Here is a 144179-nt window from a genome sequence, read left to right as displayed (position 1 = left end):
AAAAAAAAGACAGATGGATATTTTTCAATAATTTTTTGTTATTTGAAAGCCTCAACATTCTGGTTAATAATATAACACCACTTTATTCATATGATCGCCGTCGCTGGCCTTACAGTAGCCCATTCTGTCGACCCAATTTTTCAATACATTTTCGATTGTGTGAGCTTCAATAGCTGCAATGGCGACTCCAATTTCGTGTTTCAAATCGTCAATCGTCTCTGGATGGTTGGCATAACATTTATGCTTGACGGTTCCCAACAAAAAATAGTCCAACGGAGTCAAATCGCAGCTACGAGGTGGCCAGTTGACGTTGCTGTTTCGGCTTATGATGCAATTTTCGAAGACAGTGCTCAAAAGTTCCACTGTAACTTGGATGTGTGGCACGTAGCACCATCCTGTTGGAACCAAATGTCGTCGATGTCTTCCTTTTCCATTTGGGGAAACAAAAAATCTTCCAACATGGCCCAATAGCACTCACCATTTACCGTAACGGCAGCTCCTTGCTCGTTTTTTCGCTTTCAGCAACAGCAGTAATGTTTTCGATTGAGCCCACTGGACGAACACGGGAACGCGTTTTTTTATCCATTAACGAACCAGTTTCGCGCACACGCTTCACAAGTTTATCCACAAACTGCCTGGAAGGGGCTTTATTTCGACCGACATAATCTTCTTGCAGTTTCGTTTGAAGACCCTCCATTTTGGAAGTAAGTCTTCAGTATTTCCCAATTTTCTTCTAGCGTAAACTTTACTATTTCGTAAACCGGAGCCCTTTTACAAAATATTACACACAATGAGAATGTTACTAAAGATGTTAAACGTCAAAAAGTTGTAGTTTAAAATGCAACCGTTAGATGGGCCACCCGTTACTAGTGTTGTTTGGTAAACTGTAATTTTATGTTTTTTAAAACTAAAGTTACCCTATAAAGTTTAGTCCTTGTTGGAGTAGAATTAAGAAATGAAAACAGAGTGATTCCTTTCCACATTATAGTATATTTCGTTCTCCCAACAAAAAGTTTGAAAAGTTTTGAACACGGTTCGGTTCTAAGATACGGATTGATCCGCCCGGCAAATTACATACAATTGCTCTATCAAATCCATTACCGTCGATAATAGGAATCCTGATGATAAATACGACATGTTACAGAGCTGCGGTATTAACTATCAATCTTAGGTTTTCAGGTGAATACTTGTTCCTTATCTGTAAGTCTCTTTGTGATATAAGCCTTTGCATGAAATACATCAAAATTTAATGTTCTTACATTGGCAGGCGTATTTCAATTGCAATCTCCTCATACAAATATAATTCGTACTTAAAAAATGTGGAGTTTTGCAGAGGTAGCCGGAAAAGAAATACGGGTTGGACTATAAAAAAACTAAATAAAACATTTATATTCAACCAATATTAACAGCTCTAAGAGGAAAATATCCAATAAATATGTCCAGTATATTTACATGTTATATTCCACATACAAGAAAAAAGTTGTTCTGGTAAGATATGTACACATCTAACTTGAATGATTTAATTGATAATAATGAAGAAACAAATAGAAATACAAATTTTGTTAGAACATTAATCCAATTTGGTATAATTTTGTATAAGAATATTTCGAAAAGCATGTTAAAATTTGGAAATGAAAACATTGAATTAACAATTGTACAACTGTAAAATTATTTCAATAAAGTAGTTTAGTTGTCAAAATGTGTACATATTTTTATTTAGAAAATATAATTATAGCACTGTGGTAGGAATCTATCTAGTTAAGATGATGTAATTATTGCTTAAATATACTCAGTCTTGCACTTGAATACGTTTTTGTAAAAAATTAGAAATTAGATTTGAGTTTAAAATATTCTTCTTAAACCAATCAATTTTAAAAAATAAGAAAAAAAAATTGAACCTCTATTTGTTATAAAAGCACAAGTAACTAAAGAACATCCCCTTGTTTAATCATTTATTGGAGGTGGTAACCAGTATGTTTCAATAAAGCTCGGACACTTTTTGAACTAACAGTAACTTCCGTATTCTTTCATTTATTTATATCTAGCGGTAGTACCCAAAAAGGAACATGGTGGTCCTGACAATTTCAAAAGTGTGTTGGTTGAAAGCAGCTTAGCTGTCATGATATTTTATTAAATCTACTAGAATAAGCTGTGATAATAGAGGAGACAGAAAAGGAAATAATCAAGTTTATGTACTAGAACTACTCCAATGTCTATCCCCAATTTTACTCCGAGTCCAACAAATCCTCAAGGTTCCTTGTGGTCTTTTATGAGTACACTCGAATGTTTAATCAGGTATTGAATATATAATTGAATGTAGTAGGCAAGGAAGTTCCCTATTCAGGAATTTAATAAAAATGACAACAGCCCACGAATGGAAATTTCATTCTTAAGATTAACAATTCGAAAAAAAGACCATCTAAGAAATACAATCGAATTATTTGACTAAAGATAATTACCCAACACATCCAAAAATCGTTTGTTATGAGCACACTCACTCGTAGTTACTCAAAACATAGATATTACCTCTTTAAGAATAATAATAAAAGCTTGAGAAGAAAAAGTTAATAGTACGAAATGAGCACAAAAGTAATTTTCTCTCTAGAGCGCTACCTGTTTCAGCTAAAGCTGCATTTGCTTGTTGTTAAAAATGAATTTGTAACTCATATTTTATAGTTAACCTAAAAGTTTCCAAGATTTTATTCATTTTCCAATGTGTTTCTGATACAAATCTCTACATATATACTAAATTTGTCTTTCTTAATTTGATGTGTTCCAAAGTTTCATTCTTGATCATACAAGGCGTTAAGATCAAATCGGCATTTGTATTTTTTTTATGATGTCTCATGGCGTCTCTTTTTGTCAGCTGCAAAATTGTTATATAATCAAACTTAAGTGAATTTTTGGCTGTCATGGTAACAGCTTCTCCAGATATAAGGAAGATTTACTTTTGTCCATAACAAAGCGGATATTTCAAATTGGGGGTCTTAAATGTAACTGCGTCCCAACCCGGACCGTGAAAAATAATTTTAAGACTGTTCTACAGACTGATTATCCCAGGTCTGTCATTTGCTGCAAAAAAAGTCGACAAGGGTATTCATCCAAAAAGTAAAAACAATTATCGATGATGACCCATTCAGAAGCTTGAGCTCCATTGTAGGGGAGTTGTTTAGAAGAAAAGTGACTCTGAGAGCCTACACGTTGGAGGACCTGAGATGCAAGAGCTAGAAGATGCAAACTTCTCAGTTTCTCAGTGATACAGTCACACATCCGAGACCGATGAAGGCTACTAATTTTATGAAATCTAAACTCGAGTGATTATTTTGTCTTGAGCTACGTTGAATAAAAAACAAATTGAACATGAAGGACTCTCTGATTACCTCCATCTTTAGAAAATGGCCAACATTCTAAGGACCTACCTAGTCAGCGCCTGCTTCTCCTTCGTAGCCGGGATCTAGACCGTGATTGATGATGGAGGGAGATACATAAAATGAGCTCTTTTAATATTAATATGTACAATTCAAGCTTTTTTTCAAGTAAATCGGCGGAAAAATGTGGCCCTTGTGACAATTTAAAGATTTTTGAAAAATGTTCTGATTTGATTTTAACACCCTGTATATTTTTAAATAATTATTTGCTTTACATTAAGCTATATGATTTTTATTATTTTCTTGCAACTTTATTTCACATTTGAGATCATTCTAATAAAGTTACTTTTATAGACAGTCTTGTACCTATTTTAAAGATTATTTTTTACTTCACAATTATTTTATTTTTCCTCCCAATTATATCTAAGATATGAAATTATCCAGAACATTCATTTATATGATCAAAAATAAATATAGACTAAAAGAGAAAATATATTTTTTATATTAAATATCATAACCTAATTTCACCGTCCCCTACAAAAATACCATATCAAAGTGTCATCAGATAAGACCTTGCTTAAAAGATTGGCCTCCTCAAAATAGATTTAAACATATGGAATGTGGTGCTTTTATCTGTCATTTTAGGATTGTTAACATCATAGACATTTTTATTCTAAATATAAAGACTATCTGTCTTCTTAATGAGGTGGCCACACGGATTTGTTTTTTCTTCTAGTTTTTTCAAAAAAAATTATGGTAACACAAGTGCGAAAAAATACTCGCGCTTAAAAAAGAAAACCTATTTTTTTGTTCAAAATTAGCTTAATTAAAGTTTTTATTTTTTCCACCTTTCGTATAGCGAAGATAATGTTGTATCAGTCCTGATTTATTCACCCCAGTCCAGTTTTAGGAATTTCGGTTCCTGGGGTTGGTCCTTGTAATTTTTCATAAAAATTACAATGGTATATAAAGTAAAATAAGATCTATGAGATATGTACTGGGAGATCCATTGAAATCTGATTACTTAATAGTTCAATAATTAATGCAGGTTAAGTAATAGGAATACACTCAGGATATACCTATTAAAGGATAAACAATTACTTTCAAAATAAAACAAAGTAGAGCTCATTAGCTTACGTACATGTCGAGAAAATGACACTTGAACTTGATCGACACATCTTCACTCACGAGCTCAAAGCAGTTGGGCATCCCCAGGACCCCCGTCTACACCGTCACCAAGTCCAAAACGTTGGAAAGGAAGAAGGTCAATGTCAAAAGGCCTAACTGGACCTGGAGAATTAAAAGAAAACAGCCAAGACAGAAAGATATCTCAGGGTTTTAAACCAGACTACTGAGAGAGCTATCAAAAAAGTATCTTTTGAGATTAGAGAAACCACTTTTGATACCAGCAATGAAAGAACCCCATCTCATTGCTTACAAGAATCTTTTGAACTCTTTCCAACCCTTTTTTTAACAATGCTGTCCCCCTACAGCTCTGATGCCTAACCCCTAAACTACACCTTTGAAGCGTATGTCGAAGGTGGAGGCCTCCAGTGTTCTTCATCCAAACACTGGAGCCTTCAAAATACTGTCATCCAGCACTGGAACGCCATGACAGAGGACTATATCCGCAGCGGGTACCAGGTCTTCTGCCGCCTGGAAGCCATCATTGACACTAACGGCGTCTACATTAATGATTAATGGGCTAAGACTCATAACAGTATATATTTTGTTGAAATTATTTTATTAAATAATAAATGGTACCTTGTTGAGTTTTAAAATTCATAGTTTTCAGATTTATTTGGACTACTCGATGTTATGGTCATTGCACATATCTTGCAAAAATATTCCTTTTCCATTATAATTCAGTACCTATAATATGATTTATTATATTTCGTTAAATGATTTATTATATTATATAACAGAATAATTAAAAAAGGAAAAACACCTTCCTCAATGACGTCACATGGATCGATTTTACCTTTTTCAAGTACCAACAAGTGAGACTATACTAAACTGCGGTCTTCATTCCTAATTAAGGACCGACACAAGCTAAGCCATTGCTTACCATTAACATTATTTTTCCTATCAAGAAGCAATGTACAATTTAAACAAGAAATGTTTTTGTCCATTGTTCCGGCAATTACAAAAGTAGCGTCATATTTAGTCCCATAATTCGTAAGCTAGGGAAGAGATTTGCCTGAAATTTTGACAGCTGTATTTTGATGGTTGTTCCACAAATAAAAAAATGAATTAAAATTTTAAAAAATAGCACCATTTTTGTGGAAAAGTCGGGACTTTTCAGGCCATTTGTTGCCTTTAATTTATATCGGTGTCATTCCATTTGTTTAGCTCCAAGTATTTATTTAAAAGCTTAGCAATTTTTTTTTTACTTATAAAAATCCCGAAAAATAATTGTATTTAAAATAATAACGATTAATTGCTGTTGAAGGAAATGTTGCAAAGTGTTTTCTTTTTTTTTTTACTTCAAGCCCTAATAATTTATTTTAACGGGTAATTGTTTCAAAAATCAATGGAATAATAGACATTGGAATATATCAATAATTCAATTAAACGAAATTTAGATCTTGGAACGCCCACCGGCTTATCCCTACGTGAATTATTCTTATTTCAGCCACAAAACACGAAAATGACCATTAAATTCTTGAACCACATTAGGCCTATAATGTCTTATTTTTCAAATTATGATTTTAATTTTAATTAAATCAATACTTAAAATGAAATAACAATTTAGATAGAATAGCTACAATTTGTAACTTGATGTATTGTACATACTGCTAGGCAAGGCAGACCGATTTTGACGTCATAGAGAATAACTTGCCTTACTCTAAAAGGCACAGTCTATAAGGGTATTATATGGGTACTCTTAGTAACAGTTATTATCAATAGCGTCACTTTTAAAATGCGTAGTGGAAGTTAAACATCAGTTGGAAAAGCGCTATAGTCTTTTATTTTTCTATTAATCTTGGTTATTTCAAGTAAAACTCCTGTACAAACTTACAAGTTTGTATAATCTTTCTAGGTAATTTCTCCACTCCCCCTTCTTTTCCTTTTTTGAATTTGTACGAACGACGTTGTCTTATCTAGCTATTTCATTGCTATGTAATCGTTATTTGGTTTCCAAAAAGGAGCTCAAATAAGCCATATTATCTATAATTATGCAAAGATATCGGTGGAATAGGCATTATTGATTTCAGATATCAAGATATTTCAAAAAAGACTGACTCTTTCCATTTCAGATGCATCAGTACACCCCCAGAATATATGTCTTCCCACAGGCAACATGTTTTTTTGTGCACTGTGTTCACACACAACCATTTCAAAATTATGCATATTTTTTTAATTCAGATTCAAAATGTTTCGCGTCCTATAGAATTAATAATAGTAATGCAAAGTGATGGTTCCAAGGATTCCGTTCTGGTAATATAAACGTCAAAGATGTGATAAAATAATGGAATTAGTCGAGTTGGACAGGCATGCGAGTACTTGCCCTTTTCATTAATGAACATTTTTAGGAAGCAAACTTAATTGTAAACAATATCAATACAGTCATAGACGTACCAGAGCTCTAACATTAGGGATGTGACAGCTTATTTTAAGGCCAACGTTTAGGCCCTATCATATATATACCGTGTGATTAAAAACACATGTTTACATATTTTTGTCCAAGTTGAAAAAAAAAGCCAATTTTTTTATTTGAAATGTAATTTTTGAAATTTTTCTCCGAAAAATTTATTTTTTGATGAATAGTTGTGGAATTTTAAAAATTTAGTACTTGCCTTTATTCCCCCAAAAAAAAATTTTTTTTTGGGAACAACTTTATATTTTTTTGAAAATGGCTGTGGATTTTTGTAATATGTTTCCTAAAATGTTATTTTTTCAAATTATTTTTCAGCAAAATTCCAAATACCAAGTCCCCCACTTGTATTTGTGTTTATTTTCTTTGTCCCACGGTTGTTTGCAGCTGATCTTATATAAACGTCTTGACAGCTAATCTGCTTTTCTCTTAAAAGCTCTTTAATTGTCAAGCTTACAAAGTACATTTTTTGGTTTCTTTTATTTTCATTTCCGGACTATTCATATTTTTTACCAACATTACTTATAACTCCCAAACAAAAATAAAGCCTTATTTTTCCTCATTCATGAGACCGTACACATGCACCTGATTAAACATGAAAAGAAGCCCAATCCCTACTCCATATAAAACAAGGATAACGGCAATAATTACTATTATGTCCATTTTCAATTCTAGTTCTAGTCCAAAAAAGATTACCAGATGCTACTCTTTTTTTTGTTCATGAGCACAACCACTACTGATTACTGTATATTTTAACGTTTTCTCTTCCAGAATGAAGTAATTATATAAGAACTTTAAAAAGTTGAAGAGAAGTTGTAAGAGAGGTACACCACCATTGTCACAGCAGATTGTTGCTAATATAATTAAACGTCAGGATGGCTGAGCTGCTGTACTCCCAAACATTCAACGTTACCATGTCGATTTGACCAAAGACATACACGATTTTTATCACTAAGTATACAATATATACCGGGTGTATGTAAAAATAAAAGAAACCAAAAATGAACTTGTTAATTTTGATATTTTAAAGAGTGTTTTGAAGGGGATCAGCCTAGCTGTCATGAAGTTTATATTAGATCCGATTCAAGGAGCTATGATGAGGCTGGAAGGGAAGCAGGAAATAAGCAAGGACAAAGGGATCTACAACAAATAGTAGTCTTGTTCTTTTGGAAACGAAGTATAAGTATAATATAACTTATTACTTCATTTACTTACCAAAAATAATAATTATGAAATAGTGAGATGAGGGAATCGACCGCTCACAACAAAATTGCACTGGATATTTTTTGTGTTAGCGAGGCAACAATGTAATAATATTTATTCCTAGAAAATTTGTGTACGTATTTTCTTTTTATGGACTAAAGTGGGGTACTCTTGGTAAATTTGGTTACAATTTGAAGAATGTTATGTAAGAGAGGTACTAAGCTGTCATGGTGCTTTATTAGAGCAGCTACAAACCGCTGCAAGAGGAAGGCTAAAGTTACTCCGATATTAATACTAAATACTACTCCAAGTCCAACAAAGACTTTCTCATTTAAATCCCGATCAAACCCTTATAGATACTCTCAATCTTTCATTATCCCAACCACTAATTATGAGAGGGTGTTATGGTTAAATCAGCTCATCAAGGCACATTTTATGGCGGATTTACTTGAAAATTGGCTTGAATTATGCGTATGATTGTTGAAAGAGAGTTTATTTTAATTATCTGTCTCCAGTATTAATCACAGTGGGCATAAGGGCCCACAAGAAGGAGCTAGCGTAGACGAAGTAGTTCCTTAGCATGTTCGTCATTGTCTCCTTGATCAAGGCAATCAGAGTGTAATTGGTGGCATCAGATGTTCGATGTTTATGTAGATTTAACGTAGCCGAGACAAATAATCTATCAGATTAATATCCAAACTACTGTTGACTGTTTTGGATCCCATGACGGATCTGAATCATCTTGCAAGGTCTGGCTCGGGATACCAGTTACATTTGAGACCTTCTGATTCGAAATTTCTAGAATGTTGTGGACAAAAAGCATCACCATGATGAACAAAATGTTACAACAGCACAACTGACGGCAAGACGATATCAGACAACCGCATAATAGGGAAATTGTTTGTTCACGAAAGCACCGATTTGATCTTATGCCCTGTACTCCACAAAGGATGTCCATTCTCAATAATTAAATAATAATGACCACATAGATAGGTAATAAAAACCCTGTACAGATTCCCTACTATAAAAAAAACACTCTCCCCATTCTATTGGGCATATTTTATACATCTTTGACTATAAATATACCTACAAAACAAATGTATAAATATTAAACAATAATTCCAAAAGCTTTTCGTCAATGAATTGTCAATATTGTTTATTTTTCCAATATTAAAAAAATCAAATTAAATGACATTTGACTCATGTTGAGAGTTATATGTATGTAGTACAACTTGTACAAACAATTAGAGGGGAAGCACGTGACAAAACGTGTAAATTGTTATGTCGTATGTTTTAACAATCAATTTATGTATTTTTATTATTATTTTAAAAGATAGTAACCGACAATGAGAAACCGCACATTAATTTTAATAAATCAATGATCTAATTAGTATAATTGATGTTGTGGTCACTATTTATGTACATGTGTGTATTTATTATATACCTAGTAGAGCATATGAACCTCTAATTGTCATTTTGAATAGAAGTCATTATCATTCAGCTCATGGCCAAGAGTTTGATCAATTATACTTATGGTACATAGATTAGTGAGGGCTAATTAGTACATAGGTACCTTATGGATGTTCATGAACTCGGTAACAATGGGGTTGATTACTTACAAAATATCAATTATTTAATCATAAATCATACGCACATCACAACTGTTTCCTTGTCATATTTCCTGGGGAAAAATAAATATTTTTTTAAGTCACACAAAAGAAACGTATCAGTAGATTTGTTTAAAAATTGTCAGAAACGCCTGAGTTGTTGTTGCAACTTAAACATTATTATACTTTTTTTTTTTTTTTCAAAAGCTGTATTCAGACCAAAAATACTAATCACCTTTTCAGCCACCTAAACCAGGTAAGATATACTTTTTTTTTTTGCTGATGTCCATATTTCACGACCGCACAGCCAATACCAAGTCAAATAATCAGAAAACTGTCACCATTTTTTTTTAAGCAAGAAATCTGATCTTTCCAACACACTCCAGCTTAAATAGATCGCATGTACACAACACCAGATACAGATTAATAAGGCTATCCATTTTCAGAATTATGAATACATTTTTACTACTCTTACTAAATAGAGGCGTTAATATAAACTGCATCCATTTGCATATAAATGAATAATAATAATATCAGTCAACTTATTCTGGATAAATGTGGTTATTAGTCAATGTTAGACGATCATTTAATGTGCCTTCCCAGATTTTTGAATTTGAGTTATCGGACCGACTCCTGGGTAAATCAGACAAATTTTGACAAAACATGCAACAAATCATACTCTATGACGTCACTATTAAATGGCATGGTGGAATTCAAACATCTGTCGGACACGTTTTATGGTATAAACATGTATTTTTATTAACCTTGGTGCATAGGGATTTAAAGCTCCTCAACTTTAGTCACAATCATTTTAAAATTCAATATGAAAGATCTACCCACTTTTTTTTTCTTCTATAATATCAGTTGAACTAAACGTCTGCAAAAATATATTTATTTCATAATGTGCTCCCTTCCTGTATGTAATATTCCATTTTTTTTAAAGTCATGTATTGGTATATGAATCAAGGAGTACATTATAAAGTGTAACCGGTGACGTATTTTCAAAAAATCCACTCGCTGGATGGCTATAAAGTTGAACCAATGTTACTTTTTCAATATATTTTCAACTAACTGACTCACAAATTGTAGCAAATAGTCACATAATGAAATACCTTTAATTTCCTTCATGAAACGTCTTATTATTTTGCAGGAATTAAGAGCTGATGTTATTATAAATAGCCAGGTCTGAAGGATTGAAGAAGTTGTTATCTGTGATATTTCAAATGTCTATTTTTACTCGAACCAATAAAATAGTAAAACATTTTACAAACATTTATCTTACTTTCTGAATATTTTCAATTATTAAGAATAAAGTGTATACACGAGTATGGACTCTCGTGAATGACCGATAGTAACACTGATAACTATTTAAGTAGCAATACATGTAAGTTTATTCATGACCCGGAGTAGAATGGAGGATCGACAAAAAGATTAATTCCTGCCCATATCTTTTTCTCATGCGTCCTTGTTTGATGAAGTTTTCAACTTTAGAAAATAAAGACTGATGTTCCGGTTGAACCTACAAAAATTATTGCACTCGTTCAAAGTCATATATTACACAACTCCAGTTATAAATGTAAGTCAATTTCTCTATAGAGCAGAATTGAGGATCAACAACGGAGTATAATATCCTACCTATCGCTTTGCCTAATGCGCCCATTCTTGAGGTGGTATGGGGCTTCTGTTTCTTTCCTTTCTCTAACAGATGGAAGGTGTTAATTTGATGAAGCATCTTCACAGCTAAGCTGCTCTCCACTCAAAACATTTTTTTACATGCTGGTAGGTCATATTTTATGCACATCTACTTAAATGTTACGCGTGCAGTCTTTTGTAAAAAAAAAAATTGAGGTCTTGTATTTGTTCCATAAAAACAAAGGGGAAAAGTCCTATTAATGTATTTATGCTTATCCCTTGGTATTCATTCAAAGATTTTGCATGTAGCCAATCTATATGCATCTGTTATCTGAGCTTTACCCTCTTAAAAAGAGAAAAATATACGGTTAAATTTGGATGAAATCTAATCCATTTCGTTATTCATAGAAAATTGTGACCTACTTTTTATTAATTAACAGTTAGGATATTCACAATTTAGTGGGGGTTAATTTGAGCTTCGTAAATAAGTGTACGGAAAGTAATAAATATAAGTTTTATTAAACCTCCGAATCTTTCTGTCAAAGAGAAATAATCCAAAATACTTAGGAGGTACATCAAAACCTTCCACCTGGTTGAAGTAGTTCAAGGCGTGATTGAAGGTAGGAAAGACAAGGGTCCACGACTTGAACCTTAATGCCTACAAGAGAACTTTTAATCTGGGGTTGAAGCCTTTGTATTGAGTAAAGGGTGAGACCCGGTGCAAAATGGAAGCTTGAAAAACTACCTACAGTCCCATCTGTCCCTCCCTGGCCTTTGGTATTTTTGTGCACCTCAAGAGGGAGCAGCTTTCATGAGTATCATACACAAAGGTGGATATTTTTCGAAATACATTTTTTTTGTTTTGTAATTTTCAAAAAGTGTTACATTTTAGAAGGATGGGCCTGTATAAACGTCATGACACAGTTTCGTAATTACGCTATCAAAACATCACATAGTCACGGTCTGGTTAAAGGGAATATAGATGACACAGCATTAATAGTCTGAAAATTATTTGGGATAGCCCTCAATACCCCACACCCCCACATCTCTCAACTGCAGTTCATTAAAGTGAAAATATAATACTCAAAATTACGTCATTACCTATAACTGAACAACTATACTTTATTTCATGGACGTATACATATTAGCAAAATATGTATCCCAACTTCAAATTAATTTCTAACACTAATATGTAATTTTAAGTAGAAAATAAATTTGATAAAATTGGGATTTTGATTATTTTATATTTATAAAATATCTATAACTTTATTTTCCACAAAATATTTATATGTATTTATAAAAATATGAAAGATTTTATGTCCTTTAGAACTTGGAACCAGAGGGATAAAGAATCATTACGACAATGGAAGGTCATTAAGGGGTTGTAAAAATCTTAATGAGCCAAAATCAGAAACATTGAGGGATGATATGTCTCATGAGATAGTATCATCAAGATGGTAAAAGAAGGGGTCATTATTGTACCCTCTTACTTATGTGACAACTAAAATCAATTAAAAAAAACATACGGTTTACAATCCCAAAAAATAGTCGTGATTCATGCTGTTTTATAATTCTGGGTTCATTCATTTTTAGTTTGGAAAATTGGTCATTTGAAGATTTTTTTTTCTTATTCAGTTATGATTATTAAAATGAATTCTGAAGTAGTTAACTTACTTTTCTTAAATAGATTCACTTATATTCAAGACCTAATTGAACATTCGCGTGTACTCATAAAAGACAGAAAGAACCTTTTAAGGTTTGCTGCGGAGTTATATTTTTTTAGTGTTCCTTGAATTGGTCAGTTCGAGTTGCACTGATTTAGTATAAGTACAAATTATTGTATTACAATTACTCAATTTGACCTAGGAACTGGTTTACAGTCCATAAACAGTATACAATTCTAAATATGTTTTGCCACTTTGGTGCACTCTCTTCAACAAACACTGGATCTTAGGTAGCTGTTTTTTGATGTTGTTAGATAGCCTGTTCAATAGTACATTAGTAGGATAAAAATAACATCATGACAAATTAGTTGTCCCAAATATTTGGAAAAGCCACAGAGCCCGTGCCGGGAGAGACAACATCACAATTGCTAGAACTCTGGGACTCCGTGAGACGTTTGCTTGGCAAGGTTAGGGGGAATTGGAGGCTTCTCCAGCTGTTTCTCATCCCACGTCATAGTATATGGGATGGTTATCTCCAAAGGCCAAGTCATGCTTCCTTATGTGTTCCTGTAAGACCTCAAGGTCAACTCTGATGCCTCTGATGCTAGGTCCCTAGTGAAGCCATGGATTGACATGGTTGCCAATGCCACGCTTTATTTGTGGCAGGAGGACTCAGCTCCTGGCTACACTTAAAAAATATAGTCTCAAATGGCTCCGAGATAATTTGGACTACTTCATTTTTCCGGACTTCTAGTCTCCCAACACACCAAATTTGAATCTGATATATTTTTTGTTGTGTGGGTGCGATCAAATAGAAAACTGAGCAATCCAAAGATGAAATTATCAGTCAGATCAAGAAGGAATACCTGGATTAGGCAAGGGTCTTATTGGCGTAGGTATACTTGCACTTTCGGCCTCGTATAGAGACTGTAATTCAGGATGAATTACACTTATTAGTAGATTTCCCTCTCTGGAAACGAATGAGATGCGAACCTACGCAGCTGAGGGTAAGAGCATCATCGTGAGTAGTGAGTGGACGATCCTAAAAATATACAGATGCTTATTCCGATGTGGCTCTAGAAAAAATAATCCAAACCGATTCTTTAATATTATAAATATCATTAAGAAAATACTTGATTTTTGGGATTTTTTTTTGAAAAATCCCAAAATTAAATTTGAAAACTTCCATTATTTGAATAAAAATTTCAAATATAATATGTGTTATTTAAAATATTTGCAAAAATCCATAATTATTCACAAAAATAAAATACTTTGAAAAAAAAAAATTGAAAAATCCCCAAAATGTTCTCAAAAAAATAAAAATAAAATATTTAGAGCTGAATTACAAAAATATTTAGTTATACACAGAAAATTAAACTTTTGTGGAAATGTTTTGAAAAAATAAATTTTCAAGTCAAAAGCAATAAATAAATTTTCGTATAAAAAGCAAAAATTTCTTAGAAAAGTAATAAATACTATTAAGAAATAAGAATTGCAATTACAAATTAATGTATATTTTCTCGATGATGTTGTTCACCTTGTTCTCCGATTCTGATTAATCGTCCCATCACTAATTGTGAGTAGAGTAGATTTGAGGAATAGACATGAGAGTAATTCCTGGCTATATCTAGTTTACTTTCTTCTGCTTCTAGTCACAGTTGCTTGTAGATGATGTAATGAAATGTCATGAAGGCTAAGAGTCTTGCTCTGCTACAAAAGATTATTCAAACTGTCAGGGTTACCAAATTGATTATCCTTTTCTTTTATGAATATTCCTAAAATACACGGAATTGATACACTAGTAATTCAATAATAAAGAATAACTTGATGGAAAAAAGAGCTCACTCAGAAGAAGCCATGTTTATCCCCCCCTGCTTATTTTTTCAATTCACAAGATGTTGAAAGAATTTACATAGAATATGCTCTTTTGTATTTCTTTTGTACAAATTCTTCGTTGAATTATTATGACACAACTTTTGTTCAAATTAACGTTATTCTAAAATGTTTTTATTTATTTATGTATCATGATTTTGTTTCTTCCTTCCTGAACTCTTTTTTTTTTTCTAAAGAAATCATCGTCGTAATAAAAATAATAATAACAAAAAAATATGATGATTTAGACTTTTTTTTCAAAGAAGTTTTAAGTTTCATATAAGTTGTTTTTCTTGAGTTTTATTTACACAAAAGTTGATTTATGAATAAGAAATTTTTTTAATACAAATAGAAAAAAACTTTTTTTGTTTCATTTTTGTAATAAATTTATGAATTAATGAAGTATTCAGAAAATAAATAAATAATAAAGTCTCAATAAAGACAAAAACAATCTTTATTTATTTTCAAAGAGTTGCAATTATTTCAATAAATAAAAATGTTATTAATTCATTAACGAATATTCAATTATTTGACTTATTTGTTAATTGTTCGTTATTGAAACATACGCCCAAAACTTGGAATAACATTAAATTACAAATTTATCCGCCTTATTTGAAATTCAGAGGTCTCATTATGCTACCAAACGTCATCTGAAGCAAAAATAGTCTATTATTGCTGTTATCCCATGTCTCTAAGTGTACAATTTTGGAGTTAAAACAAAAAGGCAACGCGTGTTATATATCTTCCACCCCAGTGTCAGTCAGGCTGCATAGGCCGTTGCATTGGCCACCAATATACAACATCAATAAGTCCATCAGATGGTCCATACAACCATTAAAAACAAAACTAATGCAGCGTCAATATGTCTGACATTTGACCTGTCTTCATTTGGCCCTCCTCTAGCATTGACCTGAGTCCCTGGAGTTTTTTATTTTCAGGCATCTTGAAGAATAAAATCTGCCACACTTCTCATACAAATGCAATTGATTTCATTTTAAATTGTAAAAAATACAAAAAAATATACAGCCTGTACTTCCTGTGTATCAATCTGAACACTTACTAATTTAATAATAAATGTGATTGAAATGAGTTCATTTTTCGATCTAGTAAAACATAAACAACTAGTAAAAAAAACTAAACAAACCTCAGCTCTGTAGCTTACGTATAAGTTGAGGAAATGACACATGGAAGTGATCAACGAATTTCCTTTCGTGCACTCCGAGCAGTTGGGCGTCGCCGGGACCACCCTTTACGCCATCAGCAAGTCTGATATGTCGGAGAGAAGAAGGGATTTGTCAAAAAGGCCAAACTGGTCCCGGAGAAGTTACAGAAAACAGTCTATCCAATCGCATCAAGTCCATGTGAGACCATGCGAGAGATCTTGGTGTTTCACACAAGACTATCCAGAAAGGTATAAAAGTGGGTGGAAGAACCTTGTGAGGGTGGAGAGACCACTTTTCACACCAGCAATGAAAGACTCTTTTGGCCCTCTACTGCCCTGATGCCAACTCCTCAACTAGACCTTTAGAATGCTTGTTGAGGGGAAGGCCTGAAGTATCTGTTATCTAAACACCAAGGCCCTCAATGCCACAGTCAGGCAGTACTACGAAGCCATGAAAGAGGACTACATCTGCAGCAGGTGCCAGACCTTCTGCCACCGCCTGGAAACCATCATTGCCGCTAGGGGCGGTTACATTAATGATTAAGAGAGCTCAAACACACTTCTATCTGTAGTATTCATTTTGTTGAAATTCTATTGTTAATCAATAAATTATACCTTGTTAAATTTTAAAATTCAAAGTGGTCAGATTTTAATTGACCACTTTGTGCAGTTTATTAGGGGTGATACGTTAGTAGTTTGGGAGTTATTAATAAATTTCAATTAGTGAGGTTTCAAAATTGTTTTTTTAAATGTTCTTATTATTTCGATTCTATGGTGATTAATATACAAAAGGAAGATGAAAAGGGAGTGAAACATGTCTTACTCTGTAGTGAATATGTCTCTTTTGATAATAATTTATTAATTAAAAAAAAATTCGTTATGTACAGTTGACAAAATATAATATTATTTTTCCAACTACTATTTAAAATATGAATTCATAAGTATCAAAAGAGAGATAAAAAGTTTTTTATTAGTTCACTGATGCTTAAAGTAGTATATTTAACAACTATTGAAGGAAAATATAATCAAATGTGAAGTTGCTCTCTCTCTCCAAACGACACTGAGGACAATAATGGAGGTGTTGTAATTACTCTTCTGGTTCAGGACGACCTCGACCTTACTCTCAGAGATCTACCCATCGTTATTTCTGTTGTGGTGGGTGTTGAAGCTGAAAACAGTACAAATACCATGGTAGGAATTTGACCATTTGTTGACTGCCTAAATATCTTAGTGCAGCGCTCCAAACGCTTGGCTTTGGTGGTGCCTGAAAGGAAATGAGTTTGCCCTGGACATATGAGATTAGGCATAAGTCTGTGTAGATGGAATTCACCGTTATCAAGCGGTCCTAGGCTAGCATTGATATGGGTTAAGTTGAAGTCGCCTCAATTTATTTCTTTAGGCCGACCAAAAATGTCTCTTCTTGTTGCTTTGGTTTTTTTTTTTTGGCATACAAGTGACGTCGCCCAAATCGTTCAGTTTCTTAAGAACATCAAACATGGTATTCCTTGGGTACCTGGGGTGTCGATGATAGCTAGAGTTTTTGGAATCGTTGAAGAAGAACGAATTGGATTGGTTGAATGAGATTATATAAAAAAAGGAAAAAACACGTTAAGTACCCTTGCATCTTCTAAACAACTTTCCCTAATTATTGTACTAATCATCAGCAATGCAACTTCCCCTTACTGCTCTCTCACGTGTATCATCATCATGCCGAAGTAAACGTGCCTGTTTTTATGGGTTTCTAACAAGGGAGGTACTGATGTGTGGAATAATGATTTTGAAAATATAAGTATATCTTGCCGTTTTTGCAGTTTCTTGTGCCCATTTCGTTCTTTAGTGCAAAAAACCCACCACTCCAAAACCTCCAATCACATCAACAACTTAAAAGTCTTCAAGAAACACAAGAATCAAGGAGACGAAGGAGAATTAAACGGTTCATCATTCAATTTGGACGTAGCAAAGTTATTTGTGTCGTATAACATCCCTTTAAATGTTCTGGATCATCCCAATTTCTCCAAGTTTATTGAAAAATATACTGGAAAAACTTCTCCAGGTTGATGGGTCGTTAATAACTTTGTTGAAGAATTATGTCAAGAAGTTTTGAATAGAATAAAAGAAGAAGTGGAAGGAAACGATATTTTCGTTGCACTAGATGAGACAAGAGATTATTAAGGGAGGTCAATGACGGCCATTTTTATTGGCCCTTTGGACGGGCATTTCTGTTGGAGACCTTACCTTATTGATTTGACTGATATTGAGATTACAAACGCAAACAATGTAAAGAACATCGTCATAAGTTCAGTTTATAAGTTATTGGGACAACTGATGCCGCCTCGTATTGTCTCAAAGCAGGAGAAGATCTTGGAAAAAAAAATCTAGGAATTGATTCACATTACGTGTATTGCTCATAGATACATAGAGTTGCAGATATGGTTCAACAAAAGTTTCTTCTAACGAACAAAATTATTTCACATGTGAAAAACATGTTTTTGAATTCTGGAAGAAGAAAGAGAATATGAACTGCTGTGTACAAAATTCCCCTCCCTCCATCAACAATTATAACAAGGTAGAGAACTTGACTAAAAGCAGTGGAGTACTACTACCATCACTTTGACGTCTTCAGATAATATTTAAACAGCCTTGATGAAGATTTGGGAGCAACCAGAAGAGCACAAGAAGTAATTAATAATGATTCCTTAAGAGAAGAAGTCGTATTTATGCAGGAAACTTTTCGTCAAATACCTTTGCCAATAACTGCGCTTAAGGAAAGATTACATCTACTTACCAACCTAAACATAGTAAAAAATCTGACTGAAGATTTGAAGGAAGAGCTATTCAAGATAAAGTTAAAAGAAGTGCTTCAAAAGAATCATGGCAAGACAAAACTAAAGTGTGGAATTATGATTTTGAAAATAAAAGTATATCTTGCCGCTTTTGCGGTTTCTCGTGCAAATTTCGTTCATCTAAATTTGGATTTGCTCCAAGCAGCATTCCTCTCAGCCTAATAGGTGATGGATACTCCCTTCATCGTGAAAAGATGCCCATCTATCATCAGCGAATCGAGGGTGTCTATGAAAGAAGACATATTGAATTAAAAACATAGCTAATTATAGTATTTAAACATTTCTCAAATTGGTTTTAAGTTGCTGTTCTTAATTCTATTAAGAATCACGTTGTTTTTTTTTTGGTAATTTAATCAAGGATCTGCAAGTTTTGGGTTGCCACTCTGTAGACAAGTATATTAATTTCATTATGCTTTTTTTTTAAATACACCAAAAGTAAGCAGAGACTATAAAAGACTATTACTTAAAAATAGATGATATCATCAGACAATCTTTTGAATAATGAACAAAAAAAGAGGACATGCAGTAAACGGTGTTTTGCTTTTTTTAAATTCTAAACTATGTTTTTAAATACAAAAATCCCATCCAATGCATATATAGTATGAGCTTTTCATATATTTTTTTTAGTTATACTTCAAATTAAGGTGCAACAAATGTTGTCAAAATATGGTAATTCATTTAAAAAAATGGTTTTTTTATTAGTTATAAGGGTAATACAAAAAAAGGATATATATGTAGGTTTTTGATGATTTCAATCAACTCAGTAAGATACAGACATTACATTGAAGGATTAAATCTCCCTCCGCTTCTATTTGTCTCCCTTTAATTATTTATAATTAATTACGACATGTTTCTTCTTTCTTGACTTTTATTTTGTTTGTTTGTAAGACAAGAAAAGATAGAGCCAGCCATAAAATAAATTGTCATCTCTGTCAGATTCTAATGATTTTCTAATTCTTTTATATGTGGATACACAAACATATTACATATTAAAAGCAAACGAAAATTAAATCCTAAAGATTAATTACCACATAAATTAACAAAGAAGTAAAATGACGTTAAGAGTTTTTTCTTCATAGGGTTTCTTGACTCCCTCAAATATATGTATACAGGGTGTGGATATTAAATCCGGAACAAATTATGTGCTCATCATCTTGGCAACCCTGAGGTCTATGTTGATGCAGGTGTGCTCATCAGATTTTGTTAAGAAAACTGTACAAGAAAAATACAAAATCTTGATGATGCCCTGAGAATACGAACACCGTCAGGCCATTACTGTATCCCTCTGTACTGGGCGTCAGCATTTAGTTCCATAGATAATGATGCTAGACAGCTTTAATTGATGTTTACTGATTCAGTGTCGTGCTAGAATTTTAAATTATTTCACTTTGTCAAAAGTAAGTATATGGGACATGATTTATTCCGGAGAAATCATCATTTTTAAAGCCTTTATATTTTGTACAAAGGAAATGTATCCTCAAAACTACCCGGATCTGAAGCCCGTGGACAACTAAGTGTGGTGCGTCTGGGACAAAGAGCTCAATAAACGTGCACACAATACCTTTGACTCCTTGCAGCCTTCTATTCTCAAGAGAATGGCCTACATGGACAAAGAGCTCTAGATCAAGGCTAGTTTTAAGTTGAGAGTCAGGTTAGAGACTCTGATTGAAGCTGGAAGTTACTGATTTGACTTCCCAAAAGACCCCTATCTGTAGAAAAAAAGATTTGTGAATTACTGAATTAATTTTCGGAATATATTTGTACTATATATATTACTTTAATTTTCTGGATTTAATATTCCCACACTGTACACATAATGATAATAATATTTACATTACAAAGAGTAAAATGACTGTATAAAATGAGACTGCATTTCTAATCTTAAAAAATAAATAAATCTCTTTTTGTTAAATTATAATTTGTTCTTACAATAGTTTTTTTTTTTTACTAGTAAATGTATAGAAAGTTTTACTGTGATGTCAGCATGGTTGATGTCGCCATTTTGTGGCTTAAACAAGCACTACAAATATACATAATTACTTCCAATAAGTTGAAAGAAACTTGCCTAAGTTGATCAGCACTATAAAAGTCTAATCAAAAGTTAACATATATTCTGGTTGAAAGGGGTCATATTGGTGTAAATCTTTAATCAAATAAAAATTCCATACTATAACTTAACTTATTGGGTATATCTAGACATTCCAACAATTTGAATAATAAATATATTAGGTATGTGACAAAATGCCGATGTAGGGTGAGAAAAAAAAATGTTGTAGTCTTGCGCGAAACATGAGAAGTGTTTGGGGGATCCCATTAGAAATGCTGGGTTTTCATTTTTAAAATGCAGAGGAGAGTCAATTTGACGTCAGAAATTATGATTTAGATAATCTCTTCATCTTTCATCCAGTTTAAAAAAATATCAATAGTACCGTTTGCTGGAAAATAAGTTACCTCAAAATAGTCATAAGAATCACTGATAAAGTCTTATGAATCAAGTAAAAGGTTTAATGGACGTATATCAAGTTATAAATTTAGTATTTTGTAAAGTTTTTTGACCAATTTGTTTATGCGAAGCACATACTTTTTGTTCCGATATGAGAACCTTCAATCTTTATTACTGCGCCATATGAAAGTACTTTGTCTTATTTTTCAACCCTTCTTTTTTTTCTCCCAATAATTATCATTTATTAGCTGTAGCTAATTAACTAATTATACAATTAAATTGCAGGTATACAAAGGTAACATTTTTTGTACAATTTGTATTCTGTATACACTGAAAATTCCATTCAATTCTCTTGATATTTAAGAAAGTTGTGTTGTTTTATTGAAATATTATATTAGGTGGAATAATGATAAATTGAGGGATAATATTTGAAAGGCCTAATATAAGTCTCTTAAATCGAATAAAAATTCTAAGGTATATCTGAACTGCATGGGTATTTTATCTTGTCTTAGAAATTTGAATAATAAATCTATTATGGATTAAAATAATCTATGAAAGTTATTGATTTAAAAAAAAAGGGATCTATGCTTTTTGTTAAAAAAATTGTTTTTATGTTGTCAAATTAAATGTTAGACTCTGATAACAGTTTAAAATATGTTATTACATCATTATAAAATCTTATTATATGCTCCAGACAACAAATTAACTATAACATAGCTATCTATCTAACTATAACTGATGCATACTGATCTTCCTAAATTATGAAATGGCATGCATAGTATTGAACGACTATTTTTTACTAATCTTATACTATTCAAACATGAGATAAAATAAACTTAAGTCACCTAATTTTACCCATAACAATTGGGTTCTAAAATAAATAATTGCATTTGTACTCCTAACTAAATAAATACAATTATAGGTAAATACTAAATAAATAAAACAGAGATCATAGGGCTCCGATAAACAAAGTATTTAAATTTCTATAAACTATATGAAGATATAGGTTTTGACTGCTGTCGTTATCTTTATTTAGTAGCAATAAAGTAATCATTCCTCAATAAAATTTATATTGACTTTTGTGAGAAAAATGTTGGTCACTATCCTCCCCTATGTACGAATTAATAGTTCATGAATAGACTATATTCGTAGTATCTTGATCCAAAAGGATGTTAGCTCTTTGTCATCTTTGTGAGCCACTCCTTGGTTACCAAATAAACAGATTTTGAGGATTGAACTTCTTTGATATTATCATCTAAATGAGGATGAGGTGAGCCAGTCTATAGTCATCTAGAAACTCTTTCCGAAGAAACTTGGAAAACGGAGGCAAAGAGACAAATAGATGAATTCGTTTTAACGGATTCAAATCCAAATCCGAAATCGTAATTCAACGACTACGAGTGAAAAGGAATTGAGGCATTTCTTATTTCTTCAAAAGAGTAAATTCTTGAAAATAATTTAGGGTGTTGTGCAACTCAAACCATTTTATGTCAAGGAATTAATCTTATCCAGACAGCTGACCTCACTTCCAAGATAAACTGTACCACAAAAATTAAACCGGATGTTTACAATACACTCCTACGCAACCTCTTATCTTATCTTCCTAATATCCCAAAATACACTCATCCCCCCCAGGCTGTACAGATGAAGTATTGGCCCAAAAAGAAAGTTTAAAATTCTAACGCCACTGTGTTTCTAGGCACCAAGGAATCCTTATGGTATGCTGTAATACAACTCAGCCCACCGGATGTGCAGGTAAACTGCTTGGTCTGAGGAAATTAAAACTTCTCTGCCGTTTCTTCCTGAGCATTAAGGAGCCCTCCTAATATCCCAAAATATACCCTGCTCTTAGGTTATGCAGGTGAAGTACTGGGACTCCAGGCAATTTAAACTCTACCCCTGCCATGCTTCAAGACACTAAGGAACCCTTATAATATTCTTTAATACTTTCTCACCCACGGGTTGTGGGGCACTAGTCCATGAGGCAGGTTATATTCTTCCGCCAGCCCTTCCTGAACACCAAATAACTCTTCTAATATCCAAAATACACCCGACTCTCAGGTTATGCAGGTGAAATACTAATAAATACTATTTAAAAGCTGCCGTGGCATTGAGGGCCGAAAAATTGTTACCAGAAACGTTCCTGAAGTCGTAAAAACCTATACGAAAAATTGAAGGAAAATCCATCCTTTGGTTTGGCCGTTACTGAAGGACAAACATATGTACATAAACACATATACTTTCACGCTTAATATTCTAAATTACACTCCAAGACTTTTTGAACAAATTGTCCCAATGGACGGTTAGAAGAAGTTAAGTGAAGTTTTGGTGGGCCTAAGTCAAAGAAGCTTCCACTAATTGAGCCCAAAAAAAATATATATATATTTTGCAACTATCCCCAGTTTCTACCTATGTATATTTGTAGGGTGTATTAGTATTGCAGATCTTTAGTACTCGAGTCATTTTTTATGATCTCGAACTTGGCTTGGATTCGGGCAATTATGGTTTTTTACCATTCAACGCAGAGTTGCTTTAAAATAACTATCTTTTTAAGATTGATAATTTATATAAGAAATCGGGAAAACGTCTGGATCCTATAATTATTGTAACTGGCAAATCTACAAGGTCTAACGTATCCAAGTTGACATCCTTTTTAAAACGCTGTTAATGAACTCTTTAGAAAATAAACCCCAAAAAAGAACGTATATAATACGATGAGGCAATGTTAAGCCTCATTAAAATATATATATTATTTTGTTAGCTACTTGCTCCATTTTGCACACATGAATATTAATTAAAATGCAAAAAATGCATGAATATTTATTCATGAAGGACATAGAGAAAAAATAAATCCATATTTTAAAATAATCTTAAAAAATATAACTTTGATATAATTTGTTTTCTGATAGTATTAATATTAAATTTATATTTTTGATAAAAGTTTCTATAAAATGTATTCATGAATGTATGCAAACTTTGAGAATCAAGTTACTACCCATCAGTTTTTCGATAATAAAATAACGTATATAAAATTTTTGTGGTTACTGTTGTACGCCATAGTCCTCACCTTTAAAACAAAATAGAATTCAACAGGAAATACAAAAGAATGACTTTGAAACAAAATGATTCAGTAAGTTCCCTCAATCTGGATTTAAAATTGCTACAAATACAAATAAATCCTTGACAAGGCATTATTTATAGGCCTTTTTATTATTGCATGTAATCTGATTCAATGTTTCAGGAGTATACTCAAAAGTATTTTAATGTGTTTTTAAAGGAACAAAAAACATTTTTTTTTTATTGTGGGGTGTATAATATCCCAGTTTACTAATAAAGGTGTAGTTGAAGTAATAGTTTCAATATAAAAAAGAGTCATGAAATCTTTCAACTTTTAAGGCAAGCTTTGAATAAACAATCTAACGATAAAATGATGATAGAATATTTCAGGTGGTGGAGACGGCAAAATATATAATAACTCCTGCTCATTTAATCTTGGGTGATGGGGCCCATTTGGTTTCTACGCCAATATATAATCAATCAAACATAAAAAATGTTGCCTATGTATTTTTTTAAAAATTCCCCTGTGGATATTAATATGTTATAATTGGGAATATCATTTTTGTAAAGAAAAAATAACTGTAAGGAGAATGTAGGAGAATGATATATGGTATTATTTATTTAATATATTTTTTACTATCAGCTACCTGTTAATTGATTTTACGGGAAGAAAATGAATTACAAATATAAAATGAAGAATCTTTCACATTGAAAATAGCATTAGTACAGGGAAATATATTATAATTATATTTCAATTCATGCCCATATATATAATTAGGTATTTTTAAGTTAGACAAGAATGCTTACTTCAGATGGAGAAGTTAACTACTTTGTCTACTTTGAAGAAGACATTATCAAATAAAAAACTGGTTACCAAATAGGAAAGCTATTCTTGTCAGCTGACGATACGTTGTTCAGTTAGCATCATGCCGTCATCATATGAGGAGATAAAGAGCTATAAGTGGAAAGAAGATCTTTCAAGGTCCGCCGTAGTCATGGCATTGGTTAATAATGGAGGCGAAATCTCCCATTCAACGATTGCTTCAACCTTAGGAGTGAATTTACGGACTGTTCAGCGTAGCCATAAGAAGCTAGAGGACACCTTGGATGTTGATGCTTCCATAAAGAGGGCACCCAAGGAGGAGGGCGCCGACAGGAAGGTCCGGGACACCGACTTTGTCGACAAGGTGAAGAAGATGGTTGAGGATGACCCTACTAGGTCCATGAAGGCCATGGCGAGGGATCTGGGCTGCCATGAGAAAACAATAAGGGAGAGTGTATCTGAGGATTTAAGGTGCAGGAGCTACAAGATGCAGGTGGGCCAGATCTTGACACAGAAGGCAAAGGACAACAGGCTGATGAAGTCAACAAAATTGCTCAACAAGCTCAAGCACCCAAAGGAGCCCGGGATGCTGTGGTTTTTCCCTGATGAAAAGAATTTTTGTCAAGATCAGAAGATCAACAAGCAGAACAACAGGTGGATAACCACCTGCACCACCCATGTGAGGAAGGTAATGAAGACCAAGTTCCCTGCAATGGGCATGGTGTTCGGGGTGGTCAGCAGTGAAGGTCATGTTATGCCTCCCCACATGTTTGAAACGGGTCTAAAGGTCAATACAGAGGTCTACCTGGATATTATGGAGAAGGTGGTTCTGCCCTGGATCCAAGGGGTGGCCAGAGACAGGCCCTTGACTTCTCTCCTTGTCTTGGATGTGATTAGATTTACATCTCTCTCTGTGATGTCATTTAACGAGGGGATATTTTTTCAGAAAAAGGGCAGTAGAAAGATTGTCCTCTATTCACATACTTTTTGTCCGGACAATTAGGGACTAGTTAATTAAATATTGGTGGGGGTAGAACTCGGTTGCAATTAATGAAATTTAAAGTAGAAAGTTCTGAGAGTTTTTTCGCGTTATTTTGAGAATAAAATTAAGATAGTTTAGATTATCCGATTTCGATGGTTCCAAACGGTTTGCTGATTAATCTCAATTCCTGGGCAATGGAATAAGTGCTTACATGCCGGTCCAACTCGACGGGTTCCATTAGTTTCACGACATTGTAGATGATTCGCCACCAGGGTGTGCCTCATCTTCGACGTTCATTTTACCAGAACTGAATTGTTGGAACCACCGCTTTGCTCTTGCATTCCATACTGCATTTGGCCCGTAAATAGCATAATTTTTCTCCCCAAATTTCTCCGCCTTTTCACCTTGGCTACAGTGATAGTCAAGAATATATCGAATTTTCTCTTTTTTTCTACTTCCATTTTGGAACACTGTAACACAAACGAAACACAAAACTGTTAATTAACTTTCTTTTTAAGCGTACGCTTAAACTTTAAACATACTGAAGCTTTATTTTGATGCAATGTCTTAATTGTAAGATATATCTCACTTAAAACATCTAGCGAAAAAAACTGAAACTTTTTAGGTGTCCAAATATTTTATTTTCAAATAACTAAAGTACTCCAGTTGGACATAACCTAAGACTTGCCTTGGATAATCAACCATACGTACTTGGCATTAACATGGACAATGAACAGGTACAATTATAGTACATTCATTACAGCAACATTTTTGGGGGAGTGTGAGAGCAATTACTTTCTATATTTGGTGTATCAACATTAAAACGATCTTGAACAAAAACCAAGGATACAAGAAATTCCCAATATTATTTTTTACTTCATATTTACATATGTCCCAATATTTCATGGATATATTTGAGTAAATCATAGGCTTATTTTGTCAATTACTAGAATGATTTAAGATTTCCAAGAACTTCAACTATAGTTTAAAAACTATATTTGATTACAGATACTTATATTCGCCCCAATATGTCCCTTGGCAATCAATTTTGGGTACTTTAAGAGTGCATAACTTTTAAGATTAATAATAATTATTTGATGATAAAAATGAACTATAATTCGTATAAGAATATGGAATCCATACTCAATTCAGGGCCACATTTGTCATTCTAAAGATATACAACTTTGTAGATACTGCTAAAATTGATTATCCTGCATAATAGTTCATTAACAATACTTTATTGGCTACTACAGCCATCGAACCATATCATACGAACATAAATAACCAGTGGATGTATCTTCTTGTATTTTACAATACAAAATGCACAGAGTTCCTTTGTCTTAACCATTACTGCCATCATGATAACAATGAATATTTTTTATGATTCATCTATTGAATGGATTGAAGGAACCATTCATAATATTACAATTGAATTAATTAGTTACTTAAGAACAACTGGGACTGAATGAACAAGAAAAATTTTTAATTTATGTACCTATACATAGTTTTGTAAAGGATTGGAATAAACTTGTATACGTCATTGACTATTCAAATGGTAATTATAGAAGCTTAGTGAATTTTTTTCTATTCGCAAAATGCCTAATATTATCATTTGGGATTATGAACTAGGGTTTGCCATTTCCTGGAAAATTATTCTTAAGCAAGATAAAAAAAATCAATTGGTAAATAGTGGTATAAGACAGTCTATAATAATTAATTTTGAGAAAATTTAAGAAATGTGATGTGTCAACATTAGGTTAATCCAGAACAAAAGTAAAGAAAAAACGGAAATCCCAACTTATTTTTTACTTTAAATATTCATACAGGCCAATATTTCATACACAAAATATACTCAATTTCAAGTTTACAGAATAATGTGCTTATGGAAATGGACTAAAATCGAACAATACAAGAATAATCCTCACTCACCTTTTAGATCAATCATTCTAGCTTGTTCATGTCTTGACGGGACACAGATGTAGCTAATAAATAGAAGTAGCTTTAGATTTGACACTTTATTTTTAGATTTATATTTCACTAACTGTTAAACTCAAATCTTATCAATTTTTGTGTAGCAATAACCTAAGCAATAACAACTTTCTCTGTATATAAACAAAGTCTAGACAGCATAAAACATTTTTAAAGTGATAAAACACAACACAAACCTCATATGTCAAAACAACAGCAAATATAATTATTTTTCTCTAAATTGAGGGCAGATTATTTTGTATTCTTCATGAAAGGATTCTCAATTTCTATCGACAAAATATTCTTAAAAGCCCTTTGGATTTGTTGCAAACTATACATAAAGTAGCCAAAATTTATTGTCGCAATAAAAAAATTGAGAAATTGATTGAAATTATATAAAATGGTCATATTGGGGTCGATAAAACTCTGTTAAATCAAACAAAGGCTCTACCGTATTGCTAAACATTTTAGGTATCTTAACTCGTTCCAGTAAATTGAATAATCAGCCTATGATTTACTCAAATATGTCTATGAAATATTGGTTTGTATTTTTGATTTTTGCTCAAGAATGTTTTAACGTTGATGTCCCACAAACCTATATATATATATATATGCTAATGAAGATGACTTACTACATATATATTATGTGGTTGGAACAGTTCTGCATACAATGGAACTTACTCAAAACGCAACGTCATTTAAATAACCAGTGGATTTATAAAAAGTATATATACAAAAAATATCAGTTATGATCATTTATAAAAAATCAGTTCTACACTGTAATTTTGGATACTTAAAAAAACAATCGTGCTTGTCTCATTAAGATTTTTTTATCTTTTGAATAAAGATAAATTCATTGACTTTTTACAGGAGAAAAGGTCAAATTGAATAAGTATGAACGTGGGGGAAAAAAACATGAATTTTTCTATTCTGTACCTTGGTTATTTCTCTTAATGATGAGTCAAAACGATAAATAATTTTATGTTTTCTTATGTACAACAACTCGTAAATAATCATTCTCCTAACAACATTACATACAAACACTAATAAAAAACCAGACGCAATGTTGACCCCAGCCGTCAGACTATATATTTATTGCATGTACAATGTACATTGAACTAAAAAGTACTGGATACACAAATCAAAGAAAGAAAAGGATGTGATAAGAGATTTATAAGTGAAGGGGGTGGATGGAAAATAGACTCTGGTCTATTCAAAGATAAACATTACTGAATTTTTATTTAAAGCATATGGTGGTGGTGACCAAGATACACTTTGCTGCTACATTTTTAAGTTCCTTGTCACGGTGTTATCTCACTGACATAACAAAACCTTTTTTGACTTTTTTAAGAAAAGACTTAAAATCCAATCATTATACACATATTTAGGATTTTCGGACTTGCATCCTTTTTTAAAACTCAAATATGAAAAATGACCTTTTTAAGAAAAGCCCAATACCCCTACAAAAACGCGTTCGAATCGGATTTATATGTCTTCCCATAGAGCAATCTTTGCACGATGACACCATTATTAATCAATATCGTTATCTTATTAACACAAAAATAAACAATATATTTGGTTATTAGATTTTTTTTTTTCTAAACAACCAGTGTTATGAACTTTTATTGGTTCAAAGAGTAACAATGAACTTTTATTAAGCTTTGACCAATTTTCATGAGGTATAATTGAATAATGATTCCATTGTTTGGGAAAGTTGGAAAATGGCTACTGAATTGATTTTGAGCCTTTTTCCTCTTTCTTTTTGTATGAAAGTTTGCGTGTTATAATAAATTATATTTGTCAATTCGGTCTTAATTAATTATTTCTAAACTAATTTGGAGCAATCGCAGATACGATCGAAAAATGTAATCGTTTATAAATCGTGGACCCATTTCTCTCCATTCCTAATTCATCAGTTGTACAAATATGATTACGACATTATTGTAGCTCAATGTTTACAATTTTGAAATACGACTGAGGTCATTAACAATTAATCTATAAAGTTGGTGCACCTTAAGTTAGGAGATGTTCACCATTTTTTTTCTTACCTCGAACTAAATTAATTTTTTCTTTGGGACTGGTCTAGACTAAATTTTCATCTGAGATCGATCCGGATCGAAATTTTTTAAAAGACCAAATAAGTTCCATTCACTAATAGTTATAAATATCTTAGACCAGTCTGGATTTTCAGACCGAAACCAAACACAAATACGTACAATATATTTGGATTTGTCTTCCAGGATCTTATTGTTTGTACTATTAAAATCCCTACTCAGAAACTCTAATATACTGGAACCCACGAATGGTGAAAACATCAGGGTGGAGCAAAATGTCACGATATACAGGTTGATTATTATGCACACATTTTAAGTTGTCATAGACAACATTATATTTTTACAAAATGATACTTTTATATCACTGAAATCTGTTGTCAGTGTCAAAACAATAAACACATACAAAATTACGAACTTTAGTTCAAATTTGATGGAGCCCTTACATAATATTTTTCAAAATCAATGCTCTATCAAATTTCTGAAAAATGAAGAAAAAGTAATTTTAATGGAAAATATGAAACTAAGCAATACAGTTCAAAAAAAAATTGGGCAAAAATAATATTAAATAAATATTAAAATTAAAAAATTGCAAATTTTTTTTTTATATTTATCAATTGTTATTTATGATTTTAATAAATATCAGGACCTGGACTTTTGGTCATTAAGGCTGGGAAACACTATAATACTAAAATGGTCCTAATTTTTTCATATCTAATACGGCTACGGTAGAACCTGTTTCTTGACCCTCTAGATCAGTGATCGGGGAACCGGGATAAATTACCCCAAATGGTGTAATTTAGAAAAATTTTGGGGTAATGGGAGTACTACTTGATACTGTTAAATGAAGTAAACTAAATACCACTGTACAGGTATGTCTGTAGGCATTGGGCTGGAGAGGCTGTAGTTCCCTTCCAAAAAAATTAAGGAATTTTGGCTTTTTATTAGAATTTTTTTATATTAGGATGAAAAAATTTTATGCAAAATTAGGATTAAAAATTTAATTTTTGTGAATAGCTCTTGCTTTTTAAATCATTTTGTCAAAAAATTTAAAAAATTAAATTTTTGTAATTTTTTTCCAAAATTTTTTTTCTCCAAAAAACCATGTCCTACCCCCTCCCCCCCTAAACAAATTAATATATATTTATATTTATACATATATAATTCAACAAATGCCTCAACACTAGTATGGGGTATATTAATTTTACTACAAGTTCTTTTTGGGTAACACTAAAAAAAATTACCCGACATTTGATTTGAAGTGTCAAAAATAACAAGAATAAAAAAATATACATTGCAAAAAAGTATCAAAAACTTCAAAATAATTAATTTTTTTTATCTTTCTTATAGAAACTAAGATTCCTTATATCATGACCATTACTTATTTTTTCTACGCAATTTTGGGTCATAAATTTTTGTAAAAAATATTATTTTTATCTTGGCATGTTATTAAATTTAATAGTAAATAATCTTAGACAAATATATTTATTATTATTATTATTTTTTTTAAATTAATATCTAAGAAAATAAATCACGTCTCATTAAAAGATATCGAATTATTATTGCTTGCTGTCATTTTTGACACATTGGTCATTAAAGTTATGACATAAGTACAGCAATTTTTATGATGAATGATAATTTTTTTGATTTTTAAGCTATTCTTGTGCCAATTTCAAGCTTTATGAAAATTTGATATATATATTTTGCAACACTTGATAGCAGCTACATTTAAATCGAAATTGTTTTTACGACTGTTTTTTTGTTTGTGAGTCATCAGGATTACGATAAAAGTTATATATTGATTTTGGTTAAACCATAAAGGAAGGTTATTTATGGTCATAGTAGGGGGTCATTAAATCAAAGTCAAGGTAATAAAAAACCAACAAAATGCATAATCAAACATAATTTTGGAACATATTGAGATTCATTGCTCAATAGTTCTAGTTCTTGACCCCAGGATCTGAGTTCTACCAAGTGTCCATTCCGGTTATATTTTTATTTATCAGAAAATTACATATATTTTTAACATAGGTTAGTATTTATTTCGTGTTTATCTTCTTATACCCTTGGAATGTGAAGAGTAGGGACCCTTAACTGTCAGACGTATGACTAAATTACGACAAACGTGATTTTTATAAAATCATGTATAGATAACTAAAAGCCATCTCAAGACTATATTAAATACCATTTCTTAGTCACTTTTTTCCTTCACTAGGAATAACAGCCTCGACTCACATATTGGTAGTTCTTGGCAGTTAATCCCTTGTCCATGGCCACATGATGGCAGCTCGGAGGGAATCCAAATTTGAATGAAAGGTGTGGCATACATTATTTTTACATAAAAACTCTAAACTGTAAAGTCCACTTGGTTGAGGTTAGTGCTGCAGAAGGCCCACATGGAGGCAAGCCAAAAGTCAACTAAATTGTTTCCATATGAATTATGGTTTTTCTGGGCTGTACGATTCTATAATGGGCTTCTGAATGTTGTAGGAGTCTGGATCGTGTCTTTAACAGTCTCTACAGCCTTATCGTCACTGACAACGGCACAAAAAAGATTGCACACGATTTGCCTTTTTTTGTTGTTTCTCCGACAATTTTTTTTTTCCGTTTGGTTGCATCATGAAACTTTGTAATGAAAAATAACGAAGATAAAATTTACAAAAATTCAACTGCAAGTTTTGGGTCCTCACTCTGTATAGTATATATCCTTAGTCCTCAGTTTGGGTATGCACCATTAATCAGAGTTCCTTAAATGGTTCATAAATGTTTTGAAAAAATGTATTGGGATTATAGATCGTCTCAAAGTTGCTGCTAGTTGAGAAAGAAAATGGAACAGATCCCCATTTGAGATAGTTACGAATGGAATTCATTTAATATTTATAATAAAATATATATGTTGTTTTTTTTAATGGTTAAAAATTGACTATTTTTGATATAGATATTGACCTTGAAACAATATTCAATCATTTATTTTAAACCTATATTTGGCAATGACATTTAATTTTCTAAAATGGTTCTGCCTGTAAGGATACATTAGATAAGCTTAAAATTAAATTAGACTTTCTTAATAAAATGCTGTGGAATTGATTAGGTTATTTGAGGTTATGTATTAATAATAATATCTCTTGAATAGACTAAAGTATATACATACAAAGTAAAATTGTATTTCTTAATAACGAACTTTATTTGTTCGACAAGTGTGGAGAAGGCAAGGTGTCCTTGTTGCAATCCGTATCGGAAGAGACAATATTGGGATTGCAAACCCATTTCCTGGCAATATTTGTTTCCCTAAATTATCCAACGCATGATAGGAACTGACAGTACTTTCCAAAAAAACCATTTTAGAATATTGCCTAAAGAATGTTTGTTGTTGCTAACCTCAATTATGTTTTTTTTTTAATTTTCACAGCCTGTCATAATTATTGTTCCTTCTTGAGTTGAGAACATTTAAGTATTGAAAAGCTCAGTTTGTTCATACAAAGGAGAATTAAACTTTTTTTTTTAAATTTTATATGATGAGCCATAACTTTACACGGTCGTTGTCAAAAATGAGTTCCCTCAAGACCTTCAACCTTTTCTTTATTCCAATAGATTTATACTAACAAATTTGTTAGACTTTCAGTCAAATAAACAAATTACAAAAAAATCCCTTTTATTTGTTAAAATTCCAGATGGATTCGAATATTAATTTACTTACTTGCTGTTCAACCTTGCTATATGCCACCATTATTATGCATTTTATTTAAATCTTTTAGATAAGTATATTTCTACATTATAATGCTTAATTTTGCCTATACGATCCACTTACATAAAAACAGTTAGAAATCAGCACTTACATTGAATATCCCACGTTTTGTCTAAACCAATGCTTAGCTTTTATGCAATGACTTGATATGAAATTATTTTTAATGATTTACCTGTAATTCAAAAGGAAAATATGGTAATAATAGATTATAATGCAGTATGTTAAATTAGTGTGAATAAACTATTAGGATTTTTTTTTGCATTACAAGCATTTTTGAGACTATAAAATATATAATGTCCTAAAATAAGTCTATAAATAAAATATTAATTATGGTATTATAAGGAATTAAATATATGTAGGTTTAATTAAGATTATTAATGGCCCTTGAATTTAAAAAAATAGTTTTCAAATGACCATAAATAGTGAATCAAGAGAGCACGAACAAACTGAAAAAAAAAATATGTTCTTTTCAAGGTGGTGTGACAGTATCTAGTATTGGGGTCGCAATATAAATAAATATTCCTTTTTAATTCATTTGTCTTACGCCCTAAATACAATTTTCAGCTGTAATTTGGAAACAATAATTTCATAAATTAATCAAGCAAAGTTTGTCTATTTATTATTTTTTTTAATCCGGTTGTCTGTAAAGAACTTATATATAAAAATAGAAAGAGCGTGTGTAGCTACAACTCAGCGTGTCAAATTAAAAAATAAAAACAAAAAGGAGTCGATCTATAAAATAATGCAAGTGACTTTAGATGAGTGTAAGCAACGAGCCTGTGTTGCTCTTCAGGTCATATTAACGATAAAAGAGGAGTGCTTATATAAATAAAAAATAAGGAATGTGACTCTAGACTAAGTTCAGTAATGAGCGTCTGTAGCAATAGCTTAGCGCGTCATATTAAAAATAAACTGAGAAATGGTGTGTACATATATTTAGGGATCTAAATACTAGACATTGTTTAACATACGAGTTTTTGTTACTAGAAACTTGAGCTATTTATGTTTTTATTAACATTTTTATAAGCTGTTATCTTTTTTTTGTATTGAGTCACTATGAGTGAGTGTGCTCATGGAAAATGTAGAGTTAGATTGATGACTTTTTGGGAGTTATCTTCTATATTCATAAAGCAAATCTATGTACATTATTTAAGCAATCTTTGTTGTAATAGCTATCAACTATACCTGGTACTACCACTAGTAAATATATTAAATTATACTAGCACAAACACGCTATCTAAAAGATAGCCAATTAAAAATATTTTATTCATAATTAGCTTGTTTATGTTAACATTTTAATTTAAAACGATTACTTATAAATATAATTATATAAAAAGTAATTTTTTTTGTATAACTTCCTTGTATCCAACATTTTAGTTGTTTCTGTCCATTTGATGTCACCCCCTTTTGACACTCATAAAAATCCAAGATATAATTGACTATGCGAAAATACTGACTTTGCCCATGGGATTTATTTATTATCATTTCTAGCTTGCCGCGTTCTTTCTTCATAATGAAGATTAAAGATTTACACTAAGATTAACTCACTCATCATTTTCCTAATTCCCTTCTTTTATTTTCAATATACATTTTCCCTTTTTCTGTTAGTACAATAGTTTTTTTTTTTTTTTTTGTACATTTTAAAATCGACACCCATACCTTAAAAAAGACTTTGAGACACGAGGAATCGATCTTGTTTTATGAAACATATCAACTTGTTTGTGGAAAAAAAAAACTTGCCCTACAGAGCCCAGGAATTTGGTCGGATCAGAATTAAACATCATCTTACTTACGTCACTCAAAATTCTAAACAACTTTTATGTCATGTTTTATGGCTGTATCTGTCTTCTTTCTTTTTTTAAATAAATGCGCTTTTATCATATTTTTTTCTAAGCTGGACGCATATCGCACACACACACTCATAAATTATTTTAATTATATAGGAAAATGATTTAGGAAATGGTGTTATTTTGCCATACAGGGTGTCCACGATAAATTGGAACTACTTTAAACTTCATCCAGATCCATTATGTGGATATTCGGTGTTAAATCATACTAATATAAAAGGTTTCATGAACAATACCCTATAACTTCCACCACAGTTGTTTTGACAACAAACAATAGTCATCATGGAACAAGCAAGGAGAGACGCCATCCTCAAATTTGCTAGCGCGGGATACAAGCCCTTTGCTATCTACAAGCTTCTTAACTACCCCAAGACCACGGTGTACGGGGTCTTCAATGCCTGGGAGGTTGAGGGGAAGGTCTGCCGTAAGACCCACAACATGAGAAGTGACCGAATCCGCACTCCCCGCTTCCTTGAAGACTCCAGAAGTCCATCAAGATATCTCTAGGGATTTCCTTGTCCAGGTTGGCCAAGAACCGTGGAGTGAGTAAGCAGCTGGTCTCCAAGGGTGTAAATGAGGACCTCGGGTACAGGTGATACCGAATGGCCAAACAACACATCCTCACGGCATCCATGAAGGCCACCAGGCTCACCAAAGTGTAAGCGTCTCCTCAATGACCTGAAGAGCCATGGAGTAAGAATCATCTTCTTCTCCGACGAGAAGAACTGGACTGTCGACAGAAGCTACAACGTCCAGAATGACAGGTGGCTTGTCAAGGAGAGAGAAGAGGTCCCTGCAGGTCTTCACCACAAAGTTCCCAGGCTCCATTACGAGGGAGTTGAATGCTGTCGATTCCGCGGAATTCATCAGGGGAATGCAAATACTTTAGGGGCAGGATGGAGAACATGGTGGCTGCTGAGGGAGGACATGTTGAATAAATTTATTGTTTAATATCATGTCTAACTTTTTCATATTAACAAATACACTCCAAATTCCATTTTTATAAAGCAGGTTGAATTTTAAGATAGTTCCAATTTATCGTGGACACCCTGTAAAAGAGCCTCACTTAATAGTTTTGTATACAAACTATTACGTGGTGTGTTGTTGTGTCAGTTCTGATTTATTATGTCCAGTGCCGTTCCCATCAGTCCTCCGGATCGATCCTTATGACAGTTGGTATTGAAAATTATTAAAAAAGAAGAAATAAAGATGGTTTACATCATCAATGACTGAAATATACTACCTTTTTGGACTGATATGCAGTACTGAACTCGACTGTACTCCAGTTTTAATAAATAATAATAAGTAAACAGCGTTCATATCCCATATAATTTTGAAACTTTTAGATGTATATCTTTGATATATCCTTTGTGGACTATTTTGACATAACTTTTAAATATAAATATTTCTTTCCTAGCCTCTGTTGACAGGCTGTACATGAAAATAAATATAAATATTTTCTCAAAAAGTGACAGACATACAGTGGTATACGTGAAATAACTTTATAGGTATGCAAATATATGTATACATATTAAATTTCAGCATAAAATTTACTTCTTGCAAGGTAATACTATGTGACTCTGATAGCTACGCTTGTAAATAAGGGGATCTTCACAAATATTAGGGGTCATAATCTTTTTCTTCCTTTTATTCAAGCAATGGGTCATAAATTGTGTGATCGTTGGAGGAGACGCAATCCTTGGGAGTCAAAGTTGATATTTTGACTACTTTGAAGGGACAAATTTTAAAGAAATCTTGATTCAACTCCATTAAATGGCTTTAAGAGTAAAAAATACATTTTGATATTCTGCATCATAAACAGTTATATTTGAATGAGATAAAAGTAATATCTATTAAAAATCCGTTACATATATCTAAATTTGTAGAATTTGTAATTTTTTGATTGATTAGGGACAATTAAACCTGAATCATTAGCAAAAATATATAATTCCTTCCATTATAGTCAGGGATGTCAATCAAAATGTTAATATATACCTTAAAAATCACACGGATTAAAACTGAAATATAAAGAAAAGGATAATATCAATACAATTTGACACTCACCTTGAATCAGTTATAATATTTCAATTTCTTATGTACCTTTAATAATATCTCCTCATAATTGTATAAAATCATTTTATTCATGCGTTTTGTACCTAAGATGAACTTTTCCCTGTTCAAGTTTCGTTATTAAGGGTATAGGTGACAGCCAGTATGAACATGTTTATAATATATTATTTAGCCGGAGTTAAAATAAGACGAAATGAGTACGCATAGAAAATGACAAAAAAATATTTAACTTTAGATAAATAAAATTAAAAAATATAATTGTGTAGTATAATAGTTGTTTATGCACCAAAAATGCTGACGTCATGTCAAAACGCTCTATACCTAAATATGAACTCTTTTTTTTTTGTCTAGCCTTTATTTTTTAAAAAGGTATTAAATAAAAGGGAGTATTTAATTTAAACAATTGTGTAAATAATAAAGTGTAAAGGAATTAAAATCCCTACATTTGTTACTTACATAAATTAACAAAACTTAAAACAACTTCAAAAATCTTTTGAATCTTATGTTTAGTTCCAAAAAAGAAATAATTGCATGTTCCCAAGATTAAATAATTGCATTTGAAACATCTTTGAGACCAACATACAATTTTACAAAGAATAAACTAATTTGTATGTGGTTTGTGGTATATTTTTACAACTGAAAAGGTGGCTCAACCCCATAAAAGTTTTAAAAGTTCTTCAAAAAGTCAGCTTCAAAGTTAACCAAAAACCCAATTTGATATGAACAAAATAATTACAGATTCGAGATCAACAGGATAATGACTAATATATGTAATTGAATATGTATCTTGAAAAAAAAACCTTATATTAATTGGATTGCATCTGCCCTTATATACCAAAGGAAATTTTGATCCCTCGTGACGTCATTGACGTGTTTCTTCTTTATAAATTTCATACGAGTTACTTTTATATAAGAAATTGTCCCTTTCCTTCAAAAAGAAATTGAAAAAAAAGGACAAAATCATCTATCAGACAATCATTTTATTATTATTTCTCCACAATTTCTAAAAATGAATTACATTTAGCTAAATATAAATTTTATTATATTAAAATCCTAAATAGCAGTTCATTCAATACTGTATCAAATATGGCCTAGTAACATTTGATTAAAAGTTTTAATTTTTATGTATATATAATAAGCAAAATTTATATAGATAAATAATAAAATGATCCAAATATAATATATATATTCTGTACAAGTTGCGATCTTATACGAATTATAACTTGTACTATCAATTGCCAGTTGCAACTGAAATTTGTACAATGGTTTTTTATCCAAGTTGCAACTTGTACAAAACATATATATTCACGAGGAGGGATCAACAGTTTGTATGTATGTACATTTGAAAATGACGCGTATATAAAGTTTAACTTATTAGTTATTACTTTGTTTATTTATATAAAAAAATAATTATGTATTAGCAATGACGTATCAAGTGAGGCAATGGAACTGACTATAAAATAAATAGAGTATTTTGTGTTAGCAAAGTATAATTTGCACATGGCGTGCTACTCATAGAAAAATAGCCCTTTGTTGGTAAAAGAAAAGGAGGTGAAAAAAGAGTGCTCGTTCCATTTATAGAATATTCCTTTCTTCAAGGCATGATTGAACTGCTTGTATAATAATAGTATTTACTGTTTCTAATTAAGGAATATTAATTATTTTATCATTCATGGGATGAGTCTTCATTATTTTTTAAGTACCTACAAATTCTTATTTATTCCTCTTGACTGTTTTATTCAAGTCATTCATTCATACATTTTATTATAAGAAAAATAATAATTTATGAGATAATTATAGTTTTTTGGCATAATTGTAATTACATATGTATAAAGTATGTTTTTGATTCATTAAAAAAATATATTAAAAAAAGGATTAAAGAATAAATAAACGTTTTGGAATTTCCTTTATCGAGTATTAAGGATCCTTTAACGTTCCTTTTTGTGAAACAATCATTCATGAAGATTTATATCACATCAACTTCACTAAAAATCCATTTATTTAGAAATAATTCATTGGGATATATTTTGAACTTTAGATGTAACGAGTTTATTTTGCTAGAATTTAGGATTACGAACACTACACAGACACTTTGATTGGTTATTTTACTGTGAATATATTTGCTATCGGTATTTTTGACGCATACGTTTTTGTATTTGATAGTTTCACCTCTTGGAAATTTTACTGCATGAAATGTCAATCCTAAAAATAGCCAGCATTAACTATTTTCTGACATTGATACCAAATTTATCGTTTGAACATTGCAAATTAAATCTCCAATCTACATATATATCCCTCTTGCAAGCTCAGGAATATGTTAAATAGTAAAAAGTGAGAGAACTCACCCTCTTTTATCCCAAATAAAAGTTACTTTATAGCCAAAAGTTAACTACTGAGTATAGTCACTTCTTTATTTTTTTTTGTTTTGATTATGATTAAATATTTCAAACGATCTTGTTTAATATGCCAGTTAGCCTGAGGAGATATATGTTTTTGAAGTTATATTTTTTCACAACACAAAATGTATATGATATTAAGATACCACAGATGACGTTACTATATCATTTTTTGTCGTTTTTTCTTTTGCCCATTGCAACTTTTTCTTCTCTTTTCAGAATTCACATTTATAATTCCGTTAAAAAAGTGGTGAATTCATGGAAGTTGTACTGTGAATTAGGCAGTAATATTCAAGTATAACTCACAAAAAAAGTATTACTGCGATCACTACTTTATACACATATTAATAAAGTGGTTTTCCTTCAGCTACTATATTTTAAGCCTTCAGTCATAACTAGCATAGATATGGGATATCCACTTGAAATAAAAACAGGCTATAACAACGAAATCCGGGGCCTTCGATCCATCTACTTTAAATTATCAATTAAAATCCCCATTTTTTAAGATATATGCTAAAAACAAAACTGAGAAGCAGATACAATCATTGATAATACAGCTTCACACAATGAAATCTCCTTTAGGCTGAATAACGCCTTCCCTTCAGATCCTGAACCGCACCCACGCCCTGGAAACTAGATACTAATCTAAATTCTTACATTCTGGGGCCATAGAGCTGATCAGGAACTTCTTTGTGGTGTAAAGATCTCTGTTGATCCTTGACTCAAGGTAGCTCTAGACAAAGTACTCCATTGGATTCAGATTGGGGGAACTGGGAAGCCAAATATCAGATATACTCTTCCTTCTTAGTGACCACTCCACTGGGATCTTGGGTATCCATGAGGGCTTTCTCCCCATCAAACACCCTTCTTTTGTTGATCTTTGATACCTCAACATTGCTAATTTCTAGACACATGTTAACCAAAATCATCATAACAGCGCGCCTGCGTTCTGCCTCTGAAACTCTAGTAGACTTGACTCAATGGCAGTTTTTTTGGCAACTAAGTGTAAGTGTAATATTTATCCACAAAAAAAGCATTGTACAACTTCAAAAAAATATTTTGGAGGTTTTTTTAGAAGTTTAACAAATTCAATCAGCGCTTCTCAAACCATCAGGCATCAAAAAGCCATCTCTACTCCTAACCCTTCCCCTAATGAAATGGAGTTCGAAATATTGTTTTTTTTTTCAATAGAAGATATATGTAAGTTTCTTCAATCAAAATATATTTATTGATCTTGTTAAAAAAAAATTTGCTTTCCAGAGTTTGAAACAAACTGATTCAAGTAATGAAAAAAATCGACGAATAACTAAATGTTGTTTCATTTTTCAAGAATATACAGTAACATATACAAATGATATGATGCTAGATAAAGGCCTCTTTTCTCATTCATAGTTACCAATCATCTCAATTATAATTAATGGCTGATTCTCAATAGTTAGATAGTAATATATATATATATATAGGGCGAATAACAATTGAATTATGAACGAAAAATATTTGTGAAAATATTTCAACAACATTGTTTTTCAAATCAATCATTCTCAGATATACTTTTTATTTTCTCATTCTCTTCGACGTTGATTTATAATTGTCGTCAAAAGATCCGTATCACTATTGTATGGGTAAGAGTTGATCCGCCTTTGAAACAAAAATTCCTTATTCTGTTGGTCCAGAATTGTTTCTAAACGCATTCTTCATTTCTGTATATTGGATTTTTTCAATAAATTTTTTCTATAAGATAACATCTTATTTATTCCTTTGATTTTTTGTTAAGGTTTTTTTCGAAGGGAGTTGTAAAAGTACTACATCCGAATACCTGGGTTAATTATGGCTCATGGGTAAAACATCCCATAGGTAGAATTAAATATTATTTTGAAAAAGTCATAATAAGAAAATAAGCACGTGGACTCCACAAACGAATGTGTATTTCAGCTGTTCAGTCAAACATGTATGTATTTAGAAAAAATGTATTTTTAAGTAAAAATTCATTACAAAAATGTAAAAGTTAAATAATATATAATGTATTTGAGTTGCAACATCTATCATCTGTGCAGCTGATCTAATAAAACGTCACGAGAGCTAAGTATTTATCAAATTGTATGGATTACTAAAGCTGTATTGTTCCTTAATTTTCGGTTTCTCCAGTAATAAGACCTGTCCTTTCAATTCTTGAGTCCGGATCTTTGGTTTGTAAGTTCTAGAACTAAATTAAAAAGAAGAAATAAAGTTGAGTGGCGTCATCAAGGACCGAACTTTTGTAAGTCTTTATTTATTAGATCTTTCCTGTCCCACGGAACAGTCCTTAAGACCGTTGGCCCTTCGGACTGTCATTACTAGAATTGATTAAAAAAATGAAATTGAATGACGTCATCAATGACCCAAAATTTGGCCATTTCTTATTTATTCGGTCTTTCTGGGCTAAGGACCAATCTTTTCATTCCTTTTTTATGTCGTTAAGACTGTTGGTCCTTCGGGCTAATCGTACTGGAATTGATTAAAAAAGAAGTGATAAAGTTGAGTGATGTCATCCAAGACTGAACTTTTGTTAGTCCTAATTTATCAAGTCTTTCTGATTTCGTGACTTATCCTAGCCCACCTTGGGAACTGTCCTTGAGACAGTTGGTCCTTTGGACTTTTATTACTAGAACTGACAAAAAAAAAATAATAAAGATGAGGGATGTTTGCAACGGTCTTTCCAGTTTTAGGACCGGCCCGATCAGTACTTTGGACTTGTTCTTAAGACCCTCGGTCCTTCGGACTATCAGTACTGAAACTGATTAAAAGAAGAAAAAAATAAAGTTGCGAGACGATATCAAAGACCAAATTTTATACATTTAATGACTGATATGCTGGAATGAACCTGACTGAACTGAGACTGAACTGTAAGTATGATTTTTGAAAAAAAATATTTTGTTTTTTTAAGTGAAAATTTATTCAAAAAATAGAAATTTTTTTATGGAGTTTATGTGATCTATCACATCCATCATGCATGCAGACTAGGGTGGAGCTTGTTTTTTAAATGTTCCTCTTATTCTATGAATACCATTGGCTAATTTTGGACCATTTTTAAAAATATTTACAGGGAGCTCATGGGTGCGTTTCATGAATGACGTAAAGTAGTAGAGGTGATTTTTTAATGTGTTACAAGTGTTAGTTTTTGAATTTATGTAGAAGTGAGGATCGACATAGCTAAATTTCTACCTAAATCATAGATGTATTTCTTTTCTTTTAGAGTTATTTATCTTTCAGCTTATTTAATAAAACGAAATCAAATTGTATATATTACTACGTTCATTTTATGTTTCTTTTATTTTTACATAGCGGCAGTTTATATTTTATGCATAACAGTTTGTAATTATCAGGTGGTTATATTACAATATATTTTTCTTTATTAAAATATTGAAATTCAAACACTTCACAATCTTATCTTTGTTTATTTTAATATTTATTAAAAGTGCCACGATCCTTACTCATCAATTTAAAAAAAAATAGGTTTTACTATTCATTATAGATTAGCTCATTCATTCTTTCCAAATTTGCACAAACTTAAATATGTATACATTTGTTGGGTAATACAATTTTTACCAATTAGTTAAGAAAAAAAGCTTTTGTATTAACTAATTGATAAAAATTGTATTTTTAACTGGGATTGCGTAAAAATTCCATATTGTACATTTTTAAAATTGGTAATTTTCATTCAATCGATCAAAGATTTTCCCTTTTTAAATTGTTCAACGGTGCTGATTTTAATGTTTTCCTCATATAAGTAATTATATGACAGTTCGAGATGTAGAAAATACTACCTTAGACGTTGTAGTTCCAACCTAAAGTTTCAAAACGTTTTATAGTGTATTCTTTTATTCTTGATATCTACGTACAAAGTAATTACTTTTTTGTCTGATCATGAATGTCAGAGATAAGTGTAAGTCCTTATTGGACTCGGAGTACAATTGAGGATCGACAACAAATTCATTCTTGCCTTGATTTGTGTTGATGTCCTTCATCTCATCGCTGCTCGGAGAAAAAGGGTCAAAAATATTTAAATATGATATTTTGGTAAATAATTGATAAGCCAAGGAAACCATACATTTTTGAGCAAATCATAAACCCCTTACATTATTAAGGAAAAGGGGATCCATATTTTTACTGATAAAGTCAATATACAAAGTACAATTTTGCAATCATAAAAACATATTTGGGACGATACAAGAGGAATGAAACTGACTATTTACGAACCAAAACCCCATTTTTTCAAATTAAAATGACCTATACTATTTGATTGTACATAAACGAGGCTCTTTTCTAAATCTATTTACCGACTATTACGTGTATATAATTATAAATTCTAATACTTTTTTAGTGTGCAAACCACGAGTGAGTGTGCTTATGCATAACAGAGAGTAACGCTAAAGATCCTTGTTGGACTTTGATTAGAATTGAGGATTGACAGCGAATTAATTCCTGCCTTTGAACATGCAAGGTACGGAGTGGGATTTGTGTTTAGGTCCTTCCTCTCACACCTTCTAGTGAAAATGTTATATCAGCTAAACTCCTCTTATCTCAATCATTCTTCACATTCCCAGGATTACAATGTTAAATTTCCAAAATGCTTCAAATTTACAGAAAGTATAACACAATTATTTTACTAATTTTTTTTCAAAATATATAATAGCCCGTTTCGTAGGCAAAAACATTTAAATACTTGAAAAGCACATCAAGAAAAACAACATCTGGTATCTATGTACTATATCTGCAGTGTGTCAACATAAAAACAATCTTAAACAAAAATTAACAAAACGACAATATACTAATTATTTTTATATTCATGTATATATTCAACCTAATATTTCAAAGACTATTTGAGTAAACTATAGGCTTATTATGTAAATTAATGGGATGAATTAAGATGCCCAAAGACTTAAGCTAGAGTTTAAATCCTATATTAGGCTTAAGAATCATTATATTGGTCCCGATATAACCCTTTTTAAATACAAGACATTCTTCCAATTGTCAAATAAGAAACCATAACATTTTTGGTATCTATACTTTGAGCACACTTCAAGACACCGCAACTGCAATGTATTTTCAAGCAGAAGGGGGAGGGGGGAATAATATATATATGTATGACGTCATCAGAGGCTTCTGTAGGAGTTTTTTTTGGATACACTTGGCTTTTTATAGAATTTTGATCAAAAAAGTTTGTTTTGTATAAATGCCGAATTTGACAAATCATTTTTTGAAAAGAAAAAAATTTTTTTTTGTATAATTTTGTAAATTACCAACTTTTTTAATTCAATTTTTTACAAAAATTTAAAATTAAATTATAATAATATTAATTTTCATATTTTTGAATTTAAATTTGTATATCGATTTGTAAATTTTAGAATAAATTCGGTCAAATAACATTTTTTAGTTGTTTCTAAGAGACTAAATTAAAAGACTGATAGTTTTTGTTAATAGACTAAATGTAAACGAATATATTTTATTTTATTTTTCTCAAAAATTATGAGATTCCCAAATTATTTTTGTGATAAGAATTACAATTCTGCAAAAGTTTAGGGGGGGGGGCATTGCTCATTGCCTTATATAATTCTGGACCCACTGTATACAGTGTATATTTTCGTCAACTCCATAGTTCTATTTATGAGTAAATATTTTTCAGAATGTGGATTTGAGGGGGGTGAACGCTTAGCCGTTGTTTTTTGTTATTATTTTCTATTTTTCTAGGGATAAATGAATGATTGCTTATTCCATCAGCTATTTTTTTCTTTCTTTTGAGGAATATATATGTACGTCAATACAAGACATCTTCCATAATAAATATATTCGTACCCTGGGTTCGAGGTATCACAAAGCTACGTGATAGAAAATATTAAAAACTCACTGAACAAAAAATATAATATTTAAATTGCTATGTATGAACAATTTCTTTAGATACATAGAGTGTGCGTACTGCAATTTGAGCAACCATAAAAGGTATAAATGGAGGGTAAAGAGCAGAGATACAAGTCTAAAAAATTTTACCGAGGTTTTATGATTTATAAAGAAAATTTGTAAGCATTTTATTGTGGGTTTTGTTTTGATTTAAATCATGGAACAAAGAAAACGACATCCTGATTTGTCTCTGCATGGGAATAAAGTCAAAAAACATTTCCAAACAGTTGAGGTTCCCCCGCTCCAGTCTGTATGCAGTTACAAATATATTTGAGACATCTGGGTGAACTTTAATTGTTGTTATTTCAAACTCTTCCCACAAGAAAAGACACGAGGCCTTCCTGGATATTTAAGGGCCAAAATCAACTATCAATATTTTTCCTGTAAAGGCTTAAAGATTACTACAAAGGCGTATCAGTAGGTTATGGATGGTAAATGTTGTAAAGCCTTGGTTGTATATGGGATTCCAAGAAACCAAGTATGAATTCCCACAAGACTCTGCTCTGTGGCACAAGGCAAAGGGTACACAGCAATGGTTGGAGTCCAAGTTATGTGACTATTAGCCTGCATTCATGTGGTCTCCATCATCACCAGATCTGAATCCATTGGGTTACTACATATAAAGTGTTGTGAGAGGGAAGCCTGTCAAACCTCCAACAGGAATGTGAATGACTGGGAGGTTTCCATAATTGCAACCTGGGACAAAATGGATAAGGCGTACATATCTGCCTTTAGAACCCTTGTGGAGGCGATTGTATAAGAAATCATATAGAATAAATGATATCTCAAATATACAGGGTGCGTGGACAAAACTGCTCCATTTTAAAGACAACATTTCTCCATTAGCTGATGTCTGATCCGTCTGTTTTTGGTGTTAAAAATTTTCCAGGGTCATAGTTTTCAGTTATTTATTATTACCACTTGCGGCGATAGCATCATTTTAAGTGCCAAGAAAAGGTATTATGTTCAATGAGAGAGATCGTAGGTGGGCTGCTATTCAGATTATGTTTAGTGATCACATGAAATTAAGCAATGCTGACATCTCTGGCCTTCTGTCAATGCTAGTTAGAACGGTCAAAAGTCTCAGAATGCAACTGGAGGAGTCATCGGACCCGATGGACGTTGTTGACAGGAAGAAGAAGGAAGATACCAGGATTGTCCTGGACATCCCCAGGGTTATGAAGACCAAGTTTCCAGCCACTGTCATGGTCTTTGGGGTCGCATCAAGTGAGGGGCATATCATGCCCCCAACATCTTCGAGACAGGCCATGGATATGGCAGCAGGACTTGGCTCCCACAAAGCTAAGCGGACGCAAGAATGGCTGAAAAGCAATGCTTTTGTGTTCGTTCCCTTCTCCTCTTGGCCTCCCTCATCACCGGATTTGAACCCGTCGGACTACTTTGTCTGGTCCTACGTAGAGAACATGACCAACTGCTCCTCCCATAACACCAAACAGTCTCTCATCACCTGCACCAAGGAGAAATTCAGTGAGATAGAAGAAGTGCCAGATCCAAAATGCCTGTTCTCGGTTTCGTAGACGCATTGAGCGGGTTTGGCTGCAGACGGCGGCTGCATTGAATAGATAGCTGCTCTATATCCTAATAAAGATATTCGTTTTTATTTTATTAATAAATACTATAAAATAAGCTTGTAGTTTTTGTTTTTTGAAAGGGTAGATTTTGTCCACGCACACTGGATTATGTTGGAAAAAAGTAATTTTTTATTTCCCGCCCCTTTTTTTAAACTAGTATATCTTCTTCATCATTGTTCACATCGGATCATACGATAAACTGTTGTAAAGTTGTGTGTGTATACTACAAACTCTTTTCGGACAGTATTTCACTTGGACATTTCAGTCGTGAATTATTGTGCATCAAGTATGGAGGTTTCAAACGAAGAAATTTACCATATTTAACATTTCTGCCATCTACTCTGAACAACTGGAACGTTTGAAGCTGGCAATCCAACAAAAGCGGAAGCATTTATGAATAGTAAACATCAAAACATCATCCAAACAACCCCAATTAAATGATATTTCAAGTATCTATCTTTTGTTGTTCTTGAGATTGTTGTTCTAACATTTATTTCAGATTTCAATTAGCACACCGTATATTATGAATCAAATTATCATAGAAAATGTACCCCGGAGCATTATTATTTGAGTTTCTATGACTGCCTAACCTACGGTGTGTTAATTACTTAAGCAGAATGGACTCCTGGCTAGGGGTGAAATTCAAGATAATATAAAAAATATGTTTATTTATTTTTTAAACTGACTTTTAATGGATCTGCATTTTCAAAAAAAAAAAAAAAAGTTTTGAGAAGTTTTCCCCCTCCCTTCTTGTGTATCTGACATGGGTTTATTTTGAGGCATACTTCTTGGGTGATTGGATGTTTATTTTCTTTGTACTTTTCCACATGAACATATTTAGGACTGATCGTTTATCTAACATATATGTATGTATGTAAGCTCTACAAAGGATAGAGAAAAAATTTAAAATAAAGATTGGGAAATGCTCGTAAGATAAAATTAAATACATATTTTTTTACTAAAAATAACAGAAAGTGCTTAGTAAGGTATGTATATATATGTTAGGGGGGTACTTATTTTGTAGTTTTTTTGTTAAATGTTGCATCAGTCAGATCTCAAAATTATCCTTTTGGATCTAAAAATTTTATGTGCAAAATTTTGAGCAGTTTTGAACAATATTTAGAAGTAGATTAGCAGTGTTAAAGTTTCGATAATTTACTTTTTTTTTCAAATCATTTACTAGATATTAAAGTTTCTTTGACAAAAATAACAAATTTGATTGAATAAAATTGCTATTATATTAACTTTTTTAATTTTTACGAGATTTTATCTGTTCGAAACAACGATAGTTGAAGGTTAATTCCAAGCCTATTTATTTGGTTGTCAGAGAAACACAATCAATAAATTTGACTGATATATACCAAAATTTGCAAAAAAATGCAGTCAATTAAACCAAAAAAAACAAAAAAATGTAACCCAACAATCCCAGATTTGAATATTTTTTGGAACACAAGCTGAGATTCTTTAGTAGACCAACTGTACTAAATTTTAGTAAACAAATTCAATTCGTACATGATATTTTATTTTAAAATTAAGATGTTTAGACATTTAAAAATACTTCTTTTCAATTTATTTCTGGAAGCCTCACACTTTAAAGTAGTCAAATATCAATTATCAGGAGGTAAGCTCGTTTGGAAAAAAAAAATATACTTGAAACAAAGGCGTTCAATAAAAAAACAATAATTATTGTTAATATTTTTACTCCGAAAAGGACCTAGGATTAGTATTTATATCTTATGAACGACTAGGATTAATTTGATGAAATTTGCCTCTGTTAATCTAATCATGAATTGGAACATGTGTGTCAAAAATTATTCAAATCTAAGATGTTCGGAGAACCTACCCTTGTTGATTTAATGTGGAATGAAAAGTTGACTATATCCAAAACAAATTTTATCAAATGTATTTTTAAAGAATACCCACAATTTTAGGATACTGATGTTAATAATGTAAAACAATAACATTTTCACGTTTGAAATTGTGTGGTATTATGAGGGCTTTTGGGGAGAACTCATAAAATTTCAAGTAATTTGTACCTATAAAAAAAAGTTCCCATAAGAATTCTTAATTTCGATTTTTTTCTTTAAAAGACTCATAAATAGTGATGAAAAGTGTGTGTATTTTACTCATAAACAAAATGGTAACTCTGACAATTTGAAGAATGTTTTAGAAGATAGCAACGTAACTCTAATGACGTTTCCTTAGATCAGCTACAATCAGCTGTGACATGGGAGGAGGAGAAAATGAAATAAACAAAGGTATTTACAAAAATTACTCCAATGTCGATCTTCAATTCTACTCGGAGTCCAACAAGGACTAACAATTATAACTCTGCACGAAATCCTTAAAGTCACTACCCGTCTTTTATATGCACACATGAATGTTTTATCAGGCTTCGAATACAATTAAATGTGGTGGTAGAAAAGGAAGTTCACTACTACGACAGCTGCTAAGGAAAAGAAAATTAATTCTCCCGACTACTAATTACAACAAAAACAGGTCAGCTATAAATAATAGACATGATTTACATCACTGATCATGAATTCCAATGAAGTTGATCCCAAAAAACTAAAGAAAAATTGGATATCTTATTTTTCTTTTAAATGCCAATATTTTATGGTTTAAAAAATTTGTATCTGAGATACTGTTTACTATTTTTATTATATTCAAATGTCTTGTATCCGGATTGGATGGCATATTCAGCATGTCGAATTTTTTTTAAATAGGGTCCATCCCAATGTAGATTACATACACATATGAATGATATGAACTCATGTGACCATGTCTGTGAGAAGGGTTCAAAGTCAAAAAGAAATGTACTTATATAGATATTGGGCAAGGTTGTATGTAACTTCATTACTTGGAAGTCATGTTGCTCAACTTTGCTAACATGAACTAGTTACCTGTTAGCAAGTCTTACTACAAAACTATGTCATACAGAAACTATATCAAAATTACACATTGCCGAATGACCACTTTGCTACAGAAAAAAAGTATATTTTATGATTTATACTGCAATAGTATGTAGTCATGCTACACCAATTTTAAAAGATATAATATTTAATTAATTATTAGCCACGAATTGCAATTGTTACAGGGTGTAACAATTGCAAGCTACCTATTTCGGGCAAACACAGGAATTGAAGCACCTTATTTTCTTTATTGGTTAGCTTGTTCAACCCTGCACCAGTTAAAAAAATGGAGTCAATTGGCAAATGAATTGTACAAATAAATTCCTTTTCACGAGGAATCACATAACAATTGCTCAAACACCAGGACTCAGTAAGACGTTGGTTGGCAGGCTTCGGAGGGAATTAGAGACCTCTAAAGGTGATTTTGAGGCAATAACCGTGTGGGCAGAGTCTGAAATGGTACAGAGACCATTATAACACTTCCTATCACCAGATCAGAATTTGTTTTTCTGTTTTTTTTTTGTGTATGTGGGGGCCGATCGAATGACAGACCAACTGAATCTCTAGAACGCTTTAGACGAACTTATCAGTTGGATAGTGGCAAAGACCTGCTCGTGCTTTCGGTCTCCTATAGAGACTGTAATTTAGACTGGAGGGGATTTGATTAAAATTAATAAATTAAAATCCATCAAGCTTTCAGAATCCTGTTTTAACTTTTAATCGGATAACTGGTCGGAGAAAAAAATGTGTTTGAAACAAAAAATCATTTTCGAGGCACAGATAGCTTACACACCATGTAAGTGTTCATTACTTATGTAATTAAGTCATGCTTTATGAAGATGCTCCGACAGTTGTCTCGAACGGCTATTAGAAGAACTATAACAAAATTTATGACAACCTCCAAATATATCAGAGCTTTACTTCACGAAGACAAAAATGTAACGTGTATTTTGTAGTGAACTGTCGATGTTTGAGTTCATTCGGTGTATACGTTTCGTATTACTTCTTGCAGGTACATTTTCTCCTTGTAAGTGTAAATTTCACGTCTAATTACCAACAAATCCTGAGAATAATATTGTTAGAGACTATGATTAATTAATTAACACTAAATTATAGCAATAAGTGGCAAATAATGAGTCATTTTAAGGTATCAATTGGATTGACATGCATGATCATGATATTGCAGTATGAATCTTCATCAAATATAAACAATACTTTTTTGAAAAGGTGTCTGCTTGGCAAAGTGTTTGTCCGCAAATGAAAGTAATCCGTGAATATTTAAATGAAAATATGGAAAGATAAAAAATCATTAGTATTCCGGCTGATGAATAATAATTTTTTTTCGAACAATCAGTAATTTAAAGACTACATAAAACACTTTTCGGTCTCTTTTAATATCACGTATACATAATAGACTGCCAATAGATTTATTTAAAAGCGAGTCTTTTTAGGTCTCATTGTCTCCTGGGGTAGTGTGAGAAAGAGACCACCTATGGAGGGTATAATGACCTCCTCAAAAACAAAATGAGAAAGAAAAATCAATAGAAATATTTTCGAGAAAGTATCTATACGACAGAATATTTCATACACTTGCATCCAATTTAAAGAATCAGGTGGAAAAGTAGGGGGAAAAAAATAATGAAAGAAGGACAATTTGACTCTTATGTTGTGGATCACGTCAGCTGTCATCCGGTCGACTCTTGCTACTTATTATTATTCTGAACGTTGATTTGTTGAAACAAAGTTAATTACTGTTAACCTGCAAATATACAAGAAAAGACAAGGGTTCTCTCCTGGTAACTAGGCAGTCTGTTTTTTAAGATTTTTCCGGAAATTATATCAACAAGAAATTCCTGAAATAAAGATAATCTTCGTAAAATTTCACATTCAATAAAAAGTTGAATATATAAGTGAATATCAAGTTTTAAACGAATCAGGCTATGTTACAAATGATAGACATTGATATTTTTTGTAAACCAACAAATTAGTATTTAATTTTATTTCAAAATTAAACATAGCAATTCAAATTAATTTTGATATATCGTGTGGCTTAACAAAAACAAAAAAAAAAAAAAATGTCTTCAAAATCTAGAAAAGGTGAAAAATCATAATCTATTTTTTTACTTCACATACACTATAGCTAAATAATTCTTTGACATATTTAAGTCAAGAATAGGCTTATTATTTTGTTAATTTTACTTAATCGTGACAATAAATTTTGAGTAGTTTAAGGGCAATTTCCGGGTTGTCTAAAGCTATGATGAGGAACAATGATCTATAAATTGTGGAGTAACTACAAAATAAATTATTTATTCTAACATCATTCTCTGTTCCGTATATTTGATGCTTCAACATAAAACAAAATTTAATAAAAATTCAAGGAAGATGAAAATATGCACTTTATTTTCTTTTAATTTTCATAAATACACAGACCAATATTTCAAAAAGATATTTCAGGAAATTATAAGCTTATTTGTCAAATTTCTGGAAATAGTTTATATTATAATAAATAAATTAATTAAAATTTACCTCTAGTTGAGAACATTCATCTGATTTAAGAAACTTATATTGGCCCCGATAACGCACATTTCAAAAAAAATAAATAATTTTAGCTATTTTCCCTCCATTTTTGGCATGCTTAAAAGGTCAATAAAAAGCATTCGTTTTTTGACGGTAATTATTCGTTGAAGAATACAAATACAATCCAGGATAACGATGAGAAAAATTATTCTAGCTTACTTTTGTGTTGACGGGCCACGAATCACATTATTTATTGTTTACTGCAACATCCCATCATTTCCTGAGATTCTGAAATTGGCTTCCCTAAATCTTGCTAGAGGGCTATTTATTGAGAAAAAGATTCACCAATAACTACTATAGAATGGTGAATAGTCTAACAATTGGAGAGAAGGACGTAATTGGCTGGATAGTATATCATTTGTTGTCTCTGTTTCTTTTCTTTTTCCAAGGATACAAAAAAAAGTTCTAGATAATTTTGCAGCGAACATATTCACCGCCGGTAATTTTTAGGACAGAGAAATTTGCCTCATATAGATTTTTCTGCATGACATATTACCTGTTTTTTTATGTTGTTACATAATTGGTCAAATTTCTACTCAAAATTGATATTTTTCACTTAAACAGGTTTCAAAAATGATATTTTTCACTTCAACAGGTTGCGTGATTAGAGTTCATGCTCCTTTAGATATTATTAGAGCTCATTGACCATTCTAATTGAGATACAACAGTAAAATTCGAACCATTAATACAAGACATAAAAATGAAGCGAATTTGTCATGCAGCAAAATTTCCTTGAGGCGAAAATGTTTGCGCCAAAAAAGATTGATAAAAAAAAAAACATATATACTAACAGAATGAAATCTAATATAAATATCATAAAATGTTGTATTTCCCAAATAACTCCATTTGTACAAACTGCACCAATTTAAAATTCTTGTATGGCACTAAATCCGATGGGACTATTTTAACTCTTTAACTTTTTTTTAGAAAGATAGTTGTTAATAGAAAAAGTAATAAAATGTTATTAACATAATATGTTATTTGATAATAATGTATAAATAGTTGAATATAACAATTCATTCATTATGATTTTGCAAAGGTATTAAAAATGTTCTTTTTCCCCAGAATAAATCCGTTTTCAATTACCCAATTTGACCAAATTGCACCAATTTATAATTCTTATATGACATTAAATCTAATAAAACCAATTTGAGACCTATAACATCATCTTCTCTGGAATTATTCAAGTTCAAAGAATTTAAAATGATGAAAAAAAATGTTTTTGGGTCATATTTATTTTCGACTGCAAACGTACATTTCTCACTTCTCCAACAAATGATATCAGCTGACTGTGATTCCATGAAGACTCTGAATCTCGTCTGTAGACTGAAAATACGTTCCCCCTGTAACTGATTGTACAAATTGTCATACATAATAAAAAGGAGATTATAATGCCTTATAATTTACAGCCTTTATTTCCTCTTTTTTCAAGAGAAAAAAAAAAAGATGGATGTGTACATATATTTTAACAGAATAACTTAAATATGTCTTTCAAAACATGTACCAAAAGGGGAAAAGGTTGTGTGATTTAGTACTCTCTTTCTATTTAAATATGTATGTATGAATTTGAAAAAAAACAATTATTATACGGAGGCTGGATAATAATAAAAAAATCATTTGGCAGAATTCCAATTATTTTACATACATGTGTGAGTAACCTTATTATTATTATTTGCAAAATAATCAGAAAAAAATATAATACATAATTTTTATGATATATTTTATGAGGAAGAGAGATCTATTTTATAAAATCTAAATGGCAATATGTACATTGTAGACTCAAACATTTTTAACATTCTAACTACAATTATATAGTGAAATTTATAGTTATTTTAGTAGGAGATTACTCAAAATGAATAAATTGTTAGTTAATCATCGGAAAACGTAGCAAATAATTAAAATATTTAATTTTTTTAAAACCTTTTTAAAAAAAAAAAAAAAAAATCTTTGAAATGATAAAATGTTTAACCCAAAAAGGTAATATTTCAATTTTTTTAAGGAACATTTTAGTAAAAATTCAATTTTTTAATTTCTTTTCCAAATATTCCAAATTTTTTTTACCTAAAACATTAAATTTTAATATTTTTTTTCACCAAAAATATTACTTTTTATTAAAATATTTTGACTATGGATTTTGGAAATTTTTTGAGCAAAACTGTAGATTTTTCAATACTTTTTCACCAAACCAACCCCCTTGTACCCCCTCCCCCAAAAAAATGTAATCCTGGGGACGCCTTGACTTAAAAATTCTATTTTTGAATATAAAATATGTATTAAAAATCGTAATCGTAATTGATAATGTGTACTAAAATTGAATTAGAATCGGCAACAGGTTTTTTTTCTTCTTTATTTTTAAGTGATGTGAACTAGAGTCATACTCCAAAGGTGTCATTAATCTCGCTCTTACATTTTCCTCTTTCTATACTAACTGCCCATCCCTACTAATTCTACCCCAACAATAGTTGATATGTTTGTTGTTGTATGTATGTATATGATATGGGTTAAGTAATCTGCATGTTGGAAAAATAGAGTATTATTACTTGTGCATTCATTTGAATGCAAAAAGTATGTTCATATTTCATGGAATTGATGACTCAATTTATGAAGAAATGTGGTTTTCTATTTTTGGTGTATTGCACACGTAAATATACATGTATGTAAATAGGATAATGATGGGATGAGAGATTCAAAATATCAATCTTTGATATTCGTGTATCAAAAATAGAAAACAATGATGAGAGGTTGAGTGAGTTTCTTGATAATAAAAATATATTCTCATTATTCTAATGTATATTATAAATCCATTTATACAAGTTTTTCAATATGATAATGATTAAATTCTTGTGGATATTTGTCTCTATTAAAATAGATAAAAATAATGGGAGGTTCAGTGAGTTTTTGTAATTAAAGTATTTACACAATATTTTAATATATATTAGATATGCATTTTTACAAGATTTTTCAATAGGTTAATGATGAGATAAGATAGGGAAATTTTAAAAATAGGCCCTAATCATTAGACGTTCAGGGATTTTTTCCCAAATGTAATGATGTATTTCACTCGACAATGCCTCAGATTTTGCAGATAGCTGACGATGTTTCTCCTTCGTTTCCTCTAAAGAGTATTCTGAACTTTAATTAAATAAATTATTCTCATCTAATATTAAATATGATCAACTGCCATCTTTTTTTGATTAATAATTCCATATTTTCGGCAGAACTGACTAGCCCACAATTATCTTTGGGCCTTTTCCTGTTTCTTTTTATAACAAAAGTTGCAAGGAACAATGAAGGCGCCTCAAGATAAGAACAATCTTGAACCAAATTCACAAGATGAGAAGAAAATTCATTTTTATTATTTTACATTCATGGTTGATTTTATCTAGTGGTACAAATTCAATTATTTTCAATTGATTAAGAGTTAAATTTAAAAGAGATGGCATTTATTTTACAACATCATCTTAAATAGTGCTCGACAAAACCTCAATGAGAGGTCTAAATTTCTTGCAGGTCTCGATTATTTATTAATACTCGAGTTTGGTCCCCTCCTTCTTGATGGAACCCTCTACAGACAGAACACTCCTGTGGCGAGTACAACACACCCTCTCCTCCAGACGTCCCTGCATAGAGTTTTCCAAGGGGTTAGCGTCTGGAGAGTTGGGCAGATTCCAGTATAGGTCCCAAAAGTCCGGAAAGTTGTCTATCAGGAAGCCCTGGGGCCTAGTCGCAAAACAAAGTTGTCTTTAAACTTTTATGTGACAAAAGATAGGACTTTATTATCTAGAGGTTCAATGTAAGCATCTGCATTGACCCGCTCCTTCCTCTCAACAAACACAGCAGGGCAGAATTTGTATGTGATGTCCACAATGCCCAAGACTATGGTGGCAGTAAATAAGTCCCTCTCACGATAAATAGTGGTACAATTCCTTGTGTATGGCCCTGGGGATCATGCCACGTGGGAGAAAATCAACCCTGTATAAGTCCATGTTTCATAGACATACTTGAGTTAATTACAGGCTTCCATTCAAATTACCAATATATTTTTTGATACCCAGAGTAAAAACTAAAGTTCAAAATCTTTATTAAATTTTTAAAAAAAATATTCACCTCGATATTGAGTTTCAAATAAAATTTATTTGTTAGTTACTTTAAGCCGAATTTGCAGCGGGCCCAAAGTGAAAATAATTTATCAAAGAAATGGAAGGTTATTCGTAGAAAATAATAAATTTAATCCACACTCAATTATTATATGTACAAGTCATTCTAACTTGCTTTTGTGTTGACTGATCACATGTATTACGAGCAAAACTTTGTCAATGACTAAATATGAATATTATCTCTCTCATCCTTCTAACTGACGTCATTTTTTATGTATTAATGACGTCAGGGATGAAAACAAGTTGAAAAAGAATTGTTTTGTTTTTTTAATATTCTTTATTGCAATTTTTAAACAAAAGAAATGAATATTTCAATAGTGATTACATAACTTTTGACGTAAATTTATCAAACATGAATTTGATTTATATATTCATTCATGAACTTAGTATTAGTTAATAAAAGAATTGAGTATGATCAAACTCCTGCAAAAGTACCCAAAAGGTAGTGTTATTGTATGTAATTACCTATAATAATTAACAAATAGGTAAATAAGCTACTTGTATACCAAAATAACTTATGTAAAGTATTTTGTTTCTCGCTTTTAGACGCCAGACGGTCTCGCTATTTGTTTTCATTATTAAAAAAACTACTACTACGTTTTTTGTTATCGGTAATCTGAATAAAAAAAATTCTTGTCCTTAGTAGTTGTCAGTATTATTTATTTCTTGAGTAATGACCTTGCTTTATTCAATATATAAAAAACTTGATTAAACATTCTTGTGAGCTCATAAAAGAGGGAAAGTTATCTTGAGGATTTGTTGCGGAGTTATTTTGATTGTATGTCCTTGTTAGACTCAGAGTCGAATTGAGGATCCGCATCGGAGTAATTCTCGTCAATGTCATTGTTTATTTCCTTCTCCCCTTTGCACCTTGTCAGAGCTGATTGCGGCGGATTTCCTTCAAAACAGTCTTTAATTTGTCAGAGTAATCATGTTAATATTCAGTTGTTGTTTTTTACTCACTCATTACACACTCAATTTGCATCACTACTTATGTCAATAGATGGAAATAATATGAAGCTGTCTCTATGTTTAAAAAAACGAAAATGAACGTGATCTCCCAGACATTTTTGAAGAAAGTTTTGGAGGAGAGGAATTAAGATGTCATGACGTTTCATTTGATATCTACGAGCAGTTATGAGTTGAGAGAAATGAACACAAATCAAATCGTTGTATCTAGGAATGATATAAGCAGGAGAACCAACGATGTCAATCTTCAATTCTACTCCAAGTACATCTAGCGCTTACACATAATACTCCCCAACAAATTTTACCCTCAGTCTTACACGCAATAGTGATTACTTAATATTTGTATGTTCTCTCTTTAAGAATAAAAGTATAACATGATAATAACTTTGGAGAATTACATGCACCTACTTAAGCTGCAGTTACCTTCAACGGTCAGCCCTCTAAATGTATATCCATGTACAGTTTCCTAATTGCGAGCAAATCCTTACCATTTAATAAAAAAAATATCTGAAAATACTTTCAATTTATGACTAAACCAACTTTTCATATGTTATTGTCAGAAAGATCTGAATAGAGATAAAAATAATATGGCCCAAATATATCTACAGAAAGGGGACCCAAACCATGCAATAGCATGGCTAAACTACGAAAAAAAAATTATATGGAGTCAAGAAAAGACAACTCTGGACAAATTGGTGAATTGTTTAAATACTAAATTTTTTCTAAAATAAGTCCTTTTTTTACAAGCAATAACAGCCTGAACATGCTCGTGAACAGATTCGTAGCTCTTGAACTGTATCGCACTTTCACAATGGGAACTACTAGCAAATTTATTTTTGGATTAGAGGTGCGGTAGACTTTCTTCTCTGAGACGTCTCAAGTTGTAAAGTCCAGGGCGTTGAGTTCAAAGCTGGAGGCAGGACACATGGAGGCTGGTAAGAAGTTAGCCATAGTGTTGCTCCGTAAGTTTAGTGTATTCTTGGCTATATGTGAGAGGGAACTAATGAATGATATTCTTCATTTTAAAGGCAGACTGTATGGAGATACCAACAGTCACTTTATCCTACACTAGTTCGGAAGAGATCTTACACGCGTTGCCTTTTTTGTTTTTGCTTCGACATTTTTACACTGAGGGGCATGGAATAATAAACAAAACGTGCTTATTTTAGTTTCAGGTGTCATTTGGATCCGTAAAACCACCTCATTATTTTAAATAACGGGGATAAAATTGTAATTAAATGCTACTACAAGTTTCGAGTCTCAATTCTGTATGTTATTATTTTACTATGAATGTCTACGATTGAATTCAAGACTAACCTTATTATTTGTGCTTCAACAAAATATTCCTTATTGTTAGTATCTTAATTTTTATACGCATAATATTTTTATTAATTGCCTGCAATTTTTTATTTTCTCACATGAAAGTTGATAGATTTTCCTTTCTCCTTTAAAAATGCAATAAGAAAAATTATATTATTTAAAATTTGTAATATAGTTGAAAAGTACAAAATTGTAATTTCTTAATGGACCTGTTCGTTTATTAAATGATTATAAACACTTTTGTCCTCTGTAGTATCCCTTCGGGAGACATAAAAATGTTTTTAAGCCCCAAACACTGCAGTTGTATGATACTTTCAATATTTAGTTTTGTGTTAATTGATTAAGGTGGTACCTGTCTTTTATATGGGACTAAAAATCGGATGTTACTGTTCCTTACAAAAACATCATTTACTTTTAAACACACGCTATATAGTGTATTTATAAAAAATGCAATGTGTGTGCGATCTTCTCCGTGCTGGTGTGAGCCAAAAAGACTTCAAAGACTCGTAACATTTTCTTTTAGACTCCATACAACATCAAGAAGCCCATTACAGCCCCGTACAGACTAGAAAACCCCAAACTTATACAACAACAATATGGCTAAATTCATGCCTGTTTCAATCTGCCATTCCTCTAGCTTTGATCTCAAGGTTGGAGAAGAATGTCTGCCTCACCTCTCATACAAATTTGAATTTCCTCGAAGCTGGCATGATAAGATCGTCGTATCCCAATCTGTTCACTGGGTTGCCAAGCCTGTTATGGGATGTAAAAAAGGACATATTTAATAAACAATATAGCTTAATATGCAGAGTATTTAAAATATAACAAAAATTATGAGCTTTAATTCCATAAAAATCAGGTTTTTGCAATTTAGGCATGCTACTGTAAGCAGTTTTAAAGTAGTCTTCTCAATAAAAGAATGAAAAATAGATCGTTTTTATTAGAGAGGCTATTTCAGGCCCTGTATAATGTCTTGTCAGAACGTTCCCTCGCTAAATCAAAAATATCCTATCTATTTTGTTGCCGGCAATCGATTCCCTCCTCTTGCTTGATACGTCATAGCGAATGTATTCTTTTTGATAAATACAGAAAAGAGTAAGTTATTCTATACTTTTTCTCCGTTTCCAAAGGAACAGGAATACAATTTCTAGTTGATTCTTCGTCGTTTATATAATATATATATTGACCATTTTATTATTTATAGAAATAAATTGAGGCTATCATATGGAAATACAAATTTATAGCTACACTTTTAATAGAATATTACTAAGCAGTATTATAATCAAGTATCGAATAAAATAATATGTAGATTTGAATACTACAAAATATATGTAATTCCTTTTCGAAATGGTGAATAAATAAGATGACGCTGAGAGTCTTGGAGTAGATAAGAGTTATGTAGGAATTGGTATAATTGACGTATTTACCTAACTACACAATGATTTCGGGATTTTTTCTGTTTCTTTTTGGAGGAAAGGTTGCGTGGTACAATAAAGTTGCTGGTTGTATATATTGTATTTACGTAGAAGCTGGACAACTATCTGTTAAGTCCCTTCAAAAGGTACAACTTAATACTCTGTCGTTTTCCCCTTCATTTGGTATCCATGCAAAATCAAAAGACTTGACCTCATAAATCGAATCGAATTCCAATCGAATTAAAAAAAAAATTATATTTTCCCCATTTTCCCTAACTCTGGATTCTAAACAAGGGCTACCCCTTTCACGAGAAAGTACTTTTATGAAACCCAACAACATCTATCTCCTAAAAAGGTATATATTAATTTTCAAGCATAGTTTTTATTAATGAGGGGCTAGTCTCAATTAGTGTAAATTCACAGCTACACAAGGTAAATTTAGAACTTTAACAATCACCATTTTTCCAAATACAAATTACCAGAAAATTCACATTTAAACAAGAGGTATTTGGCATTTAACCAATCAAAATTGCTAAGAACACTAAATTGAGTGAAATTAACTAGAATACTCCACAGCTAACAAAGAAATACAGCTTAATAAATTGTGTTCGTGATGTAATCCCGTGATAAGCCATACAAGCCTTGACTTCTTTATAACTGAAAATAAACGACAAATTAACAATAGATTCTTGTTCGCAATATAATTAAATTTGAAAAAAGTGTTCTCAATAGATTGTTTGAGTAAATTTCAATTATAACCAATTTTTAAGGTATTGGTTAGCCACTTTTTTTTAGCAATTTTATGAGGGGATTGAAACGGAGATCAAACCCCAAATCTTTCAAATTAAACCTCAAAAAATAAGATAAACAGCATCAAAATAATTAAAATATGTCCTACGTGTACATAAATACACCTTTGAACCCAATGAAACGGAAATCTACTGACATACCAATATTAATAAAGAAATTAAAACATAAATTGTCGCATTGGAAATGAAATTTCACACGACCTGACAATATAACATATTTAACTACAAACTTACATACTATACAATATTTTTTTATCGTTGACTTTTCTCATGGTTAACCCCCAATATTTGACCCCAATTCTCCTCTTTCAACAAAAACAATAATAATAAAAGAAGTAATTTTTTTCTTTTTTCTTAAAGGAAAAAAAATTCCTTGAAACGGTTAAGAAATTCTTTTACTTACAAAAAAGCATAACAAAAATTACCAACCCTCATGATTTATTTTTAAATAAACTATTTTTGACTCAAGGATGTGTATTTATTTTACAAATGCTTAATTTATTACAATATTTAAACCATACCACATAAAACTTTTCTTTTTATGAGGGTTTTATTTTTAGGAATAGCTAAGCTGTTGAAATATTGTAAATAGATATATTGTATGTAAATTTGTTGAGCTCATAAATCAAAAATAATATGGGATGCGAAATTTACGTTCCATAATTCAAATTTTTACTCAGGCATAAAACAACTTTGAATGATTTTTTCCCCCTTGTTCCTATCTGTAAATATAAATATGAAAATATATATGATTTGTTACTGAACATGTTTCCGGTTTTTGTATGTGTTATATCACAAAGTTAGTAGGATATATTTTAAAGGCAGGATCCTTCAAGATATCCCTGAAAGTTATCATCTTTGTTGTGATTTTATATGAACATTATAAACCGCCCTAGGACTGTTATACATATTGGGAACCCAAAACTCGCAGTAATAATATAATTAAATTTAGAAAAACGTGATTTTTATAGAATCAAAATAAGAGAAATCAAAACCAGTTCGTGATATATTTATCTATGGTATATTTTTAACTCCATTTTTATTCTATCTGTCTCCCTTTACAACCAACAACCGTCTCGACACACTGACCGATAGAGTGGCAGCTCCTGACGATGAAGGCAGTGCCAATGGGGTAGCACGCTGTCATTATGGCATCTTAGAGCCAAGCAAATGGGCGGTAAATTCCAGGAGGTCGAGGTCAGGAGTGGAGGAAAAAATCCCATGGAGTCAAATTGTTGCTGCATAAATTTTGTTTCTTTTTTACGGTATGGGGCTTTAATAGACTTCTTGTGGTTGTAGTCAGTCCGGATGTAGAGTCTCTGCGTCTTTCTTAGCACTGAAACCGGCAGGGAGGTAATTGCGTACCTGTTGTATTTTTTGTTGTTGACATAAGACCATCAAATTTTCAACAAATTTGAACAACTACAGGTATCCAGATCCAAACGAAAATTAGAGAGATATTTAGACTTTTCCATAAACATTTTACAGGAAGTTTGAGCCTAAATCAAATAATATCCAGATTAATATAACATTTTTACTGATTACTTATGCCAAAATAGGAAATAAGCCGAAGTTATAACTATTAAAGCAAATAACTATTTATAATTATAACTATGGTTAATTAACATTTGAATAAAAACACGATCTTTTTTCCCTTTAAATTAGGATTAAGTATGAAGCACGACTATAATAGTTTTAAGATCCCTAAAGGTCAATTACCCAACCCGTATTGGGATCTCGAATAAAAAGAATTAATTAATATCGTAACCGAGGTCTTTAGATTCGAATCCAAAACACGTTATGTCTTTATAAGGCAAACAAGTAAGTTTTTTACGATTTGAGAAAAGTTCGAGCAACCGAAACTTGTTTGGATCACAAATCATATAAATTTATGCAAATTGTACCTAACCACATTGGATCTGGATTTTAAAAATACATCTTATTTTTATAAAGCAAAACTATAGGATTTATAAGTTCCACAAAATCCTTAGTATATATATTTTTTTAATCCGTAAAAGTTAGATTTCCAGTCTCAGATCATGGATTTTTCGGATAGTATAAGTTTACTTATACAGACCCCAAGTACTTCAGTTCTACCTCTAGTTAAGTTCCTACCAATAATACATTCAATTTTGAACAGTCTCACATGAAACTTTCACCTGTACCGACATTTTAATAAATTGTTTATATCAACCATTTTGATTTCAAATAAACACAGTGACACATTTTGACAAAATAATTATTTAGTCAGAATTTGCCATTGGTACACAAGAAATAGTAAAAATTATTATGTTTGTAATGCAACAACATAAAAATAGTCTTGAACAGAAAAAAAAAAAAAAATCCCAATATATGTTTTGACAAAATATGTTATATATAAACAGCATAATATTTAATTGACATATTTGAGTCAATCATAGGTTTTGTATTCAGTTTTGTGGGATGACTTAAGATAAGTAATAATTTTATCAATAATTTAAACCCTTTTTTTTAATTAAAAATATTTACATTATGAATGGTATTAAAGGTTTTTGTGTATGTAAAATATGTTTCGAGTACATTTTGTGCAAAAACTTTACTAACGATCGTACACTTTCCCCTAGAGGCACTTTACCGAAAAAAATAATAATATATTTAATGGTGATTCAATATGTAGTTATCTATTAAACTACTTCAATATCAAACACATCTTGATAATTATAAAGTCAAAACGATCTCGGAAAAGAGAAGTGTCGATCAGGATTTAACCAAGTACATAAGAGCTCCAATACATTTAATCTAAAAGATTGATCCATTCACATTATCCACTGAATCTCAATCTTTGATTGATGGACTTCCTGTATTCATTAAGCACATTTTGCCTTTCTAACTTATTTATTGTGCGGTTTTCATGACTTTTGTTTTAACGGATCTATTAGCTGTTTGAGCCAATTTTTAAAGTATTTTATACTGAAAAGAATCAATTGTTAATTAATCAACATACAATCATTAGAATTTGTGGCAAATAGTTAAACATTTTATCTTTTTAAATTGCAATAATATGATTTGGAAATCATAATTACATAGTATTGCAACAAGAATCATGATTAAATGAATATTTTATTTCTTTATTCAAAGTTTCCGTTCGTCAAAGTTGGCATTCGGCAAAGTATCCGTATGGCAAAGTGGCTGCTCGACAAAATGGCTTTTGGTAAAGTGTCCACACATGCTCAAATATATTTGGCAAACTATTAATTACTATTATTATAAAGTTGAATGACCGTCACGATAAAAGACAAATAAATTTGATATATTTTATTTAACAGACGATATTGGAGTCAATATAAGTATTTTTAATTATATAAACATGTTAAACTATAGCTAAAACTATTGAACATCTTAACTCATGCTATTTATTTGAACAATAAGGCTATAATTAACTTAAATATTTGTATAAAATATTAGACTAATATATATGAAGTAAAAATATCCATTGAGAGTTTATCCTTTTCTTTATTTTTGTTACAGATTGTTTTTATGTTGAGGCAGAACATATATATTACCTTAAACGTTTTAATCGAACTAAAATGGCGGTTGGAGTACAGAAAGTAAGAATGAATGCAAATGGTAATTTTTTTACATGAGAAATGACCCAAACATATATAAAAAACAATATGAATTGTATTGAGAATTGTCGTTTATGTAAAATATGTTTGACAAATTGTTAATTAATATAAAGTTGAATGATCCCATTGTGTAAAACCATATGTTTTATCATTTCCTCATACATATGTATATTATATAGTCTATTTATATGCTGTAGACTAACACCTTGAACAAATAATAAAAAAGAGTCGACAGATTGGGACATTACTAACGTCTTTCCCCATCTTTTTTTTTATACTGCCAGTGATTCCCTATTTTTTTAGCAATTTATTATTACTCTGGAATTAAATAGCAGTAAATCATTTTTTTTTTTTTTTTTGCCGTTTGGGGGTTTCTTTATCTATTCCTCTACCCTAAGAGAAATTAAGGGATTTTTGTGTTCTTTCCCTCCCTTACTCCAATGTCATAACATTGTCGTCAATATTTATGGTGGGAGGGGAACGGGATGTATATATAAATATTGGAAACATATTTTCAGTGGTAAGCTATTCGTAATAAATGTATGTACATATATAGCAGCTGATATGAGAAGAAGTGCTTAAATACGATCGTATATTTCGTTCCAAATTAGGCACATTTTAATTATACGTATGACGGTACAACGAAATCACTATAATAAAGGTTGGTAAATTTATTTAGACATCTATAGGGTTGAGGTCTCAAAAATTAGAGTCCTCTTCGATGCCGTCCATCTTCAGTTCTAAAAGTATAACAATTTTGTACTTGGTGCCATTTGAAAGAACTAAAAAAATTTATAATTTGATGTTTGTTTTGTCATTGTGCAATCAACAATGTGTGAGTAACAAGCAAAACGGCAAGGGTGTGCAATCTCCTCCGCTCACAAGTTTATCTCCTACGAGAAGATATTCACATGTGACACTGTTCCGAACAGGAAAAATGATCGCTTCTTGTCTGAAGCTTAAATCAAGGGAGCCTTCAGGACCAAGCATCCAGCACAGGTCATGATCTTTGGTGTCGTGGCGTTTGACGGCAGAAAGATGTCTCCATACTTCTTCAAGGCCAACGAGAAACTCAACATTGACGTCTTCTACAAGGTCTTCAGATACCATGGTATCCTGCCATGGTGGAAAAGCACGTTCCCCAGGGATAAATATTTGTTCACCCAAGACAGTGCCCTAGCACACACGTCCAAGAAGGTGCATCATTTATGCAAGGAGAACATAACTGTCTTCTGGCCAGTAGACCTCTGGACTTTATCCTTACCGAACGTAAACCGCCTGGGCTTCGCTGTTTGGTGCATCTTGGAAGGCAAGCCAAACAAGACTTCACACCCGAATATGGATAGTCTGAAGGGCTTAATCACGGAGGAGTGGAACAACTTATCCCCAGACCTCAACAAGGCCAGCTGTACTTCTGTTCGTCCCCAGATTGAAGCCATAATTTAGAATGGAGGAGGGCATATTGAATAAAAAGTTTGGAAAGTTATTAAATTACCAACTTTTCCTTCAAAAGTTTGGCATAATAATGACAGAAATAAAAATATGTAGAAGTCAAAACGGCCTTTCAAATTTTCTAATTTTTGAGTCATCACCCTGAAGAGGGTGCAGAGTAAGATTTGTCGAAAATACAATGCTTAAAATTTAGGGTTTATAACACTTTATTCTATGAGAAAATATATATAATATTTCATGTTACATATAAATCAATGTATTAGGAATCCCTTCACTCAAATCTAAACACTTACTAATCGAATAATAAATAAAAGTTTTTGTGATTGAAATTAATACAGATTTCAATATATTTAAACATTAAGAATCAGTTACAAATCAATGCAAACCTGAGCTGTCTAGCTTACGTATAAGTCAAGAAAATGACATTTGAACGTGATCGACAAATTTCCATTCGCCCACTCCTTTACGCTGAAATCCCAGAATGAGAGGTACTTAAGCTTTTGAGACATAGATGAATTAATGAAGACACTTAGTAAAACCAAACACACTGCATCCACCATGCCCTTGGGATTTGTGGCCTCTGACGGCAAGGCTCATGGGTACAGGTTCACGGGGCTCAACTATGTGAATGGCTTGGAGGATCACCTTTTGCCGTGGGTGTAGGTAAAACATCCTGATGTAGGTATAATTTTCCAGCAGGATAGGGCTCCCACACACTGCAAAAAAGCACGGGAATAGTTGAAGAACAAAATTCCCTTCTGGCCCCCTGTAGCCCTAATGCCGACCCTTTTGACTAAACCTTTTGGGTGCATGTCGAGGGGAAGGCCGCCAGTGTATCTTCATCCTAACACTAATGCCACGTCAGCCAGTACTTGGACACTATGACAGAGTACTACAAATGCAGCGTGTGCAGGACTTCTGCCGTCGTCTGAATGCCATAGTTACCACCAAGGGCGGCTGCATTCATGATTAAGAGAGCCCAGACACACAGTCATTTATAATGTTAATTTTGTAGAAATTTTAGTGTTAGGTATAAAATTATATTTCATTGAAGTTTGAAATTTTATGAATACTTTATCAGCTATACTTTGTTGATGTTTAAAATTAAAAGTACTCATATTTTAATGGAGCACCCGGTATGTCATAGCTTGGATACAAACGACTGCATGTCTAATAGTTGCTACTTTTACAGATATTACAACTTGGTCACATTTTTCATCAACTGATTAATTTGTTTACTGATGCAAAATCCAGACTTGTAGCTCTGAAATAATGTGGAACTTTGCTCTACCTTGAAATATGTGAGCACAACAATTGTTGTCTCTTTCTTTATTTATTTTTCGCTTTTCTTTCTTTAATTTCTTCTTTTTAACCTTCTTTTAGACAGCAAATATTTTTTGAAATTAGAATGATCTAAAACTTTGAGAAGAAGATGCATTTACAAAAGTATAAAAAAACATTATAGCTTATAATTTCTTCACCAGAATAAGGCATACCAACATTAAATATTCATATATCTAAAATAAAAACATTAGCATCTAAAATCAATAAAATACAACATTAAGAGCAAATTCGCAAAAATAAATAGGTCGGTTTTTTTTTTTTTTTTGGTCTTTCTAAAAAGTTTGAGTATTTTCTGCAAAGTCCAAAAATGTGTTGATGCGTCCAATGAATGATATCACAAGCCATGTTCCAAACACCCTTGATCTTCCTGGGGATCTTCAATTTGAACACTCCATATCTTTCCGACGGAAATAAAATAGCACGAATACCCTACGCAACCACGGGTACCCAAGTAGCTCTTAACATTTAATAAACCATTCCTTATCGACCTACCTTTAAGAGTACTTTATTTATTTTTTGGTGACACATAGAATAGAATTATCACCGCAATTATAGTAACGTTATTAACCTCCAGACCCCCAGATTTAAAATAACAAATCCTCTCAGAATTTGTAATTGTGGACATTCCGAAAAATCATGTCTGAAAGTATTGAGTAATTTACCACAATCTTTACATGAAGTGCTGAAAAACGAAATCCCTGTGACTATTTGAAATTGGGTTATAAATTTTTTTCCATCGGTTATTCGAGAAGTCGAAGATATAATCCTATGCATCCAATTACTAGATATATATTATTCCTTATCTCTTTCTTTCTTTCTTTGTCTTCTCTTCGATCAAGCTAGGGCATGCAAATGCATATATTGCCTTATCTTATGAGATCAATTCAAAAATGAGATTTACCTATCCTTTAAATATTATCATGGCCTTATCCCAAATTGACAACAATTTAAACTTTTTTAGGAGAAGCTCTTTTTTTACAATTAAAGTTCAGACTTTCAGCTTTCACTTAAGATACTTATAAGCTTTTTGAGTACATTCATCTTGGAGCAATGAGCCTCTGAATAAAAAGCACCTATTTTCAACTTTAAACCATTTCAGAATTTTTTTACATTAGGCATTGAAACATATTTAAATATAGTAACGCTATCTTCAAGAACAAACGCTTTAAAAAGCTTTGAACCTTAATAATAACCAAAAATAAATAAAAACTTAATGGCCTCTTTTTGAAGAACATGAGGCTAACAAAGAATTAAATAAGACTCTCTTTGGAATCAAGTGATCAGATTCTACTATGTCGAGCATATGCTGTTCTAATGCTTAAAAAAAGGGAGATTTTATTGGATAGTATTATTAATGTCTTTTAATTTATACAAAAACTAAGATTATACTCAGTTAATAACTACATAATGACTGGACAAATTTTGACATATTTATACAAATTTGGCATTTCATCATAAATTGAGATAGATTTTTTTTTAAACACGAAATCTAAAATAGCTGGAATAGCAAAATAGGATCTAATATCACTACAAAAAAAAAAAGACATTAAATAAATCTTGTATAAAGGTTCCACGTATCAAGTAATCCATGGTTTATTCATTCAATAATAAATCTTTTAGTTCTTCTTTTTTTTTTATATATATTAATTTTGTATTTGTGTTTCATTTTATAATTCTTTTTTTATTACGTGAGCATGGAATTTTTTAAGTATTTCATATTATCCATCGGGTTATTGAGTAAATATTTGATAAAACAGTGAAATTGCAAATCTTTGACTACATATTAGGGCCATAAAATAGTGTATTATTATTTATTTATTTTTTTTACTAATGAACCAAATACAAAAAAGATATTGAATATTATAGAATTTTGGAATCATAATATCATATTTAGGGCGTTACAAAAGACTTGACGCTAGCCCAATCCGACTTAATACTAGGATAACCCAGAAGTCGTTTTCGACTTTTCATCATAAAAAAAAAGGAACTATATGAAAGCAATTTTTATACTATGGCAATTTAAGTGTTTTTCATTATCCACGATGAGCAATGATTCACAAATACATGAATATTCTGCTAAGAATAAATAAGAGATCATTCATATTTATAATTAAAAAAAGTTGGTTTGGATTGTGAAGCCATTATGGAAAAATATTTTGTACTCATTCTGGTAGTTTTTGATGGACAATTACAGTTTGGAGCAATGAAATATAACTTATCTATTTTTGAAATACAAGTTGTTAAAATTGCTTGAATCCTCCCTGTTGATGTTGTGCTCAAGAAAACTCCAAAATTACTTTACATAAATGTAAAAACTGTTTGATATCTTTATTGATCATTTTTATTTAAAATATCATTAGGATAACTTTATATATGTGTAATAATTGAAAATTATTTTATAATGTATGAGATAGAAAAAGCAATGAATGAAAAATAAAAAAATATTTTAAAATATAGATGAATAAAAAAACATAGTAAAAAGTCGAAAACGAGTTTGCTGTTACCCTAGACAGTAATTTTATTAGTTATCCTGGTGTTAAAATCCTATTTTTCAAATTATAAGGGTCTGTATCACTGACAAAATGGCTGAAGGAAATATAAATTTTACCAAAGTCCCTTTTTGATAGTACAAAAAATGTATTTGTTTATTAGGAATAATATTTATACAAAAAAAAGGCAGTATAAATTGTGCACTCTTTTTTTTAATGTTTGTTTCTTCCTTGTATGTGAATAGAGCTGTAAAACCTAAGCATTTTTAGCGTTCAAGTTTTGTTATAGTTGGGAACATGAAATATATTTTTTTTTATATTTCAAAAGATGTTGTCCTTATTTTTTCATTCTTGAGAAGAAAATCTATTACAAGTATAAAGTGTAGCCAAAAGTGTTTGTACTAATGAATGGCAGAGAGTAACTGTCAGGGTTTGGTTTGGGAGCTATAAGTGGAAGTCCTTCCTTGAATCAGAGTGGAATTGGGGAATGACAACGGAATAGCACATACTAGTGTCGGGTTTCGATCTGGAAATCCTAGACTAGTTTGAGACCGTTATATTTTATAAATGCTCGGTCTGAACCAGTCTCATTGGTCTACATCGGTCCACAGGAAAAATTTGGTCTTGTTTGGTGACCAAAAAATCGGTCTAGACTGATTTTACAGATAAATAGTTTATACAATGATATCATATGGTTTTTCAAGCACAATGACGTTATACGAAGTTTAAACAGAGATAGCTCGGATTAATTTTGATCCCAACGTTTCTGATACAGTATTTGTTCTAGAACTCATTCTATACCTTTGAGATGTTTTTGAAAAAAATGAATGACAGTTGATGTACAAAACAAAAACAGTTTCTAATAATATATGGGACCAAAAAATGGGTCCATAAATTGAGACCGAAAAAGAAAATCGGTCCTTAAAGGGAGACCAAATCAAAATAGGTCTACAAACTGAGACCAAAAAAATTTGTTCCACGTGCTGATAACGAAGTTTGGATCGAAACATCAGTCTAGAAAAAATCACTTAAGACTGAGCCAAAAAAAAAGCCCAGTCTCAACACTAGTTTATACTTACGTTCTACTTGATAAAGAGGGGACTTGTGTTTATTTTTTCCTTCTCATAACAGCTACATGTTGCTGATCTAATAAAACGTCATAACATCCATTCTGCTCTCCTCTAAAAAATAATCCAAATTGTCAAAATTACCGCGTTAATTTTTGATTAATCCTGCTGATCTACAACTCTATAAAATATGTACAATGCATATATTGCATTAATAAATCATTCAAAGTATTTAATAGCCCATTTAATAGCCAAAACTGTTTGAATAAATAATAGAGATGGAATGAGTACGTGTGAAATTGAACCCTTATTAAAAATAATAATATCTGATTTCCATATAATAAGGGCCTAATATATGTTGTGTGTGAACAAAAAAAAAATCCGAAATATTGTTTTTATGTATTACATACTAATCAATTTTTCATACACATATTTGTGTCAATTATGAACTTATCATTCCAATTTGTGGAATGATTTAAGATGCCAAAGAGATATGGCTATAGTTTAAATTATATTCGCCAATATAACCCCTTTCAAATAAAATCTATCACATACTTACTCTTTTATTGTGACAACCCATTTTGGCTACTTTAAGAGTTACATGCAAAACATGTAAATATTTTATATGAATAATTTGCAAATTGAAATGGACGCTACATTGTAGAAAAATACAAATGTAATCCACACTTAATTTTAAGTCAAACCCTTCTGATCCAAAATAAATATAACTTTGCACAATAATAATCTCTTATGTAGGGTGTCATCATAAAAACAATATTGATCAAAAATCAAGAGAATATACATGCATCTAGCCTAATAATTCATAGACATGTTTGAGTCAATTATAGTCTTGTTATTCTAATTTCTGGGATAGGTTAAGATACACAAGAATTTAAACTATAGTTTAAAAACTTTTCTGGATTTAGGAGACATATATTGTCCCCGATATGACCTTTCAAATACATCAAATCTAACAATGTTTCATTCTCATATTATGACGATTCATTTTTGTAATTATAAGTGCAATTTATGGCACATTCCAAATGATTAAAAAGAATCATTCGGCAAAGAATCAATTTATACTCAATTTTGTTTAAAATCATTCCAGCTTGCCTTTGTGTCAACGTCCCACATATATACAACACAAATACATACATCATTAAAGAACCTTTTTAATATATGTTATGACCTATTTAATAACCAAAACTATTTGAATAAATAAAAGGAATGGACTGACTGCGTGTGAGATCAAAATCACATTGAGACGAGTAGCATCTGGTTTCCATGTACTAAGTCCCTATTATATGTATGTACATACAAAAAATACATGAGCATTTATGTATATTTATGCATATTCCAACCCTAGCAGTTCTTTCTAACAGCATACATTCATTGTTTGACAAAAAAAATTAGGTGATTTGGGTTATTAGAAGAAGATAACAATGCGAACAAAAAGAGAGACAAAAAATGATGAGCTGTTGTGTAAGTTTTTTTTTTTTTCCTTTTTCTTTTTATTGCTAATTCATACGACAGATGTAACTTGGATTATTGTGTCTCTCCGCCCCTCACGGCATTTTTGAGACATCTTTTCTTAAAAAGGATTGTGTCCTTTTCAGTGAGGTTTGTATTTTATATATGTATTTATTAAATATATATTCGTTGGATGTACGAATATATTGGATTGATTCTTTATTCAATAATATATATATATATATGGTGCCCGTCAACACAAAATCAAGGTACAAGTTTTCTTCTAATTGGTTGTGGAGCATATTTGTATTCTAAAACTATGCTAATTAACCCTTTGGTTGGACCGTAAATTGTACTCTGGATGTAGTCTCCAAAATTGATCGTCCCAATATAAAAACAAGAATTGACACATTTTTAATTGAATATAAGTTTTTTTAATCACATAACGGTTTTAAAATTTAACTATAATTATACTTGGGTATCTTAACTCATTCAGGAAATTTTAATTTATAAGTCAGGATTTTACTCAAATATATCTATGAAATATTTGGTTGAATAAATTTATTGAAGAAAAAAAAAAGGGGATTAATTCATTTTCTAGATTTCTAATCAATTTGTCTCAGTTGTAAGGGAAATACTTTTCAAAGTAAAATTGATATATGGCCCATTAACACATAAGCAAGCCTAGATTGATTTCTTTCAAAAGTGAGTTCGAATACGAATTATCGTCAATTTCTATTAGCAGATTATTATTTTTAATCTTCTTTTAAGCCGCAAAAAAATAAAAATAAAAATTGATACATTTAAAGGTTAAAATCGGCCATATTGAGGCTAATATAAGTTTCTTAAATCAAAAGAACAAGTTTAATATTATTTTACAATAATGGGTATCATAACTCCTTCCAGAAGTTGTAATAAAAAGTCTTTGATTCACTCAAATATGGTTATGAAATATTGGCTTATATTTATGAAGTAAAAAACGTGCTCGAGATTTTTCTCCTACCTTGAATTTTGTTCAAAATTGTTTCTATGTAACTCAAAAAAATAATTTGTTATTTTTTTATGTTTGTCAACATAAAAACTAGCATTTTTCTCAAAACTAACTCTAGATAACTTTTGTCTTCATCCAAGAATTATCGTCAATTTTTATCAACAAATTATTCTTATACAAACCTTTGATTGTGACACAATTTGTCAGCATCAAAGAAATAGAAATTAGTATTTTTTATTTGAAAGGTGCCATATCAAAGCTAAATTAAGTCTCTTGAATCAAATACAGGTTCTAAACCATGTTTAAAATTCTTGGGTATCTTAACTCATCCCGGCAATAAGATAAATGACTCTTTACTTGACTCAAATGTGTCTATGAAACATATGTTCTATGATTTTTAATATTATAAGATGTTCATGGATTATTTTTTTTCAAACAAAACACAAAGTCCATGGAGGTGTGTCAGTATATTTTGATGGTTTTTTAATCTTATGTACAGTATATTTGAACATTTGTCAACTATGTTTCAATTTTGTAATTTGATACTATTTTGTACACTCCAAGGATCGATCCATAAACATATATATTTTTTAATACATTATTATTTCAGATTGCAAGATACTCTTTAAGTGAGTGTTTTTGGTTTTTTCCCATGTATAATTATGAAACTTTACTTTTGAAATTAATAAGTATTTTCTATCGTTTTTGTTCGTATGAGTGAGTATATTTTCCCGTGAGCCTCATTTTTGTAACCTTTCTATATAATAAGTATTGTAAGATAAAATTACTAATTTCATTACTAATATAATTGAACCCCCATAAGCATCAAATAAAAACTAAAATCATGTTGTCTTACAAACGATTCAATTATGAAGATAAGAGCATATTATACAAAAGTAAAAATTAAAGGTTACTATAAAACTTGAAGTAGAATTTAATTATGATTTATTCCCCAATATTTTTAATTCAGAAGTTTGACTAAGAAATCAAATGACAGCTGAAATAAAAATAAACAAGTTTGTTTATATTCCATGTTTCTAAGTGTTAAACTGTCGGAGAAAGAAAAAAAGAAACACAGATTATAACAATTGTACAATTTATATCTAGTTCTAAGGCTTGCCATAATCTTACAGTTTATAACAAGGAATGTTTAAATACATATTGATTTTTAATACATATATATATATTTGAAAAGTTAGAGCTGTATACGACTAATTTCATAGGGATTGAGTATTTTAGTATTTGTTTATTTTCCTAGTTGGTAATCTGAACAGCGTTTTATGTTCCATAGCTTTGAAAACTATACTTTAGTTCTTGAAAAGAGGAAGTCTAAGGGCAATATAAGTATGAAAGACAAAAAATTTGTGAGAGTAAGAAAAATATATTTTACTAACTTTAATGGACGACATTTTTACTGAAAAAAGTCACTAAATAAACTTAAGTGTTCCTTGCTCACTAATATCTTCGAATTTTTACAATAGGGGGAATTAGTTTTAAAGAGAACTAAAATCTTCTATATTACTAACAAAGAGTGGCCCACAAAACTTTTTTCTTTTGATATCGCTATAAAAAAAAACGGATTGATATTTTTCAATAATTTTTTTTTATTTGAAAGCCTCAACATTCCAGTAAATGATGAACCACCACTTTATTCATATGGCCGCCGTAGGTGGCCTTACAGTAGCCCACTCTGTCGACCCAATTTTTCAATACATTTTCGATTGTGTGAGCTTCAATAGCTGCAATAGCGACTCCAATTTCGTGTTTCAAATCGTCAATCGTCTCTGGATGGTTGGCGTAACATTTATCCTTGTCGGTTCCCCACAAAAAATAGTCTAAAGGAGTCAAATCCCAGCTACGAGGTGGGCAGTTGACGTTGCCGTTTTTGGCTTATAATACGATTGTCGAAGACAGTGCGCAAAAGATCCACTGTAACGTTGGCTGTGTGGCACGTAGCGCCATCTTGTTGGAACCAAATGTCGTCCATGTCTTCCTTTTCCATTTGGGGAACAAAAAATCTTCCAACATGGCCCGATAGGGCTCACCATTTACCGTAACGGCAGCTCCTTGCTCGTTTTCTAATTTTTTCGCTTTCGGCAACAGCAGCAATGTTTTCGATTGATCGCACTGGACAAACACGGGAACGCGTTGTTTTATCCATTAACGAACCAGTTTCGCACAGACGCTTCACAAGTTTATCCACAAACTGCTGTCAGACGTCAAAAAAGTGGTAGTTTAAAATGCAACCGCTAGTATATACAGAGTTGCCGTAAAATAAACTTTAAAAAGTTCCAGTAATGGTTTCACATCCATTACTTTGTTATTTATTTGATTTGAAAAATTGTTAAATTGAGAGATCAAACAGTACTACTTGAGTTAATCTATAATATTTTCCCACAGCTGCAATACGTCGCCGAAATTAAGAGCAAGTTAAAGCAATCTCTTCCATGGAGAGGACATTCCATGGCTTGAGGAACCCAATGCTGTGTTCGTGGGGGTGTTGGACTTGCTCTCGACCATGCTTCATCAATAATAATCCAAGACCATAAATTCGCCGTGTGGCAGGGATCTCCATCTTGATACCAGAAATCATCACACTTGAAGAAATTGACCTTCAATCCGAGCAAGATAGTACCTATGTATTATCTAATAGGCTTTTATGTCGATAGACTGTCCTTGTTTGAAAAAGTAGGGGGACATCCTCTTTCCGTCACTGTAAAGGACCCCAAAGACCATGATAGAGGCAGAATGTTTTGTTTGATTACACTTCATCCTCTTTTTACGGCAAGGATAGTAATCAAGACATCCCAACAATGGCTGCAATATCCTTTGTATCTTTTTGAGCTTGAAGGAGATCATCACAGATTTTTTGATTTTATTTCAAATTATCTGAAGGAAAATTAACTAAACTCTATTTGTCAATATTAGCCAAAACTGAAGAAAAAGGATGTAAAGGTTCTAAATTAGAATCAAAGTAATTGCAGCTGATTTCCGCTCCCATTTTTCACATCAGTAGTTATAAATGTAATACCTTTGTTGCGCTCAAAAGTAAAATATAAGAACAACATCAGAGTCATTTCTGCCTTTATCCTTGCTATATACAGAGTTGTATTAACGTGTATTTAATTCATCTTATAGCTACATGTTGTCAGTCTAATGTATGCCATGACAGCTCAGCTGCTCTCCTTACAAACATTTTTCAAATTGTCAGGGTTACCGTATCAATTTTTGATTTATATTTTGTACATACGGAAAGTGCCTATATTTTACAACTCTACAAATAGCGGGCCGTGCAGAATTATTTACCGATTTTTGTTCAGAAAATATCTGGGACAATAATGACATTTCGAATGACTTGAGAAACAATTTATTTTTACATTTTTAGAATAATAAAATAGTTTGTGATCAAATTTAATCAATGTAGCCACCATTTGACTCAATGACACTGGCCAGGCGACGTCTGAAGCTGCTACAGATTTGCTGGATGTATTTGGCGTCCATGGAGGCCCAGGCCTTGTTGACAGCAGCCTTTAAGGCATTTATGTTCTTGTGTCGTTTTTTGCAGGCCTTGGTCTCCACGTGCGCCTAGATAGAGAAGTCTAGTGGGTTCAGATCTGGGCTCTGAGGGGGGCAGTATTCCTTGAGCCAAAAGTTCATGTTGTCCTTGAGCCACTCCTGAGCTTTCTTGGAACAGTAGGTGGGTGCTCCATCTTCTTGAAAAACCCAAGGAGAGTTACCGACTATGGATTTGATCCACGGAAGAACCTTGGACGCCAGAATCTTCACATAATCCTCTGCTGTTAATCTGAGCCAGTGGGGAACCATACTGGTCTTATTAGCCTTCCTGTTGGATCTCCAAACATTTCCACAGCTCACAACACGGTCATTTTGCCTGTTGAAAGCAGGATCGACCGTAAAAGTTTTCTCATCTTAAAAAATGATGATGCGTCCAGATCAGCTCTAAATATCATTCAAGATTTTCTTGGCACGCTCAAATCTGACTTCTTGCTGACGTTCAGTTAGCAGAGGGCGTTCAGTAAGCCTCAGGGACTTTCCTTCTGCCCTTTTCGATGTCCTTGAAACAGTTGATCTCGACGTTCCCATCTTTCTGGCCATGCCGGCAATGGACCTGTTGGAAGTCCTCTTGAACACTGCCTTTACTTGCCTTGTTGAGACAGTGGGCTTCCTGCCAGCCCTAGGGGAATGCTTGAGATCACCCCCAGCCTCCAAGCGCTTGGAAACGTTGTAAATTGTCTTCAACGAGGCCGCAACCTGTTCCTTAATGTTGTTATGAGGCACTCCCGCTCGGAGGAGGTCTGCAATTTCGATCCTCTTTGTTTCCTGATTGGACATGGTCTCACGTGTGGAAGTTGTTACGCTCTCACAGGAAGGATTTTTGTTTATTTTAACAGTAAAAATACGAAACAATCAAATTGGTTGCCATAAAACCTCTTAAAAAGTATATTTACATCATTGGTAAATAATTTTGCATGGTCCAGTATGTATTACCTATTGCGATTAATTCACGTATGATATCAATAGTTAAAACAAACTAAAAAATATTTATTATCTGCAAAGTAGTATGACAGTCAGTAAGAGGTTTTTAAGAAATGGGGCATACTGAGAAGAATTTGGACTTGGCCCTCAAGGTGAGTAACATATACTTAACCTATTTGTTAATTAATAGTATTATCATTCAGGAAGTTGTACTATCTTGCTGCAAAATGGCTTTGTTTACAAACTAATAAATGTAAACAACGTTTATGCCTAGTGTTGGATCCTTGATCGATCTAAAAAAACTGCAGCCCTATGTGTCTGGTCCTAATAAAATCTGGCATTCTTAAGCTGCTACGTCTTTTCAGCAGTTCATCTTTCCAGAGACAAGATACCAGAAGTTTAAAGTAGGAAGTGTGTGGCTAGAACTTTTTACTATACGATCCAGCAATCATTCATTACGTTCTTCGTTTTTATATTGTTCAATTCTAGCTATGAGTGAGGAATAGCTGGGCCTGTAGGACTCTAGGACCAACGTATCGGCTCTTAAGACTGTGGAATAATAAACGGATCGGATATATGAAAAAAAAGACAGAAAAGTTGGCGAAGGAGAATAATTAGGTCATTAGTCTCAGAACCAATCCAACACTACTCACGCCTCATTGTCTTGAAATTGTAGTAACAAAGTACTTCAAAAGTAATATCTCATTCAGTTCTAATAGCAATTTATCTTGTACAATAAGCGCTTCCTGCATATTAATTCTAATACATTGCATTTACTATAAATTAATATGTATACACCCTCTTGTAGTTTAGTTATTCTTACAAAGGCTTAGAAATATATCTATCCGTCCATGATAGTAATTCTGAGTAACCTACATAGATTGAATTCCTTAATTGCCAATCTAAAACAACTGCTTTTCTTCTTCAGCTTACTCAAACTCCTGTAGAAAGAGTTAGTTTACTTCAAAAAAACATTCACGTTGTTTTTCTAACTAGGGGAAATATAATAACCCCATAATCAACGTCTGTTTCATAATTGGATTATGAAACAAACAGGTAAATATACACATAAGAATTACCTAGACTTCTTAAAATAATTGTACATGCTTTGGGAAGGAGTCTTATATGATGTGTGGTGTGTCGATCCTTATTTAGGACTCAAGACTACAATCCTATCCAGTTCAGTCTCCGCCCGGTTCAGTTCACTCCTGCATATATGTCTTAAAACTGACAAAGTTCGATTCTTCCAGACGTCACTCAACTTTTTCTTGTTTTAGTCAGTTCTACTAGTGAGAAACCGAAGTACTGATATCAAGGACAGCTGGTACCTGTCTTAAGACGGGATCGGACTGAATAAATAAGAACCGATACAACTCTAATTATACTAGCCATGAGAAAGAATTTTATATTATGTGTCTATGGTGATCTTTTGACACCTTATAACGGAGAAAAAATGTACTTTCGACTGTTCTGTTATTTAGTTAATATTAATGATCGAATTTCTCAATTGATTCTAATTTTTTTTTGTTTTTCAACTGGTGCAAGCTTCAAGAAGCTATCGAAAAAAAAATCAGTTGTCAAAGGGACCGTACCAAATTGGTGGCATAGATCGCTTACGCAGCCTGTAAAAGTCCTTAAATAAGTTACGCTAAATAGTTCAAAGGTTTGAGTTTGAAAGAAAGGCATCCCTCTGTTTTTAGGTAGGTATGTTAATTAATTACATTGTGAATATATATTATATATATAAGTGTATAGCAATTAGGAAATTAATATAAAATTATGCTTTTTTTATTTTTTGAAAAAGTTGTAATTAAGAACTTTTTTTATTAACATATTCCAAAATTAAATTAAGGGCTATACATACTTCGATGCATGGTATATGTCTATAATACGATAAACAGCCTTAAATTACTCTTAATTATTTTTTTTTTTTTCCAAAGAGTATATTGTGTTAATTAGATTTTTGCTAAATGTAAATTTATTTTATTTGATATAATTAAATTTGTTATTATATTATATATTGTTTTTTTTTGCATTGAAAAATTGTTAAATTGTTCATTCTGTATACAAAATTGTGGGATTTGTTTTAAATGTGAACTTTTAATGAAACAAAGACAGATAGAGATTTTAGATTTAAAATAAAAGTTGTCCATAATTTTGTAGTTACTTACCGAATGCTTTGTTTAATTATGATCCCATCAGATTCCTGGGCTATAGAAGGCAAGTTTGGTTTCTTCCAAATAAATTGATTTTTTCATTAAAAAAAGATTGATTTTCCGTATCTCAAAGTTTATTTTTAGAAATGAAGTGTCAAAAAAAAATGAAGATGAAGAAGTTATTGAGATAAAAAAAGAAACTCTCTATAATAATTTAATTCAAAAGAAATATATTTTATTGGTTAACTTTGGTTGTTCAACTTCGGCTGGAAGTGTCAAGTTTCGGTCAAGAAATCCTAGACTGGTGCGTGATACCTCTATGATTTTTGTTGAAACGGACTAATTCGGTCCTTTAAAAATGTTATAGTTCAATCAGTTTCATGAAAAAGTTTTTCTGGATCGGTCTTAAGGAAAAAAACCGTTCAGATAAAAAAGGTTGCCCGGAGATTTTTGCAAGCGGAGCCTGGCTAGTTATTTTAATAGTAGGATTTTTTTTAAATGGTTAATTTAATAACTTATTAAACATTGATATATTTCTCAAATTCTAGTTTAGGCTTTTTCTTCACTCAATTTGTCACACTTTCAAAAAAAGTAAAACAAGAAAAGTTAAAAGTGTAACTTAAAAAAAACGTATATGAAAGTTATCTTAATAACATTTCGACTACTCAACTTCTTTTTTTTTTCTTGATTATTTTTATATTTTCATAAATAAAAAGCAAACTGATCATAAAAGCCGCAAAAAAAGAAGAAAAAAAACATAAAGTATTGATAATGTAGTTTAATATTTTTCATACTATTTTTATAGACATGACATTTAATTATTCCAGCAAACTGTTATTCCCTTCGGTTTGATTCTTTATTTGTCTGTAAGCAGGATTAAAAAGTTTGTAGGAAGATTATATAAATTAACAGAAAGAGAAATTATTGAATTTTGAGAGGTCAATATTCAAGTAATATATTTGTCTGTTTCTCAGCGGAAATACAAAAAAAGTTACAAACCGAACTTGATAAAAAATTTTATGAACAATATAATGGGTTCGACAACATAACTTCCTTGTTTCAAAAGGCAATAAAATAAGTTTTATAAATCAGAAAACTTTTCTTTTTCTTTTATAAAGATAGTACAGTTTTCAATTTTTGTTTATCACAGTGTTCAAAATCATATGAGATAGATGACGTCCTACATTGTCCAAAGACTGTATCAACCGAACTTTGGTATTTTTATACACAATTTTTTTTTGTTGATTTTTGTGTTTATCTTTAAATAGCTTTTTATGGAGACGTTTTACAGAGTTAGTTCATTTTTAACAAAGGTGCAAAATTTTTGGGAGCATCTTAACTTTTTGGAGACTATTTATTAAATAAGGAATTATTGGCGATGATTACTCAAAACTTTTAAAAATTTTGATTTTTCCATAATATGTCCTGTTCAAATTATACGATTTGAACAAATTGCAGCACCATAAAATTCTTGCATTACACTAAATTTATTGGCACTAATATTACCTTAAGCATAATTATCTGTGGAGTTTTTTGCGTTCAAAGGATTTTTCAAAATAGCTAATGAATATATAATGCCAATTTATTATATTGATAAAATATCATCAAAACCAAAAAACTTGCAAAAAAAAATTATTTAATTATATGAAATAATCGAAACTCGTTATTCTTTTAAAAAGTAATAGAAAATTTTAAAGCAATAGTCAAACAAACAATTGAGGTCATACCATATCGATTTTTTTAGCCAGCCGGCTAAAACCACATTTATTATTAAATGTTTTGTTTGTTGTAAATTCAATTGCAGTAGTTTTAGCCTTTAAACCCTTTTTTTTAAATCAGGTTTATGAGTATAATTTCGATTCAGAGTCATATTTACAAATGAAATTACGATATAGATAAAACTATAAGGTAATAAATATTGATAAAATCATTTCGAAAGATTCAATATTGATTAATTTATCATGAATTCAGCTCCTAAAAAAATGTGTTGAATTATACAAAAATGAAGTAAAGATCTTCTTTTTTTTTGTAAGCTGATATTTTTTCCATGTTTTGTTCAAAATTTTAAGATAAATAAGTCAATTAGATGACCTTAAACTGGAATAAATACTAATCCAATTCTTGGGATATAAAATATATTTATGTATATTGGAGAAATTGAAAAACCTTATTAATAGCTTCAGGTTCCAAATACGACCCTTTATTTTGCTTGATTAATGTATGATTCGACACGTATTGTAGGAACAATACGAATGTTGGAACGTTTTTATCAATTATTATAACTTTTAATTGTCATCTATTTTATGTCGAAATATGGCTCTGAATCAAAATTATATAAACTCTAAGCGCGTGACTATACAAAATCCCTTTAAAATTCGAAACTATGTCAGTTGAAGGTTTTAACGGTCATAATTGTGTTCTACGTCTTAAATATCAATAAAGAAAAGTGAGCCAATGTCAGTAGGAATTCCAAGACCTAAGTTTGTTGCATAATGATATTAATAAAGAGGTATTTATTTCTAATTAGGTTACGAATCGATGATGCTATAAAAACAATTATTTTTGAGCTATGACTAATTTTATTCTTAATGTTACTAAATCGTATAAATTTTGGATTAGTCACAAATTTAATGCATAATGTGGTGTATTCACTGGTGTTAAAAATCAAATTAAAAAATGGCGTTATTTTGTTGTCAGCTGTCAATGTTTCTACTCCTTCTTTTTTCGCTTTATGAATGTTCTGAACGTTGATTGGTATAATTCTAATGAACTCTTTTTAAGTTGAGAACAATAGTTATGTTATAATTTTAATTGTAGGTAAAAAAAATTCTTCTAATGTCGACCAAGTGTTAATAATGTATTACATCATTACAAAAGTTTAATGATCAAAGGCTCTTAATTTAAATAGTTAATAGTAAAAAATAAATAAGAAAAAAAACAATAGATAGATCTTTGATTTAACAAAGCAAGTGCGCCTATTTAAAATATAATTAATCGGAAAATAAAAGGAGACAGGCTAAGTACATCAGAGAAGGGGAATCCTTGGTGATGAAAATTGTCTTTATAATGGGAAAAAACAAAAATCGACATAGTTATCTTGAAAATTTGAGAAATGTTTTGAAGGAGATCAGATACAATCAGTTTTGACAAGGTACAAGAGAGTGAAGGAAATAAACAAAGACATGGGCAAAAATTACCCGGATGTCGATCCCCAATTCTACTCTGAGTTCAACAAACACTTACAACTTTAATTCCGCAACAAATTTTGAGGGTTATGCTCCGTCTTTTATGAGCACACATGAATGCTAAATCGAGTTTTGAATATATTAAATCTATATAGGAAAGGATGTTCACTACTCAGAAATTAAATATTAAAGACAACTGCTTTGGAAATTCCAAAAAACTGTCGTGCTAAAAAAATTCACAGGATTGACATCATTTGTCATCACGTTAATGTAATTTTCCAATGTTTTTACTGCGGAATCCGTAGCTCTACTACTGTTCATTTGATGTTGATAAATTGATCGTAGGAAATCTATTATTTTAATTTACGACTTCATATTTCCATTCCGTGCTGGGCCCATCATCAACTTATTGCATTGTAGGTCTCGATAGACCTCTAAACACACTTTTGTACACCACACAGTACAGGAATGTGTGTTAACCCATGCAGCAGAGATGATTCTCTGTACTTCGGATATAAGTCTCTCAACTTTGCCTGACTCCACGTATCTTGGGGTTATAGCGATGAGCCACGTGCAGTAAGTAAGGTTTTGGTCGTATTATTTTCTAATTATACTCTTTATCATTTCCATTACCTTGAAATATAATAATGTCAACCATTAAATGTATGTGGGCCTTTTTTATTTTGTAGGAAAGGTTGGGTGAATAATAAAGGTGAGGATGTCACAAATGTGCATTAAGAAATTAATAATAACTTTTGGCAGTTTATAATATTGATAGTAATATTATTTTTAGGAATATTCATAAATTAAAAGTAATTTGATTTGTTAGGGAATTCAAAGATACAATTAATCAATCTAATTGGGAAACTACTGAATTATATTAACATTGTCATGTCCATCAGATATCCATAACAAGTACAAATAAACCAATAACAAACAATCATGCCCTCATGTCTTTAATAGGAAATAGGTTGTTTTGATCATAATCAAATAAGTATAAAATTAGATATTTGTTCACAATTTCGTGACAGGAAATGAATATCTACGTTTTTTTTCTTTTTTGGCTTATCTATTAGAAATACCCAATTTGCCTCGCAGAGTCTTTGCCAATTTATTTTTCTTTAACAAATAATAGATTATTTTTCTTGATATCATTTATATGAATACGCTTGTAGAAATGATCCTGGGGATATGTTTATCTGAACCAATTTAAGGATTCAGATATTAAGAAAAAAAATCGTCAATTGACTTCATATACATATGTAGTGCGTCAACGTAAAAGCAATCTTTGAACAAAAAACAAAAAAAAAGAGGACAAAATACCAATTTATTTTTTTACTTCATATATTCAAACAGCCCAATATTTATAGACATACACATTAGTAAATTGTTGGCTTAGTATTTAAGTTACTGGGATGAGTTAGGATAACTAAATAATTCACACCATAGATTAGAAGCTTTTTTTGATTTATAAGACTGGTATTGGCTCCAAAAAGCCGTTTAAAAACATATAGTCCGATAATCCGCAAAGAAGTTGAATAAAGGGAATTTTTACTTCTGTTTATTAGTGAATAGGATTACTATGACCTTAAATTTTTGAGAGGTCACGGTCAAATGTAAGAAGGGTTATACAAAACGTAAAAATACATAATTCACCATAACTTTGGAACAAATTGAGATACATAACTCAATTTTATTTGAGGTGGAGGTTTTGACCATTCTAGTTTATTCTGTTATTATGACAATCAGTGTTGGCTTCTTTAATTACAATTTGCAACAAAGCCCAAGGGGCAATCAGAATAATTTTTTGATATAAATTCACGATAATTCTTCAAAGAGTACAATTATACTTACGCCAGTCTCAATTTTGAGTATCATCATTCTATTTTGTTTTCTGTTGGTAGGTGTATGTTATGGCGTACTTTAAAATAATTATTATTTATTAATTTAATTTTTTATATGGAGTAAATTATATATAAATATTGCTGTAGTACAATTATTCCATATGTCCTAAGAACGGACTTTGAAGGCAATAAACATAGAGTATGAAATATTATTTCTTTAGGAGCGACCTTAAATGGAACATTGAGTTAGAGAAAATAGTTACTGCAGAGTGAGTTTCTGTACTGATCTACGTTAATCATGATTTAACGCAGTAAAACCTTCGCTAACCATTGCATTAATATACACAAAATTACTAGTGTTGAGACTTGGTCCACGGCCAATTTTCCACTGGCTTGCCCTTGATTAATTTTTTTTAAGACGACTGGGACGGATATTTCCGTCGAAACCGTGTTCTCATACGGTGGATCAAATTTAAACAGATTTCAAATCGAAGACAATTTTTCTTACCTTTCCAGTTATACGATTGCTTACAATTTCGAGAAATAAATGACATCATCAATTCGAAGTATAAATGAGACCAATCTAGAACAAATTTTTTCTTGAAGAGCAATCTAAATTGATTTTTTCTAAGTGACCCTTCCTCACTTAACTTATTTTTTGCAAACGAATTAATTCCGTAAAATAAAATAAAAATAACTGGCTAAGACCGGTCTTGTATTAACGAACCCGAAACCAACACAAAAATTATGATACAAGATACTAAAACATATTGCAATAAAGATTATGTTCGTAAGTGGACAATATATTATCTACTCAATAACTAAAAAAATAGAATTGCGAATCTGTTAGCCCAATTTGTTCCCCATGAGAAACTTGAGGTCGTTATGTATATATTTTATGAGGATGAGGGTTAAATACATTTGTAACACTAATGTTATGGGAATGAGAAAATTTCGCGAACTTTTGAGCAATAGTAGAACGAATGTAATTCGTAAGTTAAGTTTTTTTAGGGATGATTTCCAGCGAATATACTCGTATGTTACAAATACAAGGTCTGGTAGGCAAAGAAACCGAAAATCAACATGGTAACCCTGACAGTTTGAAGAATGTTTGAAGGAGAACATCTTAGCTTTCATGAGTGTTCATATGAAGAAGGAAATAAACGAGGGAATTGACAAGTATTACCCTGATTTTGATCCGGAATTATACCCTGAGTCCAACAAAGAATTACAATCAAAATTATACTACAACAAATCCTCAAAATTAATCTTTCCGCCTTTTATGGGCATATACGAATGTTCAATCTAATTGAAATTTATTCTTGAGTGTACCGATTACAACAAAAAGGAAGCGAAAAAATACATACGATTATACGCTCAAATATTTACGATATATTATGATTATGACTTCACTAGTTAGTGTCCATATTGACGTCACTGATATTTTTTTTTTTTTCAAACTATCACTTTCTGTCCAATTAAGAGGTGTATTTAAAATTCTGGATTTGATCAACAGTCAAAATTTTGGCGGCATTAGGTCAATATGCAAAGTTTTTAGAAATAAACTGTCTTATTTAAAAGTAAAAAATATCAATACATAGGTAAAAATCTTCCTATATCGATCCTCAATTCTACATTGATTCAAACAAGGACATACAAATATAACTCTCAAACAAACCCCCATAAAAACTTTTATGAACACGCTCGATTTTTCATTAACGTTTTGAATGTAGTAGGAAAATAAGTTAATTACTCAGGAGTTGAATAATAATGACAGCAGCTCAAGAAAAAAGTATATTCTTCAGATGAATAATTTCAAATTAAGGAACCAGCTAAAAAATACACACGATCTATATCAATACTTGTTGCTTACATACTTGTACGTGGTATTTCTTGATGTATCGTTTACCCAAACTAATGGAGGATTCATGTATACCAGTCGTTCTAGAACTTTTTTTTAACAAGGTCACTTTCAAATGTGTATAAAGTTATAAAACAACCTTGTGTGTGTGCTCATAAAAAACGGAAAGTAACCTTTAGAATTTTTTGTCAAGTTAAAATTGTCAGTCCTTGTTAGATTCAAAGTAAAATTTTGAGGATCGACATCGGACTAATTACCCATGTTCTTGATTGTTTCGTTCTCCCCCTTCTTCATCCCTGCAGCTGGTTGAAGCTGATCCATTGAAATGTCATGACAGTTAAGCTGCTCTCCTACAAAACATTCTTTTAATTGTCAGGGTTAATATGTAAATTTTCGTGTTATTTTTTAACATGTCCTAAATAAAATACTCACAAAAGAAAAGTTACGGAAAATGATAGCAGAATAACAACTGCTTTAATGTCCTAAACTTGTCCAGTTTTATATCTAACAATCTCATTATTAACACAAGGTCTTCTTTGATCCATATCCATTGCTACTGTGTCGACAGAGAACATCCCCCTGAACTCTCCAGTGTACTTAAACTCAAAGGATCATCAACATAATTAAATTGTGAATAATATTCTGGTAGAAAATCATGATTAAATCACTCATTCAGTGATTACCACGAAATGGGGAACTTTAAATTCCAAAAATTGTGGCTTTTTATATTCTTTGGATATAAGAAAAAACAAGAGATAGTCAACTTTTCATCTGAAAAATAGCAGTTTCCTATTTGACAAATTAAAACTTATTAAATAATGTAAAATAAGAGTTTTATTTTTATTAAATGTTTTAAAATGAAAAAGATTTAATCTAGGTGAATGAGTTTGCTAGCATGTTTAATTTAACCTTCCAGAGAGTAAATACTGAATAAAGGATATTCATGTTAATTGAATTCAGATTAGAGACCAAGGTTCCATGATGTAATGGTTACGACTCAGGACTTCAAATCCTACGATCCGAGTTCAAATCTGGGGGGAACCTAAGAACTTTATGCTTATAAATTAACATTTTATTACATAATATTCATCTAATAGGTACAGGGAAACCTTCACAACTTATTTTGGTATTGTCCCAATTTAATATTAAATTATTCTTATAAAATAAATCTTACATGACATAACATTCTTTTATTCATTGATTGTTATCTTAAATACTTTAAATTATTCAACCATTTGTTTCAATTATGCCCATGACATTTTTAAAGCTATATATGTTAATTTCGTTATATCTAAAGGAAAGGAAGCAGAAATATTTATAGCTGACAATAAAAGACAGTATGAACTTTTGCGTTGGTGAACACGTCCTGCCATTTATTGTATGACAGTTTTTCTCCGAAAAGAAACTGGGGGAAAAGGCCAAAAATAACTTGGTAGTTTGCCAATGCATCCCAACTATGGAATTATTTTTGTGCTATTTTTCATAGCTTAGAAAGGAATAACGTTCATTCAACCAATCAACCTTCAGAGATCTTATTTGGAGTAAAGAACCAGATATATTGACAGCGAAGTACAAAGTATATTTTTGTATCGACCGAGGAAAGGTCTTGAAGGTGTCAATTTAGTGCACATAATACTGTATTTGATTAGTTTCAATAATAAGCCAATAATTGAAATATATTTTCCATAATGGTCCTGCGTAGTAGAGTCTATTGTAAAAATTGATTAGTTACATGTCAATGACATCAAATGGTCCATATTCGGCACCAACCAATTTGGTTATTGATCTCATTTAATAATAGTTCATCACTTAAAATAGAGTTGTACCGATAAATGTGTAGATTGGGCACCAACCTAATTGGTTATTGATCCTAATTCATTATAGTTAATCATTTAAATTAGAGGTGTACCGATGTATTGGAATGGGCAAGAATGGCCTTTTTTTGGAGTCTCAGAATCGGCTCAAAAATGCAGATTCCCCTACACCTGGGCCTACTTATTTATATATATTATTCAGCAAGAAAAAAAATTTATATCAAATGGGAAATCAATAAAATGAAGTGAGGATCATAGCGTATACTAACTTAGGTTTAAGACCAGGGAGTTTTACCTGTAGTGTCTGGGGTAAAACTATTATTTTTTTAAATTTTAAATATAGTAATTGCAATATAAATGGACCAGCATCACAAAATGCATGTACATTTATTGAAAATGAAAGTATCTTGAGTAATAGGATATATGATGGTAATATATGAGCTAACATGACTCAAAAGCACGTAGAGGAACTAACTTTGTAAATAATTTTACTTTCCAATTATGTAGAACAATTTATAATCCTAATTATGATTGATATATTCTTTACTTGTCAAGCCCTAATTTATAAGAAGTTAAACATCATAAAAAGTAAATCATTTTTTTATTTGTTTATATAATTCCTTTATACATAATATCTTTAAGGATTCAAAATTGGTATCAGAATCTTTCATAAAGATTGTATTGGTGCATTTATAAATTAATTGTATGTTATTTAAGTTTATGGTATAAAATGATAAATTGAAAAACAGTTCACTTGAGTATTTAATATTTGAAGAAAAAAATATGTTCTTTTTGATCATTGAATGTGTTCTTAAGTAGGGACTTCCTATTACAATTTTGTTATAAACATAATCAAGCAAAATATTAGCTACTATTTTATTTAGAAATAACCATTACTACTCATTAATCATAGAAGAAAAAAAACATAGCAGTTGGTGTAATACCGAATGTTAGGATGAAATCTGAACAATCAATACTTTAACTTTATCGAATTATATTTTTGTAACCACTCGAAATGCACAAAAAAACCCGGGGGAACAACTGTGACGCTCTATTGTCCCTTATAATCTTCAATCTATGTCCCTCTGGCGTCCATGATGGCCTCAAGACGCCTCCTGAGAGCTTTGCACGTAGCTTTTATATATTCGTACATATCGGCTTAGTGTTAATTTACAGTGGCTTTCATAGCCATTATATTTTGAACTCTTCATGCGATCAGAAGGCGTTCAATGGATTAGAGTCTGGTAAATACGGGGGCAAAATTTATTTTGCCCTGAAATTAATGTTATTGCTCAACCATATTTGAGGATCTACGGCAGTGTAGGAAGGAGAGATGTCTTATTGTTAGATTAAACCCTTGACCCACCAGATTTAATTTCCGGTCTCAAAAAGTATGCGGATTTTCAGCCTAGTCTCACGTTCATATGTCATTTTCTTGTTAATTTAAAAAAAAATAAACAAATGAAATTTTACAAATAGTCTTATAAAATGCTTTATGTGACTAGCTTTATTACACTCCGTAACGAAAAAGCTTAATAGAACCTCTCAATTTTCCAATATTCAAGAGTTTAGAATTCAATGTCGCACCTGATAAATGAGGAGCATATTTATTTATCTTTTAAATATGTTGCTGTGGTTGATTTTTTGCTTGTCGGCTCTTTTACTCTAAGTTAGTGGCTCCCAAACTGAGGGTTTGACTCCAAATGGAGTCGAAACACCAATGCAAATGCAGTAGTTAATTGATGTTAATCCGAATGTGTATACTATATAAAACACAGCGAATATAAAAGACTGTTCTATGAATTCATACATTGAAACTTAACGAAACAATTCCCTAAGTCACTCAACACAACGTCTGAAACATTTTTGGTTTCCGTTTTGTTTTGGTTGGGCCACTGCTCTTGTACTTCCGATCAGTATTGCCAAATTAACCGATTTTGGACTTTGAAATTTTATAGTATTTTTCAATTGCTACCATTATTTTTTTGTAAGAAATGAAAAAATACCGTGCAAGGGTGATCAAAGCTGCTGGTAGGAAATCAAAGAGGTTTAATTTAGAGGTCATTCTTCACTCAAGCGCAACATTAATAATTTTTGTTTGACACGTTATAGGAGTATTATTAATGACTGTTTAGAGGGTGTACCCTAAATGCTGTAAAATAAATAATAACAACTAACTTTTTCATTATTATGATTAGTAACCTACAACTTTGCATGAACACTACTGAATAATTAGCAAAAAAAAGTCAAAGTGGAGCCCATTTGTAAAAATATTCGTTCTTGCGTATGTTTTGGAAGCTATCAGAGTATTGCTGCGTCCATTAAAATTTTACCCCATTCCATAATTAGGGCAGCTTTTCCTGCATCCAAATTAGGATGGGGCTTATTGCAGACCCTTTCCTACGAAATAAACCTGATTATAAAATCCAATGGATTCAAATTCAGACTGGATTGAGGCTAAAAGTTGTTGCTCCAACAGACAGGGGAATGATGAACATGCACCTTTTGCATCTATATGAGTACTATCCTGTAGAAAGGGAAGACATCTCTCACCGGAAGTAACAATTGGCACCTATCTGAATAATTATCTCCAAGACAGTACCCCCGTACTTAATGCTAATAATTTTATACTCCCTAGGCACTAAGATAGACTACATCATCACTTACTCTGGTCTTCACATCCAATAGATCCTACAGTGTGACCTTTTATTGACCCAAATATGATCATTTTGTGAGGTGGAATAGAGCTTCAATAGAAAAAACTTAGGTATCACTAAACAAAGTAAGGAGGCGTGCCAGACTACAAGATATCTTGTATCTCTTTACTTTATTTTTCCTTGTCATTTTAAAAATGACCCGATACATGTTTTACGCAAATTTTATTAACAATTAATTAATAATTTATCAAATTTTTTTTACAATGAGATCTCTTATTTTCAAGTTTGATATGAAGTTACTTTTTTTTAACAGTATTTTGGGTCCACCCTATGTATAAGATATTTTAATAATTGGCGTCGTTTACTTTCTCTAAAATGAGTCCCTATATTTTAAAAGCTGAGAAAACTTGCTTCAAGCCCTTTAGTTATGGCCATTATTCCTTAGTTTTGTTATTCCAAGACTTTTAGGACCTACTGTTAATATGTTAGAAAATAAGTCTGCATACATTTTTACCTCTTCCTTCTAAAAGCTTTTTATTTATTCTATTAAGAGGTTCAAATATTTTTTATTGATATGAGTACACAGATGTATATAAACACAGCGTTTTATTATAATTATATTTTTTTAAAACCTTTTAAAACATTAAGCATACACATTTATTAAAACAAACTTCACTGACTTTTTTTCTTACTCAGGTGTGAATTAAGGTAACTTAAGTATATATAATAAAAATGAAATTTAAGTGGTTTGATTTTATCGTCATAAATATAATTTTTTTTGTAGCTTTTCATTGCTCTAAATTTGAAGAAAACTATCAACTTCCCCTGAAACGGGGGAAAAAGTCAACTTTAATTAATGATTAAATTGTATTTTATTTATAAAGAAGAAAAAGAAAAAAAATAACCCACATACACACAGAAAGACGATTTTAAGAAATTTAGGTCAAGTTGGAGACAATCTACCTCTAATAAACTACAGATGGATGACAAATATTTGTTTAATAAACTTATATATATGTATATAGTATATCTATTTCCGGACATCACCTGTTACTAATGGATTTTACTCTCTTTAGTTCTCCCCTTGGTTATTTCATGAAAAACAGAGATATTTAATTAATGCTGTGATTAATGGATTTTTACAAGAAAAAAATATATTTATCTCATATTATGTCAAATCGGGGACCCGTCAAAACAAAAGCAGGCTACAATGATTTTTCTCAAAATTGAGTGTGGATTAATACGTTAGTATTAATCGACGAATATTCGTCAATTCCTATCAACAAATTATACTTATTCACCGTTTAGAGATCGTGTTGCAAATTGTAACATTTCAAAAAATATGGATTATGGTATTCATTCGAGTACAATATAGTTAATACAATAAAAATAAGCTAGGTTTATGTGGTCCGTCAACACAATTGCAAGATGTAATGATTATCCTTAAAATTGAGTTTCACATTTGTATATTTATACCAATTATTGTCATTTGTTTTGATCAAATTATTCTGATTATCCCTTTAGACTTACAGGAAACTGTAATTAAATTAGCCAAAATTGATCCTTGAAAATAAATAATACTAAATTGCATGTTTCAAATGACACATCGGGGCCAATATAAGTTTTTTTATCCAATGAAGGCTCTAAATTATAAGTAAAATTATTGTAGATCTCAACTCATTCTACAAATTAGAGTAGAAGGCCTATAACTGACTCAAATATGCCTATGACATATTTGGCTATTTGTGGATATGAAGTAAAATAATGAATTGGGATTTTCGGCTTTTCTAAATTTATACTGAAGATTTTTTTAATGTTGACGCACCACAATTTGAATCATCATTGAATAGTTAAAATCTGTGTAAAGAAGTATGGATAGCGCAAAAAAAGTTGTATCTAATTAGGTCAGGGTCTGTATCCAATTTTTTGCCGGTTTTTGTGCTAATTATATATGAAGATATTTGAATTATAGAGCTGTTGTAAGTCTTACTGCCTTAGGATTTGATTATTTGTTATATAACCAATCCAATATAAACATGATTTCAAATAAACTAGATAATTTTTTTTTGTCGATGTCCGGGACTTTAAGGAATTAAAATTAATAATGAACTCCTGTGCTAATTATGTAAAAATAAAGACCTGAAAATTTTAAATTTTATTCTCATATTGGTTTTATGAGATTGAGTATACTAAGGTATTGGCATTATATAAGCACTCTTCCTTCAGGCAATGAGGAAGTAGTTGCTTTATTCTGAGTTAGACGCCGAGCTCACAGTTTCGCGGTGGCTTTCATGAACATCAAGGAAACCTCCTATTATCCAAAAATACAAGCCACCCTTTAAGGTTGTACAGGTGACTTACTTTGCCAAAATACAGTTGAAACTCTACCGCCGCCATGTTTCTAGACACTAAGGTACCATAATAATATGTTATAATACACCCTAGCCTACAGGTTGTGCGGTCCATTTTTCTTCAAAGATGATCGTGGAAGAAACGTTACCGTCAACGTGAACTGCTGGGTCCAAGTCAAGCTATTTTTTTTTTGCCATGACCTCCTGAGTGTCAAAAAATCCCGATAATATCACAAAATATTCCCCTGCTCTGAAGTTGTAGATGCGAAGTATTGACCTTCAAGGTAATTGAAACTGTCTTGTCGCCACATTTCTAAGAACCAAGATCCCCATCTAATATGCTAAAATACACCCCTACACACGGGCTGTGGGCTGCGGTTCCCTGGCTTAGATTAAATTCTTCCCCTGCCGCTTGCGTGAACGTCAAAGAACCCATATAATACCTAAAATACACACTGTCCCTCAGGCTCTACTGCTGAAGTGCAAAAATATGATATTTAAAGGCTGCCAAAGCTCCAAAGACCAAACAAATGTTACCAGAACCGTTTCTGAAGTTTAAAGTTCAAGGTATTCAAATTTTAATGGACCACTCAGAAGTAGGCAAAATCGATTATTACAAAAAAAGAATGATCCAACTTGAAAACGGCTAATTAAGGTCTTCTTTTTCATTTATTAATAAGTCATCGTATCTCCAGACGGACTAACATTAGGACCAACCGTAGCTCTAAGCTTTTAGTGGTCATATTGAATAACATTATTGTTAAATTTATAAATATGTTAGTGTATAAGTAAACTCAAGAATGTTAAGAGCTTAAGATTCGGGACAAATATAAGTCTTTTAAATCAAATCACGGTTTTAAGCCAGAGCTAAAATTCATCCAAATAATTAGCTGTGGATTGACTCAAATATGTTTATAAAATATTGGCAGGTTTTAATGGAGTAAAAAAATTGATATGGATTTTCTCGTAGTATTGATTTTTATTCAACATAGTTTCCATGTTGACGTAGCACTGCAAACGTATGTGTTAAATGTCCGTTTGTAGAAACTTACAACTCACAAAGCCTTGGCATGATAGCAGTTACACATATTATTGCGTTAAGTGTTGTATGTATGTATTTTATATGTAGAATAATAAAAAAAACTTTATTTGTTTCAAGTTTCCCGCTCATTGTTCTTGTTTTTTCGTTGTCTTTTTCCACTCTTCTTATTTAACATACTCCCATCATCACTTCTTGCTTACTTACTTATAATGTATATATATATATACAACATACAAACATGTTATATCAAAAAGCAGTTTTGTATTTCAAATAAATACAAACACAACTTTTCATCTTTATAAAAAGTTTCTTTTTTTTTTGTTAAAAAAACATAGTTTAAATAAATCTACAAAATTGTAAGTAGTTTTCTTTTCCTTATTTTTTGTGAAAAAAAAAGAAAAAGAGAGAGAGAGGTTGAGTTAGTATTTCTTATATTTGATATCATATTTTTCATTAAAAATACTCATTGTATAGGTAGTATTGATCTGTCCTTACTTAGGAAAGAAGACTACAGTCCCCTCCAGTTCAGTCATTTTGTTGCAAAAAACAACTTCCATGGACATTATTTTAATCTATAAAAAGTGTGAAAATGTTTTTTTCTATAATTTTCCAATGGAAAAAAAAAGAAAAAAAGTTAGTACAATTTGTTGCTCCGCGTATAGCGCGCATCCTTTTTCTTTTCTTCTTTTTTTTCCAGAAAGGAAAGATGAAAATTTTCTAATATTATTCTAGTATAGCTTTAAATAAATAAAAAAATATTAATGTGTTTTTCAGGTCAAAATAATGGTTATCATAGTTAATTAGTTCAAAAATAATTATTAATGCTGTATTTTAATCCTTATTAGAGAAAAAAAAAAATTCCCTCATGTCAAACATGGAACAAGATGGCGGACCAAAGGATGACATCGTAGAAAAATGAAATCTTGAATAGGTAATTATTGTAACACGTGACAGCTTTTCCGCACTACTCATCTCTGATGAGCACTCGTGGTTACACTTTATAATTAGATGTTCTATCTTTAAGAGGAAAATATATTAGTAACATCTTTTTTTTTTTAAACACTCTTTAGGTTTCCAAAAGCAATAAAAAAAAATAGCATCCTTACAATGCGCAGCATTTACAACTCTCCTCCACAACATTATTCAAATTGTGCGGATTACAATCGCCAGAAGTGGGTAAAATATGTCATAGAAAACAAGAGTGTCTGTGTCGAAGGCTGTTATAATTATTTTTTTTTATTTTTGTATAATTCTTGATCTATTACGTATGTTTGTAAAAGATAAAGAGTCACAATGAGAGTTTGCTCGAAAATTTTAAATGTTGTACTCGGAGTATAATTGAGCATCGACAGTGGAGTAATGACCTTCCTAAATATGGAGTTGGATTTGTGTTTCTTTTCTATCTTTTCCAAATGATTATATAATATTATTAAACGTCATAACATTTAATCAACTCCTCTCCCAAACATTCTTCCCAATGTGAGGATTACCATGCCACTTTTCAGTTTCTTTTATTTTTACACATCATGAGGTCATATTTTATACAATTCTCGATATGTTACTCACATAGAAAGGCTGTAAAATTACTATCATCGATTGTAAATTAGTTGACTCAAATTAAAAGCATACATTGAGTATTAAAGTGAGGGGTTTCTCTCAAAAATAGATAGTACATAATGAATTGTATGGTGCTTTGTTCCGGTTTTACCTAAAGGACTGTAGGTCAAGAGTGGACACTCAAGGTAAGGAATGTAGGATTTAGTTCTTCTCAATTCTGATTGGCTTAAAATTAGAAGCTGTTACATGCTCCTCCAGGCATGCAGCCAGTTTAAGCAGGCCGCCTCCCCCCATAGTGAAAAGAACAAAATAAGGGCGACTACGTCACAACAATACCACGATATTATAGGTCGATTTATAGGAAAATAGTCGTGCTTGTTTTTAAATTGAATTGTTTATTTTTCCCCTAACTGCTTTTTTCCTAGAGTCCTTTAGTTAGCACAAAAATATGCAATGCATTTCTTGCAATGCAGCTTATGATATTAGTACTACGAATCACAGCCTGTTTTAGAAGGTTTTTCCGTGATAAACTATAAAAGTAATATCTTCTTTTCTCCTTTTCGTTTTTCTATGTAGAAAATGACATATATAATTAATTTATGAACATATTGATTCATAAAATTTAAACATATAATTTTGAGCATTAAAAAATAAAATTCCAAAAATTCCAATCAAATTTGAGGCTTATAAGTATTTGAAAATCAAAAGGGAAAATGGGTCAATATCACTTTTATTTTCTTTCTGGTGATGACAAAAAAATTTCCCTATCAAATTAAGGCATATTTAATCTTATTTATTTACTCAAACTACGATGACGCCAGTCAACAGTGATCCATAAAATATGTTCTGTAAGTATGTTAAGATAAAAGAAACTGAAAATGGACATGGAAATCCGGGCAATTTGATGAATGTTTGAGATGAGAACAGCTGTCATTGTGTGTAATTAGAGCAGCTGCAAGCTGGAACTACTGGAATGCCCATCTTCATTGTAACTCTCAGTCCTTTAAGGTGCACACGCCCTTGTAATTCCATTATACTTTGGCGCAATTATACTATATTTATAATTATTCCTCTACTGTCCAATGTCCCATCTACAGATCAGTTTTTAATGATAGCGTCAACGACCACTATCTAGAGGGTAGTGCAGCAAAGCGTGGACCCGAGAGACGTATTTGGAAATACATCACTAATTTTATATTTTAAATAATACGCAAAAAACTATGTTAGCATAACATGTAGACAAGGTTTTTTCAAAACCTTTTTCACTCAATATACTCGCCTCCAATATCAATCACAGTCTTAAAACGTCGCCTGAAGGACAATAGGAGTTGATTTCAAACTTCTCTGACATGTTGTACCATACAGCCACTATGGAGGACTTCAGTGAGTCCACATGTGGGTTTGAGGTTTTTGTGGGTTTCCCTCTCCAAAGTTCCCAGTGTAGAAAAGTCCTGTGGGTTCACATTTGGTGAGGATGAGCCATATCTCTTTGTACCAGAATCGAGCCCTGTTATCTGCGTAGATCCTCTGACACTTGTCAGACGTGTGAGAGGGGGAACCGTCCTGAGTCCATACGTAGTTACCTTCCGGTTATTTGGTCTACAGTCATGGCATGATGGTGTATCTAAGCACCTCCTCTTTTGTTTCTGCAAGCCAGAGGTTTTGGGATTGACCCTTTTGCCTTGATCTATGGATTTTCTTGCACCCCTTGAGCCTCCTGGCTTTCAGGCCTTCTGTCAGAAGGTCGTGTGGGGGTATTTGTAAAGGAAACTAATCCCAAGTTATGCTTTATAGTCCTCATGATGGTCCTAGGAGCCACAAAGAAGTCGCTGGAGTGGCGACTTAGTGGGTTCCTCCTTTATATTCTTCTCCAAACGTAACAAGAACTTCTCTCAATTATGCCCTCTACTTCCTAACATCATGGAGAGATCTTCTCTATGTTTCTCATCTTGGCCAACTTAAAAACCAGGCTCCTAGAACCCTTAACAATATCACTAATCTTCATCATATCAACTTCAACTAAGAAATCTGAGATGTGCTACCTTTTTCTTACTTGCTCGTTCATGATGATGAAATGACTAGATGATTCGGTTAGTTTTTTTATGTAAAAAGTACGGTGGAAACAGAATACCAAAAAATAATCACTTAAACTTTTCATAGTTATGAGAAAATAAACATTAATTACGAGGAAATAATGATAAATCCCACACCGTAGCAAATACATATAGGCCGAAATTACTCCGATGTGGATCCACAATTCTACTCTAAGTTAGTCTATGAAGGACTTACTCTAATAACTCAAGAGCAAGCCCTCATTATTAATCTCTGTCTTTCAAGAGCAGACGCTTCTTATTCAATACTCTATTTTGAGAAACATCATTCTAGCTTGGGATTCGACAACCTTTCAATGAAATTTAGATATTAATTTATAATTAAATGTTCCCTTCAGCAGAATTAAATAAGAAGGATAACAACCATTGAAAATTAAAAGCCCTTTTCAGATTGCTAATTATAGAAATCCGTTCCCACTTTCTTTTTTATAAACCTCTGCCATTCAAACACTCATAGAAAAGAGTATTTGAATGGAGGTTATTTATTCGTTAGTATGTAATGAATCTATTTACTTTGTGTGTGTGTAATATCATTTGAAAACTGTAACAAAAATAAATGTTGTAACTATAATTGAATATTTTTGATTTCTGGCAATATACCCGTACTTTTTATTTACAAAAATTGAAAGGCTAATAATACAGAATGGTTTGAAGTCTCAATGGATTGATAGAAACAATCTATATTATTACTTTTTATTTCAAATCCAACAAAGAAATGCTATGTAGCTATATAAAGAAAACCAAAATAAAATACATTTATAGAAGCACAAAAATAGTCGATAGACAATTTATTTTACTTTTTTCGTAGAAAAAGAAGGCAAATGATATCAGAAGAAAACCTATCGAAGAAAATCACACACACACACAACGGGGGAAAAGTATAAACAAATAAAGATATTATAAGAAAGGTAGGCTATGACAGCAGAAAAAAAAGGCACAAAAAGAAGTTCATATACATGTATATATTAGAGCGGTTTGACTCTCAAATTTTTTCGAATTTCGGTTAGTTCGTAAAAATTATCAATTTGTATGACAATTACCGATTCAAAATTTCATTGTCCTACTTCGTGATATTTAGATTTCACATATTGATCAAATTATGAAAAATGGCAAAAACTCTTTACATAATGTATATGCGCAATCAATCTATGTCGCCAATTTGGCGCACTCTCTTGGGCAACCATAGGCATTTAAACAGCTTATTTTTTAGTAAGATTGCTTCTTCAAACTCGCACCAGATGGAAAAAAATAAAATCAATTGACGAATTAGTTATCCCAAATATTTGCAAAAGGCACGGGGCCCTCCTTCGAATCTGCCCTGTAAGCAACAATATATCATTTTCTCGAACTCTGGGACTCAGTGGGACATTTGTTCGCAAGAATGGGATGGAATTTGATACCTCTAAAGGTGATTTTAAGTTACCAAAGATTGGGACACGATTGAACTACAAACTACACTCCTCCAACACGAAATACAAAATTATTATTCGGACCAAAAAAGGAATTCAAGCATATGCCAATGGACCCAGTGGCGAAGGCCTTCTTGCGCTTTCGGTTTCGTATAGAAAATGTAATTGATGCTGGATGTGAATGAATCAAAATCCATCAAGTATTTATAATCTGGTTTTTAAATATGAGAACTAGTTGGAGAGAAAATTGCTTATGAAAAAAACTTTTTTTCGTAACCTTATGATACAAAAAATACATTTTTAGTTATTTGGTACAAGATAATTTTGATCTACCTTTTGAAGAAGAACAAATTAAAGAAATATAATGTTCTTTTCTGTTTTTGCTCTATAGGATAGCTTTAGAAAATCTTTACTTATGTTTTTTATAGGTTAAAATAATAAATATCATAATTCATTGATGCAAAACAAAGCTGAATTGTAATATTTATTGATGAAATAATACATTTTGTCTCCTTTCAAACTTTGAACTAGATGTGCCATCTACAGACGAAATGGTAGAATGATAAAATTTTGTATAGGGTACTTCCTTATCATATTATAACTTTTCCGAAAAACAAACCACCCTAATATATATAAGGTAGGCAATTTCTTAATATTATTCTTGAAGGCTCTTTGACGAGTTTTTTTTTTTTTTTTTTAAGAATGTTTTGTCATTGTTCTATGGACATAAGTATGTGTTTATGTATATTAGAAAACGTTAGAGAACGTTTGTTTAGTAGGTTCCCAAGAGATGAAGGAATCATTAAATATAATGTACCTTTAGATAACAAAATGAGCCAAAAACAGTCATCTCACTGCCCTTTAAATAAGCTTGTAATTATATTTATCACACAAAAAAGTAAGGTACCTAAAAATAGGGGATTTGTATGTATAGAAAGTTACTTAAATAATTAGTTAACGAGTAAAAGAAACCCCACATTAGTCATTTGACGTCACGATCTTGTCCAGGAAAAATGTTTTATGGTTAAGGCTGTAGATCGTAAGTGTTTTTTTGACGTGGAAGTTTTTGTATTTTTCTTGTTGGTATCATGAACCAGGTTTTTTTTTTTTGTTCTTTTTTAGGCCCGTGGCATTATTATTGTCTTCTCTAGAAGATAACAAATACGTAGAGAGATACAAATCAGCTTTATTTTTTAGCTCGTCTGTTTTTGTTTTTTGTTTGTTTTTGGCAAACTGAGGAGTGATTTTCCTTATCCTAAGCTGTTTTCGTTATTACTTTATTACGATCAGTATACTTCTTCCTTTATGGCTAAGGTCAGCTATATTAAAAACCAGATTAAATGTTTGTGTGTGCTCATAAAAGTCATAGAGTCACACTTTTTTAAGTCCTTGTTTGACTCAAAGTAAAATTGAGGATCGACATCTAAGTAATGCCTGCCCATGTTTTTGTTTATTTCCATATCTCTTCTTCACAACTGCTTGTGGATACTCTAATAAAAGGTAAGGACTGTTAAGGTGCTCTCATTACCATGTTGATTTTTGGTTTCTTTTTTTTTTAACACGTCCAAAATACTTCCGATTAGCATCTCTATCGAATTATATTATTGTATTTCAACTTCCGAAAATTTTTTATTGAATATTTATTTAAATTTGGAAAAATATAACAGTTATCTAAGCATTTTTTTTTTTTTTTGACGGCATTATTCTATATAATTTTTTTGTTTTTGCAAGTAGAAAAAAAACTTAGTAAGGTTGTGTTTCTCTTTACAAATCCAATCAATACTATTAGCTTTTTTTTTGCCAAATTAAGGCCAGAAAATCCTGATATTTGTCCATAACAAAGGGGCCTAAACATTAAGTATCAATGACATTGACCATTGTCAATATGAATTTCTGCTCCCTCCTTGGCCCAAGCAACGACAGAGAACAGTTTTCGGTATTGGTATTCATGTTCATAAATGTCAAGTTAAGACAGTAAAGTTTCGTTTGTAAAATGTTTTTCCAACAGAGAGCAGTTGTTCCCAACCGATTTTAACACATGCCCCACCACTGCATTTCTAAAATGGTTTACCATCAACTGTTAGGAGATGGTTCATTTTCGGCTTTTCCCTTAAAAATACATTAAGAATATCATACTAAACCACGAATATTTTTTTGAAATATACCTATTATTTGAATAATTTGCTGAATTCTATTGATTCTATGTCGTTGTTGAAGAATATAACGTAGTCAATTAAAATTGTAATACTAACAAATAATTTAAAACAATTTTTACTAATCATTAAACTATTGATACCTCTTTACTCAACATTATGCCGATTTAAAAAACAAAAAACTAAAACGACTACAGTTCTATTAACTTGGTCATAATAAAATGCAAAAAACAAATATTTTAACCAGATATTAAAAAAATAAATTTATCAACGTCCATTATAATTTTTATTTAATCCTTTATAATTTATTTGTAGTTTCTGAAGATGAATTATATTCCAACAAATGTTGCGAATAAAAGAAGCAACGGATTAAAAATATAACTTGAGTGAGTGAAACATTAAAAATTTATATACAGTGAGTATAATTGACGTCAAATTGATTTGCTCCATTTAGGGCATGAAAATCCAGAATTTCTAAGGGAATCACCAAAACCCTTTTAGACTTCTGTGTCCCCATCATTCATTTGGGGGAGGGGACTGTCCCCTTTAGGCGTACTGAAAATTCATTTAAAAATAGCCAAAGTTCATCACAACAATCAAAGATTGATAAATTGATGTATTTTATTTAAAAGATGCCATATCGGGCTAAGATATAGGGTGCACAAGATATCTTTGCTGCCGAAAGGTTTTTTAAACGCAATTTTCTCACCAACCAGTTCCCAAATGAAAAAGATAAAAAATAAAACCAGATTCTGAAAGCTTGATGGATTCTAATTTATTTTATTCATTTTCTAACCACAACCCAACTAAACCCCCTTGGCAAATCCTAGTAATCCTTCTTGATCCATCAGATAAGCTACTCTTTGGTGTTTGCTGGGGGCTCGGTTGGTTTGTCATTCGCTCACACACCACACCTAAAAATCTGTCATATTCAGAGCTGGCGAGTTTGGAAGCCAAAATTCCGGAGATGAAGTCGTAAAAAATGGCTATTTGAGACTTTTTTTTTTTTGGTGTGACCGGGAGCCAATTCCTGATACTACATGTAAGACCTCCCATTGGCTACCATATCGATTCTGGTCTTTACCCTTGTTCGAAAAATTATTATTTTAAGGCTTTTTAAAAAGCATGTGTAAATTATATTAAGAGTATATTTGTTAATAAAAATAATTTTGGATTTTTAATTTTCGTTATTTTTGTACCAAACTGTTTTATGTTAACACATAACATACTATTTGAAATCTGCCTTCGGTTTTATTCTATTTATGTCTTATCATTCCAAAAAAGTTTGGAATAACATTATACGACCTTGCACTTATGGGGAGTTATTTGGAAAAATTGTTCAGTGATTGTTTCTTCCAAGATATACAGATCTATTGTGAATAAGTTTAAAAATATTTGAACGATAGATAATTTACAAAAATTTGAAGGATCAAGAAAAATTTCATCAATGTTTGAAAGGGCCTTGACCCAAAATTGTGAATTGTTTTTATTTTCAAGAGCTTTATATCATTTTTAACATACTTTATAATACAATTTTTTTCAATTTCCTTAAAAAAGACGTTATTTGAATTTTTCCATTTTATTTTCATTTTTCTTTTTAAAGTAGAAAGGTTCGATGTTTGTTGATAGTTTTAATGGTCATTTGTATATACTACAGCTTAAATGACAATTTCAGGAGACATACATTTATGAACTTTATTTCTTAGTGAATGACACTGTCAAAGGGCCTTTGGTTATCCTCACTTTTACAAAAAAAAAAAAAAAAGAAGATGTTTAAAGCTATAAAAAAATTATATAGTGCAAAATATTTAAAAAATTTATTTGTTCAAGTTTTATTCCTTCCAAATAATCTCAAAACTAAAATTTTGGTTTTTTTTTTTTCAAAATGGACATTTATAAATAAAAAAAAACGTCCAAATGATCAAAGAGGCCTCCCCCCTTCCCTTTCTTCAAATATAAAACAACCAAAAAACACCACTGATGGCAGTAACCACTATATAATTTTGCACCCCTGTTGCAAACATATTCAATTCTTATACCTAAACCTAAATACTAAATTTTTTCTTGCAATAGGAAAATAAAGAATAATATAAGTATACAACAATGCTCATGCACCATTGTCATAATTTAAATTCTGAGTGGTCCATTGAAATCTGAACCCTACTGACAAAACAAAGCCGAGCACTCTAGCTTACATAAAAGTCGAGAAAATGACACTTGAACGTGATGAACTAATTTCCATTCGTGCACTTTAAGGAGTTGGTATTCTCCAGAACCACCGACCACAAGTCAGCAAATCCAAAACATTGGAAAGGAATAAGAGCTCTGTCAAAAAAGCCAAGCCTGACCCAGATGAGTTAAACAAAAAAAAGCCTTCGTCAATCATCTCAAGTCCATGAGGGTACATGCAAAAGATATGTCTGGGTTTCACATCAGACTGTCAAGAGAGTTGAAGGAGCCCTGTTTTTTTGGATTTGTCAAACTGAAGAGAGATTTTTCTTTTTCTAAACTGTTGTCATAATTGTTGAATTCCGAAGAAAGAAACTTCCTTTTGTAGTTTTCAAGACATAATTAATGTAAAAGAAACTGGATGGATTATTTGTGTAAACTCATAAAAGACAGAGAACAACTTTTTCCCTTGTTATAGATGCTTGTAGCTGATCTAATGAAACGTCATAAGAAATCTGCTCTCCAAAAAGACATTCCTTTTTTGTTTTTTTAAAACATAAATTTAACTATATATTTATATTAAATAAATATAAATTAAAAGCAGTACTTATTACATAATCATCCAGCAAGAATTTCATAAATGATTATGACGCAATAAAAAATAAAGTTTAAAACACAAATTTCAAAACATGACTATTGCATTATTCTCTGTTACTCCCTCCTTTCATCCGACAGACGCTTTGCCATTCTAGTTATTTAAACATATTTAATTCGTATCCCATATTCATCAATAATTGATATTTATCTCTTACCCAACTTCTCCATCCCTTCAAGTATTGCCTTTTTTGTTAGTCCTTGCTGCGCACATGATTGACTGAATTTCGTCTCGAAAAATGAGCTCAAATAATTCATATTATCCATATAAATAATTATGCATTGATATCAGTGTAATCACCATTATTAAGCCGGTTCTGATACTTCAAAAAACGCCGATTGTTCTCGATTCCAATGTGTCGGTACACCCCTAATAATATTGCTTACAATTTTTTTGAAGCTCTGCTCATTGTTCCCTCTTCATTGCAATTTTTGTTTCTGAAAAGCATTTATTCTTAAAAGTATTTGAAACGTTTACTCCATCTTTTTTTCAGCGTGTGTTTGAATAGCTGGGTAATTTATTATGCTGTATATTTAAGGCTAATTAACTGCAAGGCCAGGATTTGTGATGTATATGTATACATATATATATATTCCTATAAATAGTAAACCTTTTTAAGTGATACAACAAACAAACATGTATTAAAGGAATAACATACACCAAACAATGAAAATAACGAAAGGGAAGGGGGAAAACATATCCTTATAAGAGAAGCATTGAATAGATGTTTATCTTTATGAAAAAGACCTTTGAAATAATAGACAACATTAAAAGAAAATAACATAAAATAAAAACAACTAAAAATATGTTCCGAGCATCAAAATGGTTATTGTAAAGAGCTCGAATTTATTTGCTTTATATTTCTTTCTAAATAGATTTCAAAGAGTTGAAGGTGAAGTATGTTCTATTGAAGGTCTCGTGTTTCAGACACATCTGTTCTGTATCCTTCGTATACAAATTAATAAAGTTAAGTTGTTAAGGTTGTGTAGCATAAGCTCAGTGGCTCATATTTAAATAAATATATATATTTTCAAAAAAGAATTAAAAAAAAAAAGAAATCTAAACGAAAATATTATTAAAAAAAAGTTAAAAAAAAGAAAAAGGCATTAAAATTTTATATAAAAAATAAAAATAAATATTGATTTTTTTTTTTTTTAATTAATTTTTAATGAAAATGTCTATTCAAAACATAGGTGTCAGCTTTACGTTGGTTGATAAATCAGCGCATGCACTAAAAAGTCCTCGAATTTATAAATAGATGGCGTTATTTCTTAAAACGATTTAAACTTCAAACGACAATGTCCATCTGTTCACTATTTTGTGAGTTACTGCTCGAAGTGTGTCGCTACATTTGTTATTTCCAAAACAATGAATCAAAAACAATCTCGTATTTTTATATTTTACATTGGTTCTTGATGATGAAAAAAAATTGTTGAAACTAAACAATCGCTTGAAAAGTGTTAAGGGGACTCGACTTTATCTAAAACAACAACTAAACGTTGTTTTGCTGACTTCCAACGTGGTCTTAGAGACACCAATGATGTAGCACGCAGTGGACATCCAAAAGAGGCGGGAACAACAGAAAACATCCAAAAAATCGTATTGATAGATCGGAAAGTGAAGTTGGGTGAGTCAGCAGACATGTTAATTTTATCAAAAAGAACATGTTACCTTTATTTTGCATGAACATTTGTCATGAGAGAGTTCTGTTCAAAGTGAGTGCCACTTTTGATCACTGTTGACCAAAAACAATAACGTACTAACGATTCCAAAAGTGTCTGGCATAGTTTAAATGTAACAAACATGAATTATTCCATCGGTATGTGCCAATGGGTGAAACACGGATCCAACAATTTACTCCGAAATCAAAACGATAATCATCTGAATGGGTAGCAACTGATTAACCTCGTCCAATGTGCCCAAAAGTGCAACAATCAATTGAATAGGTAATTACATCTATATTTTGCTAAGGACATGGTATAATATTCATAAATTACCTTGAAAATAAATACCATCAACATTTAATACTACGTAGCATAATTAGGGAGTTCGAAGGATGAAATCACGGAAAAACGGCCCCGTTAAAGAAGAAAAAAAAAAGCTAATTCATTAGCATATCGCACCTTGCCACAAGTCAATCAAAACAATGGCAAAACTACATTAATTGAACTTTGAATTCCTTCTCCATCCAACTTAATTCCTAGATTTTGCTCTCAGTGACTACGGGCTGTTTGCAGACGTAAAAAAATGACTACACGTAAGAAATTTTGCTTGAATGAAGAGGTTGTAACTGAAGCTGAGGACAATTTTGAGAAAAAAGATAAAGTGTATTAAAAAAGTCACATTAGAAGGTTAAAGCGGTGTTGGAATGATGGTATGCTCTTGATGGAGTTTATATTAATGAGTAAAGTCAATGTTGAACGAACACAAAAGTGGTTTTTTTTTGTTAAGCCATGGACTGTTTCGCCAATGTGTTACATAAATTTAAAAAAATGGGGATTGCATATAAACGTTATTGAAGCAATGTTTGTCTTTTTGTCAGCACCTAATAGCTCATAGCAACTACGCTTAGAAAAGCTAGTTCATTTATAAAATAAATTATAATCCTTTAGTTAGAATAAATGTATTTTTCAACAGTTTTGAATAAAATTTATTTTCCTATGTTAACTTTTCAATTTTTCTTAAAGATAATTTGTAGTACTCTTTGAAATTACTTTCATATTTATCGAGGTCAACTTTTATCTAATAATATTGCTCTTAGTTCGTATTTAGATGGAGAAACACATTCCCTATAGATTTACACATAAAAGAATGTCAAACGATTATATACTTCCATTACTTTTTAGCACAACTTTTTTTGCCAATATTTGCCCTTATATATGTGAAAAAATCTAGGTCAAGTCAAACTGTGAGAAAATGCACAAAGTATTATAAATGATGCCAATTTGTCCTCCGTCTTCACAGTTGCTAAAAAATCTCGATTTTGGTACCATATTTTTTTTGTAAACTTTTTGTACTAATAGCTATTATATATAATACAGTATCGAACCATGATTTAGTCCGATACAACCATCACAGTACATTATTCCTAACAATAAACTATGTGTACGGAGTGAAAAAAATATTCTACAGTAATAAGATCATTTCAATTATCAGAAAATGTAGATAAATTCATGTTATAAGATAAAAATTTGAAATTTAATTAGTCAAGGCCTTTAAACTTTCCATTATACTACATTACTTTATAAATAGGTCAACTATATTTTGCCATATTTTATTATGGAAAATAAATATTTTTTAATGATATATTCATGAAATGTTCAAAACATTTTTATTTATCCTCTAAAACCACCACGAACCGTCAGGCAAGAAACGTACAGTTGATTTTGCAGGTGCTTGGTATTGTGCCTCATGCCATTTTGGTCCATAGATATTCTACCTTTATATAAAGGAGGTTTAAACGTTGTTACTATTTAATTTTTGGTTGAAATTGATCTTTTATTTTAATTTTTTAATCAAAAAATGGAATGTTTAATATTATTAAATGGACTTAGCTTGTGTTTTCTTTTGAAATAATGGTAGAATTTTGCCCTTGACGCATATTATGCTTGTTGGACAATCCCAGACACTGTTTTACATGAATAATCCATTAGTTTTAATGATATTTAATAACAAAGAAATGATTTAGTACTTATTCTATTCGAATCATTAATGTGTTAGTTGATTTTTGTCGTTTTTATTATACTAATTTTATTACTTATTTTGTTTCCAGTTCAAATTCATTATATATTATATGAGTATCAAGCGACGTAAAAACTTTCTATTGTTATTCAAACTTGAAGGGTAATAGCGAATAAGATCCCTGCATATTTCCACGATAGAGCATCTAGATCAGGGATTTTGATGGTGAATGCTAAATATCTTGCAGCGGTTGCTCTAAAATAGCTCTCAGTTCTTCCTTTCTGAATAAAAATCAATTTCATCAAAATAAGCATTACACATTTTGATTAAGAAATTCAAATTGACATTAATTTTAACCGAAAATAAGCAATAAAAACTGTGAAAAATATTCGGAGTGGGAAATGCCAGTAACATAATGTATTTATCTAGTGAATATTAAAACTAAAGATTTGGATATTGTTGCTGATGCAGCAATATCCCCGACTCTTGATAACAAAAATTTACTTACGCAATTATTGTTATCTTTTCCGTGACACAACGCTCAATTGTTCCCTTTAGAATGAGGATTTCAATAATTATCTCTGTTTTTATTAAGAAAACGGTCTCAAACTTCAATTTTTGAGCCTTAAACGCGTTAGGGCGTTAAAACGGCTTTTATGCGGAATATTTTTTTCATTTTTCCACAGACCATTTTTTCCAAGATTGCTCATTATTAAATTATGCTTATATTAAAATTAAAATTTTCTGGAGAAAATCTTCTGAGGTAAACTCGACCAGAATGATTTAAACAATAAATATACGATGAGAATACAGGGAAAAATTGACATTCATGGATTTCTAAATATAGCAAAACATTATAATGGGGTTTTATCTACGAACTTGCCAATTTTTATATAAGATTATTTTATGAAGTATTTGTGTAACGAATATTATTATACGTTTTTTTAGAGGTATTTGATATGTCTGTCTACCAATGTCATTTGTTATAAAGTTATATTGACTGTTGTATACAGGTGTACGCGAAAAAAACTGAACACTCCTTCAAATTTTAGGAGTTTTTCCTTGTCTACAGGCTTGAGAGCTTCCCGAAGGGTTCTCTTGTAGACCTTAAGACCAAGATCTTTCTTAACTAACCGGTCCATGGTCCTTCTGCTGACGTTGAACTCCCAGGAGAGGCCGCTGACGGTGACCTTGCCTCTCTTGTCCTCGACAGACTTTTTCACGGCAGTAACCATTTCGTCCAACCTTCGAGGCATTGACTTAGATCTTGTAGTCGCCTCAGAAGTCCATTTGGCTACCACGCTGTAAACCGTGGTGCGGCTGCAGTTCAGAACCTTGGCAATTTCAGTTGGAGTTTTTCCCCACGCGGAAAGTTCCAAAATTGCGACTCGACGTCTCTCCATATTATCGGCTGTTGTTTCACTGTTACTATTTAGATTTTGCTGGAGTTTTGTTTATAACTAGTCAAGACCCTTGCCTCAAAGTATAAACCGGTTTCAACTCAATCAAATCACGAATATGTCCATGACGTAAAATTTTTAAGGAGTGTTCCGTTTTAACGCGCACACCTGTATTGTCATAATAAATATTGAAATTATATAAATGCCACAATTAAAGGTCAAGGAAATAAAATTTGTAAAAAATCTAACAATATGAGAAAAAAAGAAACCGTAAAATAACGCAGTCACAACGACAATTTGAAGAATGTTTTGAGAGAGACCAACTTAGCTGTCATAAAGTTTTAAAAGACTAGCTACGAGCAGATATGTAATAAAAACAATAATAAAAATCAACTCCGTATCTAGCAATCATATACAAAGGAATCTCTCAATGCTACTCCTAATCCAAGAATGACTCGGACTTATAACTTCACAACAAATTACCAGTCTTCCACTTTGTTTTTCAAAAATAAGAAAATAATGATGAAAGCTTTAGAAATAAAAAACTTATTTCCTGTTGTCATTTATTAAAAAAAAGAAAGCAGTGTTCAAATTTAATATTTTTATAATCTCTGTATTATCACTAACCAAAGCAATGGCAAGAAAGTAAAATACTTACATCACTACAAAACTATTAGTTAGGTGAACCTAACATATACTAATATATAAAGGGAACGGGGATCAAATTGTCGCCAAAATATATTTCTACAAAAAACAACACAAAATATACATTTTTTAACTTTTTTATTGAAAATTAAAACTATGACGATCATATAGGTATAGAGTAGCCATTCATTCGATATATTCACCGTTGGCATCAATAACGGCCTCAATACGGCCTCTGAACCGGCTACAGGCTCTTCTCACCATTTCATTGTCCATGTTGCCAAATACCTCCTTGATGGAGTCCATTAGGCTGGCCTTGGTGCTATGGGGATGTATGTTGGTATGTTTCTCGACATAGCCCCAGACAAAATAGTCCAAAGGATTAAGGTCGGGAGAGTTAGGAGGCCACAATCCTTGGTTACGACGTCAACACAGTTCTCGGTTAACCACTGCATGGAGATTTTGGGCACATGGCAGGGTGTTGAGTCCTGTTGCCACACCCAAGGCATGTTTCCGGCCTTCATGGACCTGGTAGGGTTATCCTAAGCCATCTTCTTCACCTTGTCGACAAAGTCGGTGTCCCTGACCTTCCTGTCGGCGCCCTCCTCCTTGGGTGCCCTCTTTATGGTGGCATCAACATCCCAGGTGTCCGCTAGCTTCTTACAGATACGCTGAACAATCCGTAAATTCCCTCTTAAGTTTGAAGCAATCGTTGAATTGGAGATTTCACCTCCATTATTAACCAATGCCATGACTACGGTGGACTTCGAAAGCTCCTTGTTCCACTTATAGCTCTTTATCTCCTCATATGATGACGGCATGATGCTAATTGAACTACGTATCGTCAGCTAACAAGAATAGCTTTCCTATTTGGTAACCAGTTTTTTATTTGATATTGTCGTCTTCAAGTTATCAAGGTTTAAAGTAGGCGACAATTTGATCCCCCCTCCATGTATTTTTCTTTTTTTGCTACAAAAAAAGTTATTATCTAAAAAATTTAAGGCTTTTGCCTTTGATTTTTTTTGAAACTTTAACTATTAAAAGATAGGATTTTTTTAAATCGTAGATGGGTAAAGTCATGGAATTAGGATTTATGGTACAATAGATAAAAATCATAGCTTCACTTATACTGGTTGGGGATTTTAAATCTGGAAAATTTAAGGATAAGGTATATTACAATAAACTTCTATAAATTATTTAGTAATTCAAAAAGATTTTTTTCTTTCATGACAAGGTCCAAATTGAAGTCGATCACTCGAACCAACTACCTCTAGCCTCGACCATAGCCTCCAAATTAGCTCTGAACCTGGCACAGGCTGGATGAGGAACTGGATGAGGATGTTTATTTAGGCTACTCTCCCTAAAATTAAAGCTCAAAAGAAGTCAATATTGTGATGTACACATTTATTAGACTATTTCTAGTAGGCCAAACCTTCTAATTAAACGAGCTAGGAGGCCACATTTCCTTTAGCGTTTTTTTAGGGGGGCGGGGAGATTTCAGAACTATCATGAGTCTCCCTCACAAGTGTTTCCGACCCATCGGAATCCTTAAAAGCCTTGGAAATATAATAAACAGTTGATATATGCAGTTTTGTACACTCAATAATCTCCTAGGGTGGTACTAAGCACAAAATAATGGGAGCCCAGCGCTGGTATTTGTGGTACATTTCAAGCATTTTTTTTAATACAATTTTATTATTTAAATGTGATGGACAAACTTTCACTAAGATAGACCTCAGGGTTGCCAAAATATTGAGTCATAACATGTTCCGGATTTAAAATACCTATCCTTCTTTGTAAAAAAAATACAAAAAGGTTTATCGAACATACCCTTTACCATATAATTAATATACAATATAATATATATATATTTATGACTGGTATAAATCACACCATTTCTCCTTGTTTCATGACTTTACTTTTCTTTAAAGATTTATAAAAGTTCCAAAAATCAAATTTCATATCTAACTAGGAGGACTATCATTAATACCACATACCAAATTTGAGTCAACTCCATTATGCGTATATATATATGGATCATTCCATGAGATATTTTCACAAGGAAACGGATTTTACTCAAATTTACGATGTGCTATTGTTTACTGTAGACAGCTAATAAATGAAATTTATAAAAATAATAACGTCATTTATATAATGTTTTTTGTATTATTATTATATTTTCATATAAATGAATATATTCCATGATTTTTTTTATTACTGTACCAATGAATTATTATTTTTATAAATCACAACATTATTCCTAATTCCATGAACTTTCCGCTCTACACTTTCTTAAGAAAATATGATAAAGTTTTATCTGTAAACGCTTAAAAATAAAATTATTACCATAATTGCCTTGATGTACCATATATTGTTAGATAAATATTCATCAAAATGATACTTTATTCATTTTTAAGGCCTTAACACTCGGAGTTGTACTAAGTTACAGATTCAAATCTTCATTTCGAAGCTGCTCTACTGTCAATAACTCTACATACTAGTTTTGACCGTTAACCTCTCCCTAATTCACAATGTTCAGCAAGTGGCATTTATTACTCCAATGCGTCTTTACACCTTGGATGATCGACTACGAAACCTTCATTTCTGTGGTACAATTGAGCAATCCTCTAACCATAGACACTGCATTTCGCTTCCATTCTCTACTTTAAAACGTAAAGTACTAGGACCCACTCTCCTGCCCAACCCAACATTTACTCCAGGATAACCGATCTTTATTTGTTAGAAGCTGAGGCCCGAAGGAAGAAAATGATGGAAAAATGTTAAGGGTAAACATTAACATCACTTCATAGAGTTACCAATGCTACGTAAATGATGTTTATATCGCTTTCCTAGTGTTGGATCAGTCCTAGGACTATTTTTTAGCCATGGCTAGGATTGAATAATTTAAAAGGAAGAAGATAATAAATTATAGCTAGAACGAATAGTAATAATTTCTAGCCACACACCCCTACTATAAAATTCAGCTATTTTGATTCTTAAAAGAGGTTATGTTGGCCAGCTGATGGACGTCACAACAGAACCAAAGGTTAACTCAATTATGTCTTCTTCTAGAGGTACAAAATCCATCAGATCTCCACTATTTTTGTACAGCTTTTTCAAAATTTATGTTCAAACTTTTTTTTCATTCAAAATAACTTTTAATTAATTTATTTTTAAATTATTTTTAGCACTGTAATCATCAGAGGGTAAAAATTTACACCAATAGTATTATCTGGTGAGAAAATAAAATACTATTCATATGGTATTATGTATAAATACAATTTGTTTCATCAAAGTTCCACCTAAATTGGCTCCTCTGTGACGGCATCAAAATACCCAGTAATCAAAAGCAAAGAAATCTCTTATTGACACACCTTATACATATTCACATTGATAGTTAGTCACTACATCATTTCAGCTGTTGTAATTACCATAAAAGGGCGAGAAGGACCTGTCCTAGGACCGACAAATTTTATGAGGGCTGGACTCATAGGGTTGTGTTCTTTTCAGTATTTTTAGACCGATCCAACACTGTGCTTCCCCTTTCCTCCACTTCTCTCCCTCCCCACCATGACCCATGATGGGGACAGGGTTTATCAGCTTCCCCTTTCTTCTCCCAGGCATACTAAACATCCATATGGCCAAAAATCAAAAATACCTATTAAATCAAAAGTTCCTTTAAAAGGGTTGATGTCATTATTTCACTTGTTGGTACATATAATTCATAAACAGACTTGACAAAAAATGCATTAGCTTCATCACAATAATTAGCAGGAGTCTTAATAATTTTGAGGACCAGTGTATATAAACTAGTCAGTCCTTACTGCGGAGAAAAGCAAAGATCACGTCTCCACTTACACTTTACTTTACAGTGGCATTAATATCTTATAATAATGTACCTTTTTAAATTCCTTTTTGTATTATTCTGGACACATGGTTTCAATCTGTCAATATGTAAGTGTAAATTATTACTAAAACTCGAAGAGGGGTTAAGCCTTCAAAATGACGAACAGTTTAAGTTTAATATTCATTTTGTAATTTGTGTACAACTAAACTCACTTTAACATCTACTGCGTCTGTGTAGCTCAAAAAACTACATGAACAGGGGGGCACCCTAACGAATATTCCTTATTTTTTAAAGCAATGGAAAAATAGAGTTTATGGCCTCCAATGTCTATGATTCTGTATTAATTAGTTTCCACGTCTCTTTGTAACATATAAATGTATAAATACATTTATATAATATAAAAAGTTTGACAATTTTTCTACACTGAGTGGTTAATATTGGTTATATATTTATTTACCTATATACCAAATATGTATATAATAAAGCATTAATAACAAATTAGACAGGTAAGTGTCAAACAGAGGCAATGTAAAATAGTAATATAATAACGCAAAAAACTTATATGTCACAAAGTTAAAATAAACCAAAATCATAAAAAAATACTTGTAGACTGGCATAAATATAAATATATAAAGTGGTGTAAATCCTAAGCATTTTTTAGTTGGCGAGTTATGTTGTTGTTGGCTATCTGAGCTCCGTTTTTTATTTTTGTTTTCCAAAGCTATTCTATTTTTTTTTTTTTATGTACCTACGTACAACAAGATATATATCACTTAATTCACTTAATCAATGTTACAATTGAACAACACATTTATTATATTTCTTAAAATTGAATTATCTGACAAGGGTGTTTTTGTCCTCGTATATCTATACTTATAAAATATTCTGCAATTTGGCAATGATAAAATTAATGAACTCCCTTTCTGGGAAATATCACAGAATCTCTTTAGTCTAAAAAATATATAAATAGGGTCAAATGATCCCATGTTTTGCTTGTCTCCCTGCATTCATATACACAACTTTTTGTGATCTTAGTTCCCTTTTGCAAAAAAACAAAAGAACTATCCTATCTTCATAATTTTTCCGGTAAATCTTCCTGTAATAACCACATACTTGATATGGTATAGAGAAAAAACCATCAAACCACACCCCAGACTTCTTAATAACTGTGTGGCCGTGATATTCATCTCCTCCCGTGCAATCTTTCTGTCCCAAAAATACCGACTTACAAGAACTTTTCTACCAAAACCTATCTCAAGCATTTATTTTTACAATCCTCTAATAAAACAAAAGTAACCGTTTCTAGGTCAAAAATTTTCTTTCTTTATATCTTCGTCCGCTAAAACTATGTACGTATCGAGTCTATCACTAAAATTAAAATTTCAAGTGTCATTAAAAACCACCCCCACAAAATATATTTTTTTCTTAATTGACGTTTGAGCCAAGAAAGTAAGCATTTTATTTTCTTCTACTGGTTCTTGCCTTTCCATTACTAAGAGGGTCTTCACTGCCATCTCCCAGTTCACTTCTTAGTTTGACTTCCAAAAGATACTTATTTCCCTCTAAATGGAAATGACTTGGTTTGGGCCTTTATCTTCCATCTATTCAATTGTACAACCTATTATGTTGCTCAGTTTTTCTTGAAAACTACTACCCTACGTCGAGTCCTTTAACATTAATCTCCTGAAACAATAGAATGCATGACCTTCCCAAAGTCTTTATAGGAAATCAGTCCTAATCCACCGTCACTTTTGGGAGCCGTTGTTCTCTTCCCTTTAATTATCCTGGATGGTCAAGTTGGAAACAAAAAAAAAGTATATATATTATATGTATCATTTTATTCATAAGAAGAGAACATCACAGTACAAAGTAATCTATAGTAAGTGTGCTCATACTAGATGAGCTATTGGGGAGTTATAGGCAGTGATATATAATATATAGTGCTGTAAACCATGTGTGTCTTTTAGGCTGGAATGAATAAAGACTTATATTAATAACTAGTAATGTAAATCGTCTGTATTTATTAGCTCACCCGTTTTCTGGAATAATTAATCTAAAAAATGAATTTTCTTTTCCTTAGCTGTTGTCATTATTATGGAACTCCTGGGTAGTAAACTTCCCTTTTAACTACATTCAAAACATTCCCATGTGCTCATAAAAGACAGATTAACCTTGAGAATTTGTAGAGGAGTTATTATTGTAAGCACTTGTTCAAGTCAGAACATAATTGAAAAATGTCATAGGAGTTATTCTTGCCTATGTCCTGGTGTATTTCCTTCTATCCCTCCCCTGTCACAGCTGATGTAGTGTAATGTCGTGGCAGATGAGTTGCTACCCTCCAAAACATTTTTCAAAGTATCAGGGCTACCATTATGATTTTCGGCTTCTTGTTTTTTTAACATGCCCAAAAAAATATGGTTTTCATTACATGTTTGCGAGGAGATCAGCTTTGCTGTCATGACGTTGTATTAGATCAATTGCAAGCAGTCCCTAGAAGAAGGAAATTTAAAAAATCCCACTCCGGATATACCAATGATATAGGAAGTAATTACTCCGATGTAAATCCTCAATTCTACTCTGAGTACAGCAAGGACTTTTACTTATAACTCCCAAGAAACCCCTCATTGTTACTCTCCGTCTTTCATGAGAAGGGGAAGTAGTTATTACTTTATACTTATATGTTCCCTCGTAAATAATTAAATTATAAAAACAACAGCTTTTGAAAATAAATATGTTCATAAAACTAACTAGAAACTAAAAACTAACTCCTGCTTTCTTTGACATTTTTACAAACCTTTATTTATAATAGTATGTCCCTGTTGGACTAAGAGTAGAATTGAGGATAGAAAACGGAGTAATTCCTTTCTATATATTTGCCAAATAAGGAGTGGAATTAATGTTTATTTTATTCATGCCACATATGTAATAAAAGGTTTTGGAAACTAATTTCCTTTTCTGAAAAATATTCCACAAATTCCCAGGTCTACTATTTTAATTCTTGGTTTCAATTTTTTTGTCTTACCGAAAATGCTTACTATTTACAACCTTTTAGTAAATAAAAAAGTGTTTTGTATAAATTGACAAGTTGTTTCTTAATTGTAAAAAATAACATAATTTTATGTAATACTTAGTATTGCCCGGGGGAACCGGGTGAATAGGAACGGTGGGGGAAAACCTAGCCTCTACTTTTTTGGAAACTATAATTTTAAAAATGGTTTCATCAAATTCACTCTTGTCCAAAGAACAGTACTTTCTTTTTTATACAATGGATTTCCTAAGGGATACGCGTGCAATGATTTATAAGACATTAAGGTTTGATGGTAGTTTTGATATACTTTTTACTCAGAAGTTAGGAGATATATCTAATCAAGTTTTAATTTTTTTGATTATTCCTACTCTAATAGCAATTATTTATGGCCAAAAAAGTTTTCAGTATTTCTAGCATATTTTTGTCTCTTAATATATAATTTAAAAACTAGTGTTTTAGGGTGATTTCGAACACAAGTTGACACTCACCTGTATGGTTACACCCTTTGCAAACAAAAATGGTAATACGCAAGTACTTTTTTTTCTTTTTCATTAGGCTGTAAATGTATTAAAATACCAAGGGTTTATACAAGAAAACGCTCCAATATATTCCTTAGAAGACCTTCAACAAGCATTTCAGGATCATAACGAAGGAATGAGTATTTGTAAAGCTTCCAAAATTGCAGAATGTTCCACCAACAACTTTATTGGTAGCAATTAAATGATCCCAAATAATCGACTGCAAAAAAAAAAAAAAAATTGTTCCTCTTAGAACTCAAAAAACTGTCTTTAACGATCAAATCGAAAGAAAAATTTTGTCAATATTTAAACACTACATAATTAATACTGAATGGATTGACTCCAATTATAACCCGTAGGCCAGCTTATGAATATGTTACTAAAAATCAAATAGTTCTTCCAAAATTTTGGGACGACAAAAAGTACCTGGAAAGGATTGAATTAAAGAATTCTTAGATCAAAATAAGACTCTTAGTATCAGGAACCCCAAATGGATATCTCTGCCTCGTATTTCTGCATTTTACAGGAGCACTTTTCCCAAATTTTTTGCCTACATAAGTGCTCTTGCAGATAATACTTTCAAAAGCCACAGAATCTATCATGAATCTTGACTAGAATCACATCAATTCCAAAAATGCCAAAACTCATTACCACAAAAGGATGCTATTAATTTGGATAACTTGTGTCTCGACAAAACGGGAAAATTGGTTACCATGGTTAATATTGTAATTGCATATGGGACATGGATACCTCCTATATTTGTTTTTTCAAGAATAAAATTTTGATAAAACAAAAATTATGTCTGGGTGACTAATGAGTCCTTCAGACTCATAGAAAAATCCAGTTGGATGACATTTAAAAACTTTTTATAAGTTATTAAACAGTTCATCTAATATTCCATGCATCTAAAAGCAATAAGGTCATATTCTTCATGGATAACCACAAATATTATTTAAATTATAATTTAATTTAACATGTCAAAGATAATATATAGTTGATACCCTCACTAATCCTCCAAACACTTGAAATAAATTGCAGATTCATTATACAACTATTTGGAGTGACAGTTTATACGGTCACTTTTCTTCTCAGTTTGTGAAAAAATAATTTTTTGTTCTCTTTTAAGAAGAATAAAAGAGGCATGCCTTCATAGAGCTCCCAGAACTAAATGAATGCAAATGAATTCAATTCCTATTTCAATACCTTTGGATCAATGGAAAAAAGTAAGGCTTTTATGTCAATAAACTTCATAAAATGTGAATGTTTTTGACCAAAACTAACGACAGCAGTCAAATTAGTATACCTCAGTCAGCTTTTTTTTATTTTTTTTTCACATAAAGACTTTATTAGTTAAGAGAAGTTATATATATATAAACATATATGTATATATATATAAAACATTTTTTTAGTTTACAATTAAAACTCTAAACTAAAGTCATTACAACAGTTAATTAGCACGTTGAGTCAAACGATAATTAAAATACTCTGTAGTAGTTTATCACATTTCATAAAAATCTTCAATAAAATCAGTAAAATGATCAGGTACAAAACAAATGAATAAAAATCTTATGGAACTAAAACAGTTAGAAAGGTTATCCTTATCGAGGGGCATTATCTCCATTCACAATCTGAGCAACGACTCAATGTTCAACTGTTGGGAAATTCATATTGCTTAACATGGCAGGAATAAGTGATAAATTCGTGACTGCTATTTTTTTATTCGGGCTCACTTCAAATATGTCGAGTGATCAGTCAGCTTGTTTTTGTCGAAACTCTTCTGTTAGAGCTCTGCAATGAGCATGTTACAAGCTGTCGGTCCTTTGTAACATTATTTACATTCACCTTCTTTTTTTATCAGTGATGTGCTGTGTGTTAACCCGGCATGTGGAGCTCCTAAACGAGTTTTACTAAATAAAAATCATCTAAAAAAGTAATGACCCATCACAAATTTTTACTATTAGAGGTTTCGAGAAATTAAACTAATACTGATATAAAGAAGTTCAATTTAATAAATAAATGCAATATTTGAAGGTTTGGTGCGGACTTCATTTCACTTTAGTCAGTATTGTACATCCGTACAATTTTTGTCAAATGGATAAGAAACTGTATCATATTTAAGTTCTGTACCGAAACAGAGCTGCACTTTTGATACACAACTACTCGGCTCTGTCTTATACACATTTAATGTATCTCTCCGAATTCCAACCTTATTCATGTATCCTATGGAATCTCTCCGATTCCGAACTACTTGTACGAATCACCCGCATAAACATTTCAACATTTGTGGTCAAAAACAACGAAAATGTTGTACATCTCCAGCAGGCGCTCATGTCAATAACATTGAGAGTATCGTGAAAAACACAACATTTCTACTTAAAGCAATGTGTTTAATATAATTTCCCAATCCTTAGTAATCATCTTGATGAATATTTGCTAAAAAAAATAATAGCAAAACGACAGAAGATTGTCTAGCCAATATTATGTTTCACCTCTCCAAACTGTATATAACCGAATAAAGGTAATTTAATAATATATCAATTACAATAGAAATGAATGAATGTTTATTATATTATATTGATTAATAAAACTATACCATACACAACGAGAAATCCTTTCTTAAATAATATATAATCAATAATAAATTGAATTGTGCAACAATGGAGCGATAAATTGCTGGCTCTTAAAGCCTAGAGTATCTTAGCAAAATTAAAGTTATGTGCATTACGAACGATCTAGTCGTGATTCCCTTACTCATTTGTAGAATCTATGAACCCGTTCTTTTACAATGAGAATAACTTTCTATTTGTAGAATGATAATGCAAAGATGTCTAAAGGAGGTGATAAGATATAAGCAAGCACACCGAGAGGGCGGGAGGAGCGAGACGACTACTATTATATATTTTAAAAAATCAGATGCAAATTATGCTATTATTTGGGAGGATAGAAAGCTCTAGAAATGAAAAATATTCTTTTTTTCAAATAGCACCAGAGTAGATTTAACATAAATATAAGTTAAATTTTTTAATGAACTTTGATAAAAGTATTCATTATATGTATTGCACAAAGGTAGGCGGCAAATTATCGATTCTTCAAAAAAGATATTCTATCCTAATAATGATTATGCAAATAATGAACAAAACATAAAAAAGAGCACATGCAACAACTGTTGTTTTGTTTTTGTATTTTTTAATCTCAAGAAAGTTATTTATCCATACTTTTTATTCACATTTAGATATGAGTAAGGATTGGATATTTGAACGAGTGCAAGGAAAAGGCGGGAGCTAAACAAATGGTATTAATGAATTAAGACCCTTATTAACATCAGACAATGAATTACTGCTATAAGGAGGAAAACCTGCTACTTTGAAAATATCATTAGTGCAGGGAAAATATTATAATTATATTTATTTATTTTATTATGCATTTTTAAAAGAATTTACATCAAAGATAGGCGAGAATACTTACTTCTGAGAGAAAATTTAATACCAGTACGAATGTTTAAATAATGAACAAAAAAGTTTGACTGATGATACCATGATAGAAATGATGGTTATGTTGAAAAATCCTATTTTTAAATATTTCCTTTTGAGTAATTTAATGATTTAATACTTGCAGGATACACTCGGGTGTATCATGTTTTTAAGCTTCTAAAACCGACTCACGGATCATCTTACAGCCTTCATGATCTCCTCAACACTCTCTTGGGCATGGATCCATATCAGACACCCTTTGTTTTTCACATCCATGTTGACACTAACACAAAGTTTAAAATGTTACTTACCAAATATTCATCAATAATTATACCCAAGTTTATATTTAAATATTTATTTTTATTCAAAATTGCAAAGACAGATACAAAAAAACTTATTTTTAACAATATTTTTAGTACTTTCATCTTGCCTTAAGATGCATCAACCCTTTTAACTATCAACTAAGCATCTAACATATTTTCTAAATGTTTTATTTTCGATCAAGTAGTCATGCAGTTCTAAGATATTAAATGCACACTCAAAAATGATTCATTCACAGACAGACAGACAAAGTTTTATCATCCATTAATTTAACATTAGGAGCAGCAAAAATATTTTTTTTTTATTGTCATTAATTTTTGTTTCTTTCGAAATCAAAAAAGACATTTTTCATAACGGTCAGGGTCAACGATTTCCACAGTTTTAATTGCATCTTTAACATCAAAACTACCGAAACAGAATCGACTAAACTAAAATTATGTGTGATTGGCTGTAAAAGAATGATGACCAATTACACTATTCATATTTTAGCCACCTGGCTTGCGTTTTTCCTTTGTTTAAAAAAAAAATTCTGTAAAATACGATGTTTTTTCTCTTTGCTAGTATCAATCTTTGACGTGCACTCAAACAACACTATTTCAAACAATCAAAAAAATGTCTTACAAATTCTATTGTACAATTTTTTTTAACAACATCTACCGTCAGCCAATACAACACGAGATACACATTACTAAATCTAAATATTCAAAAAAGAATTGATTTTTTTAACTAAAGTTATTATGTTTTGATCAATGCTGATATCACATCAAAAGGCTCTATAAACCAACGAAAAGCAATAATAATTTTGTAATATTTATTTACATATATTTTTATTTGATAAAAACAAAGAATATTGAAATTTAAATTCACATTCAGTATGCAATCGAAGTTCGAAAAGAAAGTCCTTGACATTGCATTTAATAAAAAGTATGTACTAAATGATGGATCACCTACCAACTATTTTAAAGCACTATATAGTGTGAAATTCAGCTTTAAATACGACAGTAAATCTTTTTTTCTTTTAATTTACTACATTTATTTTATAAATTACTCTAATACCCTGATTAGGTCAATTAAAAAATGTATCTTATAAAAACAAAAAGATATAAGTTAAAGACATAGTACTGAATAGCGTTTAATGTGGAACGTGTGCTGTTTACTAAATAAGTGTATATACAAACGATTGCAAATATATTTCCTTAAAAATACTAAAACCATCCATTAAAAAAAATAGTGGATTTTCAATGACTACATTTCAAGTTTCAAGGCTTAGTTTTATGTATGAATAACTAATTAGTATTTATTTTTCGAAGGAATAATAAACACCTTAAGAAAATCTTTTTCTGTAGCAATTTTTAATTGGATAAAAAACGTAAATTAGTAAATAATTATATAATTAATTTATTTACGTTCTCAAAATTGAGGACACAAATATAAAAATGAAATAAAGTAGTGAACAAATACTCATATTCAAGGAACACGATAACCATTTCAACGGAATCGGAAATAGATAGAAATATAAAATACATATAGGTATGTACACGCAAGATTTTTGTATTGCTGAAGGATTATATTATCCATATATGTACGCATATACAATACATATCTAGGGCAAACCCAAAGGGTCTTTGTTCCTATGTACATATATATCTATTGCCTTATTGATTTTCTAAGAAACATCTATAAAAAATGGTTCTTTAATATTTAAAAGAAAAACAAAAAACATTATTCATGGAAAACAAAATATAATTACAAATTCGTAGAATATATAATATATTTTTCCTTCTTAATTTTGTCAGCTCGTTCAGATATATTCATTAGCAGAGATAGAAAAAATATGATAATGTATAAGGGAGTGCGTGCATTTTGGTAATTGCCAACTGAAAAAACGGTTTTTTTTAAATTTTCCAAAGCTGTTGTCATTGACTATTTATTTCTAGAAAAGAGAGCCATAAGAATAAAGTTATCAATAGTGCGTGTAAAAGACAAATAGTTATAATGAGTAAAAGTCATTTTTGGACTCAGCGTAGAATTCTGGATTGATAGAGTATTATTTGGTTTACCATGTTCATTTTGGGTTTCTTTAAATCCAAAAACTTTAAACTTTAATTTTTGGGTTTCTTGTATGGGGAGAAAACGTTTAGCCTGAAAGTAATTGAGCTATTGGATACTGAAAAGTAACGATGATGAACTTTTAGGGATTTGTAAGTGTAATTCTTTGCTGTACTCAGAGTAGAATTAATGATCGACATTGAAGTAATTCCTGCCTATGTCTTTTTTAGGTACGAAGTATATTATTTTCTCTATGCCATATTTCTTAAAGCCACTCACATCTAATTTGCTGAAATGTCTTGACAGCTCAGCTATTCTCCTCCAAAACCTTCTTCAAATTTTCAGGAGTATCAAGTAAATAATTTATTTCTATTTATTTTTACATACCGGCATGCCATATTTTATACAACTCTAGTCATTAGGGGTTAGACTTATAGTATAACAGACAAGGAGAGATCTTAGGACCTGTCAAATCAGAGTGTTAAAAACATAAATTCATACAATCTGCATTTGCTCACTTTAAACCAAAAACGTGTACAAATGAACATTTTTAACGCTCTGTTAGTACAGTTTAGGGACAATAAATCCGAGTTTTGGCTCCTACTAGCTACTGTAGATAAAACTTGGATACACCATTATACGCTCGAAACAAAATACAGTCCAAACAGTGGACTGGAATAGTGGGACCGGCTAAAACCAAAGTAAAAAATGTTTTTTTGGTTAGAAAAGTGTTGGCAATTGTTTTATGCGCTATTCATGGAGCCATTTTAATCAATTATCTTCAAAAGGAAAAACCACACAAGATTATAAAACGCATCATTACTTGACAAGCTTAATGCTGAACCGGCGGAAAAAACACCACATATGCGGAAAAAGAAAATCATATTTTTCACATAAACAACGCACCATCTCCCACCTCTGGGGTTGCCATATTGAAAATCTCCGTCCTACTGTTTGAAAAAACTTGATTATCAGCCAAAGACAATCCATCACCTTCATAAATAATCATTATGTAGAGAAAAACACCGAGTATTAGTGGGACGGATTAGAAAGATGGAAGAAACATTGCTTGAATAGGTCATGTAGATTTACAAGAAGACTATGTTAAAAAATAAAAATGCAGAAAAAATGTATATGTTAGGTTGGAAACTTTTCAGACCACCATCGTATATCCTTACTATTTAACAAAATAATTTTCAAGGATAATTATTCTTAATAGAAATAAAGATATTTCAATGTAAGCTGGTATTTTTTTTTTTTTAATATTAAGACGATATGTGATCAGTCAACACAAAGGTGAGCAAGAATATTTTATTGTTTTCTTTTGTACTCTTTGACAAATTATTTGTATTAAAAAAATATACTTTTTAACTCCGTGTGTTTGTTGCTATTAAATTAGCAAAAGGTGATATTTGCAATAAAAGATTGGGAAATTGATTGAAAACTATTTCGGAACCTTCGAAAATATCATACACAAAATAAAAATTCCAATGTATAATGACATTTTTGGGTATCTTAGCTCATCCCAGTAATTTTAATAATAAGCTTATAATTGACTCAAATAAGACTATGAAATGTTTAGTTCTATGTTCAAATGAAATTGTATAATATATTAGGATTTTATCCTTTTTTCTCAAGATTGCTTTTATATAGGCGTACAACATATGTCTGGAACTAATGGTTTAGAAGAAGTTAAGACCGACCATAAAGTGCAACTCAATAAATGTTGCGATATAAACAGAATTTGATTTATAATATATATTCAAACTTTAAGAAAATATATATCACAATATATATATAACTTGCTGGGGTTTTTTAGTATTCTTTATATGTAAGAACATCCAAAGAAACATTTATAAAGACTACTTTTTTATTTTAAAATGTAGGAAGACAAATGTCCACACAAAAGATGATGTTGGCAATGAAACCCATTTCTTCTAAAATACATCGTTTCTTATTGTTTCCTCCTGACAATATTTAACATATCTCTTGATATCGATAACAATGGGTTGGTTGGTTGGTAGGGAAGTGAGTCTTTTTCTTCTTCTTCTTGCTCCTTAGTTGGGATTGAGCTTGACCTAAATCCTTTCATTCATTAGGAGACGTGAGCTTTCTTTTTCTTTTCATTATGTTTTTTTTTTTTTTTTTTCACTTTGAGATATTAAAAGTCTATCTGCAATTACTATCAGACTTATTCCTAAGGCACTAGCGTGCTCTTTGCTCCTTTTATACCTTATAACTACTTAATAATCCTATCATTAAAGTCCCAATGGAATGCCAAAAAAACAAATTGCATTCCTTTAAGGGTGGTTTTTTTCAAATAATAAGACGATCTTATTGGGCTTAAAGTATTGCAACTGTTCTTTAAAGACACTATCTACTACGTAGATTACTCTGACAATATATGCATATTGATTCTACTTCTTTTTTTAAGGGAAAATGATATTTTTATTGCAAAAAAAAACATCTTCCATATTAAGCGAAAAATATAAGTAGACTACACATTCTTATTAACATTTTTTGTGTAAAAAAAAAAGAACATAAAAACCAAAAGACAAAACAAAAAAAAAGAGAATTAAAAGTATAATTAAAATAAAGTAAACCACACAAGGGGAAAAAACAAAAAGCCACCAGATCAAGAGAACTGATAAGTTAATCAAATTTAGAGGAGATGATCTCGAGCCAGTTCTGACAAATAATCGTCTGTAAACATTATTTATTATGTATTAGTATTTCCAATCGATGGTGAAGGAGTAAAGGATTATAATTGCTTGAGAAACGTAATCATGGTGTAGTAATGGAGTTCTTGGTTCTTGTGCTTCACTCCGTAAATTGTACTTTGGAGATTTGCCACTCAATTTTCTACATATCCTTATACAGCGAGGACGTTACAATGAGCAAATTCGAAGGACTTAGTCTTACATCAAAGCCTATCCAGTTCTTTTCCTCAACAATTCTAAGGACTTGAGTAATTTGTATACATTTGTAGAATAGATTATATGAGGTTTTCTAACTATTTATGGCAAAAATAACAATAGATCACTTCAGTGTCTCCCCCAGACTTGTTTGTAAAATACAGGATGTTCCTCAACCACATGTATCAGTGAATGGGGGCTTCAAAATGACGTTTGGATCTGGAGATTCAATGCCATCTCTAAGACCAAGTTTCATTCAATATATTATTACAATAAACTATCTAATATATTTTAATTTGAAGGTGAAACATTTTTTCCCCCTTCATTTGAAGATGAAAGATTTCGAGATAAAAAAAAGCGGGGTAAAATCGAATGTGAGGAATGAGTACATGTTCCCAAATTTGGTGAGTAGCTCCAGGGACTACATCCTTAATATGAACTCTTTTTTTTTCTTTTGGAAATCTCTAACAGATCGATACCTTGAACGAAGTTTGTATTACCATGTTCTAATCCTTTATATTTGACCTTAAACATACTTTTAATCAGGAAACATTTTTCTTCTTCATTTAAAAACAGTCAAGTGAACATTTAACTGTTTTTTGGTGCATAGATGCAACATATCCAAAAAAGCACCTTTTTATATAATATTCAACGAAAATGTGTCAAATTATAACTTGTTTTTACATCTGAAACACCTTAATTTCAAAGTGGAAGCAATTGAAAGTATGATTTTCCATCAGCAATTATGATAAGTGGCTAATTATTAATAAATAAATAAATACAATATTTTTTTATCTACAATCAGCTGTGATGATGGAAGAGGGAGGGTGGAGACAAGGACATTAGAAGAAAGGACTCCAAGATATAACCTTAATTCCACTCTTAGTCAAACAAGGATATATATCATTTCATAAAAAATCCTTGGGATCAATATTGAGCGTTAAACCTTTGATAACAATTTCCTTGAATCCAGTATCGTTATAGTAAAACTTCTTTTCATCGTCATATTTGCTTTATTTTCTGAGACGATACTACCTTTATTCCCTTCACCACTAATATGTCAGGCTTGAGACATGATTTTTGTCAGGAAACGTTTTGTTAGCAAAGGATCTATACCTTATTTTAATTAATCCTCTCTCTATAATACACTTTTTATTTTAGGATCTGATGAATTTTTGAGGGAATCAACTCTTCCCTTGCCAATAAAGGCTAACAGATAGTTACCTGCATCGGCCTCAAACTATTTGAAGGAATTTGTGTATGGAAGAATTCATTGGATACTTCATGGAATAGATTTTTCCATATTTTTAAAGTTTTATATAATAATGTTTTTGGGATTTGTCTAGCTTGTCAATACCATCTTTTATAGTTCCATAAGCCGACTCAAAACTTTTCCCGTAGGAACATTTTTGATGCCAAATATTTGTATGTGTCGGTAAAGGGCATTGAAGTTTAAAGCCTCTCTCTCTTCCGACTGAGCTATTTGGGATCCTTAACATTCCGCAAATAATTGTAATAATTTTACGAAAATAAAATAAAATTTATCAAATTCACATTGTTTAATAATATATATAGGTATATGAATATTGACTAAATTGTAATTGCTTGAATTTAAAAAAAAGTATTTATTTGTATGTGTAAAATATGAATATTTTAATTGAATTTTTTCTCCCTAATTTGAAAATTATGAGGTATTAGTAAGCAAGCAATCAGAATAGTTTATACTGATATTTGTAAACAGATATGTCATCCATCATTGTTACCATATTTCATAATTACATATAAGATCTGTAAAAGTTCGAGTACCAGGAGCCAATTTTTGTCTCAGATCCTTCCTGATTATACAAATTTACTTATGGCATATCCAAGAACTTGAGTTCCGGGCTCAATATCTTCCCTATTTCTTGCTATATACCCAGATATTTTGGGCTACAACCTAATTCTTTCAGTGCTAAACACTGAAAATGCGTCGTATTGTAGGTCTTCAAGGACGACAAACATACGGACAAAGCAATAAAGGAGGGACTCAATAAGAAGCAAATTGAGGTCATAAAATGGTATAGTTAGTCTCCAAAACTCAATCCCCTAAAATTCGATGGGCAAAATCGGAAAGGAATCAAATATTATTTCCTTCATTATACTTTATTTTAAAAGCACAAATTTTGGTGTAAAATAATTTGTATTTTGTATAGAAAACATGTTTTTTCAGATATTAAAAAAACACATTTTATATTCTCGAAAAATATTTCAGTTTATCATTTTTTCAAAAGTGGTCAAGTTAACATTATTTGTGTGTAAGATCAATTTTAGTGTATATTATGAATGGATTCGACAATACATCTTTTCGATACTTTCTACATTTGATTATTTGTTTATTCAACATTTTGTCCTTCGAAATTTAGTTTGCACACCATCAGAAATCCTTCAAACTGAGTTGATTTGCATATTTTATTTACATCTGAATATGACCAGTGTGTGTACCCAAAACTTGTAGTAGTATTTTATACGATTTTTGAGTTGTAATTTTTATCCTTTGTATCTGAGTATGTAAAAAAATCAGAACAACGACAACAACAACACTAAAATACCCTAGTTACCACAAAATCAAAAACTTCACTTTATAAGACTCAATTTGATGTTTTTCGAGATAAAATCAATTAGTATCACACCCTCTGAATCTAAGGAGAGAGGAGGATGTGAACTAGTGGCATCAACATGTTCACTTATGGTATTTTTCTGCATATAGATAATCAAAATTAAAAAGAAAAAAAAGGAGAAAAACCAATAAATCATTTGCACAAATAATTGGTATAGTCTTAGTTATAAATTAACACCGGATGGTCCATAAAGATCAGAACAATTATGCATTCAATAATTAGTGAAGGTTGAGTGACTAAAATTAATTTATATTCCGATATATTCAAGCATAAACAATTAGTTACAATGCAAAGCTGTGCTCTCTAGCATACGTACAAGTAGAGAAAAAAGGACACTTGAACGAGATCGACGAATGTACATTCACGCAACTTCTTGACGCTGGAAAAATACTGCCACTAGTTTTCGAGCAATGGGCGTCTCAAAGACTACCGTCTACGCCGTCAGAAGGCTCAAAACGTTGGAGAGGAAAAATAACTCTGTCAAAAAGGCCAAACTGGACCCGGAGAAAGTTAAAAAAAAAGCAGCACAGGTCAATATTCTGATGTACATGTGGGCCCATGCACGAGATCTTGGGATTTCAAACCAGACTGTCTAGGGAGCTATCTAAAAATGAGTGGAGAGATCCTTGTGAGGGTGGAGAAGCCACTTTTAACACAAGCAATACCCCTCTCCTCCGTTTACATGACTTTTTTATCCATTTCTTGATATCTCTTTTCTTTACTTTTGGCCCCCCTACAACCCTGACCCCAACAGCCTCAACTACACCTTTTGGGTGCCTGTCGAGAGAAAGTCCTGCAGTATCCGTCATCCAAACACCAAGGCACTCAAAGCCACTCAGTCAGCACTGGGACGCCATGACGAAGGAAAACATCTCCCGTCGCCTAAAAGCCATCATTGCCGCTAAGGGCAGTTACGTTAACGATAAAGAGAGCTGAGACATACATCTTTTTATAAAATTAATTTTGTTGAAATTCTATTATTAATTACTACATTATATGTTGTTGAATTTTAAAATTCAAAGTGTTCAGTTTTTGATGGACCACTCGGTACAAAAACTATATAAATCTTATTTGTAGCTATTATTTTCTAAATATTTCTTGTAATTGCTTTAGATTATAGCTAAATAGTATATATGAAAAAACTATATATTAAAACTTATGAAGATTAAATAACAAAATCTATAAAAATAAATAATCATAATTTACATTGGATATTAAAAATATATGGATGGAGTGTAATCTCCCTGCCTTCAATGTTAAATACTAATTACAATTGGTCAAATGATCGACTTAGAAATAATTAATTTCATACATTTTTTAATGCAACCTTACATTACATATTTATTGAATACTTTGTTAGAAAGTTTAAAGTTAAATTTAAAAAAATGTACCAAAAATTGACATTTTTATTACAGATACTCGATTTTTTTATAATTACACACATTTTTTAGGATATGTAATTAACATCATTTTCGGTGAACGGCAATAAATATCAGCCAAAATACTGTTGCATAGTGTATTTTATACATAGACTAAAAAATGTGTATATACTTGAGAATATAGGTTTATTTTCAAACAAGAAAAGAAAGAGATATCAAATTTTAATATAAGAAGATTTTCTTTTTTTTTAATTTTTGACCATAACCTGCAATTAAGAGGTATAAATAACCTTCTATACAAAGGGTTAGACACTGGTAATTAACCCCAGTTCCCCAGTAAAAACCCTATATCTACAAAAAAATAAAAACACATAATGAAATTCATCACAGGGTGATGAAACTTACTACATAAAGGATTCTTACAAAAAGGCATATATCCAATACTTAGTTCCCTATCTGTTTTTTTATTTTCAAGGACTATAAAGCTTAAAAATTGAAAGGGTGTGGCTATGTTTAATATATATTTTAACATTACAATTTCGTAAAAATGGATGGATTTTAGAGGAAGGTGCCCATGAACATGGAGAGATAGACATATAGATATGCTTTTAGAACAAATAATTGGGTCAAAATGGAGAAAAAATATATATGTCATCTTAATCCCATAATTTTGAACTCAATCAATATATGAATTAACGCATCCTTTTTCACAAGAACAGCTGACATATTTGTTAATCCAATCACTCAAATGGATTAAAAAACATATGAACATAATATTATGGATATGTAATTGCCTGTTTTCACTGATTGAATCACATGCATTATAATTGAAGGAAATCTTCAATTGGAGGACTCGAATTTAATATTTTTATTTCATAAAATTGACCGATTTTAATCAATCTTGATGGAACTCCATCAAGTGGCTTTATGAATAAAACAAAGTCATACGTGCAATAAATGGAACTTGATGACAATGATAAATAATGATAATTGAATTCAATCAAAGAAATATGTACTAAAAATCCATAAAAGGTTAAGATTTGTAGATTTTTTTTTACTTTTTATTTGAAAGATTAGGCACGAGAAAAGTTGGACTATTAGTGGAAAATATGTTGTTATTTCCTCTGTAAAAGTTAATTTGTATCTTGAATATATTAAACAATGTAATAACATATTTTTAAATAAATTTATGGGGCAACACCATGGGTTAACTTTCTTCTACATCATACTTGGTAATCAGGTCAAATATGGTTTCATTCTATAGCATTTCAAACTCAAAATCATAATAGTCCATTTCAAAATGGGAACAGTGCAGTTACATGGAGACCAATCCAATTCAAAATGAGAATATTTAAACTTATTGAGGATTATAAACAGAAATTATATACATATATATATATATCAAATTAAATTGTTAAGATATTGTACATACATCAGAAATAAAAGTATAAAACTTGACTGTATATTTAGAACTTGAAAGGTATGAATGTAGACAATGTGTTTTTAGAATTTAATATATTAAATATTATTCATATATAGCGTCGTCCATAAATTTGTTTCAAATATATAGTAACAACTAATTGTTTGTGATTTCTTTTCAAAATTCATATTCTAAAAAAGTTTATGGAGCGCAGACTTTAATTTGTATACATACTATCTATACATCTTGCACTAGATTATGTATTAAATATTTCTATGGCAACAACAATTCTCCTAGCCTATTTTCTTTCATTGATATATTTATATTTGAAATTCGATTATTTCTTTTGAAATTGTTGTTCTTATTTTAAGTTTAATAGTTCTCTATTTCTCCTTGATTTAGACTATTCCCAATTTGAGTTTGACTAATCCATTTTGAACTGAATGATTCTCATTTTGAATTGTACTATTCACTTTTGGATTAGACAATTTTCATTTTCATTTAGAAATGATATAGAGGTGAGATTCTAAAATTTGTTTGGCAATACAAATATACTTTGGAGCAACGTGCGTTTTGCATTAAAAATAAACTTGCATAAAATGGTTTAACAGAAAATTTCATAAAAACAAACTAAAGGTAATTTAGCTCTTGCATTTCTATAGGTACAATTGATAAAAATTGGTTAGCCGCTTCAATTTCTGTTAAACAAAAAAACAGTTTTTTTAATTCATTTTCATAATTTTGATATTTGTAAAATTCTTTGAACAGAATGATATTCTTGATGGAGAGCTAAAATTGCTACCATCAAATATGGTGTCATTCAAGAATTCTAAATTTGTGAGGTATGTCCAAATGGGATAATCGGCACCAGATTTATTCTTGTAAGCCCTATATTTTTTGACCTGCAGAATCGCTAATTACTAATCAATTACCTTATCAACTAATAAATACTAACTAATAAATATTAAATAAGCTATAAATTTGTAAATAACAATTCAATGAATTTTCATTTAAAGAGAGGGGAAAAAATGTAAAATGACTGGGTGTTAAAATAACTGAGGTTCTGTTTATTCAACCATGGTGGATGGATTTATTTGATATAATTTTTGAAACTGTGTTAAAAAATAAAAAAAACAATAATAAATCTATGCAAACGAGGAATAAATTTTTGATAGATAGTAAAGGTTAAAGTTCTTTTATTTGGCCTATTTTCACATCTAATAGTCTTTATTTTCCTTAATTTTTACCAAAGAGAATTTATTGTTATAAACCTTGATTGTTAATGTTTCTTCCACAATGGTGGACATCAGCAATGCTGACGTCACATGAAAATGTTATGCAATATGAATATATGTATCACTAAAGTGATTATGAACATGGCTTCCATTGAATAGAGTAATACTTAAAAAAACAGACAGTCTAAACTAAACATTTAATCAATAAAGTGATAAATAATTTATTTATGTATACCTATATTATGGTAAAAGATCATTACACTAATTGGGTATTGAATGTACAGATTCACTGCTCTGTTTTATGTCTGCTCAAGTCCATTATTGATATATTCATGAGCGGTTGTCTAATTCTTTGAGAGATTGTATCTCCTCTATGTAACAAGAGGAAATATATATTTTATTACCAGACTGAGGTACATGATACAATTCTTTGTATCATTTCTCAACAAAGGCTAGCTGTTGTAAAGGAGTATAACATTCTTCAGCACTATGAAACATTGCACAAAGATATATATGGTGATTACGTGGGCAAACTTATAGCGAAAAAAGTGATAAAACTAATATTGGCATTCAGCAAGCAAAGAAGTATATTTACCAATATAATTCAAGCTAATGAAAATACAGTCAGAACAAGTTTTGTTATAAGTGAAATGATAGCAAAGTCATCAAAACCCTTTACTGAGGGTTTGTTCATAAAAATAATGTATTTCCCGAAGCAAGTGGGATTTAATGTCCAGATCAAAAAACTAACTATTTGAAGGTATAAGCTTATCACCCAATAGAGTTGCCTTCAGAATTTTAGATTTATCAACTAATGTAGAGAAACAATTAACTGAAACAACTAGGAAATTTGAGGTATTTTCAACGGCTCTCGATGAAAGCACAGATGTGATGGATACTGCACGATGTGCTATTTTTATCGGGGATATGGACTCCAATCTAAATTTGATGGAATAATTCCTAGAATTAAAATGATTTAAGTGTATTACAATTGGGCGCAATATTTTTTAAGTTTTGGAAAAATGTATGGATAAACTTGCTTCAATGCCCACCGACGGCGCAACGACAATGATTTTTTAAAATGTTGGTGTGGTTGGATTGACGGGGGAAAAAAACTAATCCGCCTTGGAACAGGAATCAACTTTGTTAGCACACATTGCATTTTACAACAAGAAGCCCTTTGTGGGAAAAGTATAAAATTTTAATAATTGATGGGCAAAGTAGTTATAATAATTCATTTTATATGTTCTCACGGGCTTAACCATAGGTCATTCATATCATTTCTTGCTCATACGGACTCTGAGTTTGGTAAAATTCTGTGCCATATCGAATCATCGATGGCTGAGTCCTGGGAATGTTTTGGTTAACTAACTTTAGCAGTTTAATTTACGCTTTAAAGACTTTCAAGTATATGAGCCACAATTTCAACTATTTTCAAAGCCATTTGCTATAGAAATTGACAATGTTGCAGAGGAATTGCAAATGTAGTTAGAGGAGCTGTAGCGGGATACTATCCTGAAGCAAAAATATGCATAAGTAGGGATTCCAGAAATCACCAAATATATTTCACAAGAAAGGTTACTCTCTGCTACTTTGAGGATGTTTGCAATGTTTGGAAGTCTCCTTCAATTATGATACAATTTATGACATCAATGACGCACTATTCGTCACAACCAGATACACCCCCTACTTTTGTCTCACCTATGTTGCTCGTAGTCCAAAATATTGTTCTAAACAGATGTATATTTGATGGCATTTGCATTTTTTAATATAATAATTTCCCGGAATTTGAAATTTGGTTGTAGTTTGGTTTGTATTTAAGAGATATATAGAAATTGAAAGCTTTTCATCATTTAAGGGGCGTATCCCAAAAAATTATCAACAGTTTTACATAAACTTATATAAATAGGTTTCTTTTATATATGCCATAATAAATATGGGGTGTTTGCACACTTTTAAGGGGACTCAAGCTTCTACTGACGGCTGACATGATTAACTTATTTGGCTAACAACCAAGTGAACCTGTTTCTTTTTTGGAATTTTTTTTTTTGGCGTGATACAAAAAAGGTAACAAGGTTATAAACAATTATTCAATCATTTTAATTTATTTAATAAACGAAGAAAAACGTTATTCACAATGGAGGTAGTACAAACATTTAAAACAATATCAAAAAGCTTTGTTTTCTACAAAAAAAAAAGGGAAGGGGGATAAAATCAAATTAACTTACTCACGTATAGAAAAAAAAGTATTTGATCTTCTTTTCAAGGCTGTTGTCTTTGTCTTTCAATCTAAAGGAAATTGGTTTTATTTAAATATATAAGCTTAACATAAACTAATTTTTTCATTAAGAAATAATTTCATTTTTTTTTTTTTTTTTTACAAACTTCTATATATTTTTTGGTGATATAACTCTTTTTTACTTGTCATGAGTGTACATGATGTTTTGAATTACCTACATTAAATATTTGACGCTCAGAAAAAGAAAAAACCCAATTGGAGGAAGCCTTTCTCTAATTGGAAGAAAATGAAAAAAAAAATTATATAAATAACGATAGTACCTGAACAATATGTAATTGGTACTTATGTATTAGTACCCGTATGCATGTATTATTGTTGATATTTGGTCTGCAATCGAATTTTTCTGAGTTCGGTTTAAAAGATTTTGTTTTTCCAGAGCAATTTCGACCGATATTTTGGTCCAGACCACGATTTCTGACTGTAAAACTTTATTTAATCATTTTCAATGAGTGGACCGATTTTGATTTTTTTTTCATACTATGGAACATTTTTTCCTCCACTCCTGACTTATCTTATGCACAAATATGATTTATGCTAAGGTTAATAAAAATACAAGGTCATACCATAACGCGATTCCGACTGATGTTTGACTTCCACCACGCTTTTAATATTGATGTTATTGTAGATGAGTGGTAATGTGTTATATTGTCAAAATCTGTTTTTCTTGCCCAGCAGTCGGTACGATACATTAAATTGAAAATTCTAGGAATAGTGACGTCATAGACTATAAGTGTTTGCGTGTTTTGTCAAAATCTACATGTCTTACCCAACCGGTAGTACAATACATCAGATTGAAAATTCTTGCAAGCCCAATTACATAACGGTCTAACCTTTATTTATGCTGCACATTTATACATTCATACGACGTTATTGCAGTTCAATGTCCACTGTTTTGCAACCCAACCGACATACCAACCCATTCATTTACAGAGTGGATACCCAAAACTTACAGACGCATGACTAAATTACGAAAAAAGTGATTTTTATTGATCAAGAACAGACGGCTCAAAACCAAATTGTAATAAGTCAAAATACTACCTATATGTACCTATATTTTTTATAGAACATGTCCTCCTTCACAAGTGCTTCGATATACCAGCTAACAGATTGACAGCTTTTGACGATTATGGCAGTTTCCATAGCATACTACGCTATCATTATAGCATCTCGGAGCAAATTCAAATTTGGATGAGAGATGCGGCACACATCTTCTACAAGACGCTCCAAACAGCAAATACCAGGGGCTTGAGGTCCTGGCTAGAGGAAAGCCACATACACACAGGCCAGATTTAAAACATATTGTTGTTGCAGAAGTTTCAGTCCTTTTTAGCTGTATGGGGGTGTGATGGACTTCTTGTTGTTGTGGGAAGTTTGGCTGGAGATACCAAGTGTCTCGGCAGCCTTTTTGCCACTAACACCGGTGTGTAGGAGATCGCACAAACGAGGTTTTTTCCGGGTTTTTTATTGTTCTTACATTTTTACACTTAATTACATGGGATAAACATAAAACTGTTTCTTTTTTGTTTTGTTTTAGATGTAGTTTGGTTAAGAAATTAAACGTCGTAATTAAAAATAATGGGAATAAAAATTTGTAATTAAATGCTCCCGTAAGTTTTTGTCCCCCACTCACTATAAAATCGTTCAAGGCCGAATTTTGAAATGAGACCTATTCAGGTAGAATTTATCCTTACACCCGATCCAAACCAAACTTTTTTCAAAGACCGAGATATTTCAGTCCTATTAAAAACCATAACGGTCTAGGATTTTCAAACTGAACCCCAGCACTAGTACGTATTTATTTAAGTCCTCAATTAACCTGTCTAATATTTTATTTATTTTCGTGAAGGGGTGTGTTTTATTTACCATATTTGCAGTCCCTCGTATGATTTCCATATTTGTAATAAATTTCTTCCTTTTTTGAGAGAGTGTGGGAACGATCTTTCATGGTTTATAAAATCAAAAAGGGGTAATTAGTTGAAGGGCGCTGACAGACGTGTACTCCATATATGGGATGCACCATCTAACGACTTGAGTTATTTTACTTAAAAAAATAATATAAATAAGCTTGTGATATAAACAGGAATTAATTTCGATGTCGATCCTCAGTTCTACAATAAGTCTATCCGGGAATTTCAATTATAACTCCCAAAAAATAATCTGCGTTGCTCTTCATGAGATTTTTGTACTTAAATCCTTGCTCCTCAAGATTGAAATAATAACAATAATAATTTCTTTAGAAAGAGAAAAAAAAACTGATTAAGTTACCAACGATAACAAAACCTGCACGCTAAAAAATGCTTAGGATTTACAACCCAAATTATTAGACATCAACATACCTAAATAATATTGTTATTTTTTTTTTAAATACTCAGATTTGCATAATGTCCAATTATGTAGCATAAACTAGTATTATTCTGAATAATACTTTCAGTCTATGATTCATCGATTCAAAAAAATATAATATCCCCTTTAATATTTCAATGATTTAATTGAATTGTCAATCATAATAATATTATTCTTTTTTTTTTTGTCCATTAGCCATTTCTCTATTGGTATTTCTTAATTATGAAAATATATATCTATATACATATATTGAATAAAATACGATCTCTAAACATACTATTATGGCTAAAAAATACATATATCCCAGAAAAACAAACCAAGTGGTGGTCTCCACTTTTAAGAGCCCTTGGAAGATTTGCATCCGTGATTCATATAAAACCAATTAGTTTTTTTTTGTAAAAAATCTAAAAATTTAAATTTGAACTAAAAAAATTTGAAAAATTAAATTTAATAAATCCATATATACAATTTGATATGCAAAATCAAAAATCTAGAACTATTCACAAAAAATTAAATTAAAAATAAATTAAAAGTCCTTGGTTATTCCAAAAACATAATTTTTTTTGGAAAGAAATTTCCAAAATCCTCAATGCTTACAAACAAAATCCATAATTTTGGAAGTGGCTATTTATTTGCATAACATAAGAAAGTAATAAATAATTAAATACCTTTATTATATAAGAATTATAGTTACAAATAAAACATTATTTCAAATATTTCGATTAATTTTCCCATCTCTATTGATTAATATGTCTATGAACCATAAATTGAAAATATTTATATCATTTTTATATTAAATGGTTTTTATTTAAATGACTAAAGTACTAAAGCTAAAAAGTAGAATTTTTAATCAAGAACAACAAGTTCCTATAGTTCTGGGGCTATTGTTTTAAGAGAAAGGAACTAAACACAAATCCCACTCCTTGTATAACAAATGAATAAAAAGTTTGAAGCTTAACACAGACAGCACGTTTTGTTTTTCCTTTTAAATTGGTTCTACATACTTTTTTATTCACTTAATTGAACGGGGATTTGTCAACAACTCTTTTCAAGCCATTGCTTAGCATGAATGGTATTTTTTCGAATCAAAAAAAAATTGTGAAATTAAAAAAAGAAATTGTTTTTGATCCGTTGTTTTTTGAAATAACCAATGTAGCGTCCCACTTTGTACAATAAACACACAAACTAAAGAAAAGATTGTCATGAACCTTTCAAAGCAGTCTTTTGAAGACTGGTACTAACTGAAAATGAAGTGAATTTAAAAAAAGCGCCGTCCGAGAGTGAAACCCAGGATTTTTCAGCCCATGTGTCATACAGCAAAGGCATATAGCCTAAAATACCTTGAACTTCAATCCTCCATTCTACTCTGAGTCTAAAAAGGACTTACATTTATACCTTTCGAGAAAACTCTGCGTCTTTCTTTAGTAAACATACTTGTTATTACTTGATACATAGATGTTCTCTTTCCAAGAATTAAAAAAAATAATTAAAGCAGCTTTCAGAAATAAAAAAACCCTGTTCAAATTGCAAACTAAAAGAAACCACTCCCGATTTGTAGAACATATGGTATGTACTTTTACATATTTATGTAATTTCCCTGAAAAGCATCACATAATAAAAACTTGTCTTACGAAGTACATTCGTTCCGCTATTGCTAAAAACTCCATAAAATAAACCTTTTTTACCATAACAAAAGTATCATAAATGTAGTTACCCCTCCTTCTCATAGAATATCTACTTAATGACATAAAGTTTCTCATGGGGATCAAAATGGCGTAAAAGATTTGCAATTACATTTTTTTTTTTTTTTTTTTTGAGTACATAATTTTTGTCGCAATATGTTTTAATAAAGTTATTTTAATTGTTGAGTTCCGGTTCGTCAATACTACACCTACTACACACTATTGTTGTGTTTATTGGAGATAACTAATTTGGTTCGAAAAAGGTAGGAGTGGTCCTATAGAAAAAAATCGATTTAGATTGTTTCTAAAGAAAAATGTGTTCTAGATTGTTTTCATTTCAAATTACGGATTGATGGCGTCCTGTGTTTGTTTGTTTTTTGTGTTGATTTTTTAAATTGTACGCATTGTGCCAATGCGTACAATTAAATATTAAAGTGTTTCATATTTGTACATATTGTATAACCGAATATGTTAAAAAATTTGGTGTACGATTTGAAAATTATTAAATGTCGATCCACGGTCTTGGCCGAAACATTAAAAGGGCGAACCGGGATAAATTGGATTGTAGGCTAATTTTCAATAATAGTAATATTTGTGTTTGGTAATGCAATGGTTAATGAAGGTTTTATTGTTTAACTCCATTTTTTGTTTTACCTTCCTTTATTTGTACTTAAAAAGTTCATAATCAATGAAATTCTTAAAAAGTTATTTTTAAAAATAAGGATGTCCAAGCTTTTAATATATGGGGTCAGAAGACACAATTAATTAAATTTCATGAAAAAATGTTGAATAAAACAAAACTATAAAATACATATTTCCAATTTAAGGTAAATATAATTAATGAAAGCCAAACTTATTTTGCTCTGCTGCATAATTTGATCGAATCAATTCTTTTTTTTAGAAAAAAATCCTTCATTTTTTTTTTTTTTTAGACCGATAATTTTTCCAAAATACCTTTATTTGGAAAATAATTTGAAATGTTTGAACGTATTATAAACGTTATATGCGTTTTCATGATATTGTGACAATTTTGTTTAAAAAAAACTACTATAAGTGAAAATGAGTAGTGGGACATACTTACACATTAAGCGGCCACGGGTTTGACATCCCTGCTATGATCTTAAAAGTCTTCTCCATTCTGGATAGGGATTAGTAAAACATTTCCATCATTCCAAAAACCCCATATTTTTTGGATCGAGTGACTTTTTTTGCCTTGATTATCCTATTAAGTCCTTCTATGAATAAAAAATACTCGCCTTTATTTTTTCAACCTCACCAATAAGAGGTATACTCATGAATATGTGGAAGTCCTTGTTGGACTCAGAGGTTCGACATCGCAGTAATGATTGCCTATTCTTTACTAGGTACTGAGTGTATTTTTTTCTTCTTCTCATGGCCACTTGTAGATGATCTAGTAAAACATCATGCCTGTAGGCTTGTAACGTCATACTAAACCCACAGTTCGATACAAACTGCGGTACACCCTTTATAGTATGCAGTTCGGTACATTATAATAGTTAAATGTTTTTATAGAATAAATGTAGTTCTTCAAGTTTTTCCAATATTCAATTCTTTAAAAATTTATTTTCTTTAAAAATTCATATATAAACTTAACTTTTCTATAAAACAAAAAATTGATATAAAATATATATATATATACGGGTTATATAATACTTTTAATATTGAAAATGAGCTTGCTTACATTTTCCAGTAATAAAAAAGATAGATAATTAGTCATTATTAGTGATTTAGCTTGATACAGATGCGCCTGTAGCTGCAAGGCATTTTAATGCTATTTTGAAAACATTAGGAAGTTTATTCAAATTATCCCTTCACGATACCACTGGGGTTTCTTCAACTAAGATATATTTGATCATTTTTAAGTCATTATTTTTTTATATATAAACAAATACACAAATTATTTGTTATATAAAAGCAGGCTTATGGATTAAAATCTTAGCTCACTTTCGTAATCTATAAATTAAAAAAATAAAATAATCATCATCAAAATATTTTATATGTAATTATATATATAAGCACTGCCCCGAGGGCAAAATCGTACCAAACCAAACCTTGATACAACCCCGTACTGTACAATCCTTACATGACAGCTAAGCTGTTCTCCTTAAAAAAGCATTAATTAGTCAGGGGTACCATGTTATATATTATTTTAGTTTCTTTTATTTTTTACATACTGGCAGATAATATTTTATACTACTCAAATGATACAGATATATTGTATGAATATAGCTGTGAAATATATTATGTGCCTATGTCAATGGAAATGTTTTTATTAAAATTAATCAACTTGGTGAACAAATTAACGAAAATGTTTATTTATATGTCATCTTTAACTTTTTTTGGGGTTATAGCATTCATATATTTTAGGATGATTCTTTCCAGTAGGGCTCTTTTGAGACGCACTTTTTACATTACAGATTCCTTTCCGTAAAGGTCTTTTCAACTCCATCAAAATTTTACATATTTATGTTGACTTTCATGCATAAATGACTACATTAATACAATAGTGATAACCTAAACTATAGTTATATCTATTTTCCGTTCCTTTACTTCCAAAATTTACTCAAAATATTCAATATTTTGTTCCATTTTTAGCCAGAAAATCTCAATATAATCCGTTTGAATTTATAATAAGTGCCGTTGTGTTCCTAACACTGAAAGAAAATAAACAAACAAAGTTAGATGTAAGATGGATCTTTCCTACGAAGGATTCAGTTATACTGGACCTCCATTCTGCCAACGTTTCGATTCCTAAGAATTAACACTACTCTTTTTGGATATCATAGTCATATCCCTTCTGATCCTTGCTTCAACTTCATGTTCTGTTCAAGGGATCTCGTCTCTTTTATGGAGGGATGGTTCATTGTACAGATGTACCTTCACATCAGGATCTTTGATAGTGACTTCTGATCTTGTGAATCATCGGCTCTATATCCGAGATTACATCAATTCCTCCAGATGTTGTAAAGAATCATCGTTTACTTTTATAAGAACTAAGGAGTTTTATTAAAATATATAATTTTCTATACTAATAAATTTATTTTGGATAATAACTAAATGTTTTCCATAGAAGTATTAAGTGTTTCAATTGTAACAAAATACTAATACGATTTGTTTGGACAAATAAATTTAAAAAAAAAAGATATATAAAATAAAGACTCTTTGCTCAAAACACAAACTAACTATTTATTTATCCACTATTTTCATGACTTTTTTATGACAAAAATATACCTCGTATTTAAAAAATAACGTTTATTTCTAACTAAAGGAAATATATTGAATATATTCATAAATGACTCAGATGCAGTCGATCAAAGTTACATTGCAATTAAAAGTAAACTACCATATTAATAAACATTTTTGCAGAATAA

This window comes from Lepeophtheirus salmonis, chromosome 11, assembly GCF_016086655.4.
Source record: "Lepeophtheirus salmonis chromosome 11, UVic_Lsal_1.4, whole genome shotgun sequence".
NCBI lineage: Eukaryota > Metazoa > Arthropoda > Copepoda > Siphonostomatoida > Caligidae > Lepeophtheirus > Lepeophtheirus salmonis.
The sequence above is the reverse complement of the archived record's forward strand: the minus strand, read 5'-3'. Positions refer to the sequence as shown.